This window comes from Taurulus bubalis (assembly GCF_910589615.1).
Source record: "Taurulus bubalis genome assembly, chromosome: 7".
Classification (NCBI taxonomy): Eukaryota; Metazoa; Chordata; class Actinopteri; order Perciformes; family Cottidae; genus Taurulus; species Taurulus bubalis.
In genome coordinates, this window is record NC_136595.1 from 6,798,835 (window position 1) to 6,943,013 (window position 144,179).

At 41.4% G+C, this 144,179-nt stretch overlaps 1 protein-coding gene across 1 annotated transcript; it reads left to right on the plus strand.

Moving 5' to 3' along the window:
• Positions 1 to 5,327: 5,327 nt before the first annotated feature.
• On the plus strand, positions 5,328 to 49,415 carry brinp3a.1 (bone morphogenetic protein/retinoic acid inducible neural-specific 3a, tandem duplicate 1; the record flags this gene model as incomplete). Its single annotated transcript, XM_079221064.1, has 7 exons — positions 5,328 to 5,581; positions 21,177 to 21,367; positions 23,033 to 23,217; positions 37,481 to 37,586; positions 37,995 to 38,231; positions 42,601 to 42,823; positions 48,299 to 49,415. 7 exons carry the CDS (start codon positions 5,328 to 5,330, stop codon positions 49,413 to 49,415), a joined length of 2,313 nt encoding a protein of 770 aa, XP_079077190.1.
• Positions 49,416 to 144,179: the final 94,764 nt, after the last annotated feature.

Below are 144,179 nucleotides of genomic sequence, written 5' to 3' on the forward strand. Positions count from 1 at the left end.
TTCATATCACGGTATTTAGTAAGATTCTGGCGGTTTCACGGTCTATCACGGTATTTTTTTAGTAAACACATTCATTCATTGACGACGAAAAGGACGGCCACCGTAGTTGTTCACTACTCGCTGGCCAATACGCACGCTGGTACACAGAGTGTGTTAGGAAGCTAACACGGAGGGGCTTAAGCGTAAAATGGTTATCCATCTACATATCCAGCTGACACACATTATCATTCACTAATGTAGTTTCTGGACACCTGGCAGACAAATGGTAAACTCCTGAGGGAGCTATCTTGCTGTTTAGCTGCGAAAGGCTCCCCTGTGTTCACCAGATAGTCGCTAAGTGTATCAGACTGCCAAGTGCTGAAAGTTAGAATCAAAATAATGAGCTGATGGACGCTAAAAAGCAGAGATTCTTGTGCGTTTGTGGCACTACTTTCACATGACACATGTCCTTTGATCCATTGTTTATGGAAAAAGATCCATTAGTGCATTGAGCACGGCAATGGAGGGGCTGCCCAGGTAGCTTTTGGAGTCTGATAATGTGTTTTTTCTTAAAATTTGAACTTTAAACGAACCAAACATGGCACGCAAGGTTCTGCACAGCCTGCTCGTCTCTGTGTGTATATGATGTTTATCTCCTGAGTGTCGACTGGTAATAATGAATATGATGTTGTTTTAGACTTGCAGCAGATTAGGTTTTGGTTGTGTACAGGGTTGGGTTTTTTTAGGCTATTGTTTCTTCTGTACATTTCTTCTGTAAATTGATTTTTTTTGTGGTTGTAAAAAGAGAGAGAGTGGGAAAGAAAGAGCTGCAAGCTGCAACCTGCTGATTTAGAGAATCGTTAAATAAATGAATTCCCTACCTATTTAGAGCTCTGCTCGTGTTACTTTCTTTCTTACTATTGCACGGTTAAAGCAATTAATTCTATTTTTATGAGCAGATCCCTCAGTCACTTGGCGCCTGGTCTGGGCGTGGGACAACACAAGCACTGTCAGGCTGTGATTGTGGCTCCTCGTTGAACCTGAAGATAATTATCACCTCAAGTCTACAGCTCCCCTAAGCATTACAGAGCTTTCTCGACATTTTTGCCATTTGTCAATGCCCCGGTCCCCAAGAACCTTCAGCAGCGGTGTGGACACTGCGCTTCAGCATGAGGGTCTTCTTTTGTCTTGAAGACCTCATTGTCATGGCTAAAAGCACAGATGCTTTCCTTGCTGGAAAACACAGGGATGGTAAAAAGACTGTGTGTGTGTGTGTGTTGCCCCTGTGCTCCCTGATTGTGGACTGTGGTCTGAAGGGTGTCTACTGTCTATTTTGTATCGCCCATAATAAAAAAATTACAAATTTGCCTTGGATGGCTTTACAATCTGTACACATTATGACAACCCTGTCCCAGGACCTCATATCGGATCAGGAAAAACTCTCCCAAAAAACCTTCACTGAAGCAATAGATGACATTTGTACAGAATGAACAACGTAACGGAGTTACAGCACTTTACATGAATATCAGCTTTAGAAAAAGCTTAATTGGCCATGTGTGTTTACACATACATGTAATTTGACTCTGGTTTCACGTAGCTCTTCGTACATACATACAAGATACAATAAACAAGATAAATATAAAAAAGACATTAAAGACAACAGTAGTCAGAATAGTGCAAGTAGTGCAGATGGAGGAGTCTGATTAATTGTTCATCAGAGTGACGGCCAGTGGAAAGAAGCTGTTCCTGTGTCTGGTGGTTTTGGCGTACAGTGCTCTGTAGCGCCCACCAGAGGGGAGGAGTGTGAACAGCTTGTGTCCAGGGTGTGAGGGGTCTGCAGTGAACTTTCAAGCCCGCTTCCTCACTCTGGAGGTGTACAAGTCCAGGATGGAGGGCAGGCTGGAACAATAGTTGTCTCTGCAGACCTGACTATATGTTGTAGTCTGACTCTGTCCTGGTTGGTGGCCGATCTAACCACACAGTGATGGAAGAACAGAGAACAGACTGGATGATAGCGGAGTTCAATAGAATATGACAGAAATGATTCATATGACAGAAATGATTCATATGAGTGAAAACTATATCATTAAATAATTGATTTCTGAGGTGTTCTGGGCAGAGTAAAATAACTTCAGTTTTGTCTGGAAGACCTACAACTCAGGAAGTTGCAGGTCATCCAGGTTTTTATTACTTTCAGACATGCTTGACGTTTAGCGACCTGGTCGGTTTCATCTGGCTTGATCGATAGATATAATAATTATTATTATAAAATATATATAATAATAATATAAGAGTATCATCGGCATAACACTGAAAGTTTATGGAGTGTTTTCTGATAATATTGCCTAAAGGAAGCATAGATAAGGTGAATAAAGTTGGTCCAAGCACAGAACCTTGTGGAACTCCATGACTAACGTTGGTGGTCATCGAGGCTTCGTCGTTGACGAATACACATTGAGACCGATCTGATGAATAGGACTTAAACCAGCTTAGTGCGGTACCTTTAATGCCGATCGACTGGTCTAGTGTCTGTAATAGGATGTCATGGTCAATGGTGTCGATAAGCAATGGTGATTGCACATAGGTGGGTCGGCACATCCTAATTGTCCGGTTGATTATGCAGATGTTCATTGGGTGAACCATTGCTCATGATTGGAAGGAAAGGAGAGTCCTGCTTATTTAAGTATAGAGCTACATTATCAAAATCTTCGGTAATGCTGCCTGAAAATCGTTGAGACTTTTATCTCTCCTGCACCTGCCATAATGAGCCCTTTGCTGTGGTGGTTGTTTCACATCTCTTCATGGACATCTATATGTTTCATCAATTGGCAATCAATTATTTTGCCTTGGCTGTCTCTGTCTGAAAAGAAATAAACAAGCACAGTTTCTTGTGAGCATATCACAATACACATGTAAACGTAGCTCCTTGCACACACAAAAACACGCACACATTGATGAATGATTTATTTCAAATAGTCAATAGTGTTGTTTCCACTCTGCTCATATGAGTTTTGGGGCTCTGAAACCTGCAAACAGTGTTCTAAAAACTGCCTAAATGCAATCTGTGAATCCATGAAAGTAATGAGTTGTGACACTTTCACCATCTTTTATTCAAAACGTAAAAAGAAAACAAAAAAACTTTAACCTCTCAAACTTTAAATGACCAGCTATAATGCAGCTGAAGTAGAAAACCCTCCTCCAGAAACAACACTCTAGAATGTTCCTAGTCCTTCACAAGTCTTCGTGGCTCCAAGGCAGAGGGTCACAAGAAAAGCCACCCAATCCCAAGACGTGATGATGAAACCGTGACAAATCAACTCATTCTTTCACTCCAGAATCTCCAAGTCGCTATGCCACGGGATTCCAGTTTCTCTTTGAGTTTGGGAGCCAGTGAATCTCGCGACTCAATGGTGTTCATTTCTCTAATCCAATCCCTGTATAAAACCCCCTTTGAACGTCTGCAGAAAAGCTGAAAGGCAAGCACACATCCCTCCCTTCGTTCGCCCGCTCCCTGCCTCTCTGATCCGCGCTCAGTGTCCGATACACAGGCGCTCGGATGGAGCGCGGATGGAGCAGATCTAATTAAGTTTGCTGATGGTGAAAGTGATGATTATTCTGCAGGAAGAAAGGAGGAGGAGGAGGAGGAGGAGGAGGAAAGGGCAAACACGATAACGAGAAGAACTGCAGGGGGCTGGATGCACCCTCTCCTCATCATGACCATCATCACACCACAACCATCATTAAAGCCATTATTCAAATGATTACAACTTTTCAAGATTCATTTACACAAAGATAGCATCCGTTTTAACAATTTACAATTAGCAGGCTGAGTCTACATCTAGATTCCTAGAATATTATTTTATCAAATCAAATGACATTGTGAGGACCATTTCTCATTTCTCAACTTTTCACAAATATATTTAAGTTTCATGTCGATTTTCTTATTTTATTTGAACACGGATTTTGCAATAATAAAAAAAAATCTATCAGCGTGAATTAAAAAACCATGCAATTGTAAATGTGAAGGCACTGTTAGTAAGGATGATTTGTGCGGATTTTTTATCTAATTTTATATCATTTCCTATTTTCTCTCCATCCTGTATTTAATGAATACTAATCTCAACAGCAGGTAACTTCTGTCTGCTTTCTAAAAATGAGCCACCTGACTCAATGACTCAAGCACATCCGCTGACCATCGCCTCATCTAACCCCCCCCCCCCCCCCCCCCCCCCCCCACACACACACACACACACACACACACGCGTCTCAGCCAACCGAGGGTGTGCTCGATGCTGGAATACATTAAATTGGGCGGTATAGTACAGGGAGAGAGATAGAGAGGGAGAGGGAGAGAGAGAGAGAGAGAGAGCGAGAGAGAGCGCCGCGGATGCCATTCACACGTCCAGTGCGCTGGGAGCCCAGGCACCGTCAGCAGCAGCTATGTCAGCGGCTTCCCGCGCGCTCTGCACGCGCCCTGAGATTCTCCAATAAAGAGCAGAAAATGAGTTAGAAGGCAGCAACTAAGAGTCGCTTCTCGCGCGCGGAGTGGTCCTTGGGTCCCTGCACATTCCCCGAGTCCCAACCCCTACTGTTGTGTTTTAAATACTTGGTCTACCTGGGATGTTGGAGGCTGTTCGCTCTGGACGCGTCGTGTCCGCGGCGGCTCGTCCCGCTGGATTGGACCTACATTACCTTGTATTACTGCGCAGCGTCTGAGGCTCTCCGCCGGAAACCTGTGATAAAGAGGACACGAGCGCGCGCTCTGAAGGAGGAGGTTGGACGTCGTCTTCTGTTCCGCTCAAGTTGCGCACCCCGTAACTGTGCGTCTGTTTGCATTTGTGGCGATAATACTGCCAAGAAAGAAGAAGAGAGAAAACAAAGTCCTTCGCCAATGTCGCCGCGTCTATGCGCCGAACCCAACTTCACGGTCCCATCCGGGGATTTTGCGGAGACTAGTTCTGAGCAGTCACGGGCTTACAAAATAAGGTAAAAAACCCATCATGTTAAAGGAAAAACAGGATGTTACACATTGCAGCTTTTCTAACAAAACTAATCATTTTAATTAACACATGATTGGCTTCATTATCTACATTAAAAGCACTGTAGACACTCTCACCTCTAAAGCCGGTGACCCTTTGTCATCTTTTTTGACCTGACAACGCTGGAGAACCGCAGTGTTCTCAGTTCATCTACATCTCTCACGCCCAAACCACAATTACAACCGTGTTGTTCTCTGTGTCTGGCCTGCTTCATCTCCTCTTCCTCTTCCTACCCCTCCTTTCTCCTCCCGGCAGGACTCATCCAGAGTGCAGGGAGAATGAGGAGTCACCGGGGCCGGGGGAAGCAGCATGAGTGGCCCGTGCATCTCCAATAGACTGACGGCCCTCATGTTTCTATGGCAGTGGTTGACACTAATCCTGCTCCAGAGCTGGGTGTCGATAGGGGCCGGGGCGGCGGACCCCGCCGGGGCCGGCCTCGGCGGCTCCGCCGGGCCGCTGGGCTGGCTCCTTTCGGACAAGGGTCCTTTTCACCACTCCCAGGAGTTTGTTGATTTCACAGAGCGCTACGAACAAGGATTCACCACCAAGTACAAGATATACAGGTGAGAGACCGTGAACGGCAGCAGGGTCAGGGACGTGTCTGCCAGGCTGAGATGTTGCGTAGTTACTTAAAGCATTCTTGTGGCCTTGCCTGGAAGGAAATAGGCATTTTTGTTGTGTGCATAGGAAATACATCACATAATACGCTTCTTTGGACTATACAAGATGCACATTCGGTAGATGGGGAAACTGGGATAAAGCGATTACTTAGTGTTTTGCATACAAATGGAAGCTCTGCATGTGACAGCTTCTTTTGGGTGCGACTGGCTGCTTCCTCTTTTTTTGTGGGCTGCAGAGAAATGTGGTTTGCGTTGGATACAAAAGCCTCAGTGTGCTGCATATCAGTGCAAACTCAAATTGGACATACCGCAGGAGGGGTAAAGCAGCGGGACGTAACAGATATCTGACTGAGCCAGTTGATGTGTGACAGTGGGTAGACAGGGACGGCTTCAGAAGTGTGTGGTGTGAAGTACCGCGTGTGTGTGTGCTCGAAGCAGCAGGGTATTGTTTGAAAGCTCGCAACGGGGAAAAAAAACATTTTTGTTCCGTATTGTTGGAGACGAGAGAGTGAAAATACAGGATTCCATGGCAGCATTTCAAGACGCGAGTTCACAAGATATTAGGTAGTTGATTAATTGCATGTGTGACATGAAATAGTGCACAATAGTGCACACCGACCGTGTGTGCTGTTTCAAAGTAGACGTAGTTCTGAATCTTCTCATCATCTCACCAAAAGTTCACTAGCCATACAAAGTGAATGATTTTGGCTGTGTACATAGAGAGAAACAGCTGAAAACCACTACTATACCCAGCAGGCTCTCTTCATTTGTCAGTTGACTGTGTTTGTGTGTGTTGTTGACTGTGTGTGTGTGTGTGTGTGTGTGTGTGTTGGTTCTCTTCAGGATAGAAACACCTCTAAAGCCATTCAAACTCAACACCGAAACTCAGACTGATGAAATGATTCAAGGCGGTGGTTCAGTGTTGCTTTAATTAAAGCTGCAGCACGATGTGTGTGTGTGTGTGTGTGTGTGTGTGTGTGTGTGTGTGTGTGTGTGTGTGTGTGTGTGCGCGCATGTTTATTTCACAAATTGCCCTAACAAGTGGATTTTGCATACTTTCCTGTTTTCACGTTGAGGGTGACGTCGTCCTCTAGAGGTTAAGAAATGTCTCTGATCAAGTGAAACCTTTTCAAATTGCTTTTTTTTTGTCGTTGCTAATTCATGTCGATTAGCCCGGAAACAATGTTGATTTTCTAATTTCACGAACACGTTGACGCCGCCTCCTGTTTGCAGCCGACGTCAACAAAGAGCTGACCGCGACTGGGCGTGCATACTTGAGCGTCTGTATCCGTGTCGTGCCAGGTAAGTGTTGTGATACCCGCTGATGAGAGCGACGCTGGCGGAGCGCACGCACGCAGCCGTGAAGCGGAGGGCCCGATGCCAGCTGAACGGAGGTTTGACTGACACTGGCATTTAGCCGCTGACAGGAGTGACAATGCCAGGCAAAGATAGAGAATGTAGCGCTGTTGGCTTCCTCGCATCCATCACTTCCTCTGTGCTGGCCTCTTCCCGCTGTCTCTCAGGATGTCTCTTTTCCTCCCTCTCTCCACTCCAACACCCTCGGCATGGAAATCTAACAGATATTTTGCATACACACGATTCACAGTTTTACTGTAGTGCTAAAACTCACACGGACATTGTCTGATCAATTTAATTTCCAAACCTCCCGCACTAAACCTGTTTTTTAATCACTGTGTAACCTTGAGTATGACTACTACCTATTATTGACCCCTAAGCTTGACAAGTGTAAAACTCTCCTTTTCCCTTGAGCTACAGCGGCCTTTTTTTTTGGTTTCCTTTGAAGAAAAAGTAAGCCGACCAATTAGAGCCAAAAACCAAATAGAAACTCAAGTGAAGTGGAAGAATGTGACCACGTGGAAAAGTGGAATAATGTCCCTGCGTTGTCATTGGCTCTCCCTGCTTTGAATAACAAGTCTTTAAATATCTTCCACCCGGAGCACCGTCATTCATCGCTGAGCCGCCGAGGATGCCAATTGAGAGCTGGAGAGATCAGAAGTGCCTTCAAAATGCACATTTTAGTTTGTACTAAAACGGACTCATGCATTTTGTAAAAGCCAGAAAAATCGAGGTCGAAGAAGACTTCGGGTCCTTCGTATTGATCCCCGACGCTGTTCTGCTTCTCGCAGACACCTTACGACCCTTTGTGGAACGGTAAAAGTCGTATTATTGGCTCTTTAACTGTCACCCCTACGTGTTGTAATCCTAAATCTGAGTCCAAACTCCAAACTGGTCCCTTGTAGAACTGAGGAGAAGCCGAAATGGCGTGCCTGTGCACATTGCTGGCCCTTATCGCTGGAAAGACTCAGAGATAGAAACAGAGGAATAACGGTAAGTCATTAATTTGAATTAACCACCAGGTTAAAAGGAATTAGAATACAATCCTAAATATCCAACCTCTGCTTTTATCTCCACGTCTATCTCTATTTTCCTTTTTTATTTCTTTTCCTCAGTTCCTCTCACCATCCCCCGTTGTCTCCCTCTCCCTCCCACCCTTGGCGAATGATCTCAAACCAATTGCTCTCGCTCGCTCATAAATATTCTCCAGAGCTCAGTTGGCCTTTCCCGTGGGGGGCAGAGGAGAGGGAAGAGGGGGGAAGAGGGGGACTGGAGGAGTTTTATTTAGTACAGAGGAGGGGACCCGGGAGGAACCACAGCTTTAGCCCCCCCTGCTGGCCGGTCCCTGCACCAGAACAGCTTGCCGCCATTTCTAGTCACAATTTTCAAAATGTCAATTTTAATGGAGTATTAATCAGAGTAGGACTTTTTGAAGTGTATGATTGGTACGCTAACATCCTTTCATCTTCTGTCTTAAAAAGGACAGCTTTAAAAGCTTAGAAAATTGCAGCTTTCTGTCACAGCGGCGTGACGTGAATCATTGTGAAAGATGTCATTTTTAAACTGCGAGTCCTCCAAAGAAAGAAAAAGAAAGAGATGAAGCGATGAATTAAAGGATTCAGCGGATTCCAAAGTAGTGAAAAACAGGAATAGGAGGCACTTAACGATATTACTTCCGCTGTAATTGCAGAAAAATGCCCGTTATGTCGGTCATAATGGAGGTTTTTTCGAAGAAAGACAGGAATACCACGAATAACGAGACTTCCTCAGCAATCCATTTATTTCAGTCTTTGTCTTCTCCTGGCGAGGGTTGAAAATCTACTAAAAGCTTTGTGTCTTTTATTTTATTTCGAGAGCAGTCAGCGGGTTGCACGCTTCCTCATCCACCAGAGACACCGGGGTAAATCTGAAAGAGACACAACTTAATCAGTAAGCAGCATTTTTTTATCGACTGTTCTCCTCGTTCACGCTCAAAGCACAAGTTCAAATTCCAAATATGTCTCTGCCGTTGCAGCTGCTACGCACACATCGGAGGTGGAAATGGGTGTAAAACGAACAAAAACATATTTCATTTAATAATTTAGGAGCTTGTGGAGGTTGGCGCTTTTGCTGTGTGCCTTCTGTGGTCGAGCTCATCCACAGACAGCGACAGCGGCATATTAGTCAAAATGTCAGCTCCTCCTTTCTTCTTCTTCATGGGCCATAACTTTTATATCACGCCTCATCTCCCATGTTTTTCTCCTCTCTTTTCTCCTGTCCGCCCACCGGCTATTACATTGTCTCGGTGTGATGTCAGGAGTAGTCTCTCGTAATTATGGAGTGATTAGTGTTTCAATTACATGCATGCATGTTTGTAGAGAAGATAGACTGCAGAGGTGGGATCTTACTATTAGAGCTGAATATTTCACTATTATGATATTTCTTCTTTAGGTTTCCATACTGGGATTTGGATATTCCCGTTTTTCACAGACGGGTTCATTGTGTTGGTTTAACCCTAGAACACTAACGTTACAAATAGTTACACCGTCGGGTATATTTGACCCGATATAATAACCTGATAAAAAACACTTCTCATCAAAATATATAAAAATACAAGGCAAATTGAGGTACTCTTCTTTTATTTTACCTTTTATAGAACTTCTCATAAAACGAAAAACAGGTATCATGGGGGGACCCTAAAAAAAAGGCTCAAAATCGGGTGAAAAATTAGGGAATCATCAATGATTAAAACTATAAATAATGGAGCTATGACCTTGTTCTTCGGTCCACCCGTTCCTGGGACATGTGAGCCTTGCCCGGTGAAGGCACAGTCTCCCTTCAATGGTCACGTACCCAATACCCATCCGTTTGCTCACTAACGTCGGGTAAAAACTCTCCCAAACACGTGCCTGTTGAAACCCCAGGGATAGGGAGGGGCAGTGTGCAGCAGTCTGTCGGCCATGCCAGAGTCCAGTCCCAGGTGAGCGAGGTGCGGCAGCACGTTGGGGGCCGTCCGTCCACCGCGGCCCCGCTGTGGGTCCAACCCCCGACAGCTGAGGCGGCGAGGCCAAGAGGCCAAGAGGAGCTCTCCCCGGCGGCGTCCCGCTGCTACCGTTCCACCAGCCAATCGATCGGGGATGGTGTTTTTTCTTCTCGGATGGACAACAAGAAATGCTAACAATCAGTCAGCAAATCTATAGAAAGGTCTGACACTGCAGGTTCAGCAGCGCATCACATGTGTCATCAAATCAAAAGGGACGGGTCAGTTTCTAGAGTGGAGTGACTACATCTCTCCATGCAGTATGATGGTATGCTAATCGGTGGCGGTAATGCACAGACCCAAAGCATCCTTGAGAATAATAACTCTTAAATGCGAGGCGTGACGGAGCACCTCTTATCAGAAAGGCCAGGTGGGTCAGCAAAGTGTTTGACTTCAACAACGTCGACATTGTCTTCTTCAAACCATCACCCTGATATTCCCTCCATCTTAACCAAGTAGCGTCTGTGCCTGAACAAAGCAAACTTTCACACCAGCCACTTTGTGATGGTTTTTGGAAAGCACTGACAAACATGTCGCCAGATCGATATTTCCCTTTGAAAGGCAAATGATGAACCTTGTTCATTGTTTACTTTGGAGGACTTGTTGGAAAGTTTGCCTTCATGCTTTGTGAATGGGACACGAGGGATGCTGGTAATGAACCATTTAACAGTTAATCGTCAACAAGAAGTTTAGCCGATTAATGCAAATTATTAATCTTCTTCACTTGGCTTGGGCCTTGAGGAGTTGTAGCATTTATTCACCGACAAATACACTTTATAGACACAGCACTGCTTTGTTCACAGCAGAACGTCATTGACCACTGACAATCGTACTCGTCACAAACCTTCTCTCTCTTTCTCTCTTTCTCTTTCTCTTTCTTTCTTTCTTTCTTTCGCTCTCCCTCTCCACTTGCTAATGTTACGCCGGGCTTGCAGTACATCGAATTCCTGCCAGGCAGACACACAGCCGAGAACCTTGCAGCGAAGCTAATTGATCCGGTGGAGAACTCCCTGGGAAGTGTCCACGGCGAAGCACGCAGCATCGTGGCTGCCACGGTAACCCTCCCTGACGGGTGAACTGGTGACTCAGTGGCTTTTGTTTTTGCGCTAATTTGGGCAATTTGGGGATAATGAGATTTCTGGGCAAGTATAAAAAAGGTAAATAAAATAAAGCTCTTCCGACTATTTGGACCCGATATAATCACCATAAACAATTAGCTAATACAGGTTCATTTCACACTTCATTTCCTGTTGGTGGCGTGTTTCTTTAAATGCATTCCAGCACTGCTGCCCCTCCACTTTGCTGGCATACGTAACCAAATCCAATCTGACCTTGTGCACAATGTAGACGGTAGTTGATCCTCAGTGCAATGGTTTTGTCTCTGAAAAATCAATATATTAGTGTCGGGTAATTATTATGGTGAAGATGGATTGCAAACACACGGCAGACAACAGACCCAGAGAGAGGGCAGAAGTGCGTGGTTTCCATCGAACTGCAGTTTCCTCTCATGCGTGAGTGAATGCCTCCTGGTGGAGACGGGTCTATCGTCCTCCACCCAGAGGTTGGATGTGTCTCCGGGACAGAATCAGAGCAGCCGCCTATTCTTGATCACCAGCAGCGGTTGAAGTGACGAGGACTTCATCAAGCGTGCGGCTTATGGCTTCTGACAAGTGTGTGATGGGGGAGTTATCGGGGCCAGAGGTCCACGGAAGCAGCTTCGATGAAAAAGAGCCTCTGAGTGCGTGTTTGGCTTCATGGTATACAGATGGCGTGAGCTATGATCGTTGGGGAAGGGGAGGTTGTTTTTGTCTACTGAAGGACAACAAGGGTTTTCCATAAAAATAAATAATATATAATTATATTTGTTTGGAAATAAAGGCATGCCACCCACACTTATCTGAAATACAATAAAAGTGGTGTCATGGGTTGTCAATGACAGGATAGCTTCTCGGTTCACAGGAAGTTGTGAGTTATTAGTGGCATATCACCAACAATGGCTTATCATAGCACAGTTTGTGTTTTGGTATGTCTTCATAAAGATATATAAAGTCATATAGAGACATTTCAAGGTGCCTTTGCAAAAAAGTCTTCTAAACCTTCAACCTTCATAAATTAACACATTTTTACCGTTACTGTTTTGAGCCACCAGGCTCCAAACACCATTTCCATGCTGTCGACCCTCACATCTGTGCGTCATGACACATCTTATTAGAAATGTCATGAATAGAGTTTCACCCCCCCATCAGAAAGCAAATGTAATTTAAAAGCGCTATTCAAACTATTGCAAATGTCAATGTCACATTATGCAAAGCAACATCGTGGCCGTGATGGTCTCTCACGCGCAGCTTAACAAAGAATGATGACGTTGCAAAATGAGATCATAACTGACAGGAATGATGAACTCAAAAATATGATCAGATTAGACAACAAAAAAACATCTCAAAGCACAAGTGTTGAACAACTAAGTGTGTGATAGAAACAAATGGAGCTTATGCACGTAGGTGGTGACACTTTGTTTGCAGCTGCATGATTTATAATTTAAAAAAAGCCCATGCAGGCATGTCATTGACAGAAAGCGACAGACAGATTTAGTGTAGCTGGTGGCTCTTCTATCCTCTGTGTGTGTGTGTGTGTGTGTGCGCACAGCGTGTATTAACAGTATGTGCATGCCTCATTATGTACACAATGTGATTTCAGGCATTCCTTGTTTTCCGTGTGAAGAGCAGTCTCTTGTCAACAGTGTTATGACAAATAGCAGCACAAAAGGGCTCAGCAGTCTTCATGTCAGAAAACTCTCCTGTAAATCTCTCTCTCTCTGACTCGCCCTTCGCTTTCTGCGATCAGAGCTGAAGTGATATTCATAGCGGCTACAAATCAATAAAGCAATTGCTTTTTTAACTAAACTCGTCCTCCCACAACAGTTTAGCTGTATTTTAGTTTTTTTCGTGCTGCGGACGATTTCACATTTTCACTAAACTGGCTTGAGTTTGAATTACCTCTGTATGCTAAGATTTGGAAAAATGGCATGTTGTTGTTTTCATGTTCCGTCAAGAAAAACACAAGTGGAAAAAAAGAGAGAGAGACCATTTTATATAAAGAGTTTATTTAAAATGGTGTGAAGCATTAAAAATGTGTTTATGAATATGCAGTTATCAGTTCAGTCAGACACATTCAAGCCAAGGAAGTGACTGTTTGCAGCAAATAGTTTACCATTTGACGCAAAAGGCCCTGTTGCTTGAGTGAGGTTCTAGCAAGGATGGTTTGTTGAAACCACACATACACACACACACACACACACACACACACACACACACACACACACACACACACACACACACACACACACACACACACCAACACACCACAATTCAACAATACCAGCATCATAATGTATAAGGAGGAGGAGGTTGAGGCGGTGGAGAGGGAAGCAGCGTATCCACAGGGTAATTAGTGAGACGTGTCGGGTTATTAAGGCCACTGTAGCCTGTACACACGTGATTGTTACTCATCTGGTAGCCGAGCAGCTGATAAATGATGGTGAAGCTTGAATGAAGCAGCTGATGCCAACCAGGTAGTGCAACGCTCTCGCTGAACTAACTCGGGGAAACTTTCACTGATATTTTCACATCTACAATAATCTTATAAATAAATATAGTTATCATATTCATTCCTTTTCATTACATTTCACAAGAAAATGACGGTAATTGGGCTTTTTTCTTTCTCTGGTGAGGAATAACAATGATGTTTTCCTCAGAAGATTGTGAGTGTGTTAAAAGTGGCTGTATGCCCAATCGTCCACCGTGACCTTTTCCAAAGACATTTGGGAGAAGGTTTGAATGGACGTGGTCAGTGGTTATCACTTCCATGGGACAAACTGCACCATCGCGATGTGAAAAGGAAACTGAACATGAATGAAACAAAATGTTGCACAGGACATGAGAGTCGGTCTCCTGGGTGAATGTCCTGTGTTTGTTTGACGCATCCATCTGCCCCGATCTGCTCGCTTTGCCACGCTACTTCCTCCTTTACTGCCTTCATAATTACTGCGGCCACTTAGCGGTGATCAACCCGGTCAACCGCTTATAACGCCGGTTAATAATTCCCATCTCATACAGTCAATCCTACCCTTGGGATAAATACTTGGGCTGGCAACTTGAGGGCAGTGTTACGCATGTTTTTAAAAAAAAATGAAATTGTTAATTAATAAATTCAATTGAGCGTAAAGATTGACCAAAAAAAGAGACTAAAAGGGCTCTGTCTAAAGCTAAAGAAAATCATTTTGCCGATAACGAGGGGAGTTTGATCCTGGAGTTTTATAATGTCCGCGGCGATGCTCACAGTCTTAAGTAGTTCTCGAGTATTCGGAACGCGTACTTTGGGAACACTAAGAAGCATCAAAGGCAGGGAAAAAGCGAAATGAACATGAAACAGTGCGCTGTCTTGTTTAAAGGACCTCTCGGCTGGTTTAATAGGATTTTCACAAATTAATGGTCTGATGTTTGTTTGATGTCGTTGGAAAAACTGTTGGTAGCAATTTGGTGAAGCGTTCACAACCAGCGGCTATTAAGTACATCATTACTCTCTTCCCTCGTCTTGATCTCGCTTTCGTTCCCTGTTTGCCTCCGTGGGTGGATTACTAAAAGACACAAGTCTCTCCATCTTCCCCCCCCATGTCCATCTCACTTCCGTTCTCCTTTAGGTCTCCAGCTCTCTTCTCATCATCAGAAGCTCAATTAACAAAGTTCATGTATGACACTATGAAGATGACTTTCAGGAAAATGCAGACATTTTATGGAATTTATTTTTGATGTTCTTAATTTCTAAAATAATGTATATGTTGCTAATGGCACACGCATATTTAGAAGGATCAATGTCACGTCAGATTAAAGCGAGAGTAGAAAAACAAAGTTTGCTCGCAAGGTCTTCCAAAATAAATGTAATTTGCTGTATTTTCCTGAATGAAGCATGAAGGACTTTTCTCTCATTTTGCCCAATTCTCTTTGGGGAGGTCCTTGAAATAACATTGAATCACAATGGGTTATTTTGGTATCTGGGGTAACACACACACACAAATGTTTTTTTGAGCCTTTTTGATGGGAAGCAAATGTTTGTCTATCATGGTAAGGTAAATGTAGGCTAGATGTTTTTTTTCTTTTATTTATTTTTCAACAAAAAAACAAAATGCAATCCATTTAAAATGACTTCCTTTCATCCGATGCCATTTTTATGCCTCTTTCCTGTTTTCTCTTAACTGAATGCAGTCCTCCCAGACCTTCAATAATTTTTTCACATGCAATACGTATTTAGTAGCAGCTGATTATAGATGTTTCAGGGTCAACCTTATCTCCTGGTACTACTACTTTGAAAGAAGTGTAATGCTGCCTGGATATGTATTTTGGAAATGTTGGCAGTTAACATATCTTGTTGCAAAATATTGATTCTTAACATATCTGGTAATGTTTTGCTCCAGCATATTTGTATTCATAGTTTTGTTCTGGCACTCACAGCTCTCGGGTATTATTAGAGAAAGACTGAGGTCCTTAAATATTGAAAAAGTCCACAGTGAGGTAACAATAGAACCGGATACAGTTTATTTGGGTCCCTGTGGTCGGCGAGAGACATATTTTAAACATATTCTGTTTAAAAAAGCAGCTCATTTGACTGCAGCAGGGTTCTGACAATCTGTCCCCCGTGCAGTCCTGGTTCCCTTCCTTCGAGCTGGCCCAGCAATGCATCCTGGGCCTCCAGCAGCGGGGCGTCGGTGTTGGCTCCCCGCTGAACTGGCGGAGCAAAGCTCTGTCTGGCTGAAGGAGGTGTCTTCTCTCCAGCCAGAGATGGCAGGGAAGTCGGTCCGCGGTGGGCTGATCACTGCTGGAGGCCCCGCTGGAGTTTGGGTTGAAGGACTTTCTGTTGAACCTTCATTCTTTTTTTTCTTCTTGTTTTGTGCCGATATAGAAAAAGCCAATCTTCTCCTTGATGGTCTCGTTTACTTTTATAGGTCATATAGAGGCAATGCTATTACATTGAGACTGTTTGGTAACCAGGTAAAAGTTCCTTACAGTCACATTAAGGGCTTTGGTTGCTTAGACCTAGTGTCTAGTGCTCGTGATAAGAAACCAGTGTTAAATTCCTCTGATTTCTAAAAACGCTTTGCAGGACTTAAACAGAGTGTCCAGGAGCAAGGGTTGTCTGCTTTTAAAACTCCTAATATGTAACAGAATTCTTACGTGCAATGGAAGTCAAATGTGCTACTTAATTAAATAAAGGCTCAATGCTGCACTGGTGAAATTAGAGTCAGTGATGCAATTAACTTCCTCCCCTGTAAACCACTGATATGGCTCAAAATAAATATGCATTAATTACCGTACATAAGAATAGAAGTAAAACAATGCCTGCCTTGCCATCCGCAGTTTCTCCATTGTGTACGTATTGTGCATTTGCTTTTGTAAACCACAGTTTGAATGCGGAGTTTTGGTATTAAACACATTTATCTGGACCTAACTGCTGTAAAGTCATCACACGATATCGGAGTAAAACAGCGAGGAAATGAGAGCTGGAAGAAAGCGCGTCTTCAAAGGGAACCAGCCTGCTGCTCAGAACACTGTATGTATACATCATAATAATCTGAAACCCCCGCAAAGACAATTTGAGGATCTGTTTTTTTTCTTCAATTTTCTTTCTCTGAGAAATTCAAATGTTCCCATGAGTTCAAATGTCTGCTATATTAATGCGTTGAATGTTAAATACAGCTCCCTTCACACTAGGAGTCATAGAGGTCATTCATGCTCGATTAATTAATGTGCAGCCAATGAGGTATTTTAACCCTAAATTATGCGGATATATCTCTAATATAAAAAATAATTTGTGTGCACATATGGAAGACATTTTTTGACATTTTGATCGCATACAATTTCATCTGAGACGGTGGCAATTTCAGTAGGTGTGATTATTCTGTGCAAACTAATTTCCGTGTCACGGAGGTTCGGTGTTGTGCATCAATTACTTGACTCTTACATTTTCCTCACAGTTATATATGACATTAACCTAATATAGCTTGTTTTGTGCCTGAAGTTTAAAGGCTGTGTGGCGGCCCTGGATGGTTTCCAGACATTTTACAGAAATATGAAGCAGTCTTAACATCGCTTGTGGGCTTTTTATTAACCAAAAGGGTCAGGCTTTCACCCGGCAGAAGGCCTTTATATAGACACACCCTTGGGTATTCTTTCACCAAGAATAATGACATTGAGGCTGATCTCACCAATAGTGTATGTGGGCCAGCGCCTCTGTAATTGTTCCTTTGGTATACAACAATATCACATAATACAGTTCCAGTATAACATTCTGATGGAACTCTACTTGGTGCTTTGAAATGAAAGTCGTATAAGCGAGTTGCTTGTATGCTACAGTCGTTATCTTTTAACTGCATTACAGACGGCTCCTTTGAGCTGAGAGGCAGTTTAAAAAAAAAATTCAGATTGAAAATTGATTTAGTGTGTGCTCTCTTGTTATTAACATACACCACGATGTGTCATGTGTGTAGCATTTAATTTTCTTACGATAATGTTCCTGTTAACGCGCCTCGAGGGATAACATCAGCAATAGCCGACGCTCCCTGAGCCGCTCAGCCACACGCCGCTCTGAACTGACACGATCTGCATCGCTATGCTCGGCAGCGTGTTTTTGACTGCATCGCTGGGTTCTTCGCCGGGTTGATTCCTTGATTTGTTATGTTGGGCACCGAGTGGCACCCTCAGGCTGCCTGTAAAGCTGTGATGGATCTGAGACACCTGGGCTGTGATGGACAGGTAGCAGGATATGACCCCACTGCGCTCTGATCACGGGCCCTGCCTCGCCTCCTGGTGCACGGCGCTCCAGCCTGCTCAGGGGGGGAGGGTGTGCCGATGGGTAGAGGTGTGGCGAGCCCCCTGCTGCTCGGAGTTCCGGGTGAAATTAAACCTGTGTGTGTGTGTGTGTGTGTGTGTGCATGCATCTGAGAAGAGTTAATGATGAAGTAAACCTGCAGTCTTCCATGAAACACAAAATTGGCATATGTGTGTGCCGTGCAGATGACGTTGTATAGAAGTCTTCGACCGTGTGTGTGTGTGTGTGTGTGTGTGTGTGTGTGTGTGTGTGTGTTAGGGCTGTGCGATATACCGGTCACAGTTTTCCGTACAGTATGAATTTTTCATAAACCGTCATACCGGTCGCCGCTGTTTGGCAGGCAACAACATTTAATGTTCACAGCTTGAAGCTGCAGGAGCAGTGGACCAAGCTACTTACGTCTCATGTTAACTCATTTGACTCAGGGTGTGCAAAAAAATGACATCGCCAAAAGGCATGCTGGGGGGGCTTTACCCATCATGCCTTTTGCACACCCTGAGTCAACTTCTATCCGTGAGACGTAAGTAGCTCAGACCGCTGTACACGTATCTGTGACTGTAAACATTATATGTTGCTGCCGGCTGAAGAATGACAATAGTTGTTACGGCCGCGCATGCGCCACTAGTATCAAGGGATTCCCCTGGGTCCTAAATCCCTCCAGTTTAGCTCCCTATGTACCAATCAAGACAGATGGCGGTGACGGTCCTTTTCGGCGTCAATAAATGAATGTGTTTATTTGGAAAAAAAATACCGTGATGTACCGTGAAACCGCCAGAATCTTACAAAATACTGTGATTTGCGTGCGTGTGTGTGTGTGTGTGTGTGTGTGTGTGTACGCCGCATCCTCCGGTTTAGCGGTGGCACCGGTTCTAAACGTCCGTCAGCGGGCAGCATAGCGAGGCTTTGTGTGTCGATCACAGTTAAGTTCTCCCTCTTTCTCTCTCAGTTCTTCAGCCGGCCCCAGCGGACGCGGAGAAGCACTAATGGCCACTCGTTACAGGGAAGCGCAGACATGAAACGGGCCTTAATGAGATGTTTTCAGTTTTGTTTTTTTCTCTGGGGGTCATTGTTATTGGTGAGAAATTGATTGGCAGCTGGCCTGCGCCCATGGGGGCTTCTGGGATATTCTGGGCGATAGCAAAGTTGTTGCAGCAAGGGCAGCTTTGTTTTCGATGATAGCAGCTGTGGGGTTTGTGTGTGTGTGGGTGTGTGTGTGGGTGTGTGTGTGTGTGTGGGTGGGTGGGTGCGTGTCTTCGCATGAGGGATATGGTGTTGGGGGCTTTATTTATGTAAGACAGAGACGGACATCCAGGAACCAAAGTTCCCATTTGCAAGCAAGTGTTTAAAGATATTTTTAATTGTTGGAATTTTTTTTGTCTCATAAACCATTAAAGGCATTTCAGGCATGTGGCGGTTGTCATATAGATTATGTAATGCTGATGAGATTGAAAATCGTCACTGGCATATTGCACATTTTCTGGAAAATCAATTGAGACTCCATATAGATGTAATAACGTGATGGCGCTGTCCTCTTTTTTTTTTGTGTGGCTAATCCAGTGAATGAAATGCCTTTTTACAATGAAAAAAAGAAACAATGTAATATATCTAATGTAAGAGATACCTCGCCTATTTCACCTTCACTAATCAATCAACCTATGTATAATCAATACTTCACCCATTGTTATCTTATTTTGCATCACATTTACGGTGTGGTTCGGTCCTGTTTAGGGCAGTAACAGGAAGCTGTTTGAAGCATTAAAGCTCTGATTAACCCACTGCACACTACCTGCCCATCACCAAACTGCTCAACCACTAGCTGGTGAAGAAAGTGGAGCACATTGCAGCTAATGAACCAGATTTCTTTCTCAGGAGTTGGTTGAGACCAAACAAGAGTTTAAAGGCGAGTTAATACTTTGACTTTCAGTCATTCAGCCGACAGAAACCCAACGTTAATGTTGCTCCACGTCTGCATGTATCGTAGTATTCTTTGCCCTTGTTTGTTAGGAACAGACGACTGTCATATTGACCAATAAACTGTAACTTTGGGATCCAAAATAGCAGAAAATTAAGACGGGCGGTGGCTGCCAGTCTGTCTTGTTTCAGCATCTTCCGGAACGCATCTACGTTTAATCAAATCAAGATAATACAGATATTGATTGAATGGTTGAGCGTTGAATGAATTCTTTGTTGATTGTCTTTGTAACAACTGTAATCAAGTCTGAACAAAGTGTTTGATTGTTTCTTACGGTATAAAGCGGTATGTTTTGTGTCGCAGCCGCTCTCTGACATACCGTGGTGTGTTTCCGCATGCTAATCCCACCTATTGCAGCCTCACAAAGCAAACGCGTACTCAACCTCAAAATTCATGTCAGATTTGAGGTCCTTTTTTTTTCTTCCAAAAGACAAGTAACCAGCTGCCCAACAATAATTGAAAGGCCTTGCATTTCTCCCCTGTTTGCTAGGTGTAAAACCATGTTTGCTTTTTACCAGCTGCATTTGAATGGTGCTAATCTATGCATCAAGCAGCAGCACTCTGTCTGCAATTGGTAGATAAAGGCAGCTGGCATGCTCCGAGGCCAGGATGAATATCAAACGGCTTCAGATGAAGCCTGTTCCCTCCAAAAGAGGCCCTGAAAGCAGCAAGACTCCATCCATGATTATAGCCCAACTGCAGAGCCTCCAATAGTGACTCGAGATGAGGAAAGATTGCGCTATTATTTAAAATCGCTGGAGAAATACAATGTTTTTCAATGTGGTGCAAAGCAATCCTGCATGCGAGCTGGAGGTAGAAATGGCATGAGACCATTCATCAGCAACACTTTACTTTAAGTCCCTGTATAGCTTTCATAAGCAGGATACAAATTGACATGAAATTATGTTTTATTTAGTCGTTTGAATCTATAAGGACATTTGTATGGTTTTTCTCTACTTAGAGTATGTGTCAATAATGTAACTTCTTATGTGAATTGCTTTGCACCACAGAGAAAACATTGTGACCCATTCATGTTAAAAAAAAAATAGGACACAAGATTCCCTTCGAGGTTATGAAGACAACATATTTTACATCTGGCAAGCAAAAGACCTGAATATGAACCTCCTCGTGAGAGACACAAGCTGTGCCTTTTCCACTTTAAATCGCAACAATGCACCTTTTCAAGAAGCAGAAAACAACCCTTTCAGGTAGAAATGGTACAATTAGTCCCTGCATTGTCCACATAATGACTGGTAGCATTCATACGTGTCCTTTACTCACTCTTAGCATGTGTTTCTGTGACATTGCAGGGAGTTTGGCCGCTGGAAGGTGAACAGCTTGGCCCTGGAGAGACAGGAGAACAATGGCTTTTCCTTGCCGCTGGACCCCGAGTTCCTCCAGACCATTAGGCAGCTGGGCAGGAGGCCCGGTCTCGGCGCCATCACGGACAACATCATCAGGAAATACGGAACCCACTTTCTGCTCTCCGCTACACTTGGAGGTAAATAAAACATCCTTGCTTTTATTAACCTACCTTAACACCAGGGAACAGGAAGTGTTTAAACGGTGAGATTTAGGGCGCCTGTGTGGCCCAAGACAAACCTATTGAGGAACGTAGCTAAACACAAAGCAATATACTGTATTTAGTAATTGTTTAACTCTCGAGATCTTTACTTTGGTGACCTCCAAACTTGAAACATCACAGTCAGGCAGCGATACATTTGAAGAACTATGTTATAAATATGCATAAAAAAAGTAAAAAGGGCTCATGGGACTTTTATTTCCCAAGTAGCATCTCATATCCCAGACCACCGTGTCCTAAATTGGGAGCTTTCTCTACTCGTCCTTCCTTGTGGCTGTCAGATGAAGGAGAATTGTCATGAGCGTAATCTTGGAAGGAAAAAAAAAAACTTTCTTGTGTGCTCAAACAACTAAATATTTGATTAAATGTTGCCTCTGCTGTTACTGAGGGGTTTCTTTGTTGCTTAGTCTTAGCACATATTCCCTGATTCAACATGTAAAATCTATGTTTGGAGTTGTGAAACAGAAATGTCAGAGGATCCTCCACAACAATAGATGTGAGTTATCCAGACACGTGTAGTGTGCAGCAAAGCTCCTGTGGCTATCTGCTGCACAATCTTCTCCCAGCTCCTCTGCTGGCTCTTTTCATCCCTTGTCTCTTGTGCACAAACTCTCAAAGCAATGATGAACACCAACAGTATTTAAAATAGACTGGAAAGGCAATCGAGTGCATCGTGAGTTGCAATTAAAAAGAAAGTACATGAGTGTCCTAATATAACCTCGCCTCAAACCAGTGTTAAGGCATATACAGTATATGGATAGTGTTTTTATGGTGCTTTATGTAGCATTTTTTTAAAGAAATACATAGAGATTAACTGGGATTACATTGTTATTAATAATAATTGTAAAAAGAAAAATATGTATTGCTAACTTTGAAAGTTAAGCTGTTTTTCCCAAAATAATTCTCTTATTGCAATGCTTTTTCCCAGAGAAATAAAATGTGTCTATTTTAGAAAAGAAGCTTGTTGCAATATAATTAAGATAATTATACCATTGCATACCGGTCACTTTATTAGTATTGGATACACATGGTTGTTGACAGAAATCCGGAGTCAATAATAGACAAAGTAAATTATTAAAATGGTGGAATTGTCTCTTCACACTGTGTGCTAACCCAGTGGTTCTCAAATGGTGGTACGTGGACCCCTGGGGGTACGCGAAGGACTCCCGAGGGTACGTGACATTTGTAAAAAAACAAAACATAAACTGAATGGTATATGCTCTATAATAAACGGCATAGTGCTGTGTTTGTGCTGGTTAGGGGTTACTTGGCTGAAAACGTATTTCACATCACTGAAAAAAGGTTGAGAATCACTGAGCTAACCTTTATCTATACCCAATGCACTGTATGTTTGTTCTAATGCATCTCCACATTAAAAGCACATTCCCCATAAAACCTAATGCTGTTAGAAGGGATTTCTCCATCGATCTTTCACTCTTTCCACCGTTCGTCAATACGTTGTCCTTCGAAGGCTTTGCCTCCGTTTGGATTGAAAGACTTGTTCCATGAGAGCATTTTGTGTCTGTGTTGTCGGGGATGAGTCATTAATGAAGTGTGCGTATGTCTCCGTGTGCGTATTCACAGGGGAAGAGTCATTAATGATCTTTGTGGACAAGCGGAAGTTGAGTCGGACGTCTGAAGTGAGTGACTCCAACGGCACAGCTGTGACTCTGGAAGCTCTGCACCAGCTGGCCGCCTCCTACTTCATCGACAGGGAGAGCACCCTGCACAAGCTGCACCACATCCAGATCGCCTCCACTGCCATCAAGGTAGCAAACAAGCTTGCTTCTTAGTAAAAACAAAACAAACGGGTACTCGTTTGCCAGAGTGTTAAATTGCCACCATTGTTGGATTTTTTTTTATTTAATTTTTTATTTCCAGCCATTTCATGGGGAGCTCGATTTTTGTTGTTGTTTTAATTGTTTTTGTTTTCAAATCAAAAGGTCTTGATTTGTTCATTCACTTAATAATTAGTGAAATCACGGCCAGCGTGTCACATTTGAGTAGAAACCCCACAATTCTCAGGTTTGGCTCATTTTAATGAGACAAGCTATTATCGCCTTCTAATCAGGGTCCAGTTTTTTTTTTTTTTCCCTGTCTCTGTGAATTTAGTGTCCTCCTTTTTTTAGCCTTTAGGATTCAGTCTACACCCCTGTAACCATTATATTTTTACTGGCTGACATTACAGAGTCAGAGTTATTAAATTACTGACCTACACGACACTGCAGTTTATATAAAACAATATAATGATAACAGAATGTTATGGGATCTTTACGATGAAATATTGACTCGTATTGTCTGACGGTGCATAATGAATGCTATAACATCCACATAGTTATTTTTTTTTTTTTAAGCCTTGTACATTTTTCTGATAGAAGACATTGATGCCGCTTGGACAAGACTCAAAGATTACAAAAACTAACAGTCAACAAAACATATTCTTGTTGTTTATGAGCTTATGTTTTTGAGACAACGATGGTACGTGGGCTTTCCTCTGGGAATACGTTTTGGGAAAATAATTAAAAAATCACTCCACAGTAGTACCTGCCAAGTACTTACCACTTACTTCCAATTACTGTATGCAGTTGGCGACCCATCAACAGGCCCTCAGTGGGCCACCGGCCTGCTTCATATGCAGAATGTCATCATGCTGCAGACTATTAAAACATAATCTTAAGGACATAAAGCAGACTGAACCCTCTATAGGGAATGATGAACTTCAGCTGCTTTCCTTCCATTTTTAATTAATGAACCCTTCATAGTGAATGCATTTTAAGACCTCACCTAATGTTCCAGCCAAAAAACCCAGCGGCAGTACGGATAGTTTCACCGGTTACCTCGGGTCACTTACGGAGCCAAACTCCTCCGAATACATATTTCCACGGTGCTAAAAGGGACAATTATCGAGATAAAACCTTTAGTATGAAAATCTCTGCTACTTAGTAGATTTACTGTGCATTAGATCTGAAAAACCATGAGCCAAATGTGTCTGCAGTGGTCTTTTTTTATTCCATTTTTTTTTTTAAACTGCCTTACCCCTGTTTACTCTTATAATGCTGGATGCTTCATATTTATGTTAGATTAAATTAGGCACATGCATCCTAATTGGCTAAAATGTCAACATTGGCTTGTCACTGTTTTCCAAAATCGTTCCAAATCACCGAAAACCTACATTGTGCGGGAATTATTGTGATTTAATTTAAAACTTCTTCATTAAGGTCACGTTATAGCTTCATCATCATTGTTCAGTAATAACTACTTGATAAAGTCTAAGGAATTAAACATAAATCAGTGTTGACTTGCTGTAGAAAACGGGAGACAAACAGTGGTCTTTCGTTTTGAAGTCCGAGATTTAATATTTATTTTTTTAAACCGTCCATCATCCCTTTGTGGAATACATCCCCCCTTTCTCTGCTCTGGACAGACAGGAGTGCATGGCTGCTACAGGGCTCGGTCACGTTAACATAAACATGTCATTTCAGGGCATCTCCCCTGCAGATTGGCCCATTCTTGTGTGGTACAACTCCCCAAGTGGCTTCCAGTGTCGTTGCTTTGCTCAGCTCAGGTCTATTTGTCTGTGACTGTGAGATATATCAGCATTTCTTACAGCTACATTTCTAGTGACAAGTGTTTCCATTGCTTGCTCTGAATTTTGGCATTTTATTTTCTTTGCACCTAGAAATCGTGTTTTTTTTTAACACGATGATATGGTGGTACGATGATATAGGGCAGTGCGGTATACCGGTACCGCACACTGGTTCAACCGATATACCGGTTTCAGATTTCCATACGGTATGAAGACGTAACAACTGTTGTTGCTCTACGGCATGCAGCATATTTTATTTTTCACAGCTAAATGCTGAGATCGCAGCGAAGCTACTTACCTCAGGGTTCTAACTTCAGTCATGGTTTAAAAATACACCGCCGAACTGCATGCTGGGACAGGCCGGTTGCAGCAAGTTGGGTGGTGAATAGCTGTTTGTGTGGCGTGTCTTCTGGTCTGTCTCTTCCTGTTTTTTTGTGTGTGAGCTGTACCCAGCATGCAGTTCGGCGCGTCATGAGTATTTACCAGCATTATGATGCCGGCTGTAGGATGTTGTGTCCTACAGCCGGCATCCCGTGCACCATTATGAAATAATAGCCTTGATGTGAAAAGCATTTGATAAAGTAACACAAGTTTTGATTGAGAAAGCAGAAATGTAATTCCAAACACTTTATACAAGTAAATAAACTGACTGACATCCTTCATGATAAAACATATAATGTATTCCTCGCTAATATTGCATTGTATGCACTTTGATATGACACAGGAGTATAAATGTACACAGGCACACTCCATGAGAGGATGAGAGTCCGAGCAAGGCAAGAGATCTCTTTCATCCGTGTTCATGCTCTTATATGCAATGGCGTGTTATGCATTTCAAGATATATGCTTAAGATGTAAATATCACCTTGCATCTTTTGCTGCTTTGCTACCTCCAGGGTGTGTTCATTCATCACTCTGTCAGTTGTTATCAAGCTGAATTAATTGAATTGGCCGAGTTTGCCCTTCACACTGCAGACGGAGCTCTCTGTGCTTCTCTGAGGAATCTTTCTTCCTCACGTGGCTTTAATGTGTTTACACCTGCTCGTGGTAAACAACAGATTAACGTCACGGAATGTAGGTAATATCCACAACATGCCAGAAAACACCCATCTGAGACACTGTCGGCTTCTTCAGTCTGTTCCTTCTGTCTGCTGTGATAACGCCTGCCTCTGGCTTCTTTTATTGTTGGATGTACCACCCCCAAAGCAAATTCAATGCTTTTAATCTGAACTGTATTTACATGAAAGTTCTATTCTGACATGTATGTGTCTGTGTGTGTGTATGTATGTATGTATGTATGTATGTATATATAGTATATATAAAGTTCCATATACTACTTTGTTTGGGGGCTTTCCACTCAGTCTTCATGGGCGATCTGGCTCAGGGGTCATTCTTAGTGTCATTCAGGGATCTAATGTTACAGATTTTAATTAATGGGAGCATCATGTGTCGCAATCTTCCATGGAAAACCATGTGTCTCCATTGTTTCATTGTCAGTAACACTAATGTCCATGTACGGTACATGTTGTATATTAACCATGTTCTACTAAATGTCAGAAAACCAGTGAAAACATATTTTTTTTTGAAGGTGATGTTTACAACAAAAAAAAAAGTGAAGTGAATTAAACGGGACATCCTCACATAAGAAAAGCTAGTGAGAAATGTATTTTCTTAGTGACTTAAAGCAGCGGCTCTCAACCTTTTTTGCGCCACGGACCGGTTTCATGTAAGACAATATTTTCACGCTGTGGGCGATAAATAGGACGTCATGAATTGGGCGTACTATAATGATACGACCGGCACAAGAACAAATATAAATATACAACTCACCATTACGCCGAATTAGTTTGAGCCCTGAGCTTCTGTCCCATCTTGGGGTGACGGGAGACAACGACACATGACGTGTGTTCTGTATGTCCAGTCTACTGCGCAACTTAAACCTTTAGTCCAGTCTACTCCGTAACTTAAACCTTTAGTCCAGTCTACTCCGTAACTTAAACCTTTAGTCCAGTCTACTGCGCAACTTAAACCTTTAGTCCAGTCTACTCTGTAACTTAAACCTTTAGTCCAGTCTACTCTGTAACTTAAACCTTTAGTCCAGTCTACTCCGTAACTTAAACCTTTAGTCCAGTCTACTCTGTAACTTAAACCTTTAGTCCAGTCTACTGCGCAACTTAAACCTGTAGTCCAGTCTACTGCGTAACTTAAAACCCGCTTCACAAAGACAGGGTGTTGGAAATGGAGGCAGGCTTTCAGAGCTTTTTTGGCGATCTCAGGATATTCTGCCTTGATTTTAATCCAGAACACCGGCAGAGTAGAAGCGTAATTTTAAGTTTCATTTTGAGGTAAGCCTCTTGGCTCACACTTGGATGCACAGACGGATGTATCCGGTCATTTTTCAAAATAAAACATCTTTCCGACCTTGATAATCAATCACATTTGTTATAATTAATTCTTTCTGTGCAGCCCGGTACCCGGTGCCTGGTGACCGCTGATTTAAACCACTTCAGGTGCTCAGAACTAGATTCAGAGCATATCGTCTGGCTCTACGCGACCCAGCAGCAGCAGCAGTGTTACATAGTTAACACTGTTCATCTAACGATGGGGGGCTAAATTAGCGCGACGACCCCGTCAGTCGGGAAGGCGCTATCATCTGTATCTGCCGTACAAGAGCAGTGCAGAGCGGCGGCCCTTTTGCTAGCCGCTAGCTGGGGCAACGCTCACGTGCACCAACATGCACTAAAAGGCCCACGTGGTCGACCCCGCCCGTGTAAACAAAACACATACAATGATTTTGAAGAAAACTGTCTCTTAGTATAATATTCAGACTTTTTTTTTTACTAATTTGCCTGCCAAGATTGTACACGGTGCATTAAGCAGTCATTAGCGAGCTCCAAGACAGACCTCCATTGGCAGACAGATCCGGGTCTATATGCTTCTTTCTGACGATGTGGCTGCAGCTACAACGCTAAGTTGCTCGCCTTTTCCTGAGACTCAGCCCATTTTTCATCGACTCCCTAACTGATGCCCCTCTATACAGTCCATCGGAGATAAAACTGTACGTTCTGGAAAGGGAATTGGCAAGAGGACGTTGAGCTGATTTGGCAGCCTCCACTGAACCAAAGTGCTGCTAAAAACCCATCTGATTGAGATGAATGGAGGAAGGGACCCTCTGGGGTATATTTGTTTGTGAGTTATTTCGGGTGACTGATGTAAAATATTCACAACTTCTGCTGCCTTTAATTCCGAACATGGGTTTTTACCTCACCCCAATGAAGACGGATGCCAAAACAAAGCTGCTTTTAAGAAGAGCACTGGTCCCCTGTTTTGGAGAGATAATATAGTTTAAATGGTAGAAGTGCCTGGCCTTGAGGCCTGGACGACTCAGTGCAGCAGCATTGGAAAATAATCAAAGACGGGAAAAATGAGATAAGAGCGCCGGGCAAAAAAACCCATCTCTGCTGTTACATAGTGTGATGAATCAGCCCCTCCATTTTTGTAATTTCCTCTGAGAGCCCCAATCATTTGTCAAACATTTTGCGGGATGAGTTAAGGTGTCATGTGCGACTGCACAGAAGAGATGAGACGAGGACCGACGGGCTTTATTCAGCGGGCCTTTTAAGCCCAGGATTGGGGGAGCGGCGGCGGCGGCTCCGCAGGAAATTCTGCATCAATCAACAAGCTTACCTTTTTGATTTGCAGCCCAGGCGCCTCCGTATTGAAGATTCATTAAACTAAAGTTCAGGAGGAGAATATCATCGACGGAGGAGGAGAAGCAGCGATGAGGAATGTTTGACACGATTTGCCGCGCGAGCCTTTAGTGCTCAGTCAGCCGTGCGGCGATGCACTTCATTGTGTCGGCGTGGAAAAGAACACGAGCAAGAGTCGGGCTCCAGAAATCAGATTACGGCTGCCGAGGAACCGGTTTCAGAGAACACGGCTGCCTGAGTTTCGGGGACAGTTCGATGGCAGGACAAAACAAATCGCTCCGTTATCACAAGCGTGGATGAATAATTCATTACCGGCAGATGTTTTTTTCCTCTTCTTCATTATTCAGAAAGAAACATAAATGTCCTTTCTTATGGTCTCTTCACCGTGTCTTCAACCCCTTTAACCTTTCAACGGGATCCACAGGTTTCCTCTCAGTGATACGTGGAGGGTGAAGAGGCCACAGATAATTGAATGGGATGAGTAAACGGAAGATAGCTGCAAGTTTACTCTGATATCTGACCTGCAATGTCAAGAATTCACTTCTTTGAGCTATTTCTATTTAACCTGCAGTTGGTTCAATGAAAAAAAAAAGTGCAGAATCATATTAGCTCATTTGGCTTCTTTTCAAGTTACTGATACTTCCTGTAAAATAGCATTGCTTTCTGTAGCTTCCCTTTGAGAGTCTCAGTGAGCAAAGCACCACATACAGTATTAAATTCCACTTTCTTCTACCAAAGGTTCCCCTCTGCTCCCCTGTGACTTTGAGAGGCTTTTTATTTTTTCTCACATGCACACGATAATCTAATTCTGATGCTTTTTCTTGCTTATAGTTTATAAGCTTATCCCTCACTGGTTGACATTATAGTGTAAGCCAGTGCAACAAAGTGGTCTTAAAACATGCATCGAAATCCTCAAAGACTGAATAAACAGCAGGAAAACGCTCCTATCTCAGATGCAAATGTGGATTTGCAAATCTCCCTCTCCCGTGGTGATTAAGCCAACGACAATTCTTGAAGGTGCAGCGAATGATGCGATTCTGAAATGAACCGTGATTTTCATGAAACATTTAATAGCTGTCTTTTTTTCTTTTCTTCTTCCAGAAAGCAGAAAGTGCAGCCATTTAAAGCTTGTTGTTGCTCATTCTGACAACACAAGCTCACTAAGTGACATTTTATGCCGTTTATTCATACTCGAGATTTGCTGAAGTGATGAATCTCCTTCAGTAAAATGCTCTCACCTAACCATTCTTATAATAATATTAAAGCCTTACATTTTTAAATAATAGATGTGCCTCAGAGCCGTGTGTATCAGTGGACCACGTTAACAGGCTAAGTGCTGTGCTGCCCTTCCACGGCCCCACACCAACAGTGCAGAGCCTCTCATCCATCTATACACTCTGCAGGACGAGGCATAATCTCATTTAGATTATACTGGTATTTTAATTGCCAACTTGTAGCATCATGTCTTCGCATCGTGTTCATTTTATTCAATTTATCAAGGATAAATATTCAGTTAAATCAGACATTATATCTCGGTAACTTCCTACTCGGTCTAGTGAGGGAGAACACTTTAATACATGTGTTTTATTGATATATTTTACATTTCCTACGCATTTATCTTCACATATTTTTTTGTGTGTGTGTGTGTTCTTCTTTCGTTGTATTATCCTGCCTTCTATATTTGCTGTAGTTATTTCCCACATAAAGCATGTTTGAACTCCAGAGTGTTCTAGTGGGATCTCTCTCTCTCTCTCTCTCTCTCTCTCTCTCTCTTTCCCTCCGCTGTAAAGCTAGCAGCTGAGCAGTTAAATCCAGTTACGGTGCCAAACACTGGCTCTGGCCTGCTCCAATAGCTGAAAGGACTCGTCCTGAGACAGCGCTGGTCCGTTGTGTTGTCTGAGAGTGGAACTATGTCAACTTTCCAAGCAGCAGTGTTTGGCAGCAGGCAGAGCCACATGTTCACCGGCGCGGTGTAACATGAAGGACTGACTTGAGAGCGTTCACCTGCTGCTTGAATACGCACATGGGGTGAGAAATTAAAGAGGAAAGCGTCGACGCTTCAAGGCACGAGGGCTCGGGGAATGGTTTGATGAAAATGATAAATCATCTATGCTATGGCATTAACAGTCATCAGATCTTACCACAGTTGAGCAGTTATATTAGATTTAGGACAGCTGTGTGAGGCTGCGTTCACACCGGAACGTGCGTCACTCACGCTAGCCCCGCCATGTCGATACCAACGTCTATTATCCATCAACGCTCAAAATAACGGAGGCAGGAATAGGGCGGCGACGATGCTGCTTATAGACGGTCCATGGGCTACACCCATATTTTCTACAGTATTTTTAATTTGCGTCTTTGTATGTTTACAAAGACAGACAGGGCTCTCCACTAAAACACCACATATATTTGGGATAAAATGACATGCATTCCTCTAATAGAGCCCCAGAGAAGCTCCGTGTTGATCAACCACCGCCCTCAGATACTTTATGGAGATTCTTCCAGTGATTTGTCACCCATCTGAAGTTAGCGCTCCTTTTTCCTCGCTGTGGGGCAATATTCTATATGCCCATATGAAGATTGTGAAGCTTAGCACTAATCTGATAAGAGTTGTATTTATTTAGCTTGCCAGCTTAAACATGTGCTTGTTCACGGATTCTGTGCACAATGGTGATTTGCAGAAGACATAGAGATTCAGCCCAGGAGGAATATGGCTTTCCTCTAATGCAAAACTGAAATGGGCTTTGGGAATTCATTAACATTGATCATTTGCTTTTTTTGGAAACAACTTGGTCCATGGTAACTCTGTTATTTTTATTTTTCATATTGCGATTAAAAAAAACAAAAAAACGCACACACTCTCCTTTTACCATGAGATACATTTGCATCCATATAAGTCAGCCCGAAATACATTTGAATAAGCTAAAGATTTTAGACTCTAGAGGTTACACAAGATCTATTTTCAGGATTAATTAAATCTAAAGGAGCATTTAGACAGTGAGAAGACATCAAAAGGCAAGCCTAGAGGGCAAAGAGAAATTCATAGTGATACGATAAACAAGTCACGTCCACAGCATGTGTAAGCATCGCAAACTGCTTATTCTAGGAAAGCCTTTAAGTGCAATTAAATGTTCCATTAAATGCAGCTGTTAGTTATTTCAACACAGTCAGCACAATTATTTTGTACTCAATTATGGCACATTAATAATTCCCCCACCGACTGATCTTGTCTATTTGCATATCACATTGTTGGAATCACTTGTATGTTTTCTGGCTTTTAGAAATAAATAAAAATCCCAGTGGGGTCTGGAAAGTCATGAAATATACAAAAATGATTTTTCTTTTTGGGGTCGATTTCTAATAGAGAAGGCTGACTGTGCACACATGCTCTGCTCCACTGGGTTCTTTTTGCAGATGGTCTCATTGCTATGCATAGAAAAGCCATCTTTAGATTTGCATTTGGTCAATTTTCCCCTTTTAAGTTGGACATCTGTCTGTGTTAGAAATTAATCTGTGGATCCCTACGGAGGTCGCTCAGATTTTAATTAATTGTGTTAACACATCAATAATAAAAAAGAAGAATTGAAGTCAGTTACTCTCCCTCTCCCACATCGCTCCTTCTGCCCTTCCAACCTAAAATGATGACATTGTTGTATTCAGAAGACACCATTCAAGTAATTGTACATTACTAAGCAGTGGCTCTGTTGAGTATTTTCAAGGCGACAGTCATGTTGTCCATTAAGCCCATTCTCAGTAGCGCCTGGATGGCAATTTTGGCAAATTTTGCACAAACACCCACGACGCGTCCGTCCCATGAGCGAATTTTCTCAGACTTTCCACAAAATTTCATTTAGACTGAAGGATGAACTACAATTTGATCATCAAAGGTCTCTGGAGCCTCACAAACACACTCAAGTATCCATGTGTGAACTACAAAAGTGCACCAAGCAGAGCGACCACGGTAACATACAACCCAACAATTGGCTTTTCCCCCTTAGACACCAATGCGCTGTAATGCGTCGTAAAAAAAACTGAAGAATAAGCAACGATGGTAATTGGCTCAAAGTTGTCATATAAAACATGTCATACAGTTGCGCCAAGGTGTTTTGAGAATCGTGTATAAGAGGCCACACAAAACATCATGCATTTTGCTGCAGCAGAATGTGGGACTAGCTGTGGACGGACACAGAGGTGCACACTCAATCACTCACGGACACACACACACACTCGCCACCAATCGCATGATCTCCCTGGCGGATTAAAGTATGACAGTTTCTCACAATTGTCTAAAAGGAAAAAGATAATGACATTTTTAGACCGACATGGTGAGACGGTGTGAGCAAAAAGAAAGTACAAAGAGAGCCCCCAGCTTTTATTCATCCTCAGGTCTCTCTGAATTTACTTTCTCCATTGACCTTGTAGATGTCAGAAGTAGATGTCAAACTTTTTTGCCCACAGCAGTACAAGTCTTCTTTCTCCTCCTGGCCGAACACCACAGTTGCTGTCATTAGTCTGGCAAGGAGATGTTGTTACTTGTATTGGACCGTTGGGGAACATATTAATAAAAGAAGGCACCGTCACGGTGTTTCAGCAATAATTTGCAAGTGACAACGAAAGGAGATGGATTTCCCTTCCAGTTGGCAGTTTATCTTTGCTGCCCGTGGAGCTTAAATATATGCATGCTCCAAATCAGTCTTTTGGTCAAAGATGGTTGAGCCGCGATTGTGAACAATCTAACCGTGAGCGGAGAAGGAGAGGAGGGTTTCTAGAGCGTTCTTTGTGTCTCCGTGTTTTTAGCGAAAATATGCCGTTATGTCTTTTAGCCTTTATATAGTTACATCTCTCGAGACGAACGGCAAAAGGGAACTTATTAGAAGATATTTGAGTCTCAGAAGGTGTTCTATTCACACTGACAAGTTGTCGCCCGTTGTATTCATGCTGGATATCTGCTTGACATTTGTCTGAAAACAGCCTATTTACTGCTTCATTTAGCTTACTATCCAAACGTGGGGCAATTATCGGGGTCAGTAAGCTTGCTTTGCTTGTGTTCATGTTGGCCTTTGCTCTCTTTTTTCATTTTGTACATGAATGCTCTCAGATATGTTCTGCTTATTGATCTGTTTTTCTTTTTTTTGTGTCACAGTTGTTAAAAAAAATAGCTCACCTGTGTGTAATAAAACCCAGAGCAGCAGAACTAGCAGCATGAACTAATTTGTAAACACAACTGGGATCCGTTGCCATCCTGCTCAATGTTCAAGAGGAATAGCATTAGTATAATATGTCTGCTATGCTTGCACACACTTATTGTGTTAAAAGCCCTTTTTATACAATGCATCTTCATACATTAGTCTCTGATTAATTATGACAACAGAATGCAGCTTAATGGTTATAGAAAGTATTTTTGCGTTACCATATTCAGTCAACCCACCTATTGAATCAGAGGATTTTAATTTAGAATGATTCTTTTTAAGCCAGCAAAGAATGAGCCGTGAGCTTTAATAGATTACCCAAAAGGTAATAGAAATAAACACATTGGGCTCGAGTGGAGCTGTGGATCAGTTATCTGCCTGAACAGCTTCAAAAGCTTCATTTGTTCCAGAGAATCATTTCCTCCTGGCACACCGAAGGTACTTTAAATAAAAACAGGAAGGAGACGGGTTCATTCCACTTGTCTAATGAGGAAATACAAGCGAAAAACAGATGTTATTTGATAATATAAATCATTATGTGCTGTAGATACTCTTCATTTCATTATTCTTATGTCTATAAGAGTTGTGCGAGGTCAGTTTAACTAATATTGTCTGTAAAATGTGTCTGAGGAACGTCCGGTGGTCTGTTCCTCAAGGTTCCTCAAGGTTCCTCAAGGTTCCACGCTTTGCACTACAACACCCACGCATGTTATCAGTATATTGACATTAGGGAAGCAGACTGGTCCCAGCCTTGTGAGAGAAGATGAGGACACGATTCTCCTCCTCTCAGACAAGTTAGAGCCAATTAAATGTTAGAAGTTAATGACGGAAAACCGTGTATTAAAGAGCCGAACTTCCGGCTGTTCGGGGTGTTTTTGGACGGTCAACCTGCGTGTTGACTGGACGACTGCCTGCTATCGCGATTGCAGCACTTTGTTTATGATCAAGGAAAATAAATTCCGAGAACGAGACAAGTTGTTTGGCTAAGTTCTTCCAGAGGCTACACCAGGCATCCAATAATTATTGATAACATATACAAGAAGCGTGGTTTAGTTCTTGTTTACCAAAATGGTAATTTGTTGGTATTTGTTCTCCTACATGGTTGCACCTGTTCTGAGTAAATTCACCCGACTCAGAAAAAGTGTGTGAAATCAGGTCCCCTCTCTGCCTCCAGCTGGTGCTTCCATCACTCGTGTCCAGACCTTCTTTCTGGTGCCGTTGTTGGATTGAAGCTGTCTGATATATGCCGGGATATAAATCCTCAAAACTGCAGTAATGGTTTTCCTTGACAATTATGTACACATAGCTGTTGTGTGACAGAGAGTCACATGTACACAAATGCCATAATGATGCATGGAGCGTGGATAAATAGGGTGAGCACATCCTCTATGTAGGCTGGCTGGGACATAACTCTCTCAGTGCCAAACCAGCAACTTCTGCCAACTTGGTCGGTGTTTGCAGACAAGCATTTCCTAGATTTATACAAGAATTCTCCTGGGACATGAGTAACTCATGCTAAACAAACCTGTTTAGTTATTTAATACCCTCCAACCCTCAATAGCTGGATTTTATGTGTCATACATTCTCACAAGTAGACTTCACACGTCCCACACAGTCACATCATTTGTTTCATGGTGAAACCGGCTCTACACCGTTCTCTCCTTCACTACATTGTCAGACTGGCATAGTGCAAACTGCACTATTATTAAGAGAATGGGGGGAAAAAAGGGCAACTTTGACACGATTGAAGAAATCACACCTACTGACAATAATAAACCTTATTGTAGGTCGGTTTTCAGCTCCACCACAGGCACACCAAAATTGCCAAAAATCCCTCGTTTCACCACGTAAAACAGATTGTGGACGTTGGACAGGGGTTAGTTATATGTGGATGTGGAGAAAAGAAAGCTGTAAAAAAACAAACAAAGAGTCTCTATAATGCTCTGGCAGTCTTTATGCCACCAGTAACACTAAAGTCTAGAAGATATTAAAAGGCAATACACGACCTGTTCACCCTGCTGCCGCCTGGCAAACAGTACAGACTTATCCGCTGCCGAACCACCAGACATCAGAGCACATCAGAGCAGAGCAGACTAGAATATCTATTATATATTTAATGACATACTATTGAATCCTTGTATAGACATCCATATGAAATCTACTGACGTTGGTGATCCCTTGTAGTGCTTCCATGAGGTCCACATTTTGAGTGAATTTTCTCAAAAACTATTGGACCATGTCCCCCACCAATTGTAATAATTTTGGTGATCCACTGACTTTTTATGGAACCACCATCAGGTCACAATCTTAATTGATGCAGTACTTCAACATATCCCATATATAGTTTGTCCTAATTGTTTGTGCGTTCTCCTTCAAATGTCCAGCAACACGTGTTGATCCGCTCATTGCACGCATTCAGTCTTAAAACAAACTTTTCGTCTTCACGGGAAACAACTTGGTTTAGGGTTTAAGCAACAAAACATTTGGTTCAAGCGGCGTTACTTTGTAGAGAAGAACACAACAAATAAGTTCAAACAAGCCCGCAGGAAGAAAAAAAACTATTTGACATGGTGCCCACACGGAATTTCAACTTCGGTGTGAGGTTGCATGATTACATTGAGCCAAATATACTTTTTCCTTTTGACATGCGTTCCCCTGTTGATGTGAACGAGCCTGAGGCCGAGCGGCTTGGCAGCAGGGTGAAAGGAAACGCTAGTGAGCTCGCTTGATGCGGAGGATCCTGATAACTCGGAAGTTAAACTTGTTTGTGCTCCACGTGTGGAACTTGGCCAATTTTGTATATCGGAGTCTGTTTACAGGTCTTGAAGGGTACAATATTAAAAAAAAAACTTTGTTTCCGTATAAGGCAGTTTGTTGCTCCAGAGGAAGCTGTGTCAAATCTGGTAAATCGCCTCGAGTGATCAGTCACATTGTGGGTGATGTAGGCGCCATGTTTTGACATGAAGAGGACACGTGGAATACATATAGAAAGACAACATATCTAGTTCTGCTTCATTGATAATAACAATATTAATAATAGGTTCTCCACCAATTCAATCATGGTTCCCAAACTGACAGGTGCTTTTTTAATTTTGCCAATCCTCTCACCACATCTCAGCCTGCTGTAACAATCTTGCATACCTCATGCAAAAGTTTTCATCAAGCAATTACATGAATCCTCAGGTGTGTGTATAATTGAATAGGACATGCTTACACTAGCATCACAATAGATTTTAGCATGCTATGGGCGTCAAGGGGCATTCTAATGGGGAAACACAATGTCGAAATAAATTTGACAGATGACACCACAGCTTACTCATTATGCTTTGCTCCAGGGATCCTTATCTCAACTCAATTTCCAGCCGACAAGCTCACAAAGTTTTCAGGTCAGGTCTAAGTAACGCAATAGAAGACGAGACAGTGCAGGTGTTAGTCATGTGCTCTTTCTTATAATTTTCCGTTATCTTTCCCTCTCTCTATATTTAACGCCATCGATGTGTGTTTTCTCAGTATGCATTCTTATGTGCTTCTGTTTTCCTCCCTTCAGGTGACCGAAACAAGGACGGGCCCTCTCGGATGCAGTAACTATGACAACCTGGACTCTGTCAGCTCCGTTTTGGTTCAGAGCCCTGAAAACAAGATTCATTTGCAAGGTTGGCCATTCATAATTGAACTCTCCCAATTTCTGATGGAATTGTCGCATTGTCTGTTCTTTGGCAAGTGTATAACTGCAGCATGAGAGTGTCAGAACGAATTTAGCTTCAATCACTCTTTGGCTTTTCTTCTTTCTTTTTTTTGCCGTGCATCCTTGCCGGGTTCTGAAGTGAATCCCAGTCTGTAATGATTCAGGAGCAAAAGTAGCAGAAATGTGCAGTGAAAATAAAACTTTAAGTGAATCCTAGCATATTGCATGTGACGCCAAGCATATGTCAGGCGTGGCAAAGATCTTTTGTGATATACAGATGCAGCCATCTTAGCTAATTTTCTGCAATAGCTAAAGTGCTTGCAGCTCCATATTTCTTCATCCATGTGACATTCCCATGTTTTTGTCCTTGACACAGGCCTCCAGGCCATACTGCCAGAGTACCTAAGGGCCAGGTTCGTGCAGGCAGCTCTCAGCTACATCGGCTGTAATGAGGAGGGCCAGTTTGTGTGCCGGGACAACGACTGCTGGTGCCAGTGCAAAGTGGACTACCCGCAGTGTAATTGCCCCGCGGTGGATCTGAGGGCGATGCAAGCCAGCGTGCTGAAAATCCGAGATTCCTGGAACACGGCCAACCAAGACTTTGAGGAGTCAGGTCAGCGTTCTCCTTTTTTTTTTTTTTTTGCACTCATTCATCGGCTGTGACCCTCACACTGACAGCAAATTAGACTCTATTGTTAGAGAAGCCGATGGGTAAAAAAAAAAAGACCGAAAGGCGAAACAAGGGCCAATTACATCCAATCAATGTGATGGGAATTCAACAGTACACAGAGGGGCAATTTCTAAACTAGCATCTTGCAAAGTTATAAGAAAATAACGGAGAAGGGCATTTCATGGCTATTATCTGAAGTGACTGAGATTTGATGAATTTGCACTAATAGCTGTGGTGAAATTCAATAATTGTTACCTTTTTACAAAAACTAAAGTATTGGTCTGTCTCATGACATATTTGTAATTGCCCTTTGGTAGATGTTGATGTAAACACCATTGTAAAACAATTGTTAAACATGTTGTAGATGATATTATATACAGTAGTCAAAGGGATAAACTACATATTAGGTCATTTTACAACATCATTATATTAAAAATGTCTGCGAAATCATTTGAGTCGCTCATTATCGATACATTTCTTTTGTCGGACAATCTTGTAAATTAAATGACGATGATGTACAAATGAAGGTACTTCATCAAATTTATGGGATATATGTCATAAAGCAGCTTTTTGATTGGCAACATTTTTCTCAGTTTCCCTGATACAGCCAGAAATATTAAAGGCAAAAATGTATTTACAGTTAAATCGGTCACATCCCAATGAGCTGATTCAGCATTCAAACAACTGCATTCTGAGCCTGTCTGTGTGCAGAAATTGCATTGTGCAAATCTACATTTTCAGAAAAAGAAAGGGTAGCATTTACAGTAAAGCTTTTCTGTAGAGAAGGGGAAGCTGTCCCGCCCCATAAACAAACCACAGCGGCTGTAATCTGTTAGCTGCCTCTGATGGAACCTATGATCTAACACTTTGCAGTTGATTTCCAACCATTTGATCAGTGAACCTCATTTTGTATAGCTTACCATTTTGCTCCAGGTGTTCACTTGGGATGATTCGTACAAGCTTTCAAACAAGCTTTTCGCAAAGTGATTTTATTAGCAATCAGGCACACACAGTCTGTCGCACACTTTGAACATTTACTCAAATGTTGCACCCTCACAATGTATCACACATTTGACTGAATGTTCCAACAAAGCTCTGTTTCTGTGTTCCCGTCATTATTTAAACTCTGAGCTGCATCCAGACACCCTGAGGGCATCGATTCACTCCCAGCTCTGCCTCAGGCTCTTCTTTGTGCACCTCGCTGGCTGAACGTGTCATTATATGCTCCACGCATCTGGACTAAGGGCGACGTCGTTAGCTCACAGCTGGCGACAACTTAAGCAGCAAGGTGCCTTGAGAAACTGCAGTTGCTTTGCTGAATCAAATCAAGAAAAATAAGTAAATTCCCTCGAAACCCCTGGGGATCCACTTGTGTATTTAATCGAATAAATAGAGAACAACTAACATCAGTGATTAATAAACCAGACTTGGATTGTTAAAGGAGGCTCCCACAGTCAGTTGATGGCGGACGGATTTGTTTGAACCTTCCGCTGGATGAGGGATCGATCAGCATCTTAATTCCTAAAAGGTGTACGTTTTTTCATTGCTTCATACAGTTGCATCGTGATCTTCAGTTTTTAGTCGTTATATTCATAATGGTAGACTGAAATAGACAACAGTCTAATATCTGGAGTCAGAGGGTTCAATACGGATCCATGAGACGTTACACATTCTAATATTTTGCATTTCTTGTTTAATTGATTAGAATGTCTGTGTAAAGAAGAATCTACCAAATAAGCCTCTTGGTACACATCATTGCCCTCCAACACCAATTCCATTTTAACAATGCCCAGAATGCGTCTGTTCTTCTGCCACTCCAGATCTGACAGTGACTTCTATTTTTAAAATCATACCAAAGGGAGGAGCGCTGTTAGCTTCCCGGTTCAGAGGCTGACAAGATAATAATGGTGGACAGAGAGTGGGTTTCCAGGAATGAGCGATCGTTGTCCTGGTGATAAAATAATGGTCGAGCTCAGCAGCAGCGTGCGGTTTCAACCTTCCACAGGAAACTCGACACGATGAGCAGGTTGAGCCAGTATTCTGTGTACTGTATTTTATTCATCTATATCTTCCCCTGAGAATAAAGTAGTGGACATGAAAATAAACACGGCCAACGGTTATCACCTATAATACAGTTAACAATGGTCAAATAACATGGAGGAAACCATAGCATTTTAAAATGTACATTTGTATATACTGTACCAATCTGATGAGGTACTTCGTAAAAACACGAGATTTTGAGTTCAAGGTCACTGTGACCTCACAGAACAAATCAGTGGCCATAACTTGAGAAAAGACATTAATGTAAACTCCATTTTGATGGATTGGCGGAGCACTGAAACCGCAAGTTTGCAATTGTAAATATTATTTAATATATTAGTTAATGTAATACGAAAGAATAGAATTAAATCTAAAACAAGTCGCCGCAGGTTATACGGCGCGCTAATTTATCGGTACCTGACAAACTCTCGAAACGACCACCGGTAATGAACGGAGCAAAGCAATACAAAAATAACCCTGTTTGAACATCAGAGATACACAACACGATCAAATGCTTCTGACACTCACATTTTACTCTTCATCGTTACTGTCCCCGCTGAAGCCGCAGAGGTCTTCGTCCTCTGTATCGGAGTTGAACAGCAACAGTACCGCTTCCTCATTTTGCGGCTCTTGGACCGGGATGGAGTTGGTCGATTTGACGGTGGCTTTCACGGAGTCCGTGATGTGTGCCCTCATACTGTCTATCTCTAGCATCGCCTTGTTTCGGCGGAAGAACCCGCCCGGTCGCTTGCCGACGCACTCGGTGAGCCACGCTTTCATGAGCGGCTCGTTCGTCCACCCCTTCTGGTTCACGTGCCTTTGAGGAATCATAGTGATCCTTTTGAAAACCACCTTAGGCGGAAGCTTCTCTCCCGCCGCTGTGCAGCTTAGAACGCAAGGGAAGTGCGTTTTCTCGTGCCCCGTAGTTTTCACAGTTACTGACGACTCGCTTTATTCACCGTACGAGTGAGAGGAAGATCGAAGGTCAGTGGAACCTCATCCATATTAATCACATCCTGCGGGCCAAGAAAATGCTCGGCTATTTTCTCTTTTGTGAAGTTTCTGAAGTTGGACAGTTTTTCTTCAGAGTCCGCAGGTAGCTGTCGGCAGAGAGTCGTGCGTGCTCTGATGCTTAGGCCTTTTTTTTTTAAGAACCGCCTCTGAAATCCTCAATGTTCTTTTCTGCCGCGATCGCCTTCGCTTTCAGTCGAAAAACACCACGGCCTTCTGCTTTCTGCCTGTTGATCCAGTCCTTTAGTTCGGGCCAGTGGCATTTTCTTCCCCTGAACGCTTTGTGAGACTTCTTGCATCCTGCAAGTTCTCCCTGCTTTTAGTCTCTGACGTCGAACCATGGACTCGTCGATCCCAAGTTCGAGTGCCGCAGCTCGGTTTCCCTTTTCAAGGGCCACGCCGATAGCCTTTAGCTTAAAAGCTGCGTCGTACGCGTTACGTCGTGTCCTCGACATGTTTATTTCTGGGGATGAGCGATGGCGGATGTAAATCCCAAAATGAACCGCATCCTTATTTTAGCCGCTCGGGTCAAAGTTGAGGAAAAAAGAAAAGAAAAAAGTACCGGCTTATAACCCGCATTTTACGGTATGTGGAATTCGATGAACAAACATGGAAGCCGCAACGTGTCGTTCCTTTACTCCTCAGGAGAACGTCTCTTGTTTTAATATGTAGGACACAGGAAGCCCCCCGACCCCCAGATACCCCTGTAATAGTTTTTATTACAAGCTGTTTAATCCGCTTATTAATTTCATAGGAACCTGTTATACACCTTGCATAATCACAAGGGACACCATTGACACTTAATTGGTTTTCTAATCAAACGCTACATCATCAAGATATCTTGAACTAATTAAGTAATTTTTTCTCGTCTTCGTTGAGCTTTGCATCGACTTCCCATACAACCAATCATGATAACAATGATGATGATATTGTTATCGAAGGACTCGGATGTGTAATGTGTTTGCAGTGCATTATGTTGTCAGCATACAGGATATTATGATCTGTTGTCATGTCCATAATGTTTTATCAGACTAACCGGCAAAATTAGCCCCGGAAAAGCTTTTGGCTATTCAATAATGGAAGAAAGAAATATTACCCCCTCCTAGTATTTAGTATTAGACTTTTTTTCTATTAGCATAGGAATACAACAACAGCACTTCCAGTGAGTCTCTCATTTGGTTTGACAAGATTAGCCAAGCGGGCAGGAAGTGAGTGGGTTAGTGAGAAAAGTGTTCAACTCTCATCTCCCTGTTTCTTCCAGATGAGTTTCAGAACTTCGTCCGAAGGCTTCCTACTTTCTACGCCCTGAACGCGTCCGCCATCCAATACTTCTGGAAGATGGAGCCGACCATCCACCAGCGCTACCGACAGCTAGAGCTCGGCGGCCAGCAGCTGCTGAGCAAAGCCCGGCGCATCATCAACAAGCTCTTCACTCTCAGCAAGAGGTGTCGAACTCAGCCCAGAATCATCATGCTGAGGGAGAGGTGAGAAGCTGATAAATATTCCTGCTGACTTCTTCTGTTAATACGGACGTGTAAGTGTGTGTGTATTTGTGTGTGTGTGTGTGTGTGTGTGTGTGTGTGTGTGTGTGTGTGTGTGTGTAAGCCAGCGTGTGCTTGTGCATGTGTGAAAATAAGAAGAAAAAAATATCCAAAGTCTGCATCACAAGTTATTTCAAGCGACCTGTGAACGGCAGTGCTCATTTATTCTCTTCAGCCCACTCTGTGCGCAGCACTTTGTTATCCCCTCAACTATGCATTATGCAAATAATCCATACAATACGTTGGCGCTTTGATATTCAACGGAGGTCCCACTGAAGTGAGCTATAGCGTCACACCCGATGACTTTGCTGCACTCCCAGCCCAACTCTCCTTTACATCCAGGAAATCAAAAGTCATCCTCCTGTGAAATTAAAGTGTGCAGTGTTTTAAAAAGGAATATGCGAAGTTCGGGAGTTCTTCCTGTTGGTTAACTAGTCGAGACAAAAAAAGTTTTCCATGTCTCCTCAGTAGATGGTTCGATCTATTTCTGTGTTATTCTTAAAAGGAAAAAAAGTCACATAGTTTGCCAACTCCAAGCTGATTTCATCAGTACAACCATTTCAGCCATGCAGGGTGTTTTGTTTCAGCGGTTTGGGTTGAGAACTACATAATAAAGGCTCTGCAATGTGATTTTTAGTTGCAGCTTCATCTCATTGCCCAGCGCCTCGGGGGGTATCATCCCCGTTCCTTCATTTTAACGCTCACCTGCGACATCGTATCAGATCGTACAAACACGCACAAGATGCATTGTTAACCTGAGAGCGGCTGCAATTTAAAATGTTCCGCTTTTGTACGGACCGTTCGACAAAGCAGATTCTAATCTTGTAGCAGCAACATGGCCGGTGGACTACAGAGTTGATTCACTCTATCCTACATTATTTACAGCCCACTAAACAGACAAATTGCATTCGTCCTTATTTACTATTAGAATGCACCGAGGTTTTACCCGCCACTAAAATGAAAGGAAAGCAGCACCAACTAAAGTTGTGTCTCATGTCGTATGTTTTTACGGCATTGGTGTTTAGAGGATGGCGAAATATACGGTTCCCTTGGTGATAGCCATCACACTTTATTTATTATTGTCGACTGACATCATACGGAGGAAAACTGCATCTAAGAATTTGTATTGAAACTTGCATATTACCTATTTGTTCTGATTTTGAATAGCGCTCAGCTCTCCAGTCCAGTGCAATGTGATTGGTTGAGCCAGTAATAGTCATTAAGTAGGCTGTGATGTTTAAGTCAAAGTTTTAACGGTTTTAATAATCTCCACCATTTCCAAAATGTAACTCTCTTTGTTGACCTGACATCAGTCGGTTTAACCAATATTTCCATATGTTTCCTGTAGTCCAGCATTATTAAATATAATGCTGTTCTTCATGTGTATTCATTTCAAGTATTTCCTCAAGTATGTGTTGCTTGATGTCCCGATATATGTATTAAAAAGGCTGGTACTTTTATTTTGAAGGGGCAATGCTAACAACACTAACTACTGACAATGAGATGATGAAGCAATAAGTGACTTGTGGGCTTTGTGGTTATGAATCCATACAGGCAAATAACAACATCTGCACTGAATGTAATATTCAATACTTCTCAACACTTCAGCTGGACGGTATCTGGGGCAAATTTAGGGAGCGCAGTAAAGGCAGTAATGAGATGTAGTGGGAGTGATGGAAGTAAAGATTTAAACTGGATATTTGGGATCCTGCTGTGTAATAAGTAACCTGGTGCTCTCAAAGGATCTAAGGAGAGTCTGATTGTTTTTTCATATTAATGCGGTTCAAAGAAAAAAAAATGAAAAACCCTTTTAACTTTGTAAATGATATGCCAAACTTTACACACAATGACATTAGTAAAATACATGTCTTACATTGACAAGCATAGCACATAATAGAATGATTCCACAGATTATTTCCACATTGTAATGACCTAGTTCATGGAGTTTTTTTTTCTTTCTTTCCCCCTTTTTGTAAAAAGAAATATTCATATATCTCCGCAGCCATTATTCATGTGGCATCATGGTCTTTTGTCAGATGAAAAAGCAAACAGAAAAATATGAAATGCTTTGTAACACTACGCCAAAAATCAATTTTGGAGTTTCTATTGTGACTCTCTAGTACAGTCTTTAGAGATAAGGGGAGCGTGCTTTTTGGGTTTTGAGCTGTCAGAGAACACAAGGTGTCCGACTATCAGGGACAGAGTCGCACACAACCACAGATTACATATTTTTTTGCCTCTTCAGAGGAGAAAAAAGTTTAGCTTACTCGTAAAAAACTGAATCTGTAGCAGAAAGAGAAAGTTTGGGTAATGCATTGATCAGTGTGGAATGAGCTGACAGACAATGAACAGATTGCAGCGTGAACACTCAGCTCCTCTCTGGCCCGCGCTGCACACTGCGCCTCCATGACAGTGTACATGTCCTGCTGAGACCATGGGCTTTCTGATGGCGGGACAGCTTCCTCTCCCTCGCTGTGCACAGCTTCCACTCTGGAGGTGAGACATGCACAGCTGACTCTAACGGATGAGTCTCAGAGACGCTGGGTACCGTTAAGACTGTGAGCACATTGTGTTGACTAAATGTCCCCGCCGTTGGATAGTCGGAATATTGTATTAAAGTGGCTCGGTTGTTCAAAACGCTTACGTTTCTACAGACTCCACAAGAGGCTCGTCACCAAGAAATTATAATATTAATATATATAATAATGTCATTTTTTGTGGTTGCGTCACGCGTGAACGTTTTTAGCCTGTTAAGTTAAAAACTATTTAAAACACTATGAAATGTTTGGTAACAACTGAGACTCCAGACACAAAAATATCCATTACATCCATTTTGCAAAGATTTGTTTAAATTACCTTTTTTGAAGCCTTATTTGTCATTGACCCATTTATAGAATATTTAGAATTAGAATGGCATCTGTGTGTAGCATATTTCCTCATTTTAATACCGCATAATAAATGCATTTTTTCCGACTTTTTTTCGAAGATTTCTCAGTCATGTGGACTTTGACAGTGTAAATGTTTGACATGGTGTAATAGGTCTTAAACATGTTACCTGCATGCATAACATGTCACCATTATCCATCACAGTGCATACAGTCTCATGATATTATCACATTAACTTTTCCATTTCGATGCAATTCCTGCATGAATATGAAATCCAGGAGCCTCGATGTGTCACTTTGAATAGTTTTATCAAAACAAATTGCATTTAAATGTGTTGTATCAAATCCCCAAAAAATTTACATAGCTCTTTGAGATTACTTTCTGTAAAAAACCATGTCTATCCTTCACCGAATACCTGAAGCAGTTTTTTAAATCAGAGCTTTCACATCAAAAGTATCAAAGTGTTCAGTCGTCATTTGAGTGGGAGAGACGCTTTTGTTTAAAATGTGATGCAAATGACATCCATCTGTTCTACTTTGGGGCTGCTGCTGCTGTGTGTGTGTGTGTGTGTGTGTGTGTGTGTGTGTGTGTGTGTGTGTGTGTGTGTGTGTGTGTGTGTGTGTGTGTGTGTGTGTGTGTGTGTGTGTGTGTGTGTGTGTGTGCGCTGTGTGTGTGTGTGTGTGTGCGCTGTGTGTGTGTGCGCACATGCATCCGACATTTGTCATCATCGTGTCTCATCAAACGTTTGGCAGCACTGAATGCTGCCATGTGGCATTTGTTCCTGTGTAGAAATGGGACGTGTACTAAGGGCAGAACTTTATTTTGAAATTCTGAAACGCGCCTCGTATATTTGCTCTCAACTGAGCTTTGTGAAGTTGTGGAAAGAAACTTTGCTGACTTTTAATGGCTTTGATCTAATATGCATCATACAAGTTTAAATTCCCAGTGCCGCACACACACGGCTTGTATTTACTCAACGGTTGGAACAAATGTTGTATTATTCCTTCAAAAATGTATTTTTTTTTAACGTAAATGACTTATTCATGCACCATTGTTTGCCCTAAATTAATTGAGCAGCTGCACATGAGAACAATAACAAAACTGCTAACACAGCGAGAGAACAGGAGAGGATTCAGAAAAGTGACAGATGTGGAACAAAGATGGTGAAAGACTGATTTACGGCATTATATGTTTGTCATGCGCTCCATCTGCTCTTTTTTCTTCTTCTCATAAACAGTCTCAGGAATTTTGATTCAGAGTTTGTTTCTTAGAATAAATGAAACTATTATACATGAGCAATTTCTGTATTTATATTTTGTCTCTGAGCTCTTCTCGTTGATGCAAAGTGGACAAGACAATTTGGGAAAAGAAGATGTGACGTATTTCCAGCACTAATCAAAACGGAACAATATCGCAATCAGAATCTGATTACGATGTTCTGCTGGAAAGCCAACTGGCAAACTTTGAGTGCTAAACCTTTTTCACTAACATTACATATTCTGTAAAGTGAAGTATTAGAAAAAGAAAAAAAAGAAAAAAAATTCTCAAGGGATTTTATCCAAATTAGAAGGGATTTGAATGAAGCGTGTAAATGTTGAGGGGGCATGCGTCTCTGGAGGAAGTGAAGCGATGCAGAGCTGTGGCGGACTGTTGACCTCCTGCCCTCGCCTACATTGTTTTATCGGAAAGCTGACGAGAGTTATTAAACCTTAGCCAAGGTTTTCTTTTTAAATATATTTTTGCCATAACATATTGCAAACCCATGATACTACAAGCTAACGATTTAGTGTGGTTATTTGGGTGGATTTATTTGGTCGGCAACACTGGAAGAGTCCTACAATAGTTTCATGTTATACAAGATAGCAGAGGGATCTTATGATAAAAAATATATTCTGAGATAACTGAACAAGTAAAACAGAAACACAGGGTAAACCCTTTTTTATTCTTGAATTTATTGTAATGCTTATGTGAAGATATGTACTATATATCAGGGTTCTTACGGTCAAAAAATATAATCCCAAAGGTTTTGGAAAAGTCATGGAAATGTGTTATATTCATGCGTTCATGTCGTTCATTTACGCTGAATTTGGCATATTTAATATGCTTTTAAAAGAAAGACGCTCAAAATATAAGCAGACATACATACAGGCATCTATATAAATGTTTATTCTTTTAATCAAACTATTGTCTCTCATTCATTTGTGTCATTTAAGGTATACTGTATGCTTTGATTCCCATTGTTAGTTTAAATACTACATTTTCTCACTTTTTCATGTTTACACCAAGATTTCACAAAATATTTGGTCACGAAAATTTGGTTAAAAGTCATGGAAATCCATTGGTCAGAATGTGTATGAACCCTGTATATATAATTTAGTCCCCTACATGGCCTTTTTTCCCCTCATAATTATACAGGTTCCTGAAAGTGTTTCCCGACATTCCTTTAATTTGTTTCTGGGGAAGATATTTTTTGTTGTAAATACTTCATTTCATTGCATATATGTACTGATATAAATACATTTTCTCTTGCAGGCCCTTCAGCTACTGGCTGAACTACATCCTCTCCATCATGTACTGCAGCGAGAACAACCACATCGGCTCCTACCTGGAGGAGACCCGGAGCTGCTCCTGCCCCTACGAGCACCCGCCCTGCCAGGGCCTGATCCCCTGCTCGGTGGGGGAGGGCACCTCGTGCGCCTCCTGCTCCTACGAGAACCGCTCCCGCTGCGCCACCTGCAACCAGGGCTACATGCTGAGCCAGGGCGCGTGCCGCAACGAGGTGCCCGACTCCACCGACCACTACATCGGCTTCGAGACGGACCTGCAGGACCTGGAGCTGCGCTACCTTCTGCAGAAGCGGGACAACCGCATCGGCATCCACGGGATCTTCGTCAGCAACGACGTGCGGCTTAACAACTGGTTCGACCCGTCGTGGAGGAAGAGGATGCTGCTGACGCTGAAAAGTAATAAATACAAGTCCAACCATGTCCACATGCTCCTGGGGATGACTCTGCAGATCTGCCTTACCAAGAACAGCACTCTGGACCCCTTGCTGTCGGTCTACATCAACCCGTTTGGGGGGAGCCACTCTGAGAGCTGGATCATGCCCATTGAACAGAACAACTACCCGGACTGGGAGAGGACTAAACTAGACCTTCCGTATGACTGTTACAACTGGACGTTGACTTTGGGCAACAAGTGGAAAACATTTTTTGAAACGGTCCACTTTTACCTCCGGAGCCGGATCAGAGCGCCCTCAAGCACCGGGAATGGAAGTGTGTATTACGAGCCCTTGGAGTACCTGGAGCCGTTGCGGAATCTAGGCCAAATGAAGATCAACAGCATCCAGGTGTACGGCTACAGTATGCACTTTGACCCGGAAGCAATCCAGGACTTGATCTTACAGCTGGACTACCCGTATACTCAGGGATCGCAGGACTCCGCCTTGCTGCAGCTGCTGGAGATCCGGGATCGGGTCAACAGGCTCTCGCCACCCGGGGCCCAGCTTCTGGACCTCTTCTCCTGTCTGCTGCGGCACCGCCTCAAACTGTCCACCACGGACGTGGCCCGGATCCAGGCCGCGCTGCAGACGTTCAGCGCCAAGCAGCCCAACTCCATGGAATACGAAACAACCAAATTATGTAGCTAATAAGTGGGCCGGCGGCCAGGCGCGCAGATGGCGGAGCGGTTAGCACACCGGCCCCGATTTTAAGAGCAATTCTGGAGCCGAGCGCGGGACATTCGGGGGACGTTTTCACCGTCGTCATGGATCTCCAGAGTGCATTTGAGATCCTCATGTCAGCTTTTCGTATAAATTTGTACAACATTGTAGAATTAAGGAGGATTTCACCACACTTGCCTCATAGCGTCTTTTTTCTTTTTCTTTTTCTTCTTCTTCTCCTGATGGAAATAATAACTTCGGCAGTTAATAATATGAATTTAAAGCTCTCCCACCACTATGTTGCCAAGTGTGCTGACGTTTGTAGGTTGCACAAATTTGAAATTGCTCTCATGTGTAAACAAAAGCTTTTGCTGATGAAGTATTACCCAAGCAATGTTCTCATCTCACGGTTATAAACATGTCAACACCAGCATGTTTTTTTGTTTGTACTTTTCCCCATCACATTGATTTCCCAAGCTCAAAAAAATAAACACACATTTTTCATTTTACTACCATCTTTTTAACCTGGCACATGATGGGCATCTCGTTGTTTTAAGCGTTTTCATTCAACAATAAAATCACTCCTTTTTTTTTTCTTTTTTTTTTAAGCTGTAGTACACATTTTTGTAAGAAAAAAGAAAAGAAATCTAAATGAATAAATAGATGCTGTATTACTCCAGATTCGCAGACAAGAAAACAACACCGTGATCACAATATGTTACATGTGCTTTTATTTTTATAATGCTGTGGTTTGTGGATCAAAAGAAGGACAAAAAAAATGTCTATAAAATGTATAATACAATTTGTTAATACACTAAATAAAAAAACTTTTTATGTGTGGTCTACATATGGTTCACTTTTTATGCAAAAGATACTTGACACACACACACAGTATTTTCACCTTGTGACGAATACCATTCCTGACGAGTTTATTAAATATTGTGAGCCAGTATGCAGAAGACAGAGGACCTTTGTTAAGGTTGTTAATTAATAACACCTGTGCTCGTCTGCTGGTGTCTTTTTCAGTTATCCGTAGGCTATGTTATCATTAAAGGCATTATTTTGTTGCTCTCATAACATATCAGATGTTTTCGAAGTAGTGTTGACACAGAAATCTTTTTTTTTTCAGTCATATCTGGGCCATTTTTATATATACATGATCATAAATCATAAATAAATACGTATGCGATCACTGACCATGTGACCGCTGTGAGAATGGTTGTCAAATAAATAACCTGTGTTTTTTAAAGCTGCAGGCACAGAACAGTTTCAGTCATAGAAAAATCTCTCTCTCTCTCCACATAACTATATTACAGTGCATCATGGGTATTGGACACTGATATTTGTCACCTGACAAAAATAAAAACAACTTTTCTTCTTCTTGTACTGAATTACTTGTATTACTCTGTTTTAGTTCTCCTGATACATTTGGTGTCACGTTCCACTCAGTAAAAACAGGCTCCGCCCCTCCAATACTCTCCTCCAATCACAAGCATGCATATTCTGATTCACAGATAAGAGAACCAATAAGAGGGTCTGTCAGCAGAGGTTGTAAACATGTAAGTAGCTCAAAATATATAGAGCATGTGGAGCCTCGTTTTTTTATTTTTTACATTGGTAACACAAACACTTGGGGAAAAAAGTTGAATGTTATATATTCTATTGTTTGCCTTTTTTTTGTAAAATTAATCCTGAAGGAAATTCAACTTTGAAAAGAAATATTTATACAATTAATACTTTATTAAACTGCATTAAATACATTTTTGAGTTAGCACTTCTAGCCATGATTTGACTGTTTCCATAGAGGTGTGGAACGTATATTGCAGTAAAAAATGAGGCCACAGTGAGGAACAATGTGACGATATGAGGTCTGTATACTGTCTTAGGAGACGAGTGCGATAGGCAAGTCGCCATCCCCATGGGCGCCTGAGAGTGACAGGCTTAGGAGGGATGGACTGTCGGTACAAGTTGTGAAAACCATCCAGGTGGCAAGAGCGGGATCCACCATTGCCAACAAATTTGAATTGAGCAGTAAGCCTTGCAATGTGGACGTAGCCTACGCTGTTTTCTAATGTATCTGGATCTGTTGCCAGAGCACCTGCTAAATGAAAGGACAATTTGTTTTTCGCCGCAGGACGTTTGAAGGTAAATCCACCAAATTGTGAGATACAAATCCCTGTTTATCTTAGAGGTACGATGATAAATGTTGATTTGATAAAATAGGCCATTGAGGAACAATTATCATATCATGGTGTGATTATCACAAATACGCTAACACGCTATCAAAATGAAGAATTAGGATACCTTGGGTGTTGAATAATTGGTATGCAAGAAAGATTTAAACACATAGAAGTATTTGTTAAAACTATGGAACCTGAAAATAGGGCATTGGAACATTACATAAACATAATAATGTGTCACAGTCATGTGGGAATACAACACAGCCATCATTAATATGGATAGTAACAGGTTTTCAACTTCATATCAAGAAAGATCATAACCCTTAAATGATAAAGTAATAACGTTGTGCAAATTCATCAAAGAGAATAGAAGTGAAGTACCTCATTGACATAAGTATTACGGCCCTTTGCTTTGAAGCTTGACATGCAACCTCGGTTCCTCCCATTTCTCTTGATCCCCTTTGATTGGAGTCAACCTGTGGAAACTTCACTTGATTGAACCTTGGAAAGGCACACAAAAGACCAAAAACCAAGCCATGCGGTTGCAGGACCGGACTGCAGAGCATCAAAGCTCAGGCAAGAAATCCCCAAATCCAGATCTCTGAAACTGGTCACATGCAGGCTGTAAATGCTGCCAAAGGTGCTTCAACAAAGTTCTGATTTAATGGTCTAAATACCTAGGGAAATGTGATATTTCAGTTGAATTAAAATAAATTGCAAAACTGTATGAAAAATGTCTTTTTGGCATTTTGGGGGGAATGAATTGATGCAACAACGCCTCAAAAGAAGGCGTCTTAATGTACTGTAGTCCACTCGCAATGTACCTTTTAAACAGCGGACATTTTGACATGGTAGAATAAGAACAGGTGTATTTTAATAACCCTAATGAGCTGCAATAAACTTAGTTCTCAACGGATATCATTGAACACCTGTGCTCTTCAGAATTTCTCCTGGGAAAGGTCTATGTGTAGTGAGGTGAAAGGTCTGTGTGGTGAAGGAGGAGTTTTTTCCCTAATCAAGCAAGTTTAATGTTGTACCTGTTTTCAAATGACCCACAGACTTAACATTAATGGACAGCTGATATGCCCCATAACCAGTGACGTTTGCCACTTAATCCGGCTGCTATCTGACTGCTCTTTGCTGTTAAAACTAACCGAATCGTGCTCAGCCCCAGCATCAGAACCTATAGTCACTCAATGGTGCGCCCATACTTTGTTAAATGTGTGCTCGCGCCGTAGAAGCCAGCAGTTGTGTACAAGATCAGCACTGCAACACTGGCAGTGGTGGAAGAAACAGATGAGGGGATGGTTTTTTTATCTGCTTTTTTTCTGTGCTAGTACTGATTTTCTTGCAATACATAGCGATTGACCCCAATGCCAATCCTTGGGACCAGCTAGGGCCATCTCTGCAAATTAGTTGGGGTCGGGTTTCTGAGGATTTCTGAAGGCTTTACACATCAGATGGCTGTTGAACTAATCCAGCAAATTAGTTTTGGGCATCGCCACAACACCCGTTTTTTTTTTCAGTTACCGACTCAATATATATTTTGTTATTTAAATATATAAAACGAGTAGAGAGAAATATTGTAAGAAAAAGGCAGCGAGAAAAGGGCCAAATGCAAACGGCTGCATTCAAGACCCATTTCTTCTTTATATAAAATGCACCATTTAGTGGATGGTGAACATCCTTCAGAGCTATTCAACTCATTTTCAAATTGCATCTCTGAATGACATTTTTAACATTCCTTTCTGAAAGCACATTCCGCAGAAAAGAAATCATATTATTGAGTGCAACAGTGACTTCATTTGATAGCTTGTTAGAGGTCAGGTGATGTAACCAAAACATAACTGATTAAAAGAAAAAAGATGGTTTTTTATCATCTTTATCTGGAACATTAAACACTAGTTTATTACTGTGGACATCAATCCAAGATATGAGACCTCGAAAGAACAAAAAGTATTCTCTCTTATGATATGATAGCTCCTCACAAAGCTTTTGATGCATGCATTTCTTTGTATGTGAGACTAAAACAACAACTGACCACATTTGGCGGCTGTTCATTCTTCTATGAGCTGCATATGATGCTCTGTAATAAAAAAGAAGAGAGATTATGTGCTTTAGATCTCTTTTGGATTTGTGGTGATGGATGGCTGCTGGAGGCAGCGGGTGGAGACACAGCATCAAAGCCCGTTATCTCAGGTGGTTCCATCACTGGTTTGTAGTCGGTTGTAATTTGCGGGGGTTTATGTCTTACTCCAAGCCGTGAAATAAAAGCCTCACACTCCGCGTCCCTCAAGCGCTTTGTGCTGCAGACGAATCGTATGCAGCCAGCCTGAATGCTCCACACGCAGCCATTCTCCTTCTCCTCTCTGATCTTTAACCATTTCACATGATGAAAGCAGTCGGTGTGAACACGCAGGTTCAGAGACTGACATCGCCCGCAGTATTCCCCATCACACTTTAAAAACGGCAATGTTGCCTTCTGCCAGAAATGTCAGAAAAAAATGAAAATTGTTCTTTCCTGCTAGCACAATTGAATAAAACAATAGATAAAGTGGAAAGTACAAGTAGAATATGAAAGATTGCCGTTACATCACAATAAAAAAAGAAAGAAAAAATAATCTAACTCTTTAAATCATTATTTTTAACATGTTTGTCATCTTAAAAACATTTCCTCTAAAATCAAACCAAAAGTTGAGTGATAAATTACTAAACATGTGAATTTGGAATATAAAGTGGCATTTTAGTTTAGTAATCCGACCAAGTGGATGCTTGGAAATTGCTGCAGCACCCGGCGAGCATGGAGAATGGTTTGATGGAGGGATAAATGGAAGTTGAATTTAGGAACTCACATTAGCGGCTGCCTGGAGAACATACACATATTTTCGCTACCTAAATCAAATCTCACAAGTGTCAATGTATCATACATTTATGGTCTAACATCTGAAAAAATCCTTGTGGCATGCTAATACACTGTAATTACGCTTCACCATCAGGGAATCTCCTCCTTCCAACATTGAATGGAACAGAGCGTTCGCCCCTTCATGTGCCAGTGGCGGGTGTTCTGCTTTTGTCATTATTTTCCTGCATAGTGATTTGGTTTGAAATGATCCATGCATTACAACAATCAAAAGAGAAATCTGTGCACAATGTTTTGCTCCATGGCTCCATGTAACTCAGAGTATTGATATGGATTCACACCAAAAATGTGATATTTTCATTAAAGCACAGGTCCAAATGGAAACAATGAGGAAGATTGAATCGAATTTCTTCGTGCTCAGGCAGCCGTCATATCCCAACCATCCATCACCAATTACCGCCTCGCGGCTGTGTGCTTCCACCAACCAGTGAAGTTGTAGCTTATATACATACCAAAATGTCATAGCTTCATCATGTAATGCTATTAGGCATTTGTGCGACATAATTAGCTTTTTAAATTATGGAGTTATGACCAAAAATCACAGTGACCTTGAACTTTGACCTCCAAATTCTAGTGACGTCATCATTGAGCCCAAGTGGACATTTGGCTTCAGTCGTTCTTGAGATAATGCGTTCATGCAAATGGGACGGAGAGACATCCCATAAATGTAATACCTCTGGCCACAACGGTCACCGGCAAAAAGAGGCATAAAAATGGGACATTTAGGTATTTCTGAAAGTGTTAATGGGACATTAAACTCAGAGCAGGTGGTAACTAAAGCAAAGGAATGCCCATTAAAGCGTCTTTATAGTCATAAAGGCAAAAGTGTTGTGTACCTCAAAGATTTTTAAAAGAAGATTCTCTTTGACTCAGCGCTGCTTTGGCGATAAGGACCGTCTCTGAACTCTCGCTCCAATCGCTCAGTCAGGAGCTCGCTGACTATTTGGGACACGGCTAAATGATGTGGCGTTTCTGTCTGCACTTAAGGGAGTCAAATCATGGCCTTGGCTTGAAATCCGAATATTTTAGCTCCGCAGCCATAGTCATATCTTAAATTGAAATTAACAGAAATGACATTCAAATCTAATTCCGTTTGAGACGGCTGTAATATGGGAATTTATTTTTCTTTAATCGGTTTTATACCACTAGGGTGCAAAGGTTGAAATAACTATTTTTTTTGTTATGTGATTGATTTTCTCATAAATGTATAACCATGAGATAGACCAGGCACAATGCCATAATGCTACAACAACATATCAATGTATTGAATTTAAATACATAAAAAATCACATGAATGATTAAAAAAGTGAGAAAAAAAGGTTTTGCCATTCCAATTAAAACCTGAGAGTAAATCTAATCCCCAAAGCACTTCATAATCCCATGGGAAGAAGTCTCATGTGCAGCTCCACTTTGAGAGGCGAGGTGGCATTTGCAGAGAAAAGTTCAAGTCTTTCAGGCTGCGGGAGGAAAAAAAAGCATCATGTTCCAGAGCTGTGGTCATTAAAATGTGTCAGTTTCAACCAACTCACCAGGTTAAGAGTGAAAGCTACTTCAAAAATCCAATGTTTTGAATAGAAATAACCAGATGAGCTGAATGTTTAATTATTTCGGTGAAAACTATCACGTTTCATATTGTTTAATTATCCATGTCGTTTGGCTCTGTTTACATGCATTCTTCCCAAAGAAAAAAGACCAAATTAAACAGGCCCTGTTAGAGTCGAGGCTCAGTGTGGAGTCCTTCACCTCCAGAAGCACCTGGAGCTGCGTTGCAACGAGTGGATCCCCGTCCTGCCGATGGATTCACAGGATTCTACGAGTCGACATGTGCCGAGCAGAGCAGAGATGTGAGCAAAAACAGACAAGAAGTGGAGTGCGAGCAAGTGAACGTGGTTTGAAAACATAAATGTGAACATAAAGCAACAAAATGACGGTTCAGGCTTTATGCAAGACCAAATAATAATAAAGAAGCGCATATATTATCATTAAAAACAAGGTGAGCAAAAGAGTGAAACAAAAGGTCCATGCCCTTCTGAATATGAATGTGTCTCTTGAATTTGTTTTTCATGTCTCTTGAATTTCATTGTTTCATTAGATCTCTTTATTTCTCAAAACAAATACATCCACTTTTTAAATAATTCAATCCCACAACTGTTGGGTCAAAGTGCTGCTGAACATTAGGTTTCACACTCGAATATAATATCTTATATTTGATATGACATACGGTCTAGTGTCTGTAAGTCTCTCAAGTAATACTGAGCAAAAATTAAAATGCAAAAAAATAAATGCAAATTGTCTTTTGGCCTTTAAGTAGAATTGACGCTTAGTTATATGTATTAATAATTCAGAGCATCAAACCATCTTTTGTTTTGAAAAATGTATTTACTTTCTCATGCAAGAATATATTTATGTGTCTACATCTTAGTTCAACTCCAACATCGGGTCTATTTTGTATAATGAGGCGCTAACAACTCTCAAGTAGCAGCCTTTGCCTCCTCGAGGGGCAGATGTTTTGAGATATTTCCGCAATCAGCATGTGCTGCTTTGCTTTTCTTGTCCGACACTGTTTGTTCTCGTCGGCGTCGTCCTGGCTGCAGCTCCCCGCAGAGCAATCTGTGCGACTCTTTTTAAAAATGTACTTCATAGTTCACCACACAAGCTGCAATCAGACACAATTCCCAAAGTGACCCAGAGAGTCTCCCAGCAGAAAGAAAACACTCATGCAAACTCATAATGGCTTGATAGCGGCACTAAAACATAACACCGTCTGCCCAGATTGCGGCGGGTGAAGGTGAAAATATTATCATCATCTCAATGCCAGATCCCCAGAGAAAAGGTTCCTATGGAAACTTAAAGTAGGCGTTGAGACGCGACATCCTAGCCAGGCAGAGAGACTGTGACTTTTAGAAATGAAATAATAAGACGAGAATAATACAGTTCATATCGCAATAGATACCTGCAACATTTTGAAGGTTATTGACATTCAGGTGGCCTACCTACAGTGTACTTGAATATTTTGAGAGCAAATGTTTAGGGGTATAAGTTATTTTTATGATCATTATGCTTCCTTGCCAGAGGGGGTAAGTGAATCTAATTTAGCGGCAATAAAACTAAATTAATGGACTACGAGCATCAGAGCACATAAAGAACTAATTCCATCTGAAAGTAACATTAACACAGAGAATATGTAATCACCGAACGAGTCTATAAAAATAGTGATTTGGTCGGCCAAATGCAAATCTCCCTCAATCAACTGCCAAGTTCTTTTCAAGCGTGTCGTACAAAGTGGATCCAAGGCAAGCGGATTTTCTTCAAATCATCAGATTTCAGGAAAAGCCCCAAAGGGAATACAAATATTTGGGATAAGGGAGTAGAAATATTAGACACCCTGTGAACTTTGGAAACAGCTTTGGGGATTAGGAAAGGAAGGCCAAAAAATGTCCCATCATGCTGAAAGCCGTTATCTCGTCAGCCTGTTGTTCCGCAAACAGGACGCCATTGTTCTGAAGACCCTGAACGACTCTGAATATGTCTTTTCAACATATTGTTGTCTTTCAGCGTATTGTTGAGGTTTTTCTGTCTGACACGTCACTGTTTTGGTTCAGTTGGTGGAGACCATGCAATCTATTCAAAAGATTCAAGATATTTTTATTGTCCTATGCACAGATAACAGACAGTTACTCCGTACAATGAAAAGCTTATTTTGCTAGGTCCTCCGTACACACAGAATTACAATAAACTTAAGATTGAACAAACAAACATTGCTATATATGCTAATAGTATAAGAAAATATATATAATAAGGCACACAAATATCAAAAGACATACCGACCTGCAAACTCCTTCTGGTAGTTGCTAGTGAATAATTATTATGGGTTGGAATAGTTCCCGGTGCAGGTGAGACTCACTGCTCACAATAACGACTTTTAAGCAATCAATTCAAATCTCTGAACAATTTGATCTAATCCCACTTAAAATAATATTATATTCACTATAAATTATAATGACATTTTATGTCTGTGATTTGTCATGTAAGGCAAGTTAAAGAATAAACTGCCATTTCACTTAATCTTAATCTATTGTATGCAAAACAATGCCCACCCTTATGTTGTCACTGCTTTGGATTAAAGACACCGGATCGCACATCGTCTAGAGTCACATCTATCAAACTTTCAAAAGCGGTTTAGGACCTCTGATGTGGAAATGAAGCTATTTCTGCTCCGGGCTTCGTCAGTGGACGCAGGACACACAGAAGCCTTTGTTGTTTTATTAGGACTCAAAGCACATTTCTCTGATCTCTTTTATTGTTTAAAGGACAGGAAAAGGAAACGCAAGGCTTAACAGAAAAACTACAGAAACTAAAATACACAAAACCTTCAAAACCTCATTTCATAGGAAATAAAATACGTCGCTTTCCGTTCCTGCACTCTTATCAGCCACTCTTTGAACATCACAGCTTGCTCTCTTGCCCAACCTACTTATGCATGCCAGCTAAATAAGTATTTTGTGTCCATTTCTATTCCAATTGCATATGATAGCAGGAGCGCCGTGGCTTCCTCTGGGGCTGAGAAATGCTCATTTGAAAAATCGCCCAGACGTGCACGGAGGTTGCCAACCTCAATTTTTGATGCAGTGGCTCATTTTGTGTGTCTTCCTCGGGAGTTGCAGCCCAGACCCACCGGAGGCCCGGCCACACTAGCCAGACAATTATAAGGGCCTTTTTCCTGCACCTGCCCACTGCTGCCCTGTGTGGGTCTGCAGCTCCACTCCAGGCCAGGGAGCAATCAAAGCTGATGCCCGACTACAGCTCGGCTCCGAGAGGCCAACGTGGCAGTGGTGGCATTTAATGAGGACAGTTCAAGTGTTTTAGACGATGGTGAAAGCCTGCGTTGTTTTTCGGAGGGTTTGGTCTCCAGGATTTGCCGGTTTTTAATCAACTAACTCGCTTAAGAGCATTGAATGCAGCTTTTTGAAAAAAAATGGTTTCAGTCAATCTGCTGGATGGAGGATTTGAGGATGAAAAGGAAAATTGGTCAAATGCAAGATGGTCTTGGGGTGTTTGAAATGTAATGTAATTGGTCTGTTAACATGCAGAAAAGAATAACTCCCCAGGTAATTAACAGGCTTCATGTATCAACTTTACATTGAGTAAATAAGGCAAGCAATTTTCTACTTGCAATTATTTTAGTATTAATAACAACAGTCCACTTTAACACATGGATGATTTAGGCTCTACCATCCTTAGGTAAACTGGTATGTTGAAAACAGCCAGCTATATAATGGTATATTCATATAAATATAATAAGTCCATTCTATGAAAAATCAGGTTTAGATATCTGGTGTTTTGTCATTTAAAAAAAAAGTTACATTAAATTATAAAAAGCCTTTAATTTTAGGATTGTACCACCTGCACAGAGTAGAACATGGAAATATAGCAGAAGCAAGTTCCACTCCCACATCAGTAATTAACCTCCTAAAACCCGACAAAGGGTCACTGTATTTCCTGTCTCTTGCTTCTTCTACACCGCCAAACTCCTTCACCATTGCTGTCATTTATTGTTACTAAATACTTGTATATTTGTCTTTACCATTTTGAAGCGCCCATGTGTTCAGTTTGACTGCAGCTAATGGAGCGAGTAATGTGGCGGATGCTGCCTGACTGGACAGATGCTCCGTAATGCAATGGCAACAGGATGCAGCAAGAAAGAGCACAAGCACTGTGACTTTCCAAAAATCTGTTCATTGCTGCAGGTAAAACCATGAAACAAGTGATCATGTCCACAAACTCACAGTGTCAGGGCAATAAGTGAATATCTGCAATTCTAGAATGTGTCTATAGCCAGATAACTTGTGTTTCGCTCTAACGGGAAGCCACTTACAGGGAGGCATTTCTTCTGCAAATCAGAAGAAAAAAAAAACACAGCACGGTAATCAAAACAAGCCAACTGATTGAGCGCTGTCCTGAATGGTGCAAGTCTTTCTGCTCGAGACACAGGAGATGAGTGTTGTGGAGATAAGAGTAACACGTTGTCAGTGTGAGGAGATAAACTGCATAAGTAGTTGCCGGCATTCACAATCAGTTTAATTTTGACATCCAATCTCCAATCAGTTGGTGGACTGCGTAAGCGGAAACCCAAACCCAGTCTTCTTATCATGGAGTTTGCTTTTTGATGTGACAGTTTTCACCAAGCACCCTGGATAGATGGCCTTTCAGATGACAGATGTAAATGGAGGACCAACTGGTCTTGGTCAGTAAAGCATACATGATGTCACGGCCATTATTTTGGTGCAGCTGCTGCTGGGGGAAACCTTGTCAGCTCCCATGGCGCCAGAGATGCACTGTCGCAGCTGGGCGGTGCGATCCTCCACCATGCTAATTTGTCGCCATTTGGAGATAGGCCAACGACTATGGGCCTCGTGTTGAACGTGAGTGCTTGGAAAGGTTAGGGGTCCCCCCCTGCAGCGGTGCACACTATCCAGGACACAAGACCCTCTCACTACAGCATAATACACATATTACACATATTACACAGGTAAATGGCCATTTCTCTGAAGGGTTTCTTGTAACGGGAGCAATGTTCCCTCTAATTTTTTTCAACACTGAGCAAATTTTTTTTTTTCTGAGCGCACATTTCAGCACTGTGAGCAATTCGCAACCACGCGACCTGCCGAAAATGACCACAAGCCTGCGTATGTATACAAGGTTGATTTTTATTCAATATCCTTTATAATGGCTGGACTTTGGGAACATTTTAATGATGGTGTTTTACCAGTCAGTTTAGTTGAACTTTAAGGATATTTGTTGAACTTCAATAATGGGAGGTTATGACTGGTTCACTGGTTCTGACTGATAATGATATATATAAAAAATAAAAGTATCAAAGGTGTCTAGTCATTTCTCAGCAGGTACAACATTTAAGTGGAACTTCACTGAAAGAAAAATGCTAATGCAGTGCTTAACAATAATTATAGGTCTATTAAATTGGCATGGTGTCATTTTTCCTAAAGGTAGCCTATTTAAACAATTTAATAACTTCATATTCTTCATATTTAAATATGTCTGAAAGTTTCATCCTACCTGTGTCAGTTCAGACTATTTCATAATAGCTGCTGGAGCAGGGCCCGCCAAGAGGAGCCTAAACAGCGCCGGCCCGAGCTCATGTGGCGCTCTGGGCGAGCTTCACTCCTGGCGCCCGGAGGAGGACAGCGGGGGTGGAGGGTGCTAACGGAGGCAGAGCGCTAGCAGAGGTACAGAGAGCGCATGTCGAGAAACGGGACGCTGATTGGCTAAGAAGACTCGACACGTCACATCAAAGATCGTATTATTGTGGAGATGGCTCACTCCTATCTCAGAAACACTGGCGCAAAAAAGATTTTTAACCTCTGAAAAAAAATCGTTTGTGCGGTCTGAAAAATGTGCACGGTCTGAAAAATCTATTGCGCGGCCACTTCGATTAGACTGCGCGGCCGCGCACGCGCGCAGCTTAGAGGGAACACTGATCGGGAGGCTTGAGAGAGAGGACCCAAATGTCTGATGCAAGGTGTAACGTCAATTATTAAAATAGGTCTCCAACAGACTCAGATCCAAAAGGCAGAAGGAATGAACAAGCCAAGGCTTCAAAAAACACTGGAACAAAATGCGCGAAGGTAAACAGGCTGACACACAGGGGACACACAGGGGACACACAGGGGACACACTGGGGACACACAGGGGACACACAGGGGACACAGGACAATCCGACACTGGGGCAGGAGACAAACAGGATTTAAATACACAGGGAAGGTGCAAGTGATTGGACACAGGAGGAAACAATCAGGGGCATGAAGTGCAGGGAAACAGAGCACACACGAAACAAGGACAGGAAACCAGAAACAACCCAAAACTGTGACATTTCTTCCCCATGCGTCATCCAAATGATTCAGAAGAAGTGCCTCCTTGACTCCGCCCAGTGTTCAGTTTGCTGTATGCACGGTCGACATGCGGAAGGGTCGCATGGTGCGGCTCTGTCAAAACAGCATTTGTGTCATTGGCTGTGTGACATGCAGCCGACAGTGACAGACGTCTGTGCAGTGGAATCCTGGGTTTCTCCTCGCCCTTTCATCCGTTTCTATCTGTAATATTTATGTGTCTTCTCTGACTCATTTAATGTTTAAATGTGCCAGATGGCATATGAAGCACTACCTGATCTGGCACCTTTTATGCAGGGGCAGTGCTTTGTGAGGAGAGTGTAACACTCGTCCTTGTCTTGGTGTCACAGTGGGGCATGTACAGCTTCGCCCTTCACCTAATAGCGACAGCTACGAGATGGTGAAGCTATAGACTGTAAGTTACTTAATGTAACTACCATAAAAGTCGGGTTACAAGCCGCTGCTACTTTCGGTCAGTGTCCCTGTTAGCTCCCCGCTGTAGACAGCCAGCGCTCCGCTAGTTCCCCGTTAACTTCCGCTAGCTCTCCGCTAGCTCCCCGACATCCACCGAAGGTAGTGGGACCAGCCCCGGCTCGACACCTGACATGGGAAGAGGGGACGCGGGCAGTAGCTGCAGCAGTGGGGAGCTAGCAGCAGCAGCGCTAGTAGCAGCTCTAACTAGCGCTGCTCCTAGCTTGCTACAGCGGGGACACTGACCGGAGGTAGGAGCGGCTTGTAACCCGACTTTTAAGGTAACAAGTCCTTCCTTGCCTGCTGCTGGCAGGCTGCACAACCAGCTGAGCTTGCAGTAGACCACAAACACACTTAATAACACTTTGGTCACTTTAATTACTTCAACTGCAATATAAATACATTTTAAATACATGTGTATTCTGTCTGTATATATAATACTCCTATTGTATATTATTTACTGTTTTATTACTGTTTATTTATATTACTTGTTTTATTTTATTGCTGTAATCCTGCAATTTCCCCACTGCGGGATGAATAAAGGATTATCTTATTTTATCTTATCTTATTTTATTAACTAGCAGTCATATATATAACAACTGCTAGACATATAACAGCTATATGTCGCTGATGTAGACGTAAGGGAAGCCCGAACAAGTCACAAGGGCGCAAAAATAATCTTTGTGGCTGCACGTGTGTAGGGATGATTTCAGTTATGTCAGCTCCAAGAAGACTATGCCTATAAACTTGAGTTACAATACTTAACAAGGTTCCCATACTGCGCTGGGTCCTGTGACCTGAATGAGTTGTCGCAGAAGAAATCATTCAGCTGTTTTTTCTAAAATTGGAGGCAGGTTGGAGATTATTCCGTAGTTGGAGATGACAGAACAATCTATGTCGTCTGTGTCTTGTGTTTTAATTTAAGTTGTTTTAAAAGCGGTAGGAAAGGCGCCTGTGAGTGTTAGTGATTATTTTTTGTTTAAGATTCCACTGCAAAACAATTCAAAAACAATTTTTAAAAAGTGGTGGAAATGGGATGAAGTAAAAACCTCATGTCATCCAGGCATTATATTTATTTATTTATTATTAAACGTAAACGTAATATAGAAGGCCCGTAGTTATAGATAGATGTGACTTCATAGCCAGAGGGAAGAAGAACATATAACTCTGCTATATTGTTGGGGTGGGGGCAAAACTAAGATCCAAAGTCCTCTAAAAGGTGACCTATTCAATATTCAAGTCACACATGAAACCTGATCATTTGCTTTTTGTGTTGCTGAAAATATGAGCAGCAAGACACATTACCTTGTCGCTGCCGTGCAATGAGTATGTTGTGATTGCAATATTTCATATATTACCGATTGATGGATTGATGTGTAATAAAACATTTGGAGATTATTATTCATAATGTAAAAAGGCGTTCACATATAATTGTAGTTGAATCAGATTTATACTCTGGGAAGAAAAAAGTGCAAAACATCTTTTGTCGTGCAAGCTATTCATTTTTGGCATGTGATTCATTAACTCTAAATGCCCGGTGTCTTCACTGTAGAGGGTTGACTGTACCCGTCAGTTGGTTTTGAACTAAAAAACCCAAAAGTCAGTGATCAGCATTTACAGTGATCACAGTTTTTAGAACGGAATCATAATTCTTTCAATTTTAGAAGAAAAAAAGGGACATAAAAAAGTAAACAGTGACATATCTGTATTTTTTTTTAAATAGAATAATGTAATAACAATGGCTTGTAAGAGTAGCTGATATCCCACAAATCCCCATTTTTTCTCTATTTGGAATAGGCCATTATTATTATTATTTTTTTAAATATCCTATTACCTTTATTGATTAGGCTACATCAGCCTTTGTGTTAACATACAGTATATAAATACATTGCTACCATCTCCAGTATATTCAGTACTACTGGATTCTGATACAGAAACCTTAATATTGCACCAAATCATGTTCACGAATGCAGTTGTATACATATTGTATTTCTTTGTCTTTCTAAAGCAGCTGCATGAACCTCTGCTGTGTCTACAACCGAATGTTACAGACATCCTTTACGCTTGCTCTGTATGAAAACGGTCTTGATTATGCATTTTGGGAGACTTTACAAGTTGTACATTCTTATGATTGTGTTTCTGGCACTAGAAGAGCAAGCTGTCACCTTCTCCAAACAATATGAATGCATGCCGTTTGTCATCCAAGTCTGGGCCATTTCTCCAGGGTATTTTCCAATTTATGACAGAATTTATTCTCCCTCCTGCTCTCACTCTCCTGCTCTTTCTGTTCCTTTAATATATGTCCTGACTTGCGGGCACTTTCTCATTATTCCTATCTTGATATCTGCCACTGTTAATGAGTGGAGGGACTCGAGTTGCAGAGTTTGAGCATTTGGATTAATGTGGGCGCTGCAGCGGGGAAGTTTGGGAATAGTGTGCACTCTCACAGTTCATTACTGTGGATATTTGACATTTTAAGGCTGCGAGACGCCAAGCTAATGATGCTCCTCGGTAAACACTGGAGACAAGCAGCCACTGCACCTGAGAATGTTGCTCTAATAGCAGAGATGTCAACAGGGTGACAGGTCCACCTCCTCGTAGCCACTGTACGGCTGCGTTTTATTTTTTTCGTACAGTCATACCTGCTGTGCGTATGTTAATTCAGGGAATTGACAATGAACACATTTTCAGAGTGCATGAAATTGACACAATAACAACAACAGAGGCTTTTAAACGTGACCTGAAAACTCACCTTTTTAAGAAAGCTTACTGCTAAAATATCTTTTATGGGCTTTGCTTTTAAATATATCTTTAAAAAAATCTTGTTTTATTCTGTTCTGTAGCACTTTGAGATTGCTCAAATATGAAGTACATTACAAATGCAATGCATTATTATTATTAACACCTGTGCATCAAAGCAACATCCAAGCATATAATGTCAACATTAACAGTGTCAAAAAAAGCGTTATTCTAAGTTAATATTGAAGTAATGACATTAGTTTGTGAGTAGTATTGGTTTTCTTCCAAGTATGAACACCAAAATGTACCTTATTAAAGGTGCAGTGTGTAAGATTTGGCGGCATCCAGTGGTGAGGTTTCAGATTGCAACCAACTGAAACTGCTCCTGTGTGCCAAGTGTGTACGTCCCACTGGAGGATTACACTGGCCAACTCCAAAAAGTTCAAATGCAAATGGCCCAATCGAAAGTAAGTGTTTGGTTTGTCCATTCTGGGCTACCATAGAAGTCCGGCTCCATTAAGTTGCGCATCTAAAACACAATAATTCTTATTTGCAGGTGACTATACCATAAGGAAATCATACTTATTAATATTCTATTAAATTTCTACCAATAGATCCCCATAAATGTAGACACAATGTAACACAACTGCGGTCAAAAAAAATCTTGTTCCTGGTTTAAGGAATAAAATCTTCTATAAATAAGGCTATGAATTATATATGAACAAAACCCATCTGCAAAAACCTGCACAATATAGATTGAAACTGGAAAAGTTTGATGTGTGTCACTGAAGTGGAGACTTTTGGCTTACAGTATGAGAGCAATCTTGTTTTGAAAAAATGTCCTAGGTATTTTGAAGAATAATAATGCATTTTATTTATTGGTGCCTTTCAAAGCATGCAAGGACACCTTACAGGCACACTTAAAAACAAGCAGCAATGTGTTAAGACATCATCAAATGAACCAGTCATCAGTCATTTTCAGATGGAATTTGAAGGTGGAGAGAGAGCCTTGTATTGTAAAATATCCAAATAACCCCAACTCTCAATATTGACCAGTGCATGACAAAGAAGACAATGTTTGTACCTTAGTTTGTGGTTTTAAATAGTTTGTGGTTTTAAAGTTTCACGAGGCTGTGATTATCCTCGAGGTCACGAAATGTAATTGTATGCATTAAGATAAAGTTTCAAAAAAGGTATTGGTCTAAGAGAAATGGCTACTTTGAGGACAGACCTCATCACACTTGAAAACAATTGGGCTCATTGGATCCATAAGAGCCTCAGCTTTACAGTCCTACCCAATTTATGAATTCCAAGACTCCATGAAGGACTATTCAAAAACACAATTTTAGAAAAGGCATAAATAAGACATTCATACAAAGAAAACTCCATGATTTTCGGCCAAAACGTAATAGGATTATCATAAAGTAAACTTGTCTGTCAATGAGACTCATGAGGTGACTGTTATACAGCCAGCTTGCCAACAAGCTAGCCTCTAATGGTTTCAATTATTTTAGTTTGGTACCAGTACCTTCACTCTCGCTTTAAGATGAGCCCACAACAGCCTTTTGAAGACCGTATTTAGCTGGGATTGCCGGCTCTGTGTTATTTCCTCGTTCTGAAGGTACATGGTCTCACTTAACACCTATCAATTTGTCGCAGCTAAGGTGTTGGTGTTCACTCCTCGGAAATAAAGAATGAATCAATAAAAAACGAGACAAGAAATTGATATGAGGACTATGTCTTACTGGAGAAAAAGTACCGTTAATCACCTTAGTTTCATTTGCCTGTGAGCTATGAATCTTTTATTTGTTCTGGTATTGATTTGGCCATGCAAACACAAAATGGAGAATGAGGTATTTGTTGAAAGGCATTGATCAACTCAGAGGCCTGACAGCAACCTTTTTTCCTTTTCCTTTTTTTTAAAAAGTAATGTCACTGTGCAAACAGAGGTCATATTTCAACTTTAGCAACATGGAGTCAGCATAAAAAAACCCGCCTTCGGGTGGCAAACCAACCCCCTCTTTCGGGGATAAAGTATGCCATCCTAACACAGGAAGTATTCATCATGGCTCACATTGATAATGTCAACAGCAAGCAGGCAGCAGAACCCGACCACTTCACGTGTGTAGCTGACCTAATATACGTAACTCCAACCTGTTTAACTAAAAGTCTTTCCTCGAGTAGGAGACAAATTATCGTTTGATTTGAAACGGACCATTTCCTTAAATACCTGTATTCCTAATGAGTCCACCCCACCCCCCTCCCCACTCTCAGTCTCTGCTTGTCTTGCTATTAGTGTCCAGGGAGCTAGCGGCGAGCTGCCCGACTGCCTGAGTGATTAACTAAGGCTCGGGGCTGACAGGCTAGCTACCCTGATAGAAACAGGAGGGGAGTAACGCGGGGCTCTGTTTAGCAAGGCAGAGAGAAGCGGAGGAAATAGTGGATGGGTAGAAAAGGAGGATGGAGGAGGAAGGGGGGAAACGGAGAGAAGGCAGTGACGATAGAGAGAACAAATGGACAAAGTGAGAGGAGCAGAAGGAAGGGGCCGAGGAGTGTAAAGTTGGTGGAGTATTGAGGGTGATAAAAGGCTGATGAGGAGATGAAAAGAGAGGTGGTAGTAGTGAAGTAAAGAATGATGGGACATCATAGGGAGAAGGAATGTGAAAAGTGGAGGAGGCACACGGGTGGGAGAAGCGATGCACAGGACTGCAGGTGGGAGTCCCTTGTGAGATGGCAGTTAAGTCCATGTAGTGATAGGGGCTCAAGCAAAACTAATGATCTTGTCCAATTGAGAATAGGCCATCTGAGACCAGCTTATATCTAATAGATGGCGCAGAAGGCTGTGCAGGTGTTTCAGGTAGCCTTCACAGACGTTCTCCCTTAAGCCTGCCTATGTATAGCTCGTCTCTTAGCATCGGGGTCCTCTGAATCATACATTTATGGGCAGTGTTTATGATTTCTTCGCCAAGCCGGTGACTGTCGTGAATCAAAGCGATCGCTGCGGTTGGAAGTCCATGAAGCGCTGATGAGAGGGTACAGCAGTTTGAGAAAGGATTCTCCCGTGGATGAGGAGCCGAGAGTGGAAAAACAGGTTCATTAGCACGACGGAGCGGTCCGTGACTGACAATAGACAGAAAAGGGATCTGCAGCTGGTATCTGAACGCGTCAATTCTGTTCCAATGAACACGTTTCACAACAAGCGGGTCTCTCGGGGCTTCTTAATTGACCTCAGTTATCAAGATGCAGCAATTAAATATCTCTATATATAACTTCAGCTTTGACATTTAGACTTTAAAGCAACTTTCACAGGTTTTTTTTAATGAGATGTTTTGCATGTTTAAGTCAACCGTATGAATCTAATTTTCATGCGCAATGAGCTTGTGGGATATTTGTTTATGTATACTGTTTATGAGCAGTAACTTAGTTGCCTGTATAGCTGAGCATCCTAATTCTCCATCACTTAAATAAATAAACCAATGCAAAAAAAAAAGCCATTGGACATGAAAAAATGAATATTACTGTGCCAGCATTTTTCTGAATCATTATGCATTAGCCACGAATAGAGAGCATATCACACTGACTTCTTTTTCCCTCCAAAAAGCCCGCAGAAATCCAACAATTTCGGTGGCAATAACTGTTGAGAAATTCTGAGGGGACAGATAAGATTCAGGATTGGAGTCGCACGCCACATTAATTTTCTTCTCCATATGAAATCATGGTGGCAGCATTCTCCCCCTGGAAAATGCTTGGCTCTGTATTTTGTCACCTTATTAGTGTCTTCCTGTCCTGCTGCTGCTGCGGGTGCTTTCCATATGTGACAATCTGACAAGCTGTGGAAAGCCACTGGGCACTTCCAGGTGAGGAAGTGTCACTGAGGAGCGATCAGAACTATGTTGAAAAATAATAAAGTCTGCACTTACTGAAGCCTATAGAGCCATCTCTTCACTTGTGCTTCGATACCCCTGGTTTATTCACTATGTATTGTATATTTATTATCACATGTGGGTGGATATTAAAGACGCTATCCTACAAAATGCCAGGAAGAAGAAGAAGACTAATTAAATCAATATTTCAAATTGCTGTCACGGAAGAAAAGAAAAGTTACATTTATGAAAAATAATGTGTGATCTGTGCATTTATCTTTTGTCTCTATTAAAGCAAAACAAGGGCCAGAAGCTGACACAGAATGTGCAGATTCTCTCACACACACACACACACACACACACACACACACACACTTCCTGTTCCGCTTTTATTAAAAATGTTATCAGTCATTCTCCTTCTTTTCTCCTCTAAAGGGAGGAACACCATGGGGGCGTGAAACCACTTCACAGGAAGCGAGTGTGGACAACTCTGCAAAGGGTGATTCACCACCCGGGATCAGAATACTGCAACCTGTCATTCTCCACCGCGGCTAAAGTTCCTTGCGTTGTCCTTTTTGCAGTCCTCTTAGAGGCGTTAATTAGCAGAATAGAAACATTAGTGACAGCGGTGCAAATCACAACATTTGCTGACCATTAGTACGGACAGGCATTGATTAAAAGGCAACGGTGCAGGGTGGAGAAGTAGAAATTAGCTCTTTGATTGTGGACTTTCATGAAAGGAAATGTGTTGCACATACACACACATCTGAGCAGAGAGTTGAAGATGCACAATTCATATAGGCATTATCACATCCATGGGACATGCACATAGGGAGACTGACATGTATGCCTTTGCACAGTGCAGCCAATTATTTCTCTCTCTAAGCAGGGCACTATTGTGCTGACTTTCAAATACTGACACATTCTGCAACAGTGTATGAAGAATATTCCCGCTCCATCTAAGAAAAGAAGAACAAAAAAACAGCTGCTTCAAGTGTGTGCTGTTGGAATCTGCGTATTTCAATCACACCTGCATTGAGTTGCATTGGTTTCATTACAAATACCTTTAAAAGCTGCAATTATTATATTTATCCTTTCGCCCCTTAATGTTGCTGTTGCTGCAAAAGCCCTGAGCAGAAACACAAAAGGTGCACATGAAGCAGAGTTCAGGGATCAGAGATGAGGAATGACAAAAGAAAATCAAGCCTCGAGCACGATCACAATTTTTTTTTGTGCAACACATGCAGTCATAGAGTTCACGTAAACCTCATAGAAGCATGAATACACAAACACCCTCAGATCAACCTTTGGCACTTTTTTATAGTAAACTGTTTATGACACTGCCTGATGGGAAGAGGCAGGAGGGCATATGTCGCTGTGGTGCTTCGCTCCCTCTCAAAGCTTATTCAAAGAGCATCTGCATGAATAAGCATCAGAACCATGACAGTTTCTTAAAAAGCGATGATCATATACACTGGTTGTGACTTTATGGGCTTTTTTTTTCTTCTTCTGTTTTGCCTGAGGCGTACTTGGGAAGATCTGAGAACCCCTCCACCTTTTGAAAGTCCTTTTGTTCCTTGTTAATAATAATAAAAACCTGCTCATACCACATTGACGTGTGTAAACAACACATGGGCCTCATGCCTTCAGAGTTGCTTTTTTTTCAAGGACTTCTTAAACAGAAGTTCCAAGGAGTTCTGTTCAAAACTTTGAAATTGCTTCTTTCTTTTTCCCATTAAGAGTCTTTGAACCGCTTTCCAGTGACGTCAATTGATTTATAGAGCCGCATCCACGACGCTGTTTTACCTCCTTGAGAAACAAAAAGCAAGGCCAAGCAAGAGATGCCTATTCTACATATCAGTCCGCGAACCACAATTAGGACGGAAAAAAAACTAAACAATGACAAGCTGTCGCTGCGCTGCCTTCATCCCGCGAGCACAACGCACAGCGTGATCCACTGGCTGCTGCTTTCGTCTGACTAAATGATGAATTTATGAGTTTTTAAATGAATACTTTTAAGGATGGGTGTTTTTTATGCTCTGTGGTGACATAAAGTGTTTTTGTCTAGCACTTGTTTTGACAAGATGACACAGAATATTTATGTTTTGTTTGGATTTGCAAAGGGGATATTTAAACTTTATGGAACACGTCGTAAAATTCACGAGACAACAACAAGTATGTAAGATCCAAAAATCTGTCTGTCCTTACTAACTGAAAATAAATGCATGTGCATCGACTCAGGTTGTACCATGGAGTCTAGTTTTCGCTTTCTCTCGTCGCTCACTAAAAAAAGCTTCCCGACAGCTGCGGATTATTGCAACATAAACATAAATCTAAACAATTACTATTTGGGATTACATAGTTCTGCCACGACTTGGCTGAGACGGGTTCTTTTTCAGCCCAATATTCCTACTTAATTCACTCTGGCAGCTCTGCACAGCTCCTTCAGCCACTGGCTGATTGATCCCCGGTGTGTGAAGGAGAGGTACCGCAAGTCCTTCCTTCCTGCTGCTGTCAGGCTGCACAACCAGCTGAGACCACAAAAACACTTCAATCACTTTAATTACTTCAACTGGTGCAATATAAATACATTTTACATAATATTATTTATTCTGTCTGTGTATATAATACTGCCATTATATATTATTTACAGTGTTATTACTGTTTTACTGTTTATTTATATGACTTACTATTTTATTTTACTATGCGTCTTGCTGCTGTAATCCTGCAATTTCCCCACCGCGGAAAATTTTATCTTATTTTATCTTTATCCATATTAGACAATTTGGCACGTTAGGATTTAAGTCCAACACCAAGTTTATTGCGAGTGCTGGAAGTAGTTCGGCAGAAAGCACTATGGTGCTTCATGTCTCCGGCTTCCATTGTACATGAATTGCCTCCTATTGCTGTGTCGCTCGTGGTGTGAACACAGCAGAGGAGTGTGGATGTGGATGTGGGGGTTGTGGAGGTGTGTATAATCCATCGGACTTAAAGTAGAAGTTCTACTTTCCGTCTCTGCGAGTGTGCAAGGGTCCGCGTAGATTCCTTCATTAGAGAGTGTACGCATCAGATCATCAGATATTTTAAAAGGCTAAAAAGAATTTAAAAAATTGCATGATTTGCAAAAGACATTAGAGAAAGACTTCCTAGATTTGGAATATAAACAACCCGTGGCTTCCAAAGCATCATAGAGGATGTAATAACTGTCGTCAAACGTGGAGAGAGGAGACATAAACACATAATTGGTTTCATTTTGAATTGACATGCTACATGTGGATAAAACTATACCAGGGCACAACTACAAACTGTTTGTAGTGTCTGAACACCCCTCAGTTATTGGGCACCTTTTTTTGGCTGCATCGTCTAACCTCCCCCTGAGGAAGTAGAGCACATGACTTAAGTTCTAATATCTCTCCAGTGACATCCAATCTGTCAGGAAAGAGATTGTGAATTACAGCTACTTAATTTAATCATTACGAGGAAAAAAAAGGGGAAGCCAGAACTGCAATCCAAATATCGTCAATCTAGCTTTAAACCAAAATGTGCACAGGTTTGGAGCAAATGTATTGTACAGTTAACACTAAATCAAAGTTAAAACTTATTTGATTTATTTGAATAGGTGGGTTTTCAAAAGGTTAATGAAACTTGAGGTAGCAATTTTGCTATTTTATTTTCTCGACTTATTTGTTTCTTCTTTTACCCATGTCTTTTAATTTAATTTTGTGCCATGTATTCTGTTGTTTAAGTCCTGATGGCTAATCTTTATTCCCCCATGTGTGAATTAGACCATATCTCTCTTGTGTTTCAACAAAGTTTGATGGCATACTTGGCCCAAAGGACTTACGATTTCATACAATCTCCCAATCATGGGACGTTGAGGTCCTTTTAGAATGAGTCACTATAACTGACAAGGCCAGCAATCAAACCAATCAGAAGAAACAATTCTATTATCTACCCTTTCAGACTCACTGTCGGCTTACATTTACCACTCAAGATTGCAAGCATTGTAACCAGCCCATTTCCACTCATTCCCTGCCAGAATGCCATTGTCCTCATCGCCTTGGGCAGCAAACCTGAATCCTGTAACTTGTATTCTGTACCTTCCACTTCTCATTAAATCCCTGTCTGCCTGGACCGTTTGCATTTGAGTCCTCCTCCCTTTCTGACACATGACGTTTTCTATCTGCAATGTGAATTTAAACGACTGTCCTAACAGCAAAACAAAGCTGCTTTCATTTTGGTGAAAGGGGTTGCCAATTTCATTTTTGATGTATTGGACATTTTTAAAAGAAAGATTAGTTTTAGCCATAACATATATTTAGGAAGCAATCAGCAGTCCACCACTTATATATATATTATATTTTCACAATAAGTTGGTTGATGGGTGTGAAATATTTTAAATTCATGGACCCACGAGGATAATTCCTACTGACGTTGTTAATTCCCCTCATTTTTCCTGTTGCCCAACCATAAAGCAGATTATTTTTTCCTTTCCTGAAATATCTTAACAGCCATAAGATGTATTATGTACTTGCTGCCAAGAGGATGAATACCACTGACTAACTTTTATGTTGCACCACCAGATGGTCAATTTTCTTCTTCTTCTGAAAAGTCTTAATATTTACTTGATTGACACAAATGTTTTTACAGACATTAACAGTCCCCGTATATATGTATCTTAACAGTGGCAGCTGGTGGCAATTTTTTTGGTAGGGCCGTCTAATCCCAGTATGATTCAATGCAAAAAAAGGAATCACGCATTACTACTTTGCAGTTCAGTATTTAACATTTATTCCAACACTTTGACATAATAAGGTCATCTTATTAATCCAATTCAGTATATAATATATATATATATATATATATATATATATATATATATATATATATATATATATATCATGTTGCATACCCCCCCTGAAAGATAGTCCCGCACTTGACTGATTATTTCAAATGTATTGACAAATTCCGAAAACCAACGTTGTGTACAAACAATAATTCTGTTTGCTTACTCCTCGTTTGCATTAATAGCACACACACACACACACACACACACACACACACACACACACACACACACACACACACACACACACACACACACATTTTCCATAGCTTTTGACATACAATGAGACTTCCTTTTTATCGTCGCAAGCCGCCTTCAAAATAAAAGCATCTTATCTTAACACAGGTAAAACACATGATGCAACAAAAACAACAACATTGATTGACAAACAGTATCTAAAGCCAGAACACAAATTGGGTTACTTACATATCATATACCGACAGCATGCCATCCAACGGCTCGTGTTGTGCCGTCTTTGACGTGTCTTTAAAAGCGCGGCCTGTTGGTGCTCTGGCAGCAGTCGTCATGCAGTCTCGTCATGCACGGCCAGCTCAAAAGCCCCACAAAACTTCACACAATCAATTGTTTTGGATACAATGTGCCTGTTTTTTCACAGTCCTGCATACCCACAGTCCTCTGTCTGTGGGTTGACTTAGCTTGATATGCTATTTGTGCTTCATGTCCCTTACTCTCGTAGCTGTCCATGCTGGATCGGTCCACGTTGATTTAAAAAGCAAGCATGGAAAGTAAAATACGGCGTTAGCACGACTGAATCCAGCAGCTAGCTTAGCCAAACCGTCCTGTTGTGGCGTAGCCGTCTGCACAGAATTTCAAGCTGCTCCCTTTGACGCCAGTCTGTTGTCTTATGGTGAGGTCTGGTTGATCTGGGACCAGGTGTTTTACCTGTAGTTTCTCCGCCAAAGGTCTTCTCTCAAACGGGTGTTGGAGGAGAGATTATACCCAGTTGGCGTTTGGTCTCCTTTGAAGAGCAATGCTCGCACTCGTCGCTGTCATGTTGTTATAATGGGTGGCGCCTTGAGAGACTAGTCCTAACGAGCAGAGAGACGGGGACGCGCAGACTGGGGCCAAATGAGAGTGGCCCCTCCGTGGATGTTTTTTAGGGCGCTGATTGGATAAATTGTATGTCAGTCATTTGTATCTTTAATCAGTGATTGGCTAAACTGCTTTTTAGACCCGTCCTTCTTGGGCATAATGCGCAGATATCCTATTTTATAAATATTACTCGGTATATTCCATAGCTCAAAAACACAAATATTGACAATTTGTATAATTAATTAATTAATTAATTAATATTATGCTATTTTTTTTAATTAATAATTTTATAAATATATATATTTATTTTTTGATGGCTCAAGGTCGCCACTCTATCTTAATGATTTGTTGTAATCCCCATTTTCTGTTGCACCAACATGAGCTACAGAGCCTCGCTTGCATTGTGCTGGGCAGCCATACGTCATGTCTTAAACATCAGACAAAATGAAAGCATCACATAGAAGCACAGTTTTTTTTTTTTTTAAAGAGAAAATGTAATAAAACGAGCTTCCGGTTACAAAAGCACTCCCCTGGTGCTTGAACATAATTATTGGGGATGCAAGAGAGAAAAGGGAGGACACAATGAACTCACTAATGTGCTCCACGTCACTGGAGGGCTTTTCCATAAAAAAGATGCTCCATCACTTCAATAACCACCTCTGCTCATGCAACATGCTTTAGCCCATGGACACAGGTTTGAGAATATGACATGATCTACTGTTCTGACCTTAGCTCAATACTGACCACACACACAATATCCTCTTTTTGAGTGTAAGAATCCACAATTCTTGGAAAACATGGCTTTGATTTTGAGAAAAATTTGGAGCAACATGGCACTGGCACTGCTATATATACAGGCTATATAGGTATACTCATTCACAATCTTTGTTAAATATTAAAATACGATTGTGAGACATTTAATGTGCTTTATTTAACAAATGAATCAGTGCCAATTGTGATATGACTTTGTTAGGACTACAGTTGTGCGATGATCATTCTGTTTTGGATGAGGAACGGCCTAGATCTCCATTAGTTTTACTCAGAGTAGCAGACACTTAAATGCATTTGTTCTTGTACGCAATGAAAATGTAGTATAATAGTGTTCCCTCAAAGTAACCTATTTCACAGCTTTTCCCACGTCTTCCTGCTGCTACAGTACACGTTCTGCCTCTTTCACCTACTCATGTTAATTCACATTAGAGCACAGAGCGAGGCAATCACTCACAACTGTGCTGCAGTGACCCGTTCCCCGGCAAGGAGAACGACTTGAAGAGCAGTACAGATGATTTCATGAGACTGCACAGTTCACCCACCTTAACTAATGAAGTAAATGGCCTCCAACAATGTTGTATCTTTCATTCAGAGTCCACACTACAGCAACACAGCATTATGGAGAAACTAGCTGTGATGAAGGGAAGAGGCAGATCGAGGGGGAGGAGAGTTCAAGTATGGGATGAGTTCCTGACAATATTTGCTCTTGTCTTACGTGATTTAATCTCTGTTTACTAGAAAGTGTATGAATTGGAAACTAATTTGAAATATAACTTTGTTTTGGAGGAAACAATGCTGTACAGATGTTGTTATTATCATAATAAGGAGATATCCATATTAAAGATGTAATTTATGTTATGTTTACGCTAAGTTGTTTAAGGTGAGGTAAAGAGCTCAGTGCGGAAGTGCCTTAAACTTGCATTATTTCTAATGGCCAGCAGTGGGCGACTGTTGGTTACGAGAGAAAAAAGTCTGATAGTATAGAAGTATATCTTCATTTTGTTATGCTTTAGGGCGTGGATACCTTATCATTGACAGATTGTGACTAAGGTGTTTTCCGGTCCGGGTTATGTCCGTGTTTTCCCCTTTCAGAGTGTGTTTTCAGTTTATGAAAGTACATTGTCAAGGCTTCAAAACCATAGTTACCAAACCAATTGGTGACGTCTCAGGGACTACGCCCACTTCCTTATATACAGTCTAGTATTCAGACAGAGCGGATCTCAGAACTTACCTTCACCTATTTTTCTTTTAGTTTTTTTCCACCAGCCTCTATTCTTTTTCCCTTTTATGTATATTCATAAAGCTCCTGAATCAATGCAAAATGTTTTGAGTCGAAACATTTTCAAATTGCACGGACACATCTTTAACTCAATCCACACTGCAGAGAGCAAATTTGCATTTGTTTGCTCCCACTGGCAGCTTTTCATTTACTTTGCATGCAATTGCACAATTTGCTCCACATTTCTGAAATTATGTTGAGGAAGAAGGTTGGCATGATGAACCAAGCATTTAAATGTGACCCATTGGTCACAGTACATGTCCTCCCAACATTTAATTTTCACCATAACTACCGTTATTTCATTTCCCCCCCAAAAATGCTTTTAGCAATTCAAAGTGAAACATTCTGCAATAAGGTAGCAGCTGGGAATAAGTTGGTCATTTAGTGTACATACCCAAAGTGATGCTTATTAGTGAAGCTCAGGCCGAGGTAAACATTTAGAATAATTAGAATTTCATCAAGCTTGAGGGTATGAAGTTATTTTGTCCACAAAATGTCCCCCCAGCATTACATTGAGGAAATGTGTTGTGCTGTATGAATTAAACATGTTCACTATTTCCTAACACATTCATGCAGAGCCACAGTTCAGTTCAGTGTTCTGGCACCTCTGCCTCAGGAATTCAAACACACTGTTGAAGTGCACTTCTGCCTGAAATGCATTTCATCGATATTCTGCTCCGATCCTCACTCTCATTTGGTCTTTCTATGTTCTAATTCTTTTTTTTTGGTACTCTGTGCGAACAATGTAAGTTCCATTTTTCTTGTGGTAATGTCCTTCAATTTTCTGCACATTGTGTTTCGTGTCAGTTTCTGCCGTTAAGATTTTATAAATACTCAGACATGACAAGGCAGATTTTCAGAGGCAGAAACGTTCCATCAGAATTAGAATTAGCATAAGAATTAGCATGCACACTCGGCTTTATTGGCCAAGTATGCATGCAACAATATTTAACTCTGCTTTTTTGGCATCAATCTGAATGTACTTACAAAGTGAAATAACAGCCATAGGGACAAGGACAACAAACATGGACGGATAAAGGTGAAGAATAGACACAAACTGTTATGTGCACAAACACTGGAAAATAGGTGTAACTCTAAATGACCAATAGAATAAGAAATAAAATGTCTATATACAAATCCAAGTTGTAAAATATAAATAATCCAAGTTGTAAAATACAAATAGTGCAAAAATGGATATTCATAGACTTGATGGTTATGCGTAAATAAACTGTTCTAGTGTCTGGTTGTTTTTGGCATACAGTGTTCCCCTAAAGGAGAGAAGTTCAAGCAGAAAGTGTCCAGGCTGTGAAGGTCTGTCAGGATGTTTCCGGCCCGTTTTCCGACTAAGGAGTTGTGTAAGTCCCTGCTGGAGGGGAAACTGGCACCAATGCCTTTTCCGATCTTTAAATAAACTAAAAATGACATGCTCATGTACTATGTTAAAGTCCTGCACCCAGAATATAATTTAAAGCTGCACTAATCAATAATGATAAAATGACTATGTGTAATGTGAAAGATGTGAATGATGTGGAAGAAAATAGTTTGGCTGGATGCAGTGTTTTAGCGGAATCTGTAGATCGTAAGCTTTCCATAACTTGGGGAGTTCTCTTGGAGTCGTTTTCGAGACATCTCGAGTCATACTTCATGGTTATGTTAATTTGTGCGGCTGAATTGTGTTGTAAGCATGTAAAATAGACGTATATGCTCTTGTAAGCCCAGGCTGTGCCATTTTTTTTGCTACTGTATGTGACATCAATAGGTCTGTTATTGATTCATGGAACATATGAACACATGAACACATAAAGGAGACCTCATGAAGGAGAAGTCTGCCCCCATTTCATGGGGCCTAGAAGGGGTTGCCCTCAACAGCGAGTGTAGAGGGAAAGTATTGCTAGCATGTTCAAGATGCTGCTCAATAACAGAACAAACTTCTTCTCTTCACTTCTTCTGTTCAGCGAAAATGGCGCCTCAAAAATATGAGTGCAGAGGATTGTATGGACTCGGATACGTTTTACAGTATTTTAGCTGACTCGGATATTCAGCCGTATGTATTCAAGGCAGATTATACGGCAGAAGAAATGCAACAGAGAGAGGCCTATAGGCCGCGGCTGCATTAGCCATGCGAGACAATGTGGCTAGCAGGCACATTGCACTCTGAGGAACTCATTACTTCAAATGAATCATAAAAACTGATTTGACATCCATTTAAAAAGGTGTTGAACTTTCTCTTGTCAGGCAGCAACAATTCATCCTCAAACGTGAACGTATGTAGCATCTTTTTGGGAATGAACAAGATGCTACTTTAGCTTTAGCCTCCAAAGAAGGCAGTGAAAGAGATACACCTGACATTGATCAATACATTTAACTGTAAAGAACCTGAATTAAAATACTTTGTTGCCGCCATTGCATTTTAACCACATCCTTCAAGTGGAGGGATGAAAAGGAACAGAAGGTCTATTTACAAAGTGTAATGCATATTTAATTATTCTTAGATAGGCTCTGAACACTGTTAACCATTTTCATCATGATTTACGTTACATGAGAAGATGAAAAAGCCCTCTCAGTAACCTCTGTATGGTCCTGTGGGGTCTAATTATTGTTCAGAATGTACTGTTCTGAAACATGCTGCTTTTACTTTTTTTGCTAACCTCTGCTTGGGGATTTTTTTTTTAAGAAGTCTAATGTTTCTTTTTTTATTTTCATATTTGCCGTTCTTGTTCTTGCATTATTTACACAATCCATATGAATCCCCATCTGATTACTTATTTTATTTATGAGTCGAAGTAATATATCTGTTATGTTTAACTGGGCCAGAGGAGACCACTTCTAACTCCAAAGTGTTTTATCTGCTGCTTTGAAGCAGGTGTTTTATGTGTTTAACACTGAGAAGTAGGTAAGAGAACAAGCTCAAAGAAAAAAAAATCTCAATTGCTTTTCAGAAGTGTGTTTGCCAACAATAAGTCAATTTCTCATTTCATTCGGGGAATAAAGTGAGAGGACAATTATTTAGAAGACAGAGGACGAGGCGCCTTTATAAATGGAAGCAACGCGTGCAAAAAAGCACCTTATAGCTATTTAACTTGTCTCTCTTGTGTTTGACATGAACAAAAAGGGTTAAGTGTTGTTTCCTGTTCTTTACTAAGCCAAAACAATTCTAAATAAAATTCAGTTATTATCACCGGGTGCATTTATAGAGCACACCTGTGTTCATTGAGCGCAGCTGACAATAAGAGAGTAAAGTGTAATGGCTGCCATACATTAGGAGACATCATCTTTTTAGCACTACTAATACTACTACAGCATTACACATTATGAAGAGTCAATATCTCTGATTCTGTCACTACCAGTGTCGTGTCCTGATGGTGAACGCATAGCAGTCAAAGTCTGCTTATTCTTTTCTTTCAATGTATTGTGTTGGTTTCATGGCCTGCAGCTTTACTATTAATCAGAGCCAGATATTTGTTCCAGGAGTTGGTGGAGAGCAGAGCAGACGTAAGCAAGGGAATGAATATTGGACTTTATGTACACGAGTTGTCCAGAAACACAACTCCAAATGTAATATCATGCCGTGTAAGAAGGAAACCGTAAATAATAAAGTAATATTATGTCAACGTCGTATTAAAAGCTTTTTCTACTGCCCCAAGTTACCAAAACGATAAATAAATACTGCTTCAGGTATGAAACGTCACAGTATCCATAATGTGGAATGGCTCCTTTTGGATTGGTGGCAGTTTGTTTAGTTGTGTTTGCCAAAAAGATAAACAGCAAACTATGCTATGTGTTGACATCATAATGAGCCCGCAGACAGGCAGACAGGAAGCACTTAGAGAAGTTTCCATGGACATATTGATACTTATCCTCGTGAAACTGGGTCAGCATTGAATCCATTTGTCGCTGCAATGAATCTATATTAGACTATAACGTTTTACACTTTTCAGAATCATAATCTCTGATGATGGTATTCCTTTAATGTGTAAACTAAATAGTACTTAACTGGTACACCAGTTAAATAAATGATAAAAGTAGCATATGTCCCTCTCAATGTGAAAGTATAAGCTGCCACAAAATGGAGATACTCAAGTCAAATACAAGTACCTCACAGTTGGATATTAATCAGAGTACTTGAGTAGATTTACTGAGTACTTCCCTCCACCATCTGGATCAAAGCTGGAACAGTCCACTCCAAAATGATCTGCAACTGCCCACACTGCAGCCACATTTAAACCGACTGTGAAGTATATAATGCCGAGCTTGGCCGTCACTATTGTATTACACTGTAATTCCCCACATCAGAATTAATAGGTAAAAGCAACTGAGGCACGTTTGTCAACTCACTGAGCCTCATAAATTCAACGACGTCCTCGTCTAAATGACCAAAAAAAGTCATTTATTGTCGCGACTCCTCCTGAGCTCCCCGCAGGGGATCGGAGATGACAAGAAAATGAAAGCTCTGACAGCGTGTCTGAGCTTATTTGCTGTGTTGTTGTGCATCGCATGATGAAAATATCCTGGAAAGGGCCTAAATTGAAGAAAAGTAATTTGTTTTCCTTTTTATAGTCGATGAAGCATCACACTTCATCAAAGCCATCTACTTCACGGCTGATGAAATTGATCTGATGGCAATAACATTTTAATTTCTGACGAGAAACAAGTCATTCAGAATCAAGCTCATACACGATGCAAATGGCAGTCGAGTCTATCTGGGATGCGAGGCAGAGAATGTTAACATCTGTATGAAATAACAATGATGTCTTCATTGTTGGAACACAGCTAGTAGCGTAGACTTCTCCCTCCACCGCTGTTGAATTCACATCCACTATGCGACACCGACTAGTATAACTTTGCATTAATCAGTCGGCGGGCTGGAAGTTGTGAAAGATCAGGTGGAATTAATTGTTCTCACTGTAAATGAATCAAGTTGCTTCCACAGATCACGTATCGACCGCATTCCGGGGAAATTAAAAACAAGAGGCCAGCAAAAGAGTGTTGGAGTTGTTGTCGATCTATAAAACATCTCTCTGAGGGGTAAAGCTTTTAACCATTCAACCTCGATGGGAAGTAGCAAACATACAGCTTTCCTTGCTAATTGTTAAAGGAGAATACTACCTCAGGTTTGCTCTCTTGCAGAATGCCATTACAATGCGATGTTTTAGTACAACTGTACGCATCCTGGAAGGTAGTTCATTTGCATAGTTGACCTTCTCAATTCAAATTAGCCGCACATGCCTGTAGCTCAGTTAACTGCACTGTTTATCTTCCACAATCACTGAATGTAGTACCTGTTCATTTAGTGTTTAACGCTCTTAAATTAGTCAAAGAGTCAATTTACTTTACAATACCAACAGCGCTATCTAGAGCAAAATAATTCATTAAAAAGGAGCGATATGTATATATATATATATAGCTTTTTCTTTACGAAAAAAAAGGGGCCCTGTGGGAACTGGAGTTAAAACGGCAAACAGAAATGACTAGTATTTTTGTTGGGGATGGATTAATCCACATGTGTTGCTCAAGTGATTATCTGGCCAGCAGCATTGTGTGTGTCACTGACATGTCTTTACAACCAAGTCGGCAGAAATTTTGCTTTGACCTTTTTACGTTTCTGCAACATCCCTCTCATATCAGTTCTGGACGTGTCGTTTTCCACTCGTTGCACGCAGCGTGTCTTTTCACCGTCTTCACAGGATGAACGATTTAACTTGACTGACAGAAAAATCACTTCACTACCAAGTGACCGTCAACGTCCACGTTTGCACGGCACACGTTCAGCAATCTGCTGGACAGAAGTCATGTGTTTGTTTGACTTCTCCACCTCCCCTCCCACCTGACCTGTGGGAACGACCTTGATCTTTATACTTTGTCACTTGCTTTCAGCGTCTAATCATGACACAGGTGGATCGGTATCGGACGCAAAGAGGCACTGACCAGTGAGACCAGGTTTGGTTTAGGCGACAAAACTACTTGGTTAAAGTTTAAGTTTGAGTTGATTTACAGCGTCATTCAATGTAGCTGGTTTGCAGAAATGTTCAATGCCAACATTTGTTTTTCTGGAGCAGTGGCTGTGATTTCTTTTTATAGTTTTTGGGACGACAATGAGACCTCACAGCGGGCTACAACACCAGATGGAGACAGAAAAAAACAGGTAAAAGCTGAGAGCAAACACGAGACTAAATGCTTCTCTGCCTCCAGTACAAGTGGGCGTGAATTATTTGCTGATGTAACGTTTACTCAGCGGTTGTGTTGACAGTCCAGTACACCTCCAAGTTAAAACTCAGTCAGGAAGAGAGTGGTAACATAAAAACACCACTGGACAAAGCTCCACTTTAGCACATAAAGAGCACTTGAGGGTGTATTTGGCCGCGCTTATAGCTTTGTTTCTATCCATTTATCCCTCTCTTGTCGGTTCAAACCATGCCTACGATTTCTATAGTACTGCTCTGCCTGCACTGATGTAATCAAGAAGTATTTTGGACTGGATTTATGATATTGGAATTGAAAGTATTTGCATGACACAAAAACCGAACTAATGCGGACCCAAGGGAACCTAAAACTGTACAAATGCAGCATTTCATGTTCAAGTGATACGCAATTTGCGTATTTGTAACGGGATCTGTCACAGTCAAATCTGTGCATTTAATCCTGCTTTTGACTGACAGCATAATGTTCATGTGTGACTTTTCTTTTCTCAAAGTCACTGCTTGTTATTGGAATCCAAGATGCTCCACGAAGCATTGGCCATTTCTGCGAATGTCTATCTCCTTTATGGAAAGAAGAAAGGAATGTCAATGTGATTTGGGACTGTTTGAGAGTCCCATGAGGGAAGAGCTGTACCGCTGTAAAGCCTGTAAAACACCTCCCAGCTAGAGAGATCTGTCTCCAGAGGATACATATGCAAAAAAACCTGTCAGCGTGTGAGCTAGAAGAAAGAAAAAGGCAACCTTACTCTCCAACTTTTCTTTTTTTTTTATAAAAAGGATGGCGGAACGCATTAAGAACAAAAGAAAATGCTGACAAAGGTGAAGTGCTGAAATGTGTTTGTTCCTGTCTTATGCTGTGTATTAAAAAGCACAGGGATTTATGAGTGAGTGCAAACATTCACTCTGCGTTCTTGTCTCCACTCCAATGTGAGAGGGGGCTCATCTTTAATCCCACTGCATGTATTTGTGATGAAAACTGAAGCATGGAATTAATATGCACCATGTTTGCTTTTCGCACTTTTGAAAATCAGCACTAATGACACACAGTCGAGGCCAATTTCAAGAATGAATGTCTTTCCATCGATCACTCAAACGTACATTAAATAAATGTGGGATTAAAAAATGTATGCTTGCGTTTGAAGATTGCAATCTTACATGCACAAACTGAAAGCTGATTGTCCACATATATATATATATTTTTTAAAGCATTCTATTCACGTTTCAACATTTTATAGCAATAATAGCTTTTCTTTTTGTCAAAATGTCTGCTATTAAAAGATCTGTTGGGGAAAAAATGCATGGCAAGTAAACCTTTACATGTATTCTCTATGTCTAAATCCTATGTATTAATCCCAGAAACTGCATTACAGGAGCACAGATTGCTTTTGTTACAATGATGTGCACTTGCATCAAGTCAATATGACTTTTTGCATCATATTCTGGCGAATATGCCTCAGGCGCATGTGAGGGAGAGACAGGCCTGGTTCGATGAGGGCGCATAAGCATGCATCGCAGCCTGAGTTTAATATTTTGCACCCTCAGTTGAAATTTGAATAAACTATTCTGTCACTAAACTGGTCTCAAAGTTGGAAAAGTAATATAGTAAAATAACAAGTAGTGTAAGTAATACATTTTGATACCAACTAATAAGTAAAGTAATAACGTTACATTTTAAATTAATAATTCAAATGTAACTCACTACACTTCCTGAGTAACTTGACCATCACTGTCAGTGATGTATGTTCTGGAAGCATTCAGATATTTTAGCTGGAGAACTAACATCACTGGCACATGCCAACAAGCTAATTAGCGTCGGTTACAGTTACAGTGTTGCCTGGATATGATAATTATAACAATATCTTAGCTCCTGGTATGCTATTGTTTAAGTAGGCTTCTGTAACCCTTAGTTTGATACGTTGTCAATGCATCCTGTGCAGGCCATTTCATTTCAATGTATTTGGCTTTATCGATGTCGCTATGCAGATATTCTTTTAATTATTCTTTTATTTGTGGCAAGGTAGAGAGAATGTGAACTGGCAGGAAGAGACAATCAGAATCATATTTACTTAAACATGAAATATAAACATGTGAAAATTATATGAAATGCACCAATGACCAAACATATACGACAACAAAAGCATTCAACATATCCGTTGTTTATAGAGAGGAACCATACCACCATTGTTTTTCTGGTGACTACATTGTTTAATTACAGTGAGCGATGGACCTTGGAAAAAGTGTTTGCTTGTTTTTTTAGTTACTCACGTAATATTAAGCACCCAGTCAGATATATCTAAGCTTTGAGAAAAATCTGAACTTCCCACTTTTAATTATAACATTTGAAAAAATAATAAGCGTTCAGGCTGCCCTCGTGTCTGCCCCGTCTTGCTGTCTGATTGTTTTGTTTGTGTATTTGTAGTCCTGTGTTTTGTCTGCTGGTTGTTGGTTCATCTGCGGTCCCCGATATGTCCCTGTTGGTATCATTTTTAGTTACTCATTATTTGGACCCCATAACAAATTATTTTTGATATGTGTTCATTAAAATCACGGTTATTGGGCCTTCTGCTCCCCGTGTCTCTCTAAATTTGGGTCAATCCCATGTTGTCTTTTTGTTGAACCGTGACACTAGTTTTGTAGGTTTTAGTTTTATTTCTTACTATTATACTGTTATCTATCTGCCTTGTGTATCGCGTTATTGCTGTTCTTGTTTCTATTTTTACCATGTAATGTGCCTTGAGTACCTTTTTTTATTTTATTAAGTGTGATACAACATAAATGTATTATTGTCACTGCTTAACCATTTAACAATCATGTCATATCCATGTTCAGTGTTTTCAAATATGTCTCCAATGGCTTGGATGTCCTTTAGCATCGGCTCAAATACGCTGTAGTAGAGGATGTTGCAACACAATCCAGGAAAAAAAAGTAAAGTTTAAAAACCCCAATCAAGTGGAGCAAACCGTTAAACGATTAAGTGGTTGCAATGGATGGTGTGTGGCCACTGGTTGGCTTGAACTCACAAAGCATATTGGTGAGCAAACTTAAATAGACATTGCAAAGAAGAACCGAACGCCCAAGTTCCCATAGCGTTAGGTAATGCAAAGGCTTAGGTAATCAACGGCTTGTAATGGAAATCTGCTAAAGGATGATGTACCAGGCATCAGGGGCCGGGATACCTTGACTTATGGTCTTTCAAATTACTCAACATCAGAACTCAGAACAATTTTTCAGTGTCTAATAGGCTTTTCGGCCTGTGACCTTTTCAAGAACTATGAAAAGGGGCTGTGCTTTTACATGTATGGTCACTGAGCTGTCAGCTACATAACAAGCACATCCCAGATCATGTCAGCATGATGGATTGCAGACTTCAGGGAATGGGCTGATGGAACTGCTAACAGGAAATTATGGAATTGTGTATATATTTCATACGCCAAGTCAGGCGCAGTAATTACCGACCATTTCTGAGTCCTTAAGAAAAAGGTCAGATTGTCATGCGATTCGGGCAGGAAACTGACAAACTGACACCCTGTAATCTAGATTTGATTTAAAAGGAGCAGTCATTAATGGATCATGAATGTCACCAAAAATATTTTTTGGTGTGTGTTGTATGGTATAAGGCGACCGATTGTTGGCCATAGCTGATTGACAAGGCAACTCCCTTGTCAATCAGCAGGGAGTGGAGTTATTTTTGGGCTTCCATCTTCTGCATCTGAATCAATCGTGATGTGTAAATGACTATGAAGTACTACTATTGCATCTTCCATTGGATAAAACACATCCCCACAAATATCAACAAAGGAATAAACACATATATATTTTTGATAAACTGTTATTCAATTGCATTACATAATGGCAACCATTTAAAGATTATTGGTGCTCACTGATTTATTGAGTGACACAGTTCTAACATGCAATGCTAATGAGGGAAGTCATCAGTCATTCTTGCCTCGAGTGCTGATGCTTGCTGTGGACGATTGACATGATGCACTTTGAATGCAGTCAATGCTGCTTTCCGTTAAACATTTAGCACCGTGTCGATGCTTTGCTATGGAAATTACTTGGTATGAATACTTTATACCTACCTTTTCGAATGATTTCATAAAAGACACCGGACCTGGCGGATTAGCATAATTTTCTCATCAGGGGCTCACTAAATTGACAGACAGCTGACTGACATCCATGTTTATTCAGGCACATGCAAATAAGTTCACGGGAATGAACAGTGAACATTAAAACATCACCACATCTACACTGGCTGTGAAGCTGTCAGCGCATAATTAGAGCTGTTCTAGTAACTCAGAATGACTTACATTAGTTGAAAAAAAGGCAGATGCAGGTTAGTGGCAAAGCATAATTGATGATCAGCAGTGATAATGAAACAAATGATAAACTGTCAATAAAATTCATCTTTATAATAGCACTAATGAATACGGTTAGTAGACCCATCCACGTGAAAAATAATATGACTCAAACCCTTCGGCAATCTGCAGCTTGAATTCATAATTGTTAATGCTTGCAGCAGCAGAATGGACTGACTTGACAGTGTGATTCATACTTTTTTAAGTATGGAAAGTTAGCAAAGGGTTTCTGTGCCAAAGATATCTCACCAGTGACTGACGCTCTCAAAGTGGTTGTTCATCAAATTATGTCAACATGGATTTCTTTTTTCCTTTATAAATATAAGCAAGGCACAAGTAAACACATTGTCCCCTACAAATCATGCACTCCATTAGTGACAATATGTCTTGCTGTATTGACCTGTAATGTAAGCATCCCCTTTAGACCCATTTTGAAAATGACATTATACAGGAGCCAAATGCACCATTTTGCCAAAGAAGTACTTGGAATTTATGTGCATATAGTTATGTATCGGGGAATAGGATGTAATGCCATACTTAGAATGGGTATGTGTGAATTCATTCTTTCAGACGGCTTCTGAATAAAAGAGTCAGACTACTCAACCAGGAGGAACACCATGTATGGCACACGACCTTAACAAATGCCAAGATCATCTGCAACATTTTTGCAAGTATGGATCCATTTTCTGGTATCTAAGTAACAAAAGATAAGCATTAGGGTAAAATTATAAAATGTCAGGAAATAATTTTAACCACTGACTTTGGCCAACATGAGGCCAAGTTCAAATATTAAAAGATCTGAGGCTGAAGGCTATATTTCAATAACATAATATTGGTTACATTAGCCATTAACTTGGGCTATACGGTAAATATAAATATTCCTCAAAGTAAATCTCCCTGTGCATTACAAGGCTAATGGTTGGTATTAGAATTCAAGTTAGCTCAAAGCGGCTACAGTTGATTTTTTATTATTTCAATACGATAACGAGAAAAGGGTTTGCTTGTTGTAATAAACCTACAGAGAATTATTACATGAATATCCCTAAGCTTTAAAATGAGCATTATTTAATTGTTTAACCTTTACATCTGCAACTTTACTCAACTTGTTATGGATAAAGCTACTAGCAATTATTGCTGATGCTGTGTCAATTTACTTTAACTTTGTAGTAGCAAGAGTTAGCAACTCATTTAGCAGCAATACCAAAAGCTAGAGGGTCCCGACAGGTACGTTCTACCAATGTCTTTGTGAGTTTCCACAGGGGGCTCTAGTTTCCTAAAAGGACAATTGTAAATTGCCCTGTTGGTGTGAGGGACTTTGCAGCTTTATGTTGTGATAGAGCTTTCCAGTGAGAATCCTGCCTTCTGTCCAACATGTCTTGATTAACCCACTGGGGTCCCCGGGGTAGATATTAGTTGTGAGGCCCTGTTGAACCCCATTTCTTCTATTTCCAATGGTGCATTGTGTGTATATACCATGTCCCCTTTGGGCTGTCATCATGTACAATTAATATAGCAATCTACACAGGATTTGCTTAAAACCCCCAAAAAACATAACTCTTATTTTATCATATTACTGCCCCCAGGTTTGATGTATGTAAATCACTTTGTGCAAATTTGATTTAACAGAAATGTATTTACATGGTTGCATGCACAAACACACAAACGCAATATAAGCTGAACTGACAGCCTGGCTCTCTGTACAACACAGGGCCTCGCCACTATAATAATGCAAATGTCACCTTGAGACCATCTATGAATTATATATTATATTATATATGTCGAAAGAATTGTGCAACTATTCACATTATTTACACAAACCAATTCACAGTAAATCTGCAGCTCAAACCCCTTGCTGCTTCTCTGCCTTAATAATATCAACCAGAGGTCCAAATTTTTTTTATATTATCGATAAACATTCCTGATAGCAAACCCATTGTAACATTGTCTCTTTTATCAGGGCTTCATATTCTGTATTTAATTAATGTATTGCCTTTAGCCAATTTAACACAAGGATCTATCTATCTATACAATGTATGTATATATATATATATATATATATATATATATATATATATATATATATATATATATATATATATATATATTATAATTTGGTTGACAGCAGGGCAGGGGAGCACACTGTATAGGTTGTTATGCCATCACAGGGTTTTCATGGTTACTTCAATATTAAATGTACACCTCTGGGAGTTTCAAATCCATGCACTTGCATGCATTTCATAACCGACTGTGGAAGACGAAGGGGACCGCGTGTCGTACTTGTGAGAGGGGGAGTAGAATCCAGGTCTGTGCTGCGAGCCTCCTTGGTATAATTAAGTTACACATAGGACTTTGGCTACAGTTTTGCTGATGCAATTTTCAAAGATTACAGAAAAGAAAGTCCAAGACAGAGTCCTGAGTTGACACCAAGTCAACCTTGATTTGCTTGGCACAATTGGAAACATCACGATGATTTTATAGAAAGAAATACAACAAAGTCAAGTTAAGTCAAGTTGGCCAACATCGCACACCAATATCAGCAACCATTTCTAACCTAGTCCAACCTCTATGTATAATTGCAAAAGCAATGTGGAAAACAATGCTTTTGTTTATAATACCATATCACAATTATATTTCAACGGAAATAAGGTCTTTTTCAGGACTGAATTTGAAAATCAAATGCATGCCCAATACATTTTTCTGCAAATCTTATTATTTGTGCACTGTCCATTCGGGATGTGTCTGTTCGGAGCACATACCCCTGGCCAATTATTTGGCTACTGGTACTGCTGCTTGCAGAATAGTCGGGGGGCGTTCCCATTTGCGGCGTGTGTCGTCTTTTCAAGTTGCACCAAATTCAAGACAGCCCATCAGTGCAATCCCAGCAATACGCCCACCAAGTAAGAAGTACATTGGATGAACTTTTCTTGGCATATGCAAAAGACATTCCCACAGACCCTTGCCTTATAGAAGGATGTCTTCTGGCTACTTTAGTTCATACCACAATTCTCACATTATTAGTTATTACACAGCATATCAACCAGACAAGAAAAACATTAGCAATTTATTTTTACACACCTGTTTTAAAGCTGCATTACTATATAACCTTCATCACTTTATGAATTCTGACCATATAGAAACTCCTGTTTTCAAGTGACAATAAACACACATTAAGGGTAAGGAGGACCAAGGAACCTTGATGAACTTAAAGGATTTTAAAAGATTGTGAGATTTTTCTTAAATAGAGAATTTAAACTTGGAAGCTGATTCATTCACTCATGATATTTGCAGATTTGATTGACATTGTGTTTCGTGACACCAGCTGTGCCTGTGAAAATTGGATTAGTTGTATCTATGTCAGAGAAATGTTGATGAAAACAAGATGTGAACACTAATGCACTGTACAGAAAGACAAACTCATTGAAACTGTCGCGATGTCGACAGACGGAAGGGTGGTTTTTGCTAATTTGTTGATTTGACACATTTTAGGTGATATTTGGTCCTATTCATGACAGCGAGACTTCAACTGAGGCTGCAGCTTGAAGATGTTGAGCTAATTATCACAATTGTCAACTTCTACCGACATAGCGCTCATTACTTGAGACACAGCATCTGGTGGCATGAAGAAGCTAGCAGAACAACTACTTTATATGGTGTAGTTACCACAGGTTCTGGATGATTAGCTATTCAGGGATTCATTACCACAATCACGGGAACTCAGATGGTGTGTTTAGAGATGTGCAAACAGTTTTGTAGAACAGATGGTAAAATGTGTTGATCTTGAGCATCACAATTGTGGTATGGTAACAACAGTTTGAGCACGAGATCATTATGATTCAACATATTTTTCATTGTGGGGTCACATGGTCATGGGTGGATTAACAAGAGAGAGACTTTATTTTAAGAGGACTGTTGTGGCCTTCAATGAAGTGTCTGCATAAGCCTTTGCTAATTGGATGAATGTGCAATTCTTTGGGCCAAACAAAATATTGGTTCGAGAAAGATCTCTTCAAAATTAACCTCCAACATGTTGCAGAATCATTGTGGATCATTATCATAATAATTATGGATCACATCATACTCAGTTGTGCTACTGATGAACTTGCATACCTGAACAGGCTGATACATGTCGTTCAGTATAAGAGGTGGAAGTTCACCCACCTGTGCCTATTTTAATTTGGCTTTGTTTGCCATAATCTTTGTAAATAAATATGTTTTTTTGTCAACCCTTGCATGGGTTTATTTTGGAGTAGCTCGAAACACCACAACACTAATTGGTGACTTTGTGGAGATGTGTATATCGAGAGTGGGGAAGGCTTAGTTCTAACACTGCGCCTTGGATAGTTATCCAATGATGTTGTTTGAGAATAGGCTTCCTGTGTGGCTAGGGATGTCAGACACATTCTCTTGCTTGTGGTAAGCACATGTTGGGGTTTATAAGTAGTTTGTCTTTCTTGTGGTGGGGCTATTGGATGAAGGAATCATTTTCATGCCCGGGTCACATTGCCTGCGTGAGCAATGTATGCGTGTTGTGGATTCTCTTCCTTTTCATTTTGGCACTCATTTGGCAAGCAGCATGGCTTAGGTGCTGCTTATTAAGTGCAGTTCAGCTGCCTGCCTCTCTTCTAGATATTGTAGGTCTCACATTGAATACCGCACATAGTTCGTTGCAAAAAAAATAGATATTGAAAATGGGTTGGTAGTATAGTGCCACCATACCAGCAACATTAATACAGTTTCAGTATCTTCATCCATAGAACATGTCAGAGAAGAAAAAAAAGAAGTCTATTTTTTAACTCAACACTTCCTTTTTCGGTTTTGAAATAGAAGCCCTCTAGCATCGTTCTGTTTTTTTTCTGAAAAACTAGCTGGACAGTGTTGTAAAAAAATAATTGACTTGCAGTCTATGTCGACGCCTCACACTTGAGAGGCATTCGGTCACACGCTGCTCACGCAGACATTGCTTCCCGGGAGATAAACGGTGGGCCGACGCGTTAAAGAAGACAACATGAATGAATAGGAAATCTAACATATTTCCTGACAGCAGTATCTGCAGTTTCTGAGGTTTGGTCAAAGATTCCCCTGATCCTATACTTCCTAGTGGAACAACTACCATTGGCTGACTTCAAGTTAATTAACGCTAGTGAGAGTGTTTGATTGGATTGAGGTAAGGTACTTCTTTTTCCTGATCCGTTTAGTTATCATACAACTATTTTTAATTTGAGATTGCCTATACATTATTTAGTTTATTTGAAGTATAATAAATGAATAAAGCAGATAGCAGCCTTTTGGCCAACTGCTTATTTGTGTCCTTGCAGCTTTTGTCCCAGGTTGCAAAGCTAGTCGTTGGACCAAGGAAATAAAGATTTGATCATGTTTGTGAAAATATATTGTGAAGCAGTTTGCAGCTCTCGCAGCATTTCTCCTTTGTGATTGGTTGTTGTTTGTCTGTAATGTGGGGGTAACGCAGTTGGTTAGGGAGTGTTGGGAAATGAAAAAAGAATTGATGTTTAAAAGTATAATAACGTTTATTTAACTTCAGCAATTTCGATCAAGAAGCAACAACACTCCAAACCCTAAAAAACTATTCAACAATTATAATACGCCTGTGATAACACAATTGCTAAGCAAAGCTGGGTTATGCTACCATGCTATCTGTGCCAATGGCCGAGGTGTGTGTGTGTGTGTGTGTGTGTGTGTGTGTGTGTGTGTGTGTGTGTGTGTGTGTGAGTGTGTGTGTGTGTGTGTAAGTGTAGGTTGGTAAAGGAGATAGAGAGAAAAGCATTCAAAGTAAAGAGAATCCTAAATGTCTAACAGACACAATAGCTGATCTCTCAAGGACCCAGCAAGAAATCTAAAGTTCGTTAGCCGTGACTCTGGTTCTTCAACTGATCAAATATAGCTTCCTGGCTTGTTTCCCTCCTGCAACAACTGACAGACGGAGCTGTGCCGTCTGCTTTATATTCTTGGTGATGTTATGGGCGGGAACAGAAACTTTCCAGGATCTGAATTCAAACCAAGTCTCGTACTCAGATGAGACCTGGAAGATCTGGCGGGGTTTTGATTTTCTTCCGTTGTTCATGTTTCTGACTTTACATGTTGGCCTCTATAGGTTCACGCAGATGGTGAGGTCCCAACACAAGCGCACCCCTAATCTCATCAGGGTAGCCAGTTTGCTGGCCGCTTTCCCACACCATTGCATGAATAAATATGTGCTGTTAGGATCTCTGGAAGACCAGGGTTGATTGGTTGGTTATGCAGTAAGAGGGGAAGCTTGAATTAAGAAGTTGCTGGTATGAATGTAAAACAATCGTGTATGTGTTTAAAATTCAAGCTTGGATTCCTTTTAACGTGCAAATCAAAGAAAAAATCTCACCAAGGCCAAATTGTTTTTATATATATCGCACAGCATCTCACTTACTTTGGGGATCAAAGAATATATATATTCCATTCCTCTTTCTACTAAGCTGGTTTATGAAAACTACAAAAGGGGTTTGGTTAGAAGCCTTAGCAGGAAAAACCTGATTGGTACATGAAAAGAAAATGTGATTGGGCCTCAAAAAATTAAATAGATAAAAGGAAAATGTTCTTCACTGTTGAAATGAGCAAAAACCTATCAGGGTAAGATGTTAACAAAACATTACATTGTATCCGTGTGTTGAATACAATTTCACCTCCATTTATTAGATACACGAGTATGACGGATGGAAAAATCCAATACAATACTACTACTATAATAATATATAATACTACTACTATAATACAATATAATACCAAAAATAAAAAGAATCCAGATATCACACATTTCCCACACTGGTCATTCCACTCTATTCCCCAAACTGCCAAGGCCCTGTTGTCTTTTTGTTTAAATAGACTTAACTGTTGGACTCGTAGGCCTGCAAGGGCGAGCCGGAAGAATTACAGGAACTTTATTGCTCGAGAACAAATGGGGGACCTATGGCAACCATGCCATATGATACTTACAGCAGCATATTTCTTTCAGACATTATAAGGGAGATGATGAATGAAAGGGGGACGATGGACAGGGAGCATTTTCAAGGTATTGATGCCTGATCCTGATAGCCTTCAGGGCCAGCAGGGACACGTGGGAGTCCATTCTTTTATTCACTGAAGATACAGAGACACTCACCTCTCGCTAACCTCTGGTGTCAGGGCCCCATGAAGAAGAGGGAGCTCACCCCGCGGGAAATAGTTTATGATTTTGATGAAATGCCTCCAATCGGCTGCTCTTTTTCAATATGGCTGCCATTACTATGTTTTGAGAGCACAAATGGCTGCATTGTTGTTTGAGATTCACCAGAGTGGATCAAGCTTTACTGGACTGTTGTCATCAAAATAAAAGATTCTGAATCATCCACATCCTCATTTTAAATTATATCATGACATAGCTCTAAATCTGTGGTGGTCTCTGAGAGGCCACTTACTAGTCCACAATGCCGGAAAAAATGTCTGGAATGACTTATGACTGAACGTTAAAGTTTTACGGGTAATTGCTAAATTTAAAAGGGCTCTTTCTGCGGTTTCATTAAAAAGCCATTACGGCGGATATAGGAAGCAAAACATTGGCATTGGGGTTAATTTCCATGGGGATTTAAAGACAATCTCTCTCCGCACCAGAAGTCATTCACTCATGTTGTAATGCCAGTTGGTAAAGGTCGATGTAGAAAGGCGCGGGGACCCCCAGCTCCAGAGAAAGAAAGAATAAGATCCATGCTATTGATAAACTATCACCGACAATACAAACAACCCGCTGGGAGCTCGTGACATGATTTCACAGACTGAAGTCTCTTTCACCATCCACCAGGGATGGCCAAGTTTAATTATAGCAAACAATAGTGGTGGTTGTGTGGCATGGATTTATCTACACTGCTCTGTTCTCTTTTCTGGTGAAACACTTTGAAACATGAAGCTGTGTGGGAGGGCAAGAGAGTCATTCTTGGTTCCATCCTCGCCTCCTAATCAGTGTGTAACCGACATACCCTATTGACAAGTATTCTTGATCTTTGTAATCCCTGAAGGATAAATGAGTGTGTGTGTGTGTGTGTGTGTGTGTGTGTGTGTGTGTGTGTGTGTGTGTGTGTGTGTGTGTGTGTGCGTGTGTGTGTGTGCGTGTGTGTGTGTGTGTGTCTGTGTTATTTTGAGTCAAAAGGAAGATCACGTTTTCTGTAAACCTTGTGATTCATGATGCAGAAGGATTAAATCAGCTCGGATGAAACGATATATTCAGCTCACAGTTTGGTTTGATTACAGGTTACAGGTTGGATACACACGGCATTATGATGAAAAATACATTTGTTTTGATTTGTGGACTGATGTCCAAACTGGAAGCGAGATTGTAAATCATTTCATCATGAATTCCCAAAGGTTCTGAAGAACCACAGAGTCACTTTTTTTTGTCAAGTCAATAGCCCTCAGTCAGCATATTTATCTTTAGACACTCGGGGGGCGAATTTACAAAAAGGATTGTGCAGCTTTTGACACCGGTTAACCTGTGCAAAAAGAAACGGTGCAGTTCTCAAAGTACCTCCAAAGAATGAAATGCACCCATAACCCTAAATGTGCCGCTCTCTACGCAAACAGTACAAGGGCTATAGCAAAAATAGACACACTCGTGCCTTTTTGATTTACAGTTACACTGCTATGCTGAGTGCATACATGTGCAAAGTGTTTCTCTTAATGGGGAGATGCACTTATCATTTCTGTTGTGGCAGGATCACTCCAGATATTTGATAAAGCAGCAGGGGAGACAGCTTGTCATCAGCGAGAGTCCTGAGACGGCACCCTCCTTTCCTTCAAAGTGACCGCGCCCTCAATCCTACATAACTTTCAGCTTTAATTTAATTTGAACGGGTGAGTTATCATGAAAGGGGATATTAGCTATAGAGCCCAAAACCCTTTTTTTTTGTCGAAGCAGTTCTCACTGGCAACTTCTCAAAGGCTGGTCAGTCCACCTCCGCATCGGAAACGGACGCATGGAGGCCTCCTTTAGCGGCCTCCTTTAGCGGCCTCCTTTAGCAGCCTCCTTTAGCAGCCTCCTTTAGCGGCTATATGCAAAGCGCCAGGCTTTCAATGTAAAACCTACAGTGGCATTAATGGACGGTAAGAGCATGGGACGTAGTATAACGTGCACAAGAGTCTGGAAGGGTTGGTAAATCCCTCAACCCTGACTGTTCCCTACAGCTGAAAATCTCCCTTCCTGAATGAGGCTGCCACCACTGTGCTTCAACACTGGAATGGTGTTGTGCAGGTGATGAGTGGAGCCTTGCTTCCTACATACGTGCCACTTGGAAATGAGCCAAACAGTTCAATCTTGGTTTCATCAGACCAGAGAATCTTCTTCATCGCGATCTTAGAGTCCTTTTTCTTCTTCTTTCTTTTACTGAGTAGAGGCTTCCCTCACGGTACTCTCCCCAAATTGACTCTGACTCACACTCAAGCGCACTAATACTTGGATATGATTGCAATCAGATGCTAAAAAGTGAATGCTCTCAGCCTCAACACTTTTTGGGTGGGTGTGCGCTGCATTATCAATTGCACAATACCTTTTTGACCTTGAGACGGGGAAGAGAAGAGGACAGACGGCATAGAGGCAAAACGCAAGGAAAATGTTCATACAAAGGTGGAAGAGACGAGAGGTTGAGGCTCCAGATAGAAGTGAGAGCGAAAGAGAGATTTGATTGTTGGTTGCTATGTAACTGCTTCACCAATAGGTGCGCTGCTTGTTTTCTTAAATGGATGCACTTGTGTTTCCTTGCTGATTAAGTGGTGTCTATCGTCCATAATTTGACAGTGATGAAGGCCAAAAAAAAGATATTCAGTGAGAAAAACAAAGTGACCTCTCTTCATTGATGAGACCCTTGAGCAGATGTCCTCGACGAAAGCGAGCACATTCATTTGATGATCATCATAAGGACTTGTGCTCCCCTCTCTCCTGCCTCTCTTTCTCCTCCTTGGTAATGCATGCATACTCGTCTGTCCCAGCAGTACGGTCGGTCCCTCAGAGCCCAAACATGTGTTTGCAGAAACAACTTCATTACGCTCCTGTTAGCATGGCAACACATAAATCACAATGAAGTCTGGCTACAGTCCCCAACACAAGAAGCCATGCACAAAAACAAAGACCCACACCATCCACCATACAACCACTGCGACGGTGGGGGAGAGCTTTGCTTCTAAAGCTGGCTCGGCTCTATTAGAAGGGAAGAAAATAATCCTTGGGTCAGCTCTTTAAGTCTTTGGGGACAATCAGGGGAGCAAAAAAAGCAGATTGCTGCAGACGATTTGATCATCCGCTCCTGGGCATGGGCTCTCCATTACCTGCCTGAAATAGGCCTATCCCAGGGGGCCCCAGGCCTCATTGAACAGGAGAGGTGGGGACGGTAATTATATCTTGGGCCAACCCCAAATCGCTTCCCATTAGTCTGTTTCCAACACGTAGATGCAGTATCCCCAATATGTCGCTCGCAGCCCCCACCCTGGGCCATGTTGACATGCTGTTGCTGTTAACTGTGTTCTAATTTATCAGGGCCTTAATTGTGTGTTGCCATGTTGGTTTTGGCTCGTGCTCACTCAAACATCAGCCTGTCCCACTGTGTGCTGAAATAGAAAGATGGCGCCGAAGGGAATCCTCTGTCTCCCCTCATTGGAGAGAAGATGGATAGAGCCAAAGACATCTCTATCCTTAATTTGCAGACCTACACATGTCACTGTCCACCTTCAAACCGTGTCCACCCGTGTCTGCTTTTTGGACTCAGACACTTTAGGAAGATACAGACAATAATTCTGGGAAATAAATGGTACAATTAATGAAGAAACTTGTGGAGAAAATGGAGAAAACCAGATAGTGGTAGAATGCTGGGCAGACTGGCCAATCACAGGTTGCACCACAAATGAGGTTGAGGAAGCGTGGCTGCAGGTGTCGCACAAAATCCCGGCTTGTGTTCCTAACGCCCTCCTGGGGATGGACACACATACAGAGGCCCGCCACAAATGTATGTATACACATGCTTTCTCCGTCACCTCGCACCTTTCACATATGTTGCTCCCCACTAGAAGAAAGACACTTGCTTTCCCAAGGTGGTTGACGTGCAGGGGAACCGGGTGTCGGGCTGAAACTCATCAGCTCAGCCAACCAGAAACGCCATCCTCTCAGGGCAGAGGTGCACCACAGGACCGTCAGTGGATTGGCTTTATTCATGTATTCAATTGGCTACCTTGTTGCCTCAGCACGGGGCTGGAATTTAATGCCGAAAAATGCAAGTGATTAGCCTGACACCTGACCACAATGAGCTTGCTCACAGATCCTTTTATCCTTTTTTGTTTTGTTTTGCTTTGTTCAAGGAAAATATCACTCTGAATAGCAGACGGTTAGCTTAGCATAAAGCCTTGAAACGGGAGAAAACAGCTTGCCTTGCTCTGTCCGAAGCTTTAAAGATCAGTCAAACAGCACCTCTAAGGGTAACTAAATAATACAGATTCAGCTTGTGTGTTTAATTGCTTTTTTACATGTTTTTCATTTTCTGAACTCTTTATGCTAAGCTAAGCTAAGCTAAGCTGACCTGCTGCTACATTTACTGGACATATATGAAAGTGGCATCAATTGTCAAACAAGCATAATTTAGCAAACAAGCATATTTCGTAAAATATATCCCTTTTAAGTCATTCTATGTATTTGTTCATTTAAATTGAAGGTTTTCATATTTTTATATGTTGTTGCAACCGGTTTCGACATTACAATCATCACCCAGAGAGCTTCCAATCTATTGTTATCAGAGCTGTAGTGACAACCCCACAGAACTCAGTATATTCTGCTCTGTAATTGAATAAGGCCCGACTTCGCTCTTTCTCCGCAATAACACGACATGTCACATTCAATTTGACTGGGGGCTATTGAGTAAATGGCAGAACAGCGATACACAGGTGATGCAGTAAGGTGTGTGTCCCTTGTCTGTTGGCAGTAGAAGCACTCGAGCTGAGATTGACAGCTCCCGCACTGTGGAGAGATAAAACTCATCCAGTATTGATGAGTCGGGCTCGGCGCTGCTTCAACGTAGGCCGCCAGAATCCTGAAGTGAAGAAATATGTTAAAGTGGGGCACAGCATGGTTCTATCCTGTGTCCGCTCTTTTTCTCTTCGTCCACGTTGCAATCAATTTCTCCCTCGCTCTCATTTCTCTCTCCGGCGTCTAACCTTGAAATACAGGCAGTATCCTCCCAAGAATCAGACAGTAGGAAGCATTCCCCTTCCGTTTCTCACCAAAGTTCCCACTCGCTCAGTTGCTTTCAAATTGTCTGCACAGAACACACGAAAGACCCTCCTTCTTTCCACTCTCCCAACCTCAAGCCTGACAACCATCTGATGACTGCTCAACAGCGGATGCTATCAATAATTGAAGCTGTGATCACTTTGGGGATGTTGTTTTTTTTTGCAGTCGAGATGACATGATTTTCTTTTTCTTTCTTCTTCTCCGGCTCAACATGAAATTAATAAAATAAGCGTGTTTATTGTCCCACTTTCATGCAACACCATTACAGTAAAGACAATGTGTATTACTAGATACATCGTTGTAGAGACCTGCAAAGTGTCTGGGGTCTGTTCTGATCAAATAAACCCTGCTGCATCCCTGAGCCGGCTCCCTCTCGAGAGAACGCCATGACATGTTTGAGTCGTGTGGCTTCAATATGAATTCTGAATGAGGGATCTTTCTCCACTGTGTCAATAGAAATTGAGCTGGAGAAAAGTGATGAAGAGACTTCGGTTTCTCTCTCTCTTTCTCTCTCTGGCAGATGGATTAAAGTGTTGCCCCCCAACTCTAATTAAGAGCATTTATTTTGGCTCATTTTGGTCTGCATGGAACTGGGCATGCAATTATACGGGTACACACATCTGTGTCCTTTTTAAGGTGCATCTGCATGTGCTTTGGCGGATGCCCATGTGTGTGTAGGTGTGTGTGCTGCAGATGTACGGGCTACAGCAGGTGTCCTTGTGGTCTGAGTGCATTATTCTCATAGGCAGGTGCAGCTTCTGACACCATCTCTCAAGACTCTCATTTTTCAGCCCCAGCTGCACTTTAACAACAGATGCTCTTAACTTGAAGAAATCCAACCCTGGCAATCCATTGTAGTGCTCAGCAAGGCCGGGGTTCTCTTCTCTTTTTTTTTTTACACATTCACAATCTTTGAGTGCCTGAAAAATAGCAGCCATAATTGAGAAACCAAGTAGGAGTGTTGGGTAAAATAATTAGGTGGTAAAAAAAAAAAAAATCCAACAGATAAACCCTTACATTTAATGAAAAAGCCCATAAGTTCTTTGAAGTCTGTGTTAAGTGTTGCAAACCATTCTGGAGGCTGTGGCTCCCTCGATATCAAGGGAAGAAACACACAATAATGTCTGGTGTGTCTTTTGTTGGGGTTACTATGGTAACTATGGCCAACTGGAGCCCAGCAGTAGCCAGGTGAATGACAGGTAGTAAGTGCACGGACTGCATGCAGTGTGCGCACGTGTGTGTGTGTGTGTGTGTGTGTGTGTGTGTGTGTGTATTGTGTTTGTCTGCAGGTGTGAATGTGTTTTAGGATCAGCTTGCAAAAAAACGGAACAACAGAGGGAAGCTTTTACCAGGCCAGTCTCAGCGGAGGGCAGATTTGCACATACACTTAAGTTTTAAAACTACGGTAAATGAAAGTCACTCAATCATTTCCCCTGAAAGAATTTGTAATTGCGTCAGGCTCGGCTATGGCGTTGCAGCTTTTGTTGGAAATCTCTCAGTGTGAATTCCATGAATTATTCTACCCCCAGAGATGAGAGTCGATACCATTTGTTCTTGGCTAAGGCGAGCGCACAGGGTCTCGACAGGCTTTTTTAAAATGATGCTATTGTCATGCATCAGCGCCATAAGATTGCAGTGGTTTTGGATCATTACAGGGTTGTTAAGGTGCAGTGGTGCCAGGATCACTCTGCATAAGAGATATGCAATCAGAGAATGAATACTTTATTTCATGCTAGATTTAAGCAGGCTGCTCAGCTCATTTAAGAAGGTCGTGCACAATTGCATCTTCTTTCTGTGCTTTGACTTTTGTTTAATTTTTAAGATTCACCATTGCTCAGTCAATCAAAACGCAATCATGCATATGCAGAGCCAACAAACACGCATAAGCAAAGGGACATCGGTGGACGTTATTACTTTCAACACAGAGTTTATTTCCCATAACACCGTATAACAATAACACATTGTGGGAAGTAGTTTTGATATAGATTTTCACAGATATTCCCTTTAGCAGATTTTTATTTTTGTATTTATGACTTCCAGAAATAACCTTGCTATGCAATGCAATAAATAAGACTGTCAGCGACGGTTACCTTCAGAAAAGTACATTAAAGGGAAGGGTGCCCATGAGCTGCTGGTGATAGAGAATGCATGTTCATTATCATAATGATGCTCTGCACAAAATGTCACCGCTCTGTGACAAACTAAACCTCCCGCTTTTTGATATGGTGCCTTTTCATGCTGTTCTTCTCAGTTCTGACACCACCGCGGAGGATAGCAGCGTGAGAACTTACAATTAGCGTGTTTTTGACGACTGAAAATTTCGATCTCATTTGTCACACTGATGGGAAAGAGACACATCTAAATTGAATACAGCACATGCATGAGATGAATCCAACACGTAAGACAAATATGCTAATTTATGGGGCAGTTATGTTGAGAAGCATGCATCTCATTTTGGACCCTGCTGTGTAAGTGCAGTGAGGGAGGTGGGGGGAAGGAATACACTGTATGTTGAGGAGTCATGCAGAGCTTTGGGCTGTGGCAGCTAACATGAGAAGTCCAGTCTACTGGAGCGATGAACTTGCGCGGTGTAGATGAATGTGACCTGCAGATTGCGACCTTTTAAACCTGTCCGGAGGGGGAGCAGAGAGCAGAAAGCCGTGCTGGCCCACCACAAAGGAGATGCATTCACTCAGTCACATCTGAAGGATTGCTCATGAAGCATATTTTCAAGTCAGTTCAGTTTATTTTGTATAGCCCACAATCACAAATACAAATTTGCCTTGGAGGGCTTTACAATCTGTACACATAAGACATCCGTGTCCCGGGAAGAAACATGAGGGAGAGCAATAGAGGAGGATTCCTCTCCCTGGATGGACAGAAGCAATAAATGTCATGTGTCACATTTGCAATATGTTGTGGAATTATCCAGGAGCCGGTGAATATTGGTTGGTCAGTTATTGTAGAAGGCAATAGTCAGGGTTCTGTGTGGGAGCAAAGGAGCCTTTGTTTTGATTTGAGGTGGTATGCCCCTACTCTACCTCCAAAAAGGCTTAGTAGACTGTTATCACCGTTTAGTAAGCAGGGTAAGCGCAGGGAGATTCAACATTTTTAGACGCCGACCTCTAGTTGCCGTTCGTCATTATGATCGGAGCAAAGAAGGAAGTGAGGTGCCATCGTAAGAACAACAAAAGCCACATAGGGAAGAGGGGAAAAGTGAGAAGATAAGCATTGTTTATTCTGGAAGGTGTGGTTCACATGGGGGGAATGGACACCTGCTTTCATGGTTTGAAGTTTGAAATGTGTACAACTTTATATATGGGGCTGCGAACAGGTGTTCTCACAAGTGTGTGTGTGTGTGTGTGTGTGTGTGTGTGTGTGTGTGTGTGTGTGTGTGTGTGCGCGTGCGTGCGTGCTAGAGGGGGGTTGGGGAATGTGATCAGCAATTTTATATGTTTAAATGCTGAGTGTGGAGGATATCATAAGGCCTTGAGGCAATCCGATGTAAAATACAATATTTAAGATTGATTAAAGTTGTAAATCGGTCAGATTAGACCCAAACACAATAGGAGGGTTAAGCTAGCAGCAACGTATCCAACGTTATACCAGCTGGTGCAGTCTGCCCTGCTACGTAGCGTTAGCTCAGAATACACACAACATGTTGTGCTGTCTGACCTGTTGTGGCGTTCTGGTTCACTCACAACGTTGTAGTCGTTTAGTTGCAATGAACAATGTGGGGTGCCGTTACATTAATGTTTCCAATCCCAGTAAAGTTAGTGTTGGGCATCTGTTTTGCCTTCTCACTCGGAGCTGGAGAAGGTTTTTACACCAGTTCGGGGAGGAAGAAGCCATAGAAGCCATAGTTTCTCCCAGAAAAGCAAGAATGTGCATTCCAATAACTCCAAAGTTGTGTTCTTTATATATTGTGTGATCTTGGCTGGCTTGTCAATGTTAGTCACTGGTCAACGTAAATTCAAGAATCCTCAGGAAGGAGTGTGTGTGAGCCATATGGCGCCACTGTAAGGACAGCGGCTGCAGTCACTGCGGTTAAGCTACATGGTGATGGTCAGTAAATACTATTTATTTGAAGATTGAGTGATCATAAGAGACTTTAGTTTGAACAATATCCATCAGCACTGTAACTAACGGCACAGAAAAAGCAAGTCTATAGAGCATGTCACTCTTAATATTGAAGCATGCTCAACCATGCTTTTTGGGGGTTAACTATAGTCTTACAAAAAAGTTACAAATTGTTAATGAGGTTTCTTTTAAACAAACCTCTTATTTGTGAAGCCCCTGCCAAACTAGTAGCAATTCGTACAACTGTTAATCCATTTACAACTCAGCAGCAAGTTGCACATGGCTGCCACTCCAATTGGGTGCACTGCCGCATGATTTAAGAGCTTCAAATGATTTTGAGTGATAGAAGGGATGATGCAATGTTCTTGTTTTGCTGCTCAGTGTCAGCCGGTGGCATCCACACATTCACAAAGCACATTTTGGGAATCCATCGCTCCATCAGTGCTATCTCCACTGATGGAAAGCGAGTGCCAAAAAGGATAAGGTCATACTTCTAGACAAATTGTCTCACTCTATCAACATAAGAAAACAACTTCCAAGCTTACAGCTGTGCACATGGGGGGCTCCTAATCCTCCTCTCTTTCACCCACAGGGAGCGCGTTCTGGGCCGCTGCGCTCCCACTCCAAGGGATAAAGAGATGAAATGCATCGGGGGAGGGTGTATATCCCAGACAGTGCAGAGTCAGGATATCATCCTGTTACAGCAGCAAGCACAATAACTTTATGCTGACAAAAAACTATCACCTCTTCCACTCATAACCCCTCCTCCCACAAGGTCACAAAAAGCTCTCTCTCCTTTGCTATCTCCATGACTGCTTTGGCCAATGCCAAAGCTCTGGCCCGTATCCTTATGATTTTTTTTCTTCTTCTCTTTGAGGCTCAAGCCATCACGGCATTGTCAGCTTAATAAGTATTATAGCCTGTCAAAGTGACAGGGCAGTGGTTTGCAGTGATGGGGAATTTGCCGTTACATTTTGGAGTTGAGTGGCTTTTAGGTTTTGTTAGCCTGTGCTCTTTTCTAATCTACACAAGACACTTCTGGTATACTGAAAAAAGGCAATTGCATTAAATTCCCAGAGAAAATAACAAATGTCAGGCTGCGCTTGGAAAACATTTCAAAAGAATGCAGCAGGACGGGCTGGTAGAAAGCAGCCTCTGGCTGGTGTGAGACACAGTGTGTCAGTGACTAAATGCAATGAAATAACCTTTGCTGTTGCTCCAGTGCTCTGTCGACCTTGAGGAATATGTGCGGCCGATCTGTGAGAGAGTTACCAGCGCCATTGTCTTTCCCCGGGTGCACGCCTCAACTGCCTTCTTAGCTGTCAGAGAAGATCGAGGTTCCAAGTCACGTTGGTCATTATGAATCATTCATTAAGATACAATGAGCCAGAGAACCATGTTACTTATCTCATTACTATTCACTTCTCATCCTCTGCAAAATATTACAACGCTTGGTGCTTGCATATGCATGAATACATTTTATATTTAACTATTTGAAAATGTTTTGAAAATTGTGACGGGTTGAATTTCTGATTCGATATTAGTGTATTGTATGCATGTAAAACTTTTAGTGGAAAAAGCGAACGGGATAGCGTTACAAGCTAGGGACCAAAAGTCACCTAGTGAGTCTTGTTTTACTGTGACAAAACCATGGAGATTTCTAACTATGACATGCAAACACATACTGTTTTACAGCAGAACAAATGGAGAAGAATATTCATAGTAAGTCAGCAGAGTTAATTTTCAGCTACAAAGCAGTTAAGTAAAGTTTGCTAACACTAGCTAGCTAGCATAGCCACTATAAACTACTGAGCATATCAAACAACTGTGGGCTGGATTGAGCAAGACAGTTTTATTTATTATTAATCTAATTTATATTCATAAGACGAAAAGTGAGTTGTTTCTTCTTCAAAAAGTAACTGACTTTAGCTTACTACCGTGAATCGACCTACTGCCTTTAGTTCTCCTTCACGCTTGAAAGTCAAGCAAACCTTTTTTAAAGATGAAGTTACAGTTCAATACTATTAGGGTTATGAATAACAGGAAGCGGAGTAATAGAATGTTTTTTGAGGGGAATAAACTAAGTGTCCTCTCAGTATTTGAGTCTCGTTTCAGAGCGTACATAAGTCACTGATAAGTAAAAATCAAGTCAAGCGTACGTATGTCCCATCGTCTTTACTGTAGAAACGGAACAGACACTGAATCATCTGTCAGGCAGCAGAATTACAAGTGTCAAGACACGTCTACCAGAGAAAATCATTATTGACAAGGGATTGAGTTCTGTCAGACAGATCCGCACGAAACCAAGTCTGAGCCCGACAATCCAAATCGGTGAATTGTTACGTAAAATTGAAAGTAATCCCTTGTGTAACATATGAGATATTTTTTGATGTTCATTTTCAAAGTTCAGTTTCATTCAATTCCCCCCTGCAATCATTTATGTGTCAGCCACTTTCCTTTCCCCTTCCTTCTACTCCTGCCTGGTTTCTTTCCTTTCTCACAGCTACTCAGACCACTGCACTAATGGCTTTTTGGAGGAGTGAAAAGGGACAATGTCCCTGCTAGTACTCTGTGGTTTTGCTCAGGACTAATAAATTCCCTGGCAGGGGTTGTTTATAATGTCCCTCTGATAGAACATTTCATAATGGGGCAATTTTACAGTGCATATGTTCTCAATCTTGCAGCTCGGCTGCTTTTCAATCCTGATTCCTCCTACGTGCTAATTTGCCAGACTAAAATCTAATGGAGTATACCAGTGAGGTAAATCAAGCAACGTTATTTTTTATCTTGCTGCCAATACACTGTGCCAGATGTATAATGATCCATTATGAAGGTAAACTCAGCACAGCAGTGTTTGCAGGAGTACATGTTTCAGAGGTACAAAAACAATAAGCTTTTGTGGCGGAACAAAAAAAACTAAGAAAAGAGTTAATAAAAAAGACTCCCATAAACAATGATGGTGGGCTCACCACACTCTGTGTCTTTGTCACTGGCCATTTATTCTCATGTCATTGGCGAGGAAATCAATGATAACAATGTGACCCTGGAAGGTCCTCTCCTTACGCTGTGATTGAGCCGTTGGGATGACAGCCTCTGAAAGTAATGATCGAAACAAAACAACATTAAAGTCCTTCTTGAAATAGCTTTGGGTTTAACAGAAGAAAGCATTCTTGCGTGTGATGCACAGCAGAAAGAAGCAGGACGCGTTTCAGTATTTTGATCCATATGCATAGCATAGTGTGATATCCAGTTGATAGCTCTGTTTTTCCGGAGTTATTTCAGTGATCCATCTCTGCCTCTGGTGTGATCTATGCTTTAATCCTTATGGAAATCACTGTCAGCCATTCGGATTGTCAAAAGAAATGCTTTTGAAGTACCTCGACAAGTGAAACACACACACAATCAGGTAGACTACAAGCACATCAAGGGCATTAATCTCAGAGGACAAAAGGACGCCTGGTCATTTACAGGCAACACTGGGAAGCCTGCTGGTTCATCCTCAAGGTCCCTGCCCTCCTTGAGCTGACATTGGTGGTTTTGTCCTTCCTGTGAAAGGGGATAAACCTGAGCTCTCCACAAATCTAGCTACAGAGTGCTGCAACCAAGACCTATTTGTGTGCTGTGTACCCGTGTATTTCAAGTGGGTGCTGGCCAGAAGAAGAAAAAAAAATCTGTTGTCGTTCTCTGAGATGATTCTACAATCCCTACCCTTTTGTAATGTGACAGATTTATTAAAATAGCACTGCCTGCTTTTATGACATCCATTATCAAAGCTAATCCAATCATGTCCCTGTCTGAAATTTTGAAAATTTTACAGCCGGCCATTGCAAAACGGAAACTCGTGTTATCGATGGCAAGCACAACTGCACAGCATCTTCAGCCGGTAAAAGAATATCAGTGTGATTTATATTTATTTTCTGCCTTTAACTGCTGCAGACACAGTGTTAGTGAGATATTCAAGGGCATCTGATTGTCATTACAGCACCATCAAACTCTGAATCATGGCACAACACCTAATGGCTTATTAAAGGAGCGTATGCTAAATTAAACATTATTGCATCAATAAATGTTGCATGACATTAACCTGACAGTGCTTCATAAATATTGTGCATTTTCCACTAACCCTCCATTCACCTCAACTTCCTCTGTTACCTACACTCCTACATGCACAAAAGCATCCATTAATAACGCCGAGCATGTTCGCATCCTGTTTCTCCTAATGCACTGGAATGACACGAATGAGCATTAAATAATTTTCGATTCCTCAAATTAACTTTCAAGTATTTTAATTAGCGAGCACTTTGCAACATTGCTCACCTCCAGCAGATGGATGCTCTTCTCAGCCAATTTAAGCAAATTGGAATTATACATTAGCATTTCTATTTCCAACACACACAACCCTTAATTCATCCACTCAAGCCCATGTTTTACACATATTCCACGGAGGGTTTGACTTACAGGTGGTGAAGGGCTCACCGCCGTTGTGGTTTCAGTATCAGAGCTAAAGTGTCTCTCTTTGAAAGGTAAAAACATCCAAAGGGATATTCTCCAAAGTGCTTCTGCAGAGCATAGTTTAAAATGACACTATTTCAATGACTACACAATATCCCAACGGGACAGCTCAACCATACAACAAACTGTTCATTAGCGCACAACATAAAATAACATTTACTACATGGACTTTACAGTCAACACTAATTTAATTAACATTACTGTTACTGATCAAATATGTCCTTTCTAAAGAATTGGTGAGAAACACCTGTATACCATCTCTTGTTGACAAGGAAGCAATGTATTTCAATTGTATTTCCTTTTACAATATGTTCTTTATGTTTGATACTTATGCATTGATACTTGTAATGACTTCTACGACGGCATTACTGTCACAACTACTCTTGCTTTACGTTACTGCTACAAATGATGCAGTAATAACCTTCATATTGGACAATTCTGCAACTCACAATAAACATACATACGTAAAAGAAAATTGCCTATAAAATGCATTTAAATGCTAATTTCTGTATAATATTACCTTGCTGTTGTCCAGTTTACTAGCCATGGTTTGTGTTCTACGGTTGTCCTAATTTGCAGTGGTATCGCTGAGTAAATTCTGGAAGAAGTCGAGAGAGAATGAAGTTAGAATCGTTGACGATGATAATCATAAAGATAACTTAATAATCTTTTGTTATATTGCCTAATCATAAAAAGAAATTCAGAGTAAACAATCAGTTGTTTGTTGTTTACTTTTAGATGGCAAAACGGTACAGTGTTGAAATGTAAAGTCCATATTTTGGCTGAACAAGGACATAAACTGTTTTTTGCCGACCACAATTCGAACTAAAAAGGTTGTAAAAAGGTTCCTGTTTGGGAAAAATAAGCACCAAACCAACTGAAATGTTCCAAATGTTCCAAAAGCAATGAACATAACTTGCAATTGTTTCTAAAATTAACATTGTTCTGATCAATACATTGACAAATATGCCTGATGTATCAAATGTGATACAAAAAATATACCATATATGTAAAAAATATATATGTTTTGTCCAATAAACACTTCAATATAAAAAAATCAGAATTTTCTGAATATTATTTGATGGGTCAGGCTTCACAGGGCTAAGTAGCCGAATGCATATAATTGTTTTTACGTATGCAAAGACATGACAACAAAAACAATAATGCAAACTCAACCTACTAGCTAGAGCACCTCGGAATGAACCACCTAATCGGTACTAAGTAGCGTCATCAAGTATTAAGTATTGGAGCAGACTGTACACATGTAACCTACTTAAGGAGAATTTGACGGCTGACACATGATAATGTGAGCTATAGCTGACGATAGCTTCAGCACAACTGAATTATAGATTAAAATGCTGTCAACAGGTTGGTGTTTGGCAATGTATGAATCAAATCCAATTGAAATGTTCAAACACGTTTATCGTCCTGTTCAGATCCAGGGGCTGGGACTCGAAATTTAGAAATCCCTAACTGGTCATATGGGGATCGCCAATGTTTTGAAATACTCGGGCGTACACTTTTTTTTAAATTCCTGAATCACCACTAAATGAATTTGCTAGTCATTGTTCACTTCACTCGATAATATCATATATGTCTTTGTCTGGTGAGTCTGCCTTTGGCTCTTCATTTTAGTTAGTCCATGGAAAAGCTAAATTATGTAATCCATTTTTCAAAATGAAACCATTTAATTTATGAAGGATATACATTTTCCTTATACTTTCGCCTACTTTGACATTTTTCTATTTAAACGAGACTCACCGTCAAGCTCCATTTGCCTCTGCAGAAAGAAAAAAAAAGTCAAATACGTGGGGTCTCGACAGCTGCTCACACATTCATCCAGTACCCTGAAGCCCCGCTACCACTCTGACTGACTTTTGAGCGCAGGCCAGAAACACTCGCCAGTGTGGAGGCAACCGACCCACCAGTGCTCATTATGTGGAGAAAGCCATGTGCTTGGGTGGCCATGACAGTCCTCCAGCCCCCATGGTCTGTGTGAGATCAGGTCACGACTGTGAATTAGATGGCGATGCTCTTCGGCGAGCTGTAACTCCACTGCAGTCATCAGTGTCAACATCCTGTCTGCTCAAATCTGTCAGACACTTATTGACCAGTTGGCTTTGAAGCGACAGGCATTTTTTTCACTTAATCGCGCCATCATGCAAAGCATGTAAAGGCGAACTGACACGGGCGGTGTCACATTGCACACACACTGGGAAACTGTAATAATGAAAGGGTTGAAAAACCCAAGTCTGAAGGGTGGGGGGAATTGTCCTGTCTTGAATTATTCTATCGCTAAGTTTTATCTCCCGCGCTGACATCCCAAGATGAAATCCAGCTATTAGCAATTGAAATAATATTGCAATAGCACCCAAGAGGCGGTTCAGTACAAGATGATGGGCATGCCGGCAATGCTGAGGTACAGCTGAGCCGCGTCGAGCAGCACTGAAGTGCCCATAATCACAGCAAAGATCATCCTCAAGTGTATTGCTGCTTTCATATAAGAGCTATAAATTCATGTCGGCTGACTGGAAAGTCTTCGTATACGTTCGTAAGAAGGACTGACTAATGAGATAATGATGTAGTCTGCTACCGAGGACCCCAGTTAGAATTACAACTCATAAAGCATGACTTGGTATTTTTAAGTGGAGTGTCAACACCATTGCAAGTAGAGCCTAACATAGCCTGACATACAGTATCAGCAGGCCAATATCATTATAGCATTAATACCATATTAGAGATCCTTTTAAACACAGTTATTTTGCGTCGTGCCAATGCCTTTTGGGAGATGTTACACCACTATGTGTCTATGGGAGCATTCAGTTGGCTGCAATATGCAAACTCACCTCTATTTGCCACTAAATCCTGCACACTCACCCTTTAATGCCACCTTTCGTACACATATTGACAAACTGTTTAGTGTTAGAATTTTGTTTTTCCCACATTATTTTCTCCATTGCAAATATAGCAGTATTAACGTATTCATGCTTATGTTGTGGCCAATAAAATAAAATAAAAAACACCAAAAAAACAAACAAAACATGGTTATGTTGTATTTGTATATATTGAGAGGCTTGCATCTAGGAATTATTTGGCGACTGGTTATGAAGTCAAATTTGGTGAAAAATGTTTTGGTTCAACCTTCACATAAAGTACGAGAACAGTAAAGCTTAATTTTTAATGGTCAGGTTTTAGTATTATGTTAAAATATAAATATTATATGGATGAATATGATTGGATGTTGCCAGTTAGCTGATGATGAGCCACTGAGGGTGAAGTTTGAATAAGGCAGCTGATACCAATGTAAGCACAACGCTGTGTTTTATTTTTAGCCTTATTCTGTTTTTAATTGAAAGTTAGTGTTGTGGTTCATGGGTATGATTCATACTGATTGCTGTTGTACTAAAGTTAATTGATTAATTGTAATACCATCTGTTTCTTCAATAGCCAAATATGAAGGGTCATTGTGCTTTTTAAAAGTAGGGAAATCATTACATTGCTACCTTTTTCCCCCTTGTAAAATATCAATACTGTATCAGCCTCAAACCGTCTATACTGGTTAAGCTGTAGCGAGAATGCGTCACTGATATAGACCCAACTGCTTCACCGAAAGCTTTATTATATTATCAGGAAGTCAATCACTCCTATCTGTGTGGCTACAGTAGGTGTGACTGTGACATTGTCTTGTCATAAACAGATGTTCTAGATCAAACTTATCAGTTAAATGCATCACACTGTATGGAACGGCTCCAATCTCTCCAGATCTTAATCCAATGTACTTGTGTTCAAACCCCAAAATTGAATATGCGTAAGAGATGCTTAGCTGTAGATAACAGATAGATATGGCAGTAACATGCTATGCTGATCAGGCTCTCATAGGGTATATCGTCTGTTATGGTAAATCATTATGAGAAAGTGAATGTAATCCCGGCAGTTATTGGCCTAAAATCTAAAGATTGATATTAATAATAAAGAATATAATTTACAGTCAGGAGAATTTGTTTGTGATTTATCTGATCAATACATAATGTTTTGTTCTGTGATGTTTTTTATTCTTCTCCATTTTCCCATCATGTCATACATATATCTCCGATTCTAATAGTTGCTTAAAGGAAAAGCGCCCCAAAGCAGTACAGTGTGTTCGTCAAGATTCATTAATTAAAAAACAGCCGAGAAGCCTCCACAGCTTCTCAACCGCAATCCTCTTAACCATCCCATCTCGTCAAATATTCAGCATAACCTACAGCTGTATGTTAGCATGCATATTTATTCATTTGAGAACCCACAGCCTTTGTCACATGAGCGCGAAGCCTGGCAGGTGAGACCTCCGCCCATGCAGTTGGGGAGAGATGGAGAGTAGACCTGGCTTTGTTTCTATACAGCCGCTGGGAGCTCCCTTTTGTCCACTGTTTGTTCCCTCGCTCTCCCCTCCTTTTATGAGCTCATTTGCTGATTCCGACAAGGTCAAGATGAAGAGATAGAAGGCTTTTTTTTTTTTCTTCTCCTGACTGATAACGTATTTTTTGTGCGGGCCTTGTCTCACCTATTTCACTCAATACAGTGAGACGTGGGCCCTCTTCACTTGCACCTCATTCAATTGTATACAAAGAAATGCATTGCTTATTTACGAGGCAATAATAGAAAAACATGTTTCCAGAATACCACAGAGAGATTATGTTGCTCCATTCCGATACAGTTCATGGGGTAAATGGATTCAGATATCTCTCTATATTATTTTACATGGAGATACAGTATGTAATGCATATGGTATGCTTGCAAAAGATTACGAGTATGTATGTTGAGTCTTCATGGAAGACAATGCTTCTTGCTCGCAAAATAGAGAAAAGGGTGGGCGGACAGGAAGCAATTACTTGCTATGCCCTTGCCTAAATACTTGGGAGTCATTTTTATAGTCAATGGCAGGACATAGTCTTATTAACATCCCATGTGGGAACGGCAATGCTGTGTGTGATTGTAAAAGTTGTGATGATTTGCAGCAATTGCCGTCTCTCCCTCCACTTTCAAACTAGGAACCAGAGAGTTGTTTTTTTTTATTTTTTGCATGATTGCTTGAAAGCAGAGCTAAGAGACTGTTTTCAAGTACACAACTCACCGACTATATTGCTTTGCCCTCTGTCTGTTTTCAGGTCAACGCCAGAGCAAAGCCGAGAAGCGACAGAGGACCTTCGAGACGCAGCTCGCTGCTTGAGTGACTTCAAGCAGAGAGGCATCCAGAGGCGCCAGGTTGATTGGCGTTGTTTGTTTTGCGCCGGCTTTGACTTGAGACGTGTGTCGTGCCAGCCAGCTGTGCAGCTGCAACCCGCCGCCGCCGCCACCGTAAAATATGCACTCATCAGCCATATCTCAGAACCCCCCGAGCCCTCATTTGATGGTCGCCTTTTAATGAGGAACAAGCCAGACGACTTACACCGGTTGCGTCCTTGCCGCTAACCTTTATGCAGAATAGATGAACTCCTGACATACAGTGCGGCTGGGCACGAGGCATTATGGGACACAAAGCATTCTGGGATGTGTACTCCCTCGCGAGGAGTGTTAAAAACGCCAATGGGGTTTGGTCTCGCATGGACAGAAGGCGTAGCAGGTGTAGAAAGCGAACCTTTTGACCAGTCAGCACCCCTGTCGTCCTCCCTTCATCGTTCTCAACCTTTCCTCTCCCTGTCTGAGCCTTTTTTTTCTCCGTCTTTCTCTTCTGCATTCCTTTGTCTCTTCTCCCTCACACATAGCTGTACGAAATCTCATTTGGCATTCATGAAAGTTCTGCAGATAAGCTTGAACACTCAAGGCATTGACTGACAAGGACAGATTGCCACCTATTGGTAATAAGCGGTCATTGGTGGCAAGACTGCAAATGTAAAGGTGACATCATTCCTCACGAATTTGAGCTCACTTCAAGGCATATCTGTAAAGCTGTGTGTGTGTGTGTATTTGTGTAGAGATTAAAGTGACAGTGAATTTGTTTGAGTATACTTGTTGTTGCTGTTTCTAATTCAGACTCCTATCTCAGCTGAGACCACACAAAACACAAATTAGCATAACAAATCATTTTCGCTCCAAATTGATCTTTTTGTTTACGAGCAACACAGACAGACCGCATTGCTCACACAGCTCTGCATTGCTGACAACTCGCAGAAATGTCATTATATTTCTGTATTGTGCTTCTGCTCGGCAACAGCTCTCTCATCTCTTCTTACACTTTGAGGAAGTATATAAATAAATAAAAAACTTAACGGCTCTCCATTTAGCCGTCCCATTTCTCATGGGGCCCTTGAACTAATCTGAAGCCTCGGTGGATTTTTTTTTTTTGTACCCCGGAGATGTGTGTCATTGGACTCTCATTTGAATAATATTACAGGGGATAAAGAAGTGCCATTATGAGCAAATAGCACACCACAATCAAATCGCGACATTGCAGGAGACCACAGTTGGCACCGCGGCGCCCGGACTTATGTAGCAGGCCTTTTAAGTCGGCTCCTCTCCAACTCGCCCGCCGCAACCTGCTAAGCCGGTCCGTCCCGCAAATCCTCACTTCCACACATGGTCGTGTTTCGCTTTTTGTCGGCAATTCAGTTGTTTAACTCAATATACAATGTCACCTAGTTCTCCCAAATCCTGTTCCACTTTTAAGCCCGTCTCACCAAAGCATTGACTACAAACTGCCACAGAGCACGAGTCTACCACAGACAATACAATCCAATCTTTACCTCGTCATTGTGCACAAAATATGTAAAATTGTGGCATGTGACGGTATTTGATATCTGACAGGGAAGAACCTTTTCATGGAAGAATCATCCAGACCTGACTTTTAACTGCAACTGTAATTGAAACCAACTGAAGCCTTGCATTTTCTGCTAGGATTTTTGTGTCATTGAAAAGCACTAATTTCCTCATATACAGTGCTTAAGTTGAGGTTTAAAGTGTACTTACCTTTAATAGGAGTCTTGTATGATCTTTGAAATATGGGAAATATTGTACCTTTTGCCTAGTATAGTATATAGCCCTCGTCGTATTGCCTTTTTATACTTTACGTGAAGCCTTGATGTTGAACGATGCTATAAAAATAACCTACAAAAAAGACTGCTTACAAATTAATGCATCATTATATTAATTCAGTATCATAACGTATATTAACACATTGACAGAGGCTATTCTGCATATTAAATTAGCATAATTTTCGCTGGTACTTGCAAGGTCTCGTAATGCGAGTACTTTCACACAGCCATGTCGCCAGGAAAAATGTTTGGCAAGTGAAGTAGAATATCATGCAACCGTTATTGAATGTTACATGTTATAATAATAATTATAACAAGGGGAGAGAGTCCACTGAAGGAGATTAGAAGGGGTGGATGATAGATTAAGCTAACACTGGACTTTCACCCAGGAGACCACAGCTCGTGTGAAACCAAACGTAAAAGTTGACTTTACACTTTTTTTGTTACATTGCGTAAGAAAGTTTGCCACGGGCATGTTGTTATTTATTCACGCTAGTTACACTGTTACTTTTTGGTGTTACATTATTATTTGAACACAAGCCACAATCTTTTTCTACGCATAAGACCCAGCAGTTTTCAACTTAATCAATCATTTCCCAATGTGAACCGCTTGGCATTATGGGTTTTCGCTTGGATTTGGTTTTTGCAAGCGTAATACCTTTTGTGAAATTAAGCATGTTTACGAGGCATGTAAAAGAACGCATGCCATGGTTCGGCAAAAAATTACAATTTCAAAATGTTTTATGGTAAATTTCTTTTACATTTTCTGGCAAAAATAATTTAACCCTGATATTAATTCATTTGATTTATTTTCATCAGATGGTATGAACTCTATATTGCATGAAGATCACAGGACCTTGTGGTGAGATTGTTTTTGCAACGGCTGTTTCCAGGGTCAAGACTTAGCTTTGTGTGTCAGGTTTAACGTTGTGGTTTTGTGGTAGAGCTGTTGGTCATTAATGCTCCTCTACATGCGCTTTCACTCAATTAAAAGATGGGATCGCTTCTCCACAAGAAATATGCATCAGCTGCCCTCTCGATCTAAATTAAATCAAATAATGTACTGTTTTCTTTTTGTCTTGCATGTCAAGAATGAAGCTTCAAACTCTTCAGCACAGCTCTTAAAGTTGCAGAAAATCTTCGTGAACCCGAACTGATTCCAGTCCGGGGGGAATGGGATCGGACAAGGAATCACAACTCTAAGATGAATGCACCATGCTAAAGCACATTAACCCTTGTCTTGTTGTATTTTTCGCCCATTATTTCTTACCGAGCTACTATATGGTCGCTGCCATAAGCTGTGGTTGCTAGGAGATGTGCACGACATCTGTAAGGCCCGTCTGCGAGAGTGGGATGTGGAGAGGTGGGGGTTGAATGGAATCCTTCCTTCATTAAAGTCTCATGCTCGCTCACAAGACACGTCTCGTTGGTATTTAATAGTAAATAGAGAAGAAAAAAGAAAAAAAGGCATCCGGGTCGGCCTGTGGGAAATTGGTGTCACTCGCAAATTAGCCGTTGCTTTGTGAATCTGAATAGAATAATTTGCGGTTGATCACTGCTGCCAGCAGGTTTGTTCCTCGCATAATTTCTCCCCATCGCAGGACACCACGTCAGAGTCGTCGGACGTTTCTGGGTCACGTCTTGCTGCCGAGGCATTATTTTTGGGTCCGGTGGTAAATTGATACACGGAGACGGCTTGTTCCTATTGGCAACATAATAGCATCACGGCTCCCTGGAAGGAGGGAGCAATGTTTAGAATTCAGCTTCACATTATGAAGGTAATATATGACAATGCCCCGGGGCAGTGTCACCTCTCTTTCTTTGTCTCGTTTTTCTTCTTCTTCTCTCCTTCTTAAACACACAAAACAGCGAAACCGGCAACGTCTTTGCTTTAATAAAAAAAAATGCAGACAAGACCACTCGGAGTGTTGCCAACTTGGCAACGTTCTGTTTAGATTTAGCGACTGCTCAGAGCCTCTTAGCGATTTCATGTCTAATCCGCGACGAGTGACAAATTTAGCATCTTAATCAGACCATCGGTGGGGGGGGGGGATATATAATATTGGAATTCATTCCCATGCATGCTGCTCGGAGTAATCGCAGTCCGTGGCTCTCGTCCATGCCAACAGTGTGGTGTCTCTCCCTCTCCTATTAGGCCGTGTGCAGACAGGCACTCGGGCAGACAGTAGGACACCTCTCGCCTCGGGACAGTGGCTCAGTTGTTGTAGAGTTTCTATGGTTACATTAGCGCTTTCGCTCTGAAACTCCCTCTGGATTGCAACTTTACAAAGTGCAAGGAAGCTGTGCTCTCCAGTATGTGCCAAAGCTCTGCCATTCAAATATGTTTTTGACAACGTTTCTATTGAATCTGTTCAATTTGTATTTGCTCTCATATATATATAAAATAGTGTGTTTTATCTGCACCCTCACTTTTCTTTTACTTCGAATATGCAATGTACCTGTCGCGAGTTTGTGATTATTTGGCCAAGCTTCTTCTTCTGGCTTTATAATAATAATAATAACTTTATTTATGTAGCACCAAGTTTTACAAAGTGCTCTACAGAGAAGCAAAGTGTAGTTATACATAACTTAGATACCAGTAAACAAAAAAAGGACCATACCATAAAAGCAATGAATACGTCAATTGATGTGATCTGGCTCTCGCTGCAGCCGGCACTAAGCTCTACATTTACGAATCACATCGATATATATACAAGCACATCGTCTTTTTGTTTGCCACTTTTGGACCTAGTGTTGGCTACTTTTATTGATAAAGAGTTGTCCATTCAGAGGCTACACAGAGACACACACGCAGGCGTACTTCCTTCCCGTTATGCGGAGACTGTAAGGCTTCATGGTCAAATTCCTCGCAGATATTTGCGGGGAACATGATGTGCGCTTGAGATGTCGTAGATAGGAAAGGAATAGCGAGTGGTCATAGAGTGCAGAAGCACGTCTGTCTTCAAGTTGCTTGTTCGGTCTCCACAGCGGCTGGGAATCGGTTTGCCATTGAAATATATCATAGGAATGAAAGAAACAAGTCCAGTAAAGGTCTTGTTTTCTGAGGGTCAAAACAAAACACAGGTACTTTTACTCAGCGAGCTGCTGTGTATCTATTATAACATCAGAGTGTGAGCTGGCTATATACTGTAGTAGATGTGGACTTGGAAGAACAGAATGTTCCTGTTCCTCAATAGAAGAAACTTCAAAAAAGATGTGGTGGCGGGGGCGGGGTTATGCTCAGGTGCAGAGGGAGAGAGGGGGGGAGCGATTCAGAGAACAGGTGCCGGGATGAGGGATAATCAGGCTCATCTGGGGGCAATTGGTGTCTGTGTCTCTCCCTGTTTAAAAACCAGCAGTAGCGAAGGAGGAGCGGAGGCGACGCAGCTGATTGAAGAGCAGTAAGCCGAGGCGACGGCGCGGACGCGACAGGACCCGAGACAAGCAGGCAGGTGCGCTCAGAGGCGACGCCGAGAGCCCACCCGAGTCAGACAATAAAGCTTGTTACTAACCCCATCCCGAGTGTGTTGCCTTGTGCGCCGCCCAGAACTCACGGGGTAACGCAGAGTCGTTACAGCAGAGCGTTACAATGTGTGCTTGTGACCACAAGAATGTCAATTCAATTTTCCAAGATTGGCTGGGAGTATTCAGGTCTGTTGAAGAACCAGCTGAACAAGACGGTTCATTGTTGTTGTAGGGAACGTAGTATGTCGGCAATTAGCCTTGAATTCTTTGTACATGTTCTCGTGTTGCTGGTGCAGGTGCATCGTCCTGCGGTCCGCCCTGCTCATAAATGAATGCCGTGTACTCAGGCTCAACTCAATGGTTTGCAGGACTGCGGTGCCATCTTCCTTATCACATGATCACCCTGCTCTTTAACAGAGATAAGTGAATAGACATATATATATATATATATATATATATATATATATATATATATGAATAGACGGTGAGCATTGCTCCTGCATCATATTTAGTGGTATTGACATGTAAGGGAACATTCATTAAAGATGGTGACAGAGCCGTTATTGAAACAGATACCAAGGCCTTAGAAACATTGTAAGTAAGGCAGGGATACTCTAAGTAACTATTAAAGTGCAGCGTGTGCAAACTCACGCCATCGTATTGTTAGTTTTCAACATGGAATTACTATAAAGTTACAGCGGAGAAATAAATTGCTATCAAAGTGTGGCCTTGAATATTTAATATTCATCATTTCCAGTCACTCTGTAAATAAGTACCTCCATAGCAAACCTAATCAAATCTGGCTTGATCAGTCCATGTATGGTTTTATTCATTTGTCACACCATATGGCTACTAGTAACACTACCGTGAAGAAAAATCTAAACTTTTTTTTATTCAAACAATAATATGAGTAAATGTCTTTAACCCTAGAACACTAACGTTAAAAAATAGTAACAGTATCACTAACGTCGGGTATATTTCACCCAATATAATGTACCTTGTAAAATATAACAATACATGGCAAGTTTAACTACTCTTCTTTTATTTTACCCTATACAACTTCTTTCATGGGGGGGACCCTAAAAATAGGCTCAAAATCGGGTGGAAAATTAGGGAATAGTCAATAAAAAATTAAATAATGGAGCCATGAACTTGTTCTTTGGTCCACCCATTCCTGGGTCCCGAGTCTCCCTTCAATGTTAAAACCCATCCGTGATTTTTTCACCCTCTATCACTAACGTCGGGTGAAAAACACGTGCCTGTTGAAAAAAACAGGGGTCGGAGCAGAGAGACACGCCCACCTTCAATAAGACACACCTACCTTAAATAACGTCAGTGAGCAGCATGAAGCTACACAAGGACCCACGCAACTCAGACAAAAGCAACACAATGAAAATAACGAAACCACAATCACTCGGGTGAAAACCACCAGACGTTAGTGTTCTAGGGCAGGGGTCTCCAACCTTTTATGAGCCGCGGACCGGTTTTGTGTCGGGCAATATTTTCACGGATCGGCCTTCACGGTGTGGGCGAAAAATGACGTAATAAATATGGCGCAATATAATGATACGACCGGCATAAAGACAATTATAAAGTGCATAAAGATACAACTCACCATTACGCCGAATTAGTGAGAGCCCTGAGCTTGTTTCTCTGCTACGAGCCGACTGGTCCCATCTTGGGGTGACCGGAGAAAAAGACCGAGCCCCAACGTGTGTTTATGTCCAGTCTACTGACTCTACTCCTTAACTTAAACCTTTATGTGCACTCTGTAACTTAATTAAAACCCGCTTCACAAAGATTTAGGATGTTGAAATGGAGGCAGGAGCTTTTTTGGCAATCTCAGTATACTCTGCCTTGATTTTAATCCAGAACACCGAGTTGAAACGGTTTAAGTTTCATTTTTGGGGTCACGTAACCTCTTGACATGTGTCAAGAGGTTCCGTTTGAGGCTACGCACAGACGGATGTATCGGTCATTTTTCAAAATAAAACATTTTTCCGACTTTGATTTATTTTCTTTTTTTAATTCATGAGAATATAAACTTCATGAAATAAACTACATTTTAGTGATCATGTATAAGGCAAACTTGCTTCGTCCTTTTCACATCGCACTTCAGATTAGAGTTTATTATTGCACATACGTGCTTTTCTTCTTCCCCAATTCCTCTCAAGAGGTTTCTGCAGTTTGAGACTTTTTTGAGGTTTGTGAAGTTTAATTCACTTACACTTTCATCTCATCACAAAACTATATTGAATGACATTGATTGGGTCCCAGGGAAGTAGCTTGTGCTTTTGTATGATACAAGTCAAAGAAAACCATTTACTACTTTTGGAAAGTATTTTCCATTGCTCCCATTCACTAAAAGTGATCTATACCGCTTTTTTTTATAAGACTGCTATTTTCTAATCACTTCCTGAAAAGCACAATGTAATTTGATGATAATTAAGAGGAAAAGCAGTTGTTGGTTTTACCTTTAAATAATTGCTCCATTTAATCCCTATACGGTTCAACTGAAAACATATTACGCTATATTAGCATTTGATTGGAATAATAAAGTGTAGGTGTACCTGAACTTATCTCTACTGTATAATTTGCCATTTTATTAGTGCCAATAAGATATTTTTTGAGAGACAGAGAGATATTGTATTATTGAATCATGAATGTTGATTGTATCTGTAATGTTATTATTTTAATGCTTTGGCAATATTGTCTTTTTTTTTTTAATGATCAAATTTGAATTTGAGAGAGAGAGAGAGTATACAATATATAACATCATTATGATTTTACGGACCTGTAAAATGAAGCATTAATAATTATTCCTGCGCAATCAAATGTGCCTGCACTGTTAGTTTTTTTAAAATACTTTCTTTCAGACACCTCCTAGTAGTTTGCAGTAGCTCAACCACCTCCTGTGTGAGTAATGCACAGTTCAGTTAACTGCATTCTCAGAGTATGTAATGTGTAATGTGTACACTGTGTGCATGTGGGTGCACCTTAAGCCGAAGGCTGCTGAAAGTACTACGTTTTCCTTTTGACTGCTGTGTAGATGGAGGCAGTACTTTATAAGATCCACAAAGTGGGTTGAATTGCGATATTAAAAGAGCTTCAACCCTCAGGAGGTATACGAGTTCAAACAGGAAGCTGGGCCACACCGGACCCATGCCTAATAAAGTGACAAAATAAAAGCGCTGCAAAGGCGTCATTTCCAATCTACTTCCTTGACGCGTCGTTATCGAGTGAATCGACTGGGGCAGCGCTGCTTTTACTTCACACAAAAGTGCCAATGGCCTTTAAGTACTTGTTAAGAATTATCGCAACTCGTGCAGCTCTATCTCTTGTCAGATCTATAAATAGTACCTCCTGACAAATTGAGGTTGCCCTTATCAGAAAATTGAGATTTCACAGCTTTGAGGGTGAGATGTGAAGTGACACATCAAAGGGCTTTTCCGCTGGGTTGAGCTGGGCGAGGGTCTGATGGCAAATGGGGAAGTATATCTCTCTCAGAAAAAAAATAAGGGGAGCCAGATGAATATGGAGCTCGGGATGCACTGCTCGCTATCGGCTGGTGACAGGTGATTATAGAAGAAATAGTAACACATTGTCGAGAGGGTGTGGCATGAAAGGGAAAGAATCATTTTAGAGCATGAGTTACAATGCATTATTGTTAACAGCTGTAATGCAAGTCGGATATTTAATAGCTGCCTGTTATCTATTACACATTTAAACCGTTTAGAATCCACTTATTGTCTTGTTTTTTCACTTATTAGATTATTGATGGGGCATGGTCATCGTCTTACATAGCAGAGTAACTTAATGAGCTCGCAGTGAGTATAACCCAAAACACTTTTTCTTTTTTAACTTTTTTTAACTTTTTTTAACTAGGTTCAGTTAAATTAAGATGATGACTCAGTAATCCTGCTTCATGAGACATGCCCTTCCAGCGGTATCTGTTAAGACCCAGGTTGTGGGGGTGTTTCTGTCCTCAGTACGCTGTCCTCGTTCTGGCAGATAAAGTTGCATAGAAAAACACAACTCCCATCCCTGATGGTAAATGTCAAGGATATGCAGACTACAAGCCTCTTTGTGGTCACTGGATTCACCAGATGGTTTGTTACACGAACCATCTGAGAAGCCGTCATTTGACTGTTTGGAAAAGGGCAGGCACTTAAAAAAAAGAAGCATGCCAGCTGATTAGATAAACCATCTGTCAATCAAACTCTGACCAAAGTGGGTTGGAAGGAGAAATGAATAAATGTTCCTCGAGAAAAGCCTTCAGTGCCATTCTTTGCTTTTCTTTGAGTGAAGAAACACTTTCCAGCTCTAATACATCTGATGCTATTGCAGCCTTTATTTAACCTCTTTGGGAGTTGCTCTTGTTTTTTAGACTGAACTGGCGCCTCTCTTTTTTGATTCACACACACACATAAGCTACACCTGTAGCTGCCACTAGCTCCTCAACTTCCTCAACGGGCACAAACGCAATATGTATAGGGTGGATTTGTGTGCGATATGTGATCCTGTGATTCTCGTGTGATCTTGTGACATCGCAAGAGCAACAATCGTTGTAGCCGCCTTACAGAAAATTTGGCAAAATCTCTTTGCCTTCATAAAAAAAAAAAAAAAATAGGGTATACAAATTAGTTAGTACTTTTACCGTTGGTTGTCCCATTTGCCTGAGTCCTTCCTAGATCCACCCTCTTGTCCAAAAATGGTCTCTTCTGGCTGCAAAAAAAATGCAACACTCGTGCCTTTAAACCCATGGGTATCATTTATAGAATCTATGGAGATTATCCTCAAAGAATCAACCAAGTCGGTTGTTATCCTTTGTCCTTTGGGCAACATGAATGGCAATCCAGTTCTAACTAAATCTCTGAACAATCCCTGAGCTTGTTTCTCTGCAAGGAGCCTGGTCGGGGTGATGGGAGACATCCGACGTGTGTTCTTTATATCCGATCTCCTCTGTAACTTAGACCTTTATGTCCAGTCTACTGCTTAACTTAAACCCCGTTCACAAAGACAGGATGTTGGAATTTGTTTTCAGAACACCAGCAGAGTTGAAACAGACTTTTAAGTTTTGTTTTTGTGGTAACGTATCACTTAGCACCGACTGATGTATCCGGTCATTTTTTCAAAATAAAACATCTTCCGAACATTTTCTTCAAGGGACCCACGGCCCGGTGGTTGGGGACCGCTGCTATATTGCATTCCAGAAAATGTGTTCATCCTCTTTTGCTCTCCACACACACTGTTTACCTACATTCAACCAAAGCCTGCTCCTACGTGATGGGTCAACACTACACGGAGTACAAGCAACCGAAACGCCGCTGATAACAAAATCTTGTCCCGTTGCATATTAAGGCGGAATCTGTTTATCGAGATTATTACCAACTAGACGTGTTTATTTTGTCTGGGAGAGTTTTGTGACGCTTGCATAGAACAATGTGTCCACAGAACTCTTCCATAATATGGAAAATGCCTGTTATCTTCTGCTCCATACGACTTAGCCAGATAAGAGCTGGAAGTCTATACCTGTGTCAAAAGAGGTCCAGTATATCTCTGCTCCGCTCTATTCACAGAGGCCAGTGGCTATAGCCTCTCTCTGCTGATAGTGGAACAATCTTCAGCCTTCATCTCTCTCTGACTCTGTTGGCGAACTCACTAACTGTATTAAAAAACTGCTCAAACAAAATATCAGCCAAGGAAGCAGTTGTCGGTAGCCTTAAGCATATGAGATTTGTGCTTATACCAGCATGTACGGCACACATATCTGGGAAGTTTGCCTTGCACAGAATAAAGATCAAAACGTTCCATATCTCTTATATGTTGCTCTCTGATTTATGTATGAAGGAAGGGCACGGCTGTAGCGTCACTGATAACATGCATGCACGGAGATACGGCAAAGGCTGTGTCATCGAGCTGATACTTTCAAACAGGCTGAGTAGCTAACTAGCACCTTCATGAAATGAGATCCCTGTGGGTGGTGTACTTTTAACGACTAATGAGATCATACAGATAAAGACAAGGCGACTTTTCTTTTTTGAATGATTCATTTACATCGGGTTGCAATCAAGGCTTCACCTATCAGGCTTCCACATGCTGGGCTACTGCGTTCGTAGTCTTCTATGCTGTGTGACACATCCTCATTTTAACCTCAGCTATTGCTCACTGCAATATTAATCTCTTAGAATATGCATGGACATTGTGTAGGGCTTTTTTTTATTGCTCACTTCGACATACTTTCAGCAAGAAATACTCGTGTTCCTAAGTGGAGCTATCTTTGGTTCCACTGAACATGTGAAACCACAGGGGGAAGGAAAAGCACATTGGAGGAACACGCATGAATCCGTGAACATCACTGAATTGTGATGTAATATGTTTCAAAAGGTCATTCCTGCCTGCTGTGGTGATCCATTGTGTAGGAGCTGCCTGGAATATGTGATTGTGGTTTTTTTTAACTAGACTGTCTTCAAACTTCAAACATGGATAATAATTTTAACTTTGTTGGTATTCTCTGTGTGAGAGCTGTTGGAACTCAGAAAGCAGTGGTAGCTTAGTTGACTACAAGTAAAAGAATAGTGACATAGCTCTGTAACAAAGGCAGGTTTTTTTTCTTTTTTTGTCCACATCAGACTGCAGCACAAATAATGATTTCCTTTTTTCCAATGATTCTGTTAGGTGAGCGATGGTTCGCAGTTTGCTCCAACCCTCTGAACTTTTACTTTTTGTTGGACTCTGAATGGAATTGTTTTGAATATGTACAGATACATCCGTATGGGTAATGATCTTTCTTTTCATCCTGTCCTAATGCTGTCGGAGCTATATTTTCCCAGTCTGAAGTCTTTGTCAAGCCCATGCATACATGCACAAAGGCAAACAGAAATCCTTTTATGCACATGACCAAGAAATCAGCTTTTCTCCGGGGCCACTCTGGCTTCAAGAAGAAAAAAAATCTACAATCCTGTGTCCCAACTACCAAAACCGTGTTTCTTGTTTTCATGACAGGAAATCAGGTTTATGCAAAAAGCTGTAATATGGTTGAATGTAAAAGCTAACTGTTTTTAGACGTAGATTTGTTCCAAAGCTTCTGAGAAATCTCTCGGTAATAAGGCACAACTACTGAAAATTGGTTCTGCTATGCAGTCTGCAATGCTTGTAAAATATTGACAGTTTAGAGGAATTTAGGGTTATACTTGAGATATCAAACATGAGAGCTCCAAGCATCAGACACTATCTCACACTTTTGTGTGGTGTCATCACTACAGCAATGGGGACAGAGAGCAATGTATGGATGGGCTGCAGTCCGGACATTAAAATGCATGGAGCCTCCAAACGATCAGCATCATTTGGTGGGTAAGATAACGGGCTGAAGAGTCATTGATGCGCAGTGCAATCAAAGAGACATGGAGTCAAGCCAGACGGGCGGAGTCGATGAAACGAACAGATTAATAATCACAGGATAAAATGGACTGGCGCCACTCTATAAAAGAACTTCATATTATAGCAGGGGTAGCAAAATATCTCTTCTCTCTGCCCTCCTGCTCAACTCCAAACTAGCGTCTCCATCATAACTGGCTTCATTAGCAGCCGGATGAGAAGCAACATTAGTGCTGCCCCTTCCCTCTAACACTAATAGATGTTCACTATGTCTAGATTAGCACTACTCTCCCTGCCCTTCTCATCATTTTACAGTATTTGACAGTGTGTTCCGAAGCCTCAAAGGGGTAAAGCCGTCTGGTCACCATAAATGACAATTCTGCACCCACCTCACATTACCAAAAACAGTGGCGTTGCCAGAAATCCACCGCCATATTCATCATAGTTATGGTTCAGTGAGAGGGTGCCCCCCACCCATCCCCGCCTGAGATGCAGGGCTCTTAAAGACTGCCTCGCTGCCAGTAGGCCTCCTGTTATGGAGCCTCTAATCATCTGATAGGCGGTGGGGAGAATGCGCCGCTGTCTGGTGAATGGATGACCAAAAAGATGCAAGTGTGGTCCCCAGGGCCGGCAGGCACCTATTAAGGGCTCCTTTCCAGTTTGCCGCCTCATTGTCTTTGTTACACACATCGAAACCTTTGCACGCCCTCTGAGTGCCTTTGCCTCTGCCATGGACTAGTAAACTATAACTTCTAAATTGTCTTGTTCAAAGAAAGTACACCCTGGCCCAGTTTCCTTGGCCGTGGGATGTTTGATTGCCCGGCTCGGCCATATCGCTTCTCCTGCAAGTGGTTAGACAATGGTGCTCGAAATTGCCCATGTCCTTTAAAAACGTCAGTGTCGAACGGTGGTAATTAAATTCCAGACTCTCCGCGGTGGATAATTCACCTCACCATTCATGTTGTCCACGCACGTCACCTCTATCCGCACAGACTGTACTTGGCAGCAGACGTTTGGCTTTCTGAGGCACAATAGCTCCGCGCCCATGAAACAGAATTGTACGTAGTATTTAAAAAGGTTGATATTTTCAATTGGTCTTTATACAGCGCAAGAGCTTTCCCCTCCCCATTACCATGCAGTGAAGAGGTAGAGGGTAAGAAGGGTAAATACTCTGTCTTCATGTCAAGATTATCTATGCACCTTTTAGGCTGTGCTGGAAGCTGCTTTTGTTTAATAAAGGGCTGATTAATGAACAGAGCAAGGGAGGGAGATAGGAAGATGGAGAAAGAGAGATAAACTCTCCAGAGCCTGAGCCATCTCAACCCCCTGCACACACATGGATGTGTAAGGTGTCTGCTTTTTTTCTCTCTCGAAACTTAAAGCCTGCTTTTCCCATTTATTTTTCTCTGTCAGAAGTAGTAGCAGCTCAGCATTGCATCATTCAGCCACACCTGAGGGTTTTTTTCTTCGTCTAAAAAGCATCAAAGGAACCTTCGAGCTTTGAGGAAGTTTTTTTAATCAGAGGAAAATGTGAATGGAGCTCTATATAGGGGCCAGTCATCTGTATCTATTCTATGCTTGTATACCCATTAGATCAAAGCTAAGTATTCACAGCAAGACAAATAAAAAATATCTGACTTCTCATTATGTTGTTTTTTTGCTTGTTAAGTTCACTAATTAATAACACACTAACCGCCAGCATCAGCGCGATCTGAAGTGGATGTGAGAATTAATGTACTCCAAGAATAACTGCAGCTGTGACTTTTCAGCCCCTTTCCTCAGAGCGTGTGTGTGTGTGTGTGTGTGTGTGTGTGTGTGTGTGTGCGTGTGTGTGCCCAAAGGCAGGCAACAATATTAATTTTCATTTCCTGATTAGATTTAGTTCTTTATTCGCTATGGGTTAAATCCCCAAATCCCCTTCGTTACACAACTGTAATACATTTAGCATGTTTTTGTTACCGTACCGATGCACTTATCATTGATCCTGAGTGGATTCAGAAGAATCTTTATTTAAATATACTCTGAAAAAACTACAGATAGCAGTGCTCAGCATCCATAATTTCACACATTGTATTCTGCTGCCAGCGAATTATCCTCCTATTGTGAAAATATGGGATCTGTGATTAAAATGCTCATTAAAATATCATACACTGATGGCACTGTGAGTCCATTTTTATTGTGTCACACTGGTAAAGAAACGTTGTTTAGCAGATGAAACAACAGTACAAAGAATATACATTTTTCTATACATACAGGGGATTGTTTGCTCTCTCCCCTCATCAGAGGAAAGGTGTGTGTGTGTGTGTGTGTGTGTGTGTGCGTATGTCTGTGTGTGTGTGTAGGTGTGTGTGTAGGTGCAGGTGAGATGGAAGGAGATCCTCTAAGTCAAACAATTACAGGCGGTCCATGTGGAGGCAGCATCTAGAGACAGAGAGGTCAGGGCAAATTAGACAGCCTTATCACAGAGTGTGTGTGTGTGAGAGAGAGAGAGAATAGTTCTTTACTGGTTGTCCTGGCAACCATTTCCTTCCCTTACACGAGAACAAGGAATCAATTATTCATAACATTGTTTTATTGCATATAATCTGACTGCCCTTTAAACATATACAGTACGGATACATTGCTCAAACCCGGGTTCTTTGGGAACTCTTAATGCTTTTTCAGCTTGCCAGACTTGATTGTGCATGTACACATCGTGCTATAATCAATAAGGCTTTACGAGGCGGTTAAAGTGCCCCGACAGCTTATTAGAAGAGTCATGGATAATTTATAAATGTTATATACAAATATGATATAAATGATTTATATTTGTTTGTGTGCATGTTTATTTTCTGTGTCCCATGTGTCGCCTCCTGCGTGTGTGAGGAAACACATGCATGAGGAATGAAAGGGTGGGAGCGAGAACAAAGAGAGTTTGAAACCGAGACTCAGCGTGGGACTTTGCGGTGTTTCTGACGGCAGTCATTATGGTGCGCACATGTGCACCGTAAGTGCATATGATTATTTGGCATGTGTGAGAATATGAAGGCTTTCTAACATGCTTTTTTTTTTTTTTGCAGTGCTCATGGCCACTGTTGGCTCAAACGCAAAAAAAAAATCGATGCCACGGCTGATCGAAATCCAGCTTCAGTGTGGACTGAGGGGGATTGCAGATGCCTTCTCACTCAAAATCAATTAACATAACATGTAAGCGCAAATAAATAATGATTTGACTCCTCAGAGAGGATCACGCTCCCTCTCCCCCGCTCAAACAGTTTGCTGCCCAGTGGTAACTTGACTGTCTCTGCTTCTCGCAACAGTAATTCTGTTATTTTTACCAGAAAATCACCATGGACTATCAAGTGGATGTTACGGTCTGTTTTTCTTTTGGCTGTGCAGCTGAGATCAAGGGATGAGAAGATATTTTTTCCCTGAGTCAGTCGGCATATTATCCATTGACGGGCATGGACAACTATTATTTATGAGTGCTCCCCATTTTTCAATTCACTAGATGGACCCTCTTAATCTTTGTATTCCAGAAGTTTACAAAAACTGTAATATCTGTTTTTAGGAGGTGCAGTTATATTAAATGCAAAATCTAGATTTGTGATCATTCTATTTTTTTGGAGCCTTTAAGGCGGAGGCTAAAATTCCATTCTTAACTCTGCAGTTTACAAAACAGCCTAACACAAGGGTCCATTCGATAGCCTCTATTTATAATTTAATTTATATTGCATTAACTGCAGTGGAATATATTGGGCTTTTTTTCATCTAAAGACAGGTGCAGATGCAACATTTGTTGGGATGATATTGTAGCTAGATAAAACTAGAGAGCGGTGGTACTAGCTTGTATATCCTGAACTTTGTTGGAATGCAAAAGCATAACACTGGAGAACCCTGCAAGAGTACCGTAAAAGTTGGGTTAAAAGCCGCTACTACTTTGGTGTCCCCAAAAGCTCCGCGCTGTAGCCAGCTAGTGCTCCTGCTAGCTCTCTGCTAGCTCCCCGACAACCACCGAAGGTAGCTGGACACCCGACTCGGGCAGAGGGGACGCGGCGGCGGCGGAGGCACGGCCGGGATTCCATTTCACCCAGATACAACAGATACGTTTTTCTGATTGGCTATTCGTGTCGCCCATTTCTTTTCATTGATTGGCAGGGGATTCGGGGGAGACGTGCTTGATTCCTCCATGGTGAGGGCAGCGCGACCAGGTCATGTTTGCGTGCTGCGGCACATTAAATAGCTTAGAGGTTTTTTTCAGCGTGAGAAATACGATGTGTGGCGGGAGGGCGTGACTTAAGACCGAAATGCGTGACAGTCACGCTCAATGCGTGACACTTGAGAGCCCTGCGGCTGTAATGCTCGCAGGATGTGGAAGACTCCGTTGACCTTAATGAGTGCGCAGGCAGAATCGAGTGAGTAGACCCCGCTGACTGCTAGATAACGGTAAAGTAAAGCAGATTAATGCCCATTAATGGTTTTGGAAAGAAATATTCAAACAATCGCCTGGATCGCCAACATACTTACAGGATGAAGAGCCTCTGGGCGTTATAATACACACAACTACATTATCTGTGTAGCTAGGGACCGATACCATTTTGTTAAAGCACATGCATGTGCATGTTTTTACTGATATCGGTTCAAAAAGGTTTCCAAAACTCTTCATGATTGATTGATTAATTAATTGTGTTTTCCCCATGAGGACATGTATTCACAGTGTAGGCGCAAAAAGGACCATACATATTAAAAACTAATTAGAAATGTAAATCCCAGGCACATGATGAATACCTATGCCGTGGTAGATCACAAATACACAATACGGCAATGAATCATCCGTTTAGCAACGGGATACATTGATAAATCATAGAATGGAAGATATAAAGATCCCTGTCTGGGCTGCAAAACCTGGCTATCCAGTTCAGAAATCAGCGTAATGCACCAGACGGTGTGTTCTAAACAATTTAGCCCTCGGGACATTCAGTCCGAAATGAAAGTAAAACCAGGTTCTTTGACCCTGTGATTCTACGCTGGAGAAACAGACCTAGGGGGGAATCTAGGAGCAGCTCAACTTGCTGAACTAAAGCACAGACATGCGGGCCAGTGAGGCTCAGAGGAGGGTCGAGGGAGGGTCACGTACACCTCCGAGAGCCGACAAGACAACACGGTTCGACCCGGCCTCGTCTATGTCTGAATTGAGCAAACAACAGCAGATGGACATAAAGAAGATGGATGTCAACATGATTCCGACTGCCCAGGAGAAGCATGTCTGCAGGCCAACCGAAACTAAACCAAACAAACCCAAACACAGCGTTTTGAGATGTTATCAGCTGCTTCTCCGCGGTATGCCATTTAATTTGTTCGCCCACGCCTTCCCGCCACTGTCTCACCCCCGGCTCGCTCCTATATTTGCTCCCTAGGTGTGCGGACCACTGTGCCATCAGGATGTCGCTCATAGAGAGAGACGGAGCAATTCCAGGGTGACTGGTGTGGAAACGGGGAGTTTAACCAGAGGGGGGGTTGGAGAAAATGGCTTGTTCTGTCTTGTCTCGTTTGCCCTGTCTGAGGCGGGCACCCGGCCACACTTGGCCTCTCTGGCCTGACCGATCACATAAATACACACACAGAAAAAGCTCGCTGTTGCACGGGTGTAGGCCGGCTGCCTGTTGTCATTCTCTGGTAGAGTCAATTTCTGCCGGTGGATGGTCACACATCGCGGCGCAGCCTAAAGTGGTGGGTTGTTTGCGTGTCGCAGAGACAGAGAGAAAAACAGCCCATTGCACATTTGAGAGATGGGCGCTGCAGGAGGTGGTGAAGTCCAACAACCGAAAGAAAGCTATATATTATTCACAAAATGATACTTGGGACACACAAAATAATTAATAAAAGCACCATAAAACACTTCCAGGAAGAACTGCAATTTATCGTCTTGATAGCACCACGTGACAACACAAAATGAAAATAAGGAATAAATAGGACAAAAAAAGCGTAATCTAGACTGTGTTAACCGGTGTTTTTGCCTGTTCTTTTATTTATATTTAGGTTTTAATTACCTATTTCTGGACATAATCAACAATGCAAAAATAAAGAGCGCAATTATATATAAATGTTGGTAAAAATATCCACTACAGGTAACACAGGAACCACTGAACTATGTGCACTGACTCAACTTTAACATTGAGGTTATACTGGTTTACAACACGGCTTCCGGCCTACATCATGTTTATAATGGAGACTGAATGTGAAAGTGAGGGAGACAGTCAATGATATGCTCCACATGACTTTTGGCTATGAGGAACTGACAGGTGAAGGAAAGCCAGGGAGTTCAGAGTCGGCAAAGTTAGTTAACTGGCAGACGGCGAAGATGGCACAGATATGAAGGTTGGAAGCCTAAGGGTGCACAATGTCAAAACGGGGAAGCAGAGACCTACTGAGAACCAGGGGCCATTAAGCATCTGTCTTGCAAGTCTATAACATTTCATGCAAGCCCTTCTAAGTTCAGAGATGCATTCATTAATACAGGAACCAAAGGGGAGAGAAAAAGATAAAATATATGCCTGTGGAGATGGGTGCACGAGGGAGGCAGCAGTGGAATTGAACTGCGATGTTGCAACAATGATATGTTTTATCTGCTCCTTCCTCCTCCATTAATTCATTGTATTATATCTAGTGAAAATAATAACATTACTGTTAATGTATGGTTGGTCGCATGCACGAGGATAGGCAACTAAAGCTAGTAAAGGGCATACTAAAATATTAGGTGTTGAAAAGATTCTTCAGGTTGGGCAAAGTTATTTCATGCAGTTCAGTGCACATATTTATGGTCACTGGCTATATGTATTGTCTATTTAGCTAATGCTAAAGCTAATACATGATTTAAAAGCACATCAGTGAATGATCAAAGCATGAATCCAGCTACCGTGACTTTGGGGCTCTGCTTCTGTTAGTCTTGGATTCTTACGTTAAGGCTCTTTGCGTCCATTAGCACCACTGTTAACACTGCTAGTTATCACATTACGATGTGTATGTAATTTGTGTGGTCTCTCTGTAAGCTTCTAACGAGGAAGTGGTACTCTGCAGCGGCTCGGCTGACATGAACGTGACCGTAATTCAACTGCAGTGGTGAATAATTCAATGCAAATGTATCCGCAGGGAGTCGGTTGAGATGATTACACTAGTACAACAAGATGACATGAACTCATATAATTCCATAACACGGTCCCAATGTGTGGGGATTGCACCTTGGTTAGCTAAAATCCACACCAGGTAATTGCAGCCACTTGAGTGTGAATGTAATTCAGTTAGTGCAGTCTGGTGCAATTTCCTCTCTTTTAAAGCTTACTGCCTCACACTATTTCTGTCTCACGCTCAGAAATGCTCACTCCAAACTTATCTCCACATTTCAATGAGCCCAAACTAATTCACTTAAGGCTGACAAATCTCACAGTCGTATGCAGCGCAAACAGTCAGCTCCGCTCAGCTCTTTTGACCACTGCTGCGTCATTTCCCCACATGAGTTCATCAGTTCATCACTCCGAGGGGACCAAACCTCCCCCGTGCATTATGTATGCCCTCATAGACCTAATTGAAACTGAAAATGTTATGTTCCACTCCGGTGCTCTCCTAATAGGCTGGCTCTCGGTAACCAGGCTTGTGAGGCAATTACAAACTAGAGCCGTGAGTCGAGATGAATCTTAAAGGGGTAGTGGGCACAGTGGGTGTGAATAACTGTGAGTGTGTGTTTGTACTGGGGGTCCTGGCCAGCTGGGAGAGCTGAAGAGAGGTGAAGCCTAACTGACTAACTAATTATAGATGTCCTTTTTTGGCTTTCGTCTTCATGCTTCCCACTGTTCTGTCTGGGTGAGGGAACCGAGCCCTGGCAGATCAGACGAGATGCTTCGCTTCGTTGGCTCAGCTTGAAGGCTTCCAATCATAAACAACTGGGTGCCAAGTGAGAGCAGCCAAGGTTGCATCCTTATCCAACAATTTAAGGGGATGAAATCTGGGGCGCTTTCATGCTGGCAGTTTTATCTGAATCTGGGAGAGGCTTGCCTAAAACACTGGTTAATATAAATGCTGGAACAAGGCGCCACAAGTTTGTTTCGGGTCGAGCTGGGGTACGCTAGATGTGCAAAATGTGCAGTCAGAATCCAATTATATCCAGAATCATGTTAGCTTTTTATGGGAAAAACATAGTACACCAACACTGCTATCTAGTTTCCGGTCCTTCTTTGATTCGTCATGGACTTTGAACCCCTTTCCGACGTCAAGACTTCAAGTACTTCATTACAAGTCACAAACTCTTTTCGTTTTCATCCTTCACACAACCACTTCCGTCAATAGTTTGTGTGTATAAACCTTTAGATATCGTTGAATGATGCTTTTTATTAATAAAAAAAAAACAGAACCTGCCCTTTTGAAGAAGTACGTTTAGTTTCAGTCTGTCATTCACTTGCGGTTGCTTGAGGTCTGTGTGCACTTGTCAATAGTGTGATTGTGGCTTCACCTGCCAAAACGGGCCGCTATCTCATTTCTTGGCGACAGCGGTACACAGCTGCCCTTCACTCACAAAATGACTGAAGCGGACCACGAGACGGGAACAACAGAAACAAAGTCAGAAAGCAGACGAGGAGGGTTAAATGTAGGTGTGACAAAACTCTCGACTCTTACAAACAAAGCCACTGTGAAAATGACATATGGTGAGCTTCTGACTTCCAATAGTGTCCTCTATCCCTGCGACCCAGGGCAATTCTCTTCGTATAGGTGAACATCTATTACTGTCTCGTGTAGCCTGAAACAAGAGAGCAGAGCTGGTCCGGTCCCTGCTGTTGTGAAGCTCCACAGAGAATTAATTAGAAAAGATGGAAAAGGTGGCTGAGGAAGAGCCCAGGATGTGGGTCTGTACTCTGGTTCAGAGCTGTTAGCACAGCTGCAAGTGGTGCACAAGTTCAAGCCAACATTTTACAAGTTCACAAAGTTCATACCTACTTCCTCTCTTTGTAAAAGGAGCACCTCACTGCTGACAGCAGCACAGATGCTCATGTTCATAAGTCAGAGAATCCCAGAGACGTGGCATAATGTGAATTTTAAAGTCAGTTGCGAATCTCTTTCACAAAGCAGTGAAGGCATTCATACAGACACAGTGAACTGTGCCTCAGTCTCTGTTCTCTGTTTGAAAGGAGCGATGGGAAGAGGTGGGAGTAAAGATGACAATTGAGAGCAAGGCGAAGCAAGGAGATGCACTGTCAACTTCTGTGGTGCGCGAATGACTGGAGCACGTCACGGTCGTATATCCTTTAGATGTTGATATGCCATTTATTGTCCTTCCTTTGGAACATGATAGGGCATCAGGTATGGAGAAGCTAAATGATGGTGCACAATCAAAGTCCTGGCCCAACGGTGGAGCCCAGTCCCGAGGTCCAGGTATGGGCCAGACCTGTGAGCCACCTTCATCACAGGCCGTTATCGAGAGCCGGTCACAGCGCACCGCCAATCCGCCTCCTAGCCTCTTATTAGCACGGGCTGTAGCGTAATCAGATAAACGGTTTGTGATTTAAGTTCTGTCCCTGACCAGAATTAAAGCTGTGTGAGGACCCATTGTGCTGTTGAGTTCATATTCATAGAGTGAAAGGTAGTTTAGCTTGCAAACATTAGGACACAAAAGCTCCCACAGATTCAGTGTTGCATTCGTCCCACATTATAAAAAGTAGGATATCTGACTCGCATTAGCTGCCCTTTTTTTATGGGTTAAATAACGCAAATGGAAAAAGACAAACGGCCAAATTCCCGGCAACGAGTAGTTCTTTGACATTAGCGCTCTATACGTTACATGATAATTCACACCACGACACAAAGTAGTGGACTATGTCAGAGTGTGTGCTCAAATGAGTCACACAGGGGGCTAAGCAACGGCTAACCATGTTAGCCCCCCGGGCTGGTCAACTGCCTGTGGCGGAGTTGAAGTGATATTACAAACCATTTTAGTTCACGCAGATATTGCACCAATAAAAATTACAATACGAGTACAGACATTGTAAATTGGAACAACACATTCAAGCCCCAGGAGAGCACTATACAGGACGAGCTATCACTGAAGACAAATGTTGTTTTGACTTATATAATCTAAATTGTTATGACAAAACACTGGGATATCACAAAGAGTCTTGTTTTTTTCTTTTCTTTTATTAAATAAAACGCGTTTTTGTAAGTCAAAGTTGCTATTGGGTGCTGTGATTCGACAATATATTCTCTTTATCTGTGAAGTGTTGAGTACTGACTGCAATTCACAGAGAATTGATTGATTGTTTGCTATTTTCAGATGGCCAATAATAGAGCACTAATTTCTATTGAGGCAATGCCATTAAGAGAGAGCATCAACTTGAGGGTAACTTGATCTGCAAGGTCATTTAGAAATTAGCATTTGGCATACCGTCTCTCTCAGATGAAGATTTTATTAACATACAGTAGGACAGCAGACCTCAAAATGAATTCCCTGCTTTCATTAGAATAACTAATGCCTAAATCTAGCACAGAGTGCAACTTACTGTCAGCTGCTTGAAATGCACTGTTGATTATCTTCCCTGGACTTTTCTTTCTCCTTTAATGTTTCCCATTAAGGCTTAATAGGAATGGCTGCAAATTGCACTGCCAAGAGAAGACACAAAACGGCACATCAACTGGGAACATTGCCTCGAAGTTAAAATTAACAGCCTGTTTCTAGAGATATCCTGTGTCCATATGTGAGAAACATGCATACTTACATATGTGAAAAGGACATCTATCTACGTCTTTCTCTCTATCTCTCTGTCTATCTATTTGTCTGAACTGAATGTTTTTCAACCACTCATGTAAATCATTACCATGATTCAAATGCTGCCTGAGTCCTTACGGCTCTCAGATCTCTGCCCAAGTGACGTGCACTAAGTATTGTTTCCTGTTTGGATGGGAGCCAAAAATAGAGAGTCTTACGAAAGGCGGCACTATAAAGAATATGATTAGTTGATTGCGGAAGGAAGTGCCCTGAAGTATCTGGATGAGAGCTATCAAACGGAAGGCTGAGAGGTTGAAAAAATAAAAATAAAAATGCAGCAGAAAATAACCACACAAAATAACTGTTGAGCTAATCTCCTTTTCCTTCTTCGTATCGTCCTCTTCCTCCTCTTCCTCCTCTGCCACAATTGCCCCCAAAAATCTGGATGCATTATTTGAAGATGCAAAGAGAATAACGGGGAGAACTTAATGACAAAGGGTGGAAAGACCGAAACAGGACGACTGGAGGAGGCAAAGAGAAAGGGGTACTGGTAAAGAAGTGCTGAAAGTATTAAAATATTGCATGCATACATATTCACGCTTGCATGCACTCAAACCCCCAAACAGGGAGCTAATGAAAAGGTAGTCTATTCACAGGTAACCTGAGCAGCCTACAGTATTGAGAACTACAAGGGAGTTGAAAGAGGGGAGGAAGAGAACATATTGGATCGCAAAAGAGTACAATTCTGACAAGATGTGGAGTGGGTGCTGATATGTCAGCTTTTCTTTCCATCCCTCTCCTGCAGCTCTCTCTGTCAGAACAGGACTCATCTGCGAGGAGTGGAAGGAGGGGAGCCCAGTGAGGGGGACATTAGCCCTCAAGCGCTCACCAGAAGCCGCCGACACTCATCAGTCTAAGAGCCCTCCAGCTATGGCATGGCATCATCTTAGCAGTGACCTTGATTGATTGGTGCCAAAGACCTCCCATCCTTTCCAAACAAGCTCTAATGAGTTTTAATGCATGGCTTCTAATAGATATATTCTAACTGGCGTGAACATTGCCATATTGAGTCTTTATTTTTAAGGTAATTTATCTGCTCAGGACTTGTTAAAGTGGTATTAAGTCATCGGTGGCCTCTGTAGGACCAGAAGAAATTGCTCCAAGAACTCCAGAAGGTGTCACTTCCCTTACCACTCTTACCATCATTATCATCAATTACGTTTTCTTCCCTGGTTTTGGAGGCAAACTTGTACGAAAATAAGCTCAAAGGACCCCTCCATACATTGAACACCAATGACACTCTGGCAAATGGAGAAAGTTAATGTTATTCTTATCCAAACTCCTGGAGTACCTAGCAATACCTACCGAGTACCGGGTACTCTCATGACAATTTATCAGAGATAATGGGGATTCTAGGTCAGAAAATTAAAGGGTTTTCATGGATGCTAATGTTGGTGAGTAGATTGATGAGCGGGTCCACTTTGGTTCACACTGAAATATCTCGACAACTGTTGAATGGATCCATTACATTTTGCACAGACATTCGTGGTCCAGAGAGGATGACATTAACTGACTTCCTTGGAATTTTCTTCTGTGGTTGGCATTTCTGAAAAATGTCTCCTCCAGCACCATCATCAGTTCCAGTTCTTTTCTTTGGTTTATGGCCAAATACCTTCACAACTAATGATATCCCTTTCAGCATCAGCTGTATGTCTGCTAGTCCAAAATGAGATAATGAATGCATGACATAAGCAAGAAACTACACCTGCATTACTGTCTAATATTCATTGTATTTATTTTTCTGATAAGAAGTGAATCAGCTGATCAGATGCCTTTTTTTGGATGATGATGTTTGCATTCACGGTGGCTCTGAGTACTCAAACAACGCTCTAAAGGCTGCAGGCCACCAAACCTGTTCCTCAAACATTAATGACAGACAAAAGCTTCTGAGTCTGTGTGTAAACTTTATTAGGTAGTTCTTATTTTAAATGTGCGACAATTTCTGATGAAAAGTACTGCCTCAGGGTGCCAAGGCTTTTAGTCTTGTGTGCAGTCCAATGTCGTCCTTACCTGGTAAGAGCGTTCTTGCAAACAAAACGATTGAATATGAAGAAAGCTTCTGTTAAAATCAAACTAACAAGTATGGCCAAGAGAGTTGAGCTCTGAATGCCAGAAATCCAAGCTCCTGCTATCATCCCTGTCACACACCATATTACTGTCATTTTGTGCAATGGGGCAGTGAAAATCCTCCTTGTTTCCCCTTTTAAATGTCACAGGGTTGGGTTCAGCGCTGACAGCCATAGGTCCACTTGGCTCAAATGTGAAGTGTTGATCGGAAGCAGCTTCTTGTGAGCTTTACAGTACTATTGACGTATTGATATTCAGTGACATTTTAATTCCTCAAGTTTTTCTTTTCTGTTAGTTTTTTTCTTACCACATTTATGAGTTGATTCCTACATGCACTGCAACATAATGTTACTATATTTCTAGTTGTCCACAATTACCAATGGTGTGGCAGTGTTTCCAGTCAAAACTGAAATCCCCTATATACACCTGTAGACCTTTTATCTGTTATCCAGCAGTGTTATTCAGAGTTATGCCAGAATGCATGATGAAAACAGGTTATTTTTCATTTTTCCTCCCACTGACAGGTAAAGTGAAAAACGGAAACATGCCCCTGTGACAAATTGGTTCTACTGTACGAAGCACATACTTTCTGGTTTTGATCATAGCAGCAATGTCCTGACATCCTGAGGTGTCCATCTTATTGTATATTCTGGCCAAAGTTGAGAGAATAAAGCATGTTTCTTTTCTCCACATAACTGCAGGTGAATACTGTGAAATCCTGGATCTTTACAGTATTTCTCAGTGTCAGGAAATGTTACTCCATGGTTGACTGAACAAAATGTCAAAGGGGCTTAGCTGTAAGCCAACAACACGGCTCTTCATATGATTCCGTGGACCAAGTTATATCTTCATCACAAGCACGTCAATAGATCATAACTGCTGTCAGCTACAGCGATGATCTATTGACTGTTACTACTCGTAGTGCCGGCGCCACTACTAATTCTGCTACATCTATTGCAACTGTGTCGGAAACAATAAAAAGCCCGAAAGATAATTCAGAACATGTGGAGAGAAAATATTAAGCAATCAAGCAAGCGTTCCAAATGAAGCGCTCATCATCCAATTAGACAAGAAGCGGCAGATGGCCGCGTGGTAGGGACAGCTGGTTTTGGAGGTTTTCACTGTTTGTCTGTCCATCAGCGTGTCAATCATGTGTTGCTCTTCCCGAAGCTCTCACAAGGTTTGAGACTGTCAAAATCGTCAGGAATGTGTCATGAGCGCCGTGCATCACAGAGATGAGGAGCGCTGTTGCGGGTGTGTAATGAAGCAAGAGCTCCATCTAGTGTTGTGGGGGGTTTTCCATGATGACACGCTTCTAGTGCTTCTGGCCCCAAAGGCTTCCTGAAAACCTTCAGATAGATGATTACAATGTGATGTTTGAACTGCACTCCAAAGAAAATCTGGTGGTGCAGTAAAGGTTTGGATGCTTACCAATTCAATCCAGTATATTGGGATGACATGCACTCTTAGATGAGTAGAGTGTGGATATGCACCTTACTATTTTCATAGCTATAATGTGTTTGATTTGGTCAAGTAGAATGAAGTATAGTCTGTGTTTTTAGGATTTCATCTAAATTTGACAAATATTGAAATTGAGTTTAGATGTTGGTTCATGCTCAGATTAGAATTGTATGCAGGTTATGGTTAAAGGCTCAATCACCAGCTACAGCAACACTGTCTCAGGGCGCCATTCATCTAGAGGGCCCCAACAACCTCAGGTGCACAGCAGATCACTTGGCCTTTGTTTAAATATAGTGTACATTTAACACAACAATACAACTAATCATTGTATAACCTAATCAGACACTAACACTTATATTGTTGTATTATGCTTCATGTTACACTCAGCTGGTAGATATTCAAGAATAAATTGCTGTAGCGATGTCGTACATAGGGGACCAACAGGAAATGTTTACCCTACAGTCCTTTCAGTGATTGATCCAGCAATGAATAGACAAATGACACTATGTTGAATATGCATTAGTCTTGTTGAGAACTACACCAAAATGGCACTGTGGAAATGTAGAGTATTCACAACGACAACAAATCAGAGTTTCTAAGTGGTGCTGGAATATATTGTGTTGGTTTTCTTGTTTAAACCAGAAACGTGCGTCAGTCACGTTATTATGAGTCCAACTCATTGTCCAGTGAAATCAACAAGAGCCATAACAGAGAGTGGGGGAAAAAAAACACACACTCACACACGCACAGAATGTCCACGTCTTATCAGCTTGAAGCAGTGGTTGTGTTTTTCAGCCAAACCACTGCAAACATATGCTTATCTGAGCCTCACAAAACATCTCAATATACTCACACACACACACACATGTACACGCACACACACACACCTACCCAAACCCCCATCCCACGCGCACTGTTTGTTTCAAAGTCAGGCTCCTGACTGCACCAGCCTCATATGACTTGCCAGCAAGGATGGGGGGAAAAAAGGAGCGTGTGGGAAGATGGGTTTGGTCTGTGAAGAATTAGGAATCAATGCATCAGGGCTGCCTTTAAACACTCGCTGCAGTGTTGGATCCTGCAATTCAGAAGTGATGATGAAGAAAGGACAAATAGGCGAGGTTAGTTGAAATATAAAGTGAGGGTATAGACACATAACCCGAGAGCAATGCTGTTGAGGACAAAACCTGAAGTAAAAGATCAGATACGAATATATAAATAGGGCTGGCGCTTGTGTTCTATCTGTGATGTGCTGGTACAGGAAGGATTTTGAAAAGGTGTGATGCTGAACTCCTTGTTCACAGCAGGGTCGAGCCGGGCATTTCAGAGCTTACGCAACAAAGTGTCGACCTCAGTCCGTGTTCACCCCAAAATAAAATTCCAAATGGTTTCTTATAAGGATTTTTTTATTTTATGGTGACACACCGATACATGACGCCCTGAGCTTTTAGATGTCCTTCACCATGCTGAGCTCTATTTGGCCCGACTGCGCGCAGCAGGCAATTTCAGACATTTACTCGCCGTCGCCTCCCACGACCCCCACTCTGTTCCAGCTATCACGGGGGCGTCTCACTATATCTTTACACATGAATTTGTCGACGGAAAGGAAGAGGAAATTAAAGATAAATACCTTTGATCATCACTTCTGTCCCAGTTCAGACTGCAGAAGATTACAGAGAAGAAGAAAAGAGGAGAGAAAATGAGTTAATCTGGCTTCTGGAAATGAGAATGAGGTCCATCTCTGTCTGCTGTAGATTAATAAGGAATAAGACTGCAGGTCAGAGACGATTAAGAGCGTAATGAGTCCAGACAGTAGAGCGAGGGTGTGAGATGGTGCGATCTTGGCACAGCCTCTTGCAGTCGTGTTGTGTTAATCTTATTTTATTTTTGTCTGGAGTTTTTGTAAGAATGTATTTAGTTATATTGTATAAACTCATTACAATATGGTAAACACAAGAGGATGAAGCACATGAAGAGGAGTACTGATGCAACTACTGCCATTACAGCTAATCAAAGAAATACATCTACTCTTTTCCTTCATGATGACAGGGTTGCCTCTCATCTGATCATGGTTATTAGCTTTGAATTTACCTAAATATGTTACATTCCTCAGCAGCATTGATACAAAAGCACATTAATGAAAACGTAGATATTTTGTAGATGAAAGGCTATTACTGTTTTACAACATGGATTGATAATAGAACCAAATGTTGGTAACACTACAGTTTTACTCTGACGGTGTAAAGGTCAAATTGTGTGTCTCTGTATCTGCTCCCTCCAGCCATAGTCACTGAACATCACATACTCTAAATCTGACAACATTAAAAATGCCAAATATATAAATATGAATAATATTTTTCTTATCCGGTGACCTTGATGTTGAGAATTAAGTCATGGCGGCAGTCTGACAGTTTGAGCTGAGGCAGAGCTTTCTGTTGACACCCCACTGGTGACTCATAATTCGCCGTAGGATATTTTAAATTACAGACTACAGTAATTCTCAGCTCGGGAATGATTGCCTTGCTTATTTCTCTCCCTAAGTATTAAGAATGCACTGCCATGCCATCCTGCAAACTGGCATTAAAGTTATGAACTTGTTATTTATGACGGTCACAAAGACAAAAACGCTGAACGTTAAGATCATTTCATCAGATGAGCTACTCTGGAAAATTGAAATTTGGGTAAATTTATTCAGAGCTGAGGGTTATTTGTGGATGTGTCCGAGTGTCTTCATAACTCTTGAGAAGGTGCATTAGGTGTTTTGTAAATTTATAGTTTATATGATCTAATATTTCTTTGATTAAAACAGTGTGGTAATATTTCATGCATCACTCACATTGTTTTGGACTCCGCTGGCTAACAGCGTATGTACACAGTGTGTGTGTGTGTGTGTGGGCAGCATAGTGTGTATGTACACCTGCACGGATACACAGACTCATACATATTCCTCTGCTTGACTTCCACCCCTTCCTCAACATCTGCAGGAATGAGGGGCTTTTGTATAAAGACAGAGCAGGAGACAGTATTTATTATAACCCGCTGGAGCCCCAGAGGCACCCCACCTCATATTTCATCTTAATGCCTTACAGCCTCACATATTTTTTTTCCCCCCCTGCCTCACCGTAGAAAACTT